This window comes from Cibotium barometz, chromosome 21, assembly GCF_041138505.1.
Source record: "Cibotium barometz isolate CiBa-2024 chromosome 21, ASM4113850v1, whole genome shotgun sequence".
NCBI lineage: Eukaryota > Viridiplantae > Streptophyta > Polypodiopsida > Cyatheales > Cibotiaceae > Cibotium > Cibotium barometz.
The window spans coordinates 38,363,650-38,505,796 of record NC_141066.1 but is presented as its reverse complement, the minus strand read 5'-3'; the positions used below and the strand labels follow the sequence as shown (position 1 = coordinate 38,505,796).

At 43.2% G+C, this 142,147-nt stretch overlaps 3 protein-coding genes across 3 annotated transcripts in view; all 3 read right to left on the bottom strand.

Moving 5' to 3' along the window:
• Positions 1-3,369, bottom strand: part of LOC147627163 (uncharacterized) — a 45,495-nt gene extending 42,126 nt beyond the window's left edge. The window contains exons 1-2 of the mRNA XM_086815789.1: positions 2,981-3,369; positions 2,763-2,837 (exon numbers count right to left, since the gene is read on the bottom strand). Of these exons, the coding sequence (XP_086671915.1) occupies positions 2,763-2,837; positions 2,981-3,339 (434 nt within the window). The 5' untranslated portion in view covers positions 3,340-3,369. The remainder of the gene's footprint in view (positions 1-2,762; positions 2,838-2,980) is intronic.
• Positions 3,370-44,392: 41,023 nt separating this feature from the next.
• On the bottom strand, positions 44,393-108,594 carry LOC147627162 (uncharacterized). The gene is made up of 9 exons (XM_086815788.1): positions 108,410-108,594; positions 107,865-107,955; positions 88,490-88,550; positions 56,816-56,893; positions 50,500-50,573; positions 49,888-50,001; positions 49,638-49,745; positions 44,865-44,903; positions 44,393-44,785 (listed from the first exon to the last, which is right to left on the bottom strand). Exons 1-9 carry the CDS (start codon positions 108,490-108,492, stop codon positions 44,699-44,701), a joined length of 735 nt encoding a protein of 244 aa, XP_086671914.1. The 5' UTR covers positions 108,493-108,594; the 3' UTR covers positions 44,393-44,698.
• A 20,235-nt stretch (positions 108,595-128,829) lies between these two features.
• LOC147627161 (uncharacterized) lies at positions 128,830-131,871 on the bottom strand. Its single transcript, XM_086815787.1, has 2 exons — positions 131,192-131,871; positions 128,830-130,947 (listed from the first exon to the last, which is right to left on the bottom strand). The coding sequence occupies exon 2, from the start codon at positions 130,778-130,780 to the stop codon at positions 129,221-129,223; it is 1,560 nt and encodes a 519-aa protein (XP_086671913.1). The 5' UTR covers positions 130,781-130,947; positions 131,192-131,871; the 3' UTR covers positions 128,830-129,220.
• Positions 131,872-142,147: the final 10,276 nt, after the last annotated feature.

Genomic DNA, 142,147 nt, shown 5'->3' with positions numbered 1-142,147 from the left:
GGCAGCCCACTCTCTGCTCGTCTTCACCATCACCACCCCTCAAGTACGCAGCACCCTTGTCACCAGAGCTTGCACCCTTCAGGCACACAGCATCCATGTCACCAGAGCTAGCACCACTCGGGACGACAGCCCTCTCTACTCCTTACCACATCAGGTACGCAGCACCCGTGTCACCAGAGCTTGCACCCTTCACGTACACAACACACTTGTCACCAGAGCTTGCACCCTTCAGGTCTTGCAGCACCCGTCATCAGAGCCTGCACAACCACCACCACTCGGGACGGCAACCCTCTCTGCTCTTCATCTACCACCTCAGTTACACAGCACCCTTGTCACCAGAGCCTGCATCACCTCATCTTCCGCTGCCACTACCACCTCGGAGTGCCTTTGCTTCCACCGACACGAGCCTTCGACACCGACTACCTCTCAGAGTGTTTTGCCTCACATCGGCGCGAGCCTTCGTCACCAACCGTGCTTCATCTCCGACATCATCTCTGCTTCTGCACTGGTCTTTCTACTCAAAGTCACCTCACATCATCAGAGGGCTCTTGTACATATGTTCATTCACCATTATATATAGACTCACTCACATATTTCATGCTATGTTCTTTTGCTCTGATCTCTCGTACATCTGGTCCTTTCGTCCTTTTGCCCTCACATGGTATCAGAGCTATCGTGAGCAAAGGGATTGAAGACCTCGAGAGCACAGAGCATGGATCATCTAACCGCACTCCCGTAGGACCAATTCTTCTCACCCAAAGTAGATTCTCCAAACTCTGATCTAGACCACACAGGGAATGGGACTTCTTACTCAGTGGAGAGCCCCATTCAAGATCTTGCTTTGGGAGACGATCAACCCATGTACATCCACTCATCTTCACCACCTTTGCCATCACGATCGCCCTCTCTGACTTTTAGATTTTGTTTCCAGAGGGGGATACATTCCTTCTGCCAGTGTGTCAGTGTGGGACCCTGGCATCCATCATGTTCTCTCATGGTCCCCTCTTTGGACTGAGAAGGAGTGTGAAAACAATATTTTTCCCCCAGCCCTAAAAAGGGGGATTTTTCTGGGTATTTTTGGTCTTGTTTGGGGATTTTTGTCTTGGCTGCTGGCCTACAGCCTTTAGGCTGACCGAACAGCACTCCCCCATGGTATATATAGCCTTGCCTCATCACTTCACCAAGTGTACCACTTCATTGCATATATCCGGTACCATATGTTGCTGCTACTCGGGACGGCAACCCTCTCTACTCCTTACCACATCAGGTACGCAGCACCCGTGTCACCACCAAAGCTTGCACCACTCGGGACCGCAGCCCTCTCTGCTCCACACCACCCTTCAGGTACGCAGCACCCTTGACACCAAAGCTTGCACCCTTCAGGTACGCAACACCCTTGTCACCAGAACCTGCACAACCACCACAAATCAGGACGGCAGCTCTCTCTGCTCTTCAACTACCTGCATACCTCATCTTCCACTGCCACTACCACTTCAAAGTGCCTCTACTTCCACCGATGTGAGCCTTCGACACTGACTACCTCTCAGAGTGTTTTGCCTTACATCGACGCGAGCCTTCATCACCGACCGTGCTTCAGCTTTGACATCATCTCTACTTCTGCACTGGTCTTTCTACTCAAAGTCACCTCACATCACAGGGCTCTTGTACATATGTTCACTCACAATTATATATTGAGTCACTCACATATTTCATGCTGTGTTGTTTTGCTCTGATCTCTCATACATCTGGTCCTTTTGCCCTCACAAGCAGAGCTACAGAGCCGACAGTTTCAAAGAGAGGTTGTCCGTCCTCCTTTGCAGCTCCTCAAACAGTGGATCTTAAAACATCAATCCAACTGCTCACAACAAGCATTCTGACGTTTCCAAAGTCTCTAACACACAAGAGATCTTTCCTGCAGATATGCTACCAGAAGCATGAACCTGTGCCTACTTGACCGCAATATGCATCTCCAAAGATTGCACCTTGTAGTGCTGTGCCTACAAGGAATAACTCCCCCAGTCTTCAAGGTCCAACCACATGCCGTCTTTCATTCAAAGCTCGTCAACTTGGAACTCACAAGATAGTCCCCCTGCTGCACTTATTCAAATCTGGAGTAGACACCATCACTGGCTCACCAACAACCTTGAACAAGGCTCAGCCATGTGACACCAGCAACACCCACACCCTTCTGCGAAAGTACCATTGAAGCTCAAACCAACCAACCACTTCTGAGAGAGAGATCTTCATGCTTCTCAATCTGTCTACAGCATGACCTGCATACAGTTCTGCCTTGTTCTTGATTCATTGTACATAAAGGATCTGCGTAGTACTCGGGCCTTGTTTCTTTAGACAAATAGGATTTTTCCTTTCCATGTTCTATGGTTCAGTTTATCCATGGATCATATGTACTACTTTTTGGTCTCATAAACCATTTGGGTTATCCATAGACGTTAATAAAATCTTTTTTTCTTTCTCTCTTTGCAGGGATATACAGGAGCTTTTATAAAAGTAATGGGTGAATGCATACGATGAGGAAGGTTTTGTAGAGTTGAGGGTGCCCTGAGCATCCGATTAACCACAAAATTAATACTTCTGCAGGTCTCCAGCACTTGCTATTGCAGAACGATACATGGTAGGTTGAGGTAGCAGCACACTAATGCATAGCTAATTCTCGTTAGATTTTTATATTTTTTAATTCCATTACACATGCAACTTCTCCATAGGGCATAAAGTACGATTGCTAAAAAGGAAGGAAACTTTACCATGCTGTGGAAGTAAACCCTCTTTTCCTCGAAACTACCTTTCCATCAACAATGTTTTCTATGAAGTACTTCTTGCTGTATAACAGAAGAGAAGCAGTAAGACCTCATTCCCAGGTTGCTATGAAAGAGACAGAAATGGAGAAAAGGGTACCTACCAAACTCTGTAAAACCTTCACACACACACACACACACACACAAAAGTAATGGTTGGTACCTACAAAACGCTGCCGTAGAGAGTGAAGGGCTCCACGGGATCCTTTTCTATTGTGGAGGAGTTTCCGAACCAGTTGAAAGCCTGGGCATCTGAGTGGGGGGCCGGATGCAGAACCACAGCCAGGCCCAGAACAAGCGCAACGGGCCAAGCTTTCATGGAGGACGCCCGCCCACGGCCACGGTGCGAAAGCTGCGGGGCGGCATTGAGCAGCCGCACCGAACTGTGGGCTTTTTCACCTCTGCTGTGTGATGCGAAGCAAGCTTTGTTGTTTGGCCATGTTGACCTCGGCGGACGCAAACTCATCACCACCACCTCCATCGTCCCTTTCACTGACAGATGTGATGCTGCTCGTTCCACTGGCATATTAGTAAAAAATGGGAAAAAAAAATAACTGCAAATTTTTCAATACCTCTCTAAAACACCAAAAACCTTGCATCATGTCATTGCTCATAAGCATGTACCATATGAAGTAGCTACTTGCTCCATGCAATGCTCTCTCAATTCAACAACTTGTAGCATACATTACCATACCTTTCTCAATACATGTGACTTTAATTCTTCCACCACTCCCCGTGGTACCTTATCCTTACGTTCCTTGGTTAATACGGCCCTGAGGTAATAGAATTCAAGAAAACACTCCTCCTTGGCCCCTTCTTCCACTTCTTGCCCACGGGTACCTCTCACACATGCAACAATGCAAATAGAGAATTGGAAATTGCTTGCAAGGAGATGTATGAGTGAGTCCTCTTACATGAATAAGCATGAACTCATGCGCCATCATTTCTTTTCACATTCATTGCTCCCATTTTCTTGTTCATCACCAATGCTTCATAGCTTCATGTAAAGCTCCTTTGATAGCTATGTCTTCAAGAATGCCATGCTTACAAATTTTAGCTGGTCGGGTTGCCCAATCTAAGAGGAAATGATGGTTCACTCTTGGACAATATGTTCACACTTGCATACACACCCCATGGCGAAGGTTTATGTAAGAAAGAAGGAGAAAGCAATAAATGGCTTGAATCTTTACAAAGCTTCTAAGATCTTATGGAAAACAATAAATCTTGTCCAATCTTGAAAAATCTGCATGCCTCTTGCTATGTTTGAACAAGAAGCCATGAGAACCATAGATTTTACCATCGCTTATGTGTGCAAGCAAGATCAAGACAAATACTCAAGAAGGCCTAAGTTTCTAGCAAGAAACCAAACCAAATAATAGCCATATATCCAACCTTTGAAGCTTCTTCACATCAAATGGAAGTCCTTTGTCTCTCTCACACCTTTATAAGGGGTGTTGCAATTTATGCGTGTTTAGGGCTACATAAAGGTCATCGAGTTTGAAAACCAATGCTAGGAGTAGATTTCATGGTTGTCTTATCTTCCAGGGTTTAGATCTTGCACAAACTGTCCCAAAGAAGCTCAAGATAGCCACATTAATGCTTGGGAAAGCTTGAAAGGAGTCTAAGGTTTGAAATTGTTCATGTAAATTGTAAAAGTCTTAGAATTTAGAGGAAATGAAAGAAATGAGAAATTGTCTAAGAGATGGATCAAAGACAAGAGCTTTGATACCACTGAAAGAAAGGAGGAAGGGAGAGAGAATGTATGAACTCATTTACGTGGATTTCCACATGGATGTGGAAATGTATGAACTCATTTACGTGGATTTCCACATGGATGTGGTTGTAATTGACGCTTGCTCTTGGCAAAAAGAATAACCTTTTCCATTCTCTTATATACTTGTTTGCCTTTTCACACTTATTTTTACAAGTACCCATGCCCAAGGCTATGAGCTAAGCCCATACTATGTCTATGTACATAAAATTGGTTCCATAATTATGACCCATGAATCCTATCAACATACACATAAGTATGCCTCATGGAAACCATGTTACATTCTAGTGGATCTTCTATCACTCAGGCACCCACACCCCCTACTATGGATTAGGATGGTGGGATTACAAAGATGCATATATACATGATGCACTCATTACCCTCTCAGTGAAGAGGAGAATCGTTCCTCATATTCACTGAGTAATCCAAGACAAACAGCTTTGGCATGAGGATTGGGAATCGCGCTTTTTTGCCTAAGGCACCAGATGAGTTACTAGAGGTTGAATGTGAAGGTTTTAACAAAATATGAAACTTGGAATGCACACAACCATCCATTTTATATGATAATACCCTTGCAACATAAGGCTCAAACTTGCCAAATGAGTTACTAGAGTTTGAACTAAAAAGATGCATGTAGTCCAGCCGTAGAATCTCTAGTGAAGATATGTCGATGCCAGCTTCCAAACACACCAGTGATGTAAATGTCGAATGATCATGCAGGTGTCTCGTGAGTGTCAGCTCATGTTGAGCTTGACATCTCAACACTCCCCCTCAAAATCAACTCCAAGCATATCTCGAAATCTGCGGAGCTTCTCAGCTCCCAAGGCCTTCATGAAGATGTCAGCGACTTGATCCTGTGTGTGCTGACGTAGGCCAAGTCGATGTTGCCTGCCAAGACTCTCTCCCTGATAAAGTGGTAATGTCCATCAATGTGTTTTGTCCGCACATGGAAAATTGGGTTCCTGGTGGCAAAATGTATATTGCCAAGATTGTCACAATATATTACAACCTTTCTCTCCACATGCAACCCCAAATCAGGTAGTTTACGTAACCAAGCTACCTCACACGCTGCCACTGTAACTCCTCTGTACTCGATAAGGCAACTATGGGCTACTTCTTGCTACTCCATGTCACACAGCACTCCCCAAATGAAAACATAAATCCACTGGTAGATCTCATGTCTGAGATGCTACTTGCCCAATCTGCATCTATGTACCCATATAGCTCCAATGGTACACGTGCTGCATAAAACAATACACAATCAATAGTGGCCCTCAAATACCGCGTGTGTCGCACACTGTTAAGATGTGGTTTGCACGAAACTTGCATAAACTGGCTCTCTAAGCCATCATTATAACTCAAATATGGCCTACTGATCGTGACATAGATCAAACTCCCCACAATCTTCCATAGTGGGATCCTCCAACACATAACCTACATCCGCAACTAAGCTTGCCATTTTGATCTAATGGCTCCAAGATTGACTTACAATCCGCCAGCCCATACTTGGACAACATGTCCAATACATACTGTCTCTGTGTGACAGCAAAATACTCTCAGGTGTGCAAATGACCTCAATTCCCAAAAAGTAACGCAGATCTCCCAAATCCTTCATCTCAAACTTCCTTTTGAGAAGACTTTTCACATGCTCAATCTCATCCAAGTTGTCACCCCCAACAATAAGATCATCTACATAGATGGTGATGATCACAATACCCTTATCAGTCTTGTTCACATACAAGGAGTGATCTGCATTTGCCATATGAAAACCAATAGTAACAAGATACTCAACAATCTTGTCGTGCCATGCTCATGGCGCTTGCTTTAGCCCATACAAAGCCTTACGAAGCTTACACACATACTCCGGGTGACCTGTATCCTCAAAACCAGGTGGCTCATCCATATACACTTCTTCTTACAAGTCACCATGCAAGAACACATTTTTTACATCCATTTGATGTAAAAATCAACCTTTAGCTGTAGCCACCGCAATCACAGCTCTCACAGTTGCCATCTTTGCAGCTGAGGCAAATGTCTCCTCATAATCAATCCTATGTGTCTGCACATATCCTTTGACTACCAATCTGGCCTTGTACTTGCTTATGCTACCATCACTGTTATGTTTCACCTTATACACCCACTTACAACCAATAGCTTTCTTGCCTTCAGGTAATGGCCAAGTCTCATTTCTATACAATGCATCCATCTCTTCATCCATAGCTTTCTCCCAACACACATTTCCAATAGTCTCATCAAAACATGTGGGTTCTACAATATAAGCATAGTGATGTGCCACATAACCATCATAAGTCAACCTCTGCACAGGGTTTTTGACTCTTCCAGATCTTCGTAGCTTTGTATTCATGGCTTCCATAGCCTTCTTCACACTAGGTGTCCTCATTTGCTGGAATCCCAAGCTCCTCATCAAGGCTCATCTCTGAGCCTTGCAGAAATATCAGGCATACCAAGGGGCTCAACCACTTTCTCTTTGCCTTTATGTGATGTACTAACTACGTTTTCGAGACTGGTATTATGATGCAGCCTGCCACTCCATGGTCTATCAACAGAACCACTGGATGAGGACTCTCCTTGTCCACTCAATGACTGTGATGCAGACTGGTATTATGATGCATCCTACCACTCCATAGTCTATCAACAGAGGACTCCCTTGTCCACTCAATGGCTGTGATTACTGAATTGCATTCTGTGTGCAACCACGTTTCCACTTACATCAGCCCCAACAGCATCTTTTTCAGCAGCATACCAGCTACTCAATCATCTCATCAAATACAACATGCGTGCTTGCCCTCAATTCACGTGTAGTAGGATTATAGTATCTATATCCCTTTTGCTCAAAGGAATACCCAATAAATACATATTTTTCTATCTTTGGATCCACCTTAGTACGCAACTCATTTGGCACATGCACATATGCAATGCATCCAAAAACTTTCAAGTGAGACAAATCAGCTTTCTTGCCAGTAAACTTCTCCTCTAGCGTTACATCATGTATGGCTACCGTAGGAGTCATGTTCATGATATAAACTGTTGTAGACACAGCCTCGGCCCAATAGTATGCGGCATATTCTTCTCTGCCATCAATGCTTATGCTATCTCTGCAATGTGCCTGTTTTTCTGCTCACAGCAACTCTATTTTTGTTGTGGAGTGTATCTACATGTAAATTGTCTCTGAATGCCATTCTTTTGCAAGAATTCAGAGAACTCACTGGAGAAGTATTCTCCCCCTCCCTCTGACCTTAGGCACTTCACATGATTTTCTGTCTATTTTTCAGCCCCATCACTCTGAAATTCTGAAAATGAGTGAACACTTCATTCTTCATCTTCATGAAATACACCCACACTTTCCTCGTGTGGTCATAAATGCTACGTAGTACCTGCAGCCACCCATAGACATAGTTTTCACAGGACCTCATACATTTGAATGCACAACATCTAGTACATTCCTCCTCACATTTCTGTTATGTGGAAATACATGTTTTGTTTGCTTTCCAAATTGACATGCTTCACATAATTTCTTCATACCTTTAACCTTAAATTTAGGCAGCCCTCTCACAATTTCTTTAGTCTGCTTGCAGCCACCCATAGACATAGTCTCCGCAGGACCTCATGCATCTGAATGCAGCACATCCAGTACATTCTTGCTCACATTTTTGTCATGTGGAAATACATGCTTTGTTTGCTTTCCAAATTGACATGCTTCACATAATTTCTGCATACCTTCAACCTTAAACTTAGACAGCCCTGTCACAATTTCTTAGTTTGCATAGACTTCATTCTTTGCACATTTACATGCCCAATTCTCTTGTGCACATTCTTTGCACATTTACATGCCCAATTCTCTTATGCCAAATGTCTGTATCTGCAACAACTCCTAAACCATTTGTAAAAAATGATGCACTCACTTCAGGTATATTTACATTCAATGTAAACATTCTGCTCACTCTGTTGCCTTTTGCAACCAACCTGTGCTTATCTTTAAAGTCTTCTACATAAAAGGCCATCAGCGTTACCGAACCTACAAACCCTGCTCAATCATCTGGCCAACTAAAACTAGATTCTTTGTAATGTTTAGAACATGAAGTACATCTACAAGGTACTTCACCTTACCATCCTGCATAGACAATGTCACATCTCCAACATGGGCAATCCGATGAGCAGTGTCATCTCCTGTTTCAACAAAACCTGGTCTTTCAAGACTCTTCATTTCCTTGAACCACTCACCATGACGTGTTATGTGGTTTGAAGCACCTGAATCAACATACCATACATCATCCTTACATGCTGCTACATCATTTCCAGACATAGCATTAACCACATGTTGCATAGTAACAAAACCTCTCATTATCCTCATTATTTCTGTTAGAGGATGCATAGTTGTTTTGCTGCACTTTTCCATTTTTGCATGTCACTCTGCTTCTTATAGCAATCTGCCTACACATGTCCAAGCTTACCACTGTAAAAACAACCTCATGCATCATTATGCTGCCTTTGCCAATTACCCCACGACCTCTTTGACTTCCCCTACCTCTAAACTAGCCTCTTCCACCCGTGCGTTATTGCGAATCCTGGGACTATTGCTACTGCTGACCATAATTCTGATTACTTGTTCGCCCACCACCTTGGCCACGTCCACGACCTCTACCTCGTCCTCTACCTGAACTTGTGTAGAAGGCTTGCTACTTTGAATTATTTTTGTTTTGTGAAGCTTGCTGATCTTTACCCAAATTCTTCTCTTCAATTATCAGCATTGACACCAAATCTGTGAAGTTGGGAATGTTCTCACGAGTTTAAATATACGTCTTGAACGCCTTGTATTGTGGCTTGAGACCACGTAAACACACTTCCACCTTATCATCATCATAACAAAAACACCAATTGATGCAAGGGATTCCACAATGCCCTTCATCTTCAAGGCATAATCATTTACAGACTATTTTTCTTCTCCACAGTATGAAGCTCATTCTTCAACTGAATCTTTCATGCCTTGGTGTTGGTTTCATATACAGCTTCACCAAGGTGTCCCATGCCTCAGGCGACTTAGCATCCTATATATGCCCAATCATGGTGTCTTGTATACTAATAGAAAGCCAGTACATGACTTTCCTTGCTCCTTGAATTCTTTTACATCTGCAGTAGTTGGATTAATCTCTAGTGCCTCCTCATGTTCACCTTCAATGTAGTCCCAGTAACCTATTCCCATTCAGGACATTTGTCAATCTAAACCTCCAAGCATGGAAGTTGTTCTTGTCAAGCTTCTCTACAACAATCTGGTTTATTTCATCATTTGACATCTTATCTACAATACAAATTTACCAAAAACAGCACTCTTTTTTGACTTGCATAAGCTGCTGTATTCTCTGCAAGGGGTACTATACTGCACCCAAACTGTCACAACCAGTGACCCTCAATTTGCATGCATATACCCAATGGCAACTTTAAGACCTCTTTTTGTAGTACACATAGTGTCTGCACAACCAATCGCCCTTCCTGCAGTTCTAAAAACAGAGTTCTGCAGAGAATCGAAACTTACCTAGAGTGTCCCTAAACACCTGCGATCTAAAAAACGGAGGTCCAGACGTGCCCGAAACATATTTTTGACCTGAAAAATTTCATCCAGCAAATAAAATAGTTGCCATGTAGCTCTACTCCCATGAAGAAAGCTCCTCAATCGGAGTTCATTTGTTGTCGGTGCCTCTCGAAGAGCTCATGAAGACAAGGATATAGTAACCGACATAAAGGGGGAAGAGTAGATGAATCTCTTACCCTCGTATTTCTTCCTGTGCTTCTCTTTCTTGCCACTCAGCCCTTAGCATGAACCAAGCTCTGATACCATGAAAAGATACAGGGGAGAAGAGAACTTGACCTCTTGCAAAGCACACACACACTCACACAAACCCTAGAAGAGAACACACAAGATGAGAGGCTGAAAATTCTCTTGTTCTTCACACAACAAAAGAGGTCTACAAAGAAGATAAAGTGACTAACACACATAACAGAGCATATACAAGCGGTCCATAATGTGAACATGCCAAGTGGAGTGGGTAGGTGTGGACGAGTCGGTGTAGTCTAGCTGTAGAATCTCTGGCAAAGATATGTCAGTGCCAGCTTCCAAACCTACCAGTGATGTAAATGTCGAACGATCATGAAGGTGCCTCGTAAATATCAGCTCATGTTGAGCTTGGCATCTCAACATAAACACGAAGGTTTTAACGAAATATGAAACTTGGAATGCACATGACCATCTAGTTTGTATCCTAGTATCCCCTCTTCCAAGTCATAAATATCGCTCATGTTGAGCTTTGCATCTCAACATAAACATGAAGGTTTCAACGAAATATGAAACTTGGACTGCACATGACCATCTAGTTTGTATCCTAGTATCCCCTCTTCCAAGTTTACTCCAAGTTCACAATAGGAATCTACTCTAACACATCATTCTCACATTCTTGTTGCACATCAAATTCTCCATCTCCTAGATCAAAAAATCTCCTTATATCTCTGTTATAGCCTCATAAAGTGGAGCATCATACCTCTTGGAAAGGGCTTTGGGAGATGGTTCAATGGTGATGGAAAATGAGAAAGGTATTACAACAAAGCAATAAACCAAACACGAGATCAACTTCTTGCAAGACAAATAGAAATGGCCAGCTAGAGAAGATAAATAATTCTTTTCAGTATGATTCAAAACATTAGTGATAATTGTACCACGTGCAATTTTAAGGCTCCACATAGTTAAACCTCGTAAAGAGGAAAAATTTTCCCATCCCATTATTAATCTACATACACACATTACTACCATATGGCTTTATAAATGTATTATAGTATATCTCCTTATTGAAAAATAGATGATGAATTGGTATTTTAAATATTAGTATACAAATAAATATAATAATACTTGCTTATAATAATTATAGAGAGATTCAAACATATAAATTATATACGATACCGACATTGTTTAGAGTGAGTTATGTGGCATTTGCAATCATAAGTAATGAATTTAGAGTATTTCTAGGCCATTATAGACTTTGTGATTATGAGTAAGAAATAAATAAAGATAATTTCACCCTTGAGCGCGTATACACACCCTTATAAGCGAGTGTGTAAGTGACCTTATCATGTCACTACACTTGTACTTTACTTATTCTCATCAATATACTTTGATTTTTGTGCTGTTCTCTATCTTTGCTTATTACTACATCTATGTCGGTGTTGCTATCTTCGTCTCCACTCCAAGGTAGGCAGTGAAGTACTTGGAATACTTTCTACTAAGGATAAGCTTGACGGGACTAACTACCCATTGTAGTCCTATATGATGCATCATGTATTAGTTGCTAAAGGGCTTTGAAATATTGTTATTGGCATTGAGGTACACCTTGTCTCACTAGTACAAGTACTTCACATGGCGATACCAACTCATATATGGCATTTGCCTCTACACCTCCCACAATAGAACAAGCCATTGGTGCCATTTTTATTGAGATGTTATTGTGTAGTGACTTTCATTCCCATTTGCATAAAGAGTTCAATTAGCATTCATGCAATAATCTTTCATGACATGCTCAAATTCAATCCACGTGTCCATAGTTTTTAAGATACCCAATTATTACTAGTCTAATAGTTTTTAATTTACCCAATTATTATTTACTTATAATAAAATCATTCACAATAACCATCCATAATGTCTTTTATGTGATTCAACACGTGTTAGAGCGATTACTCAAAACATGCCTTCCATGTTTATTTCCCAAGGTAATGATCAGCCCAGACATAATACTTTTGGAATAATTCCAACCCTGTTCATTAAAAAAACAAATAAATTATTGAGCGTCAATATACATATCACTTGCATATATGTATATATACATATATATATATATATTATCTACATATATACATATGTATGTATATATATATATATATATATCACTGGCATATAAATAATAATAGCTTCATTCTTAAAAGATAGCCATGTCGTACAAACATTTGAATTACCATGCATAGTCAATCTTACACCCTGGTATCCCTGCACATCACAAACCATATGGTGCTTTCCATGCTTTTACACTAACTCCCAGGAGTCAGAATATTCTCTGAACTTGCTATCACTAGCAACAGTAGGTATCTGCAGCATTCACCATCCCTAATTATTCTGCTTATCAACAACCCTCCCAAGGGCCATGACGACAGGAATGGTCATGGGAGGGAAGATCTGAGCCACTAAATCAGGACACTTTATTTCAGGCCAAATCTCCTACACTTCACATCAATATAAATTCTGCACCTTGCTCAGGTGGAATAGCAACATGATTTGTGTGGCTGTCAATATCTGTTCGGAATGATTTCCAACCTGCTGATGGGGGATAATTCCATTGGCCTGGCTGTCAACATCTTGGCAGATGTTCCACTACCCATGACCATGACGGCCGGGAAAGGCCATCGGTTGGCCTTTCCAAGGTGGAAGATGGGGAGCCAGTACTAGCAGGAGGAAGATGGGGAGCCGGTGCTAACCATCTTCCTCCTGGGAAAGGCTTTGTGATGGCCTTTTCCTGATCCATGATCATCATCTTGGCAGAATGTTCCACTCCCCATGACCATGACGGCCGGGAAAGGCCATCGGTTGGCCTTTCCAAGGTGGAGGATGGGGAGCCCATGATCATTCCCCCAGCTGCAGGGGCCATGACCATTTCTGCTCTCATGTAGAGCTCCAGGGCATCATCTGAGAGGCATCATAAAGACATTCCCAGACCTGTTGGGAAGCTTCTAGAAGTTTGGAGCCATTAACAGCCTTAACTCGCTACCTTCCAGAAATTTTGAAGTTGTAGTGGAGCTGCATAGTGCAACTTCGTCTATTACACATACTAATAAGCATGACCCTCTATCGTCATTGTATCACCCATCATGCTAGCACAACCCTGTTGACTTCAAGAAGTTTCCAGATCCTGGCAGAACTTCAAAACATCCGATATTCAAACCTGCACACATGAGAAAAATGGTAAGATGCCTCTTTGCATTCTACTCAACCCTATCCACAAAAGGGCATCATGTTCCAACTTCCCAATGCCATATACAACACGGTATTCTGCTCTCCAAGAGAGACCACAACTGCAAGAGAGACCACAACCCTCCTTAAACCCCGAAAACCCTCCACAACTTTCTCTAGATATACATGAAACAGTACTGATCACTACATATTTATACATTCCCTTCTTTTGTATACATGATCGACCCATTCATCACAGCTTCTTTAAAGCGAAGAAGCACAGAGAACTAGTAATAACAGCCACCACTTTGCCCTCTCGAAGGACGTTGACAACAGCGTGCCGGCGCATCTCCATGGCCATCTGACGACCCTCAATGATGAAGCTATGAGGTTTCCTCAAACCCTTTCCAAAAAGGAACTGGATGACAAGGGCGGTGGTCCATGTCACGATGAGGATGGGGATGAGCATGCAGATGCATGCAACCATGAAGCAGAACCCTAGCAAGGTCCCAAGAAGCAAGGAGAAATGCCATGTGGACCATTCACTGCCGATCTCCATGGCCATATGCGGACGCCAGAGCACAGAGGACCGTGCGGGCTTCACAAGGTTGAGCCAAAATGCACAGGCCAGGGCCGCCACGTACGGCATATCGCAGAAGGCGCGCATTTCTGCTGTCACAGAGATGAGGCTTTTGGTGGACCTGATGAAAAAACCATGGAAATGTTGAAGACTATCTTTTAGGGTGCTCCACAGAGGTGGATAGAGCAGCCCATCTCAGTAAGAGCTTCAAGCAGCGAGCAGGAACTTCAACTTGACCCGCAATCAAAACACAAGTTCACACCACATATGTCTTGGTCCAATTGTCTAATTCTCTCTCTCTCTCTCTCTTTCTCTCTCTCTCTCTCACACACACAGGATGCACGTGTTCTTGCCAACTCTATCTGTATGTTGTGCTCTTGCATGTGCCTTGTACACCACATAGAAGGGCCAATATTGGGCATCTCCGGACCTTAATGGAATCCAAATACAATGCTCAACATGCACCGGCGATGAAACTCACCCGGAGCACTATCTTTCCAACAAAATAGAGCCCAAGAGCATACATCAAACCAATCACTGGTGAATAATAATTTATTGAGTTCATCCCATGCATCTTTTGCCCATTGTATCCCTGTGATGTGGTGAATGATTTCATCATTTAAACTGAGTACGATGAGTCCTAATGCTTTCTCATTCCTGCTCTTCCACTCATTTTCCCCAATCACCTCTGAGAATTCATCTCTTCCCTCAACTAGCCCCTACAAATTTTTCCTCATGAGCAAATACATGGTTTTTGTTTGCCGTGTATAAAACTGCTCCCCATTAAATTTAGCTATCTCTTGTGCCGTGCTCATGATGATGTGAAGGGGGTCTTACCTCTTGATCCAATTCAAGATTCAAGGGCAGTGTCTACCCTTTTACAACTCAATCTAGTGTTTAGGTGATAATTACAACAGATTTATCAACATAAATTCGCCAAAAATTACATAAAGCCAAGGGTAACAAATCTGTACTAAATGGTTGGAGTATCAAACCATCTCTGAATTGTAATCTAAAGTGATAGGGATCCGTATCAAATACCCAATGGTAAATTTGAACCCTCAATTGCACCAAAATACAGTGATTAGTGTTGATTAATCACTGATTAGCAAAATAATCTCTTATTTTGTGTGCAAAAAATAGTGTGCGGGGAGCCAGATCTGGGGCCTTAGAGTTCAAATGAGCTCAACTCCTTTTAAAGACATCAATAGCAGTTAGTCTAGTAGAGGATCAAGCCAAGAAACAAAAGATCTGACCAAACATTGAATGCTTAATCTCTATTTTACCAAAGTCACTTGGCAGATTTGATGCAGAGCTTGATGCCACTTCTCCTTCAGGAAATTCACAAATCTGACATCACCAGCATGTAGAGCACCCTTGAAAACCACTGGGGCCAAGAGGAATCAGACCAATTGCTTGTGTGTAAGTGTAGATCTAAGTTTTTCTTCCAGAAATAGGCACCAATGAATTCGCGATTTTCTACAGCTCCCATCGGCGGTTTTGTGATTTGTCTTGATAGACTGATGTGTGGGGGTTATGGCTAGCTATGGCTAAGATATCTTTGGGCTAATGTTGAGGCTAGATGGAGATGGATCTCCTCCACCAGCTGGGGGTGCAGAGGATAGTTGAAAAGAGACTTAAAAATTGATTATCTCCTAATTCTAATTAATAGGGTGATTAGCAAGATAATAAGCTCATAAATTGGATGGATCCTAAGCTAGGCTCTGATACCAAGTTAAAATACAAGCAAAGTGATGAGCTATGGTGGATCAAATGCAAGAATCAACATCATTAACAAACAGATTAAACGATGATTAAGACGAGATTAGTGAGCAATTAACTGATAGCTTAATGTAGGCATGGATACTCAAAAACCAGCAAATTCTCATTAGGCCAATGCCTCAATTTATAGAGTTTACATCCACAAGATGCCAAGCATCTAATCCCACTGATCTCTTCTTGATTCACTCCACCTCTTTTGCTTGATTCTCTCCACCTCTTCACTTTTCCCAGAATATCTCCACACATCCTTAATCTTCTCATGCTACCCTTTATTCTCTCCCAGTAGATACCTCTCACCTTTTCACTGCTTCAAACTCATTTATAGATTCTCTTTTACAGCCTCTTGCTAAGGGCTTGTTCCCGCACACACCCATTCACTTGTATATTTCAACATCTTACTACTACTACTACCACCCATGCAGCATTAGTTCTAGGTGCCTTATTGTAGAAGAGGCAGCTGCTTCTCTATTTGTTATAGAGAGATGTGCATTCATAGATCCATGTCACTCTAGGACACCTTACTGCGGAAGAGGCAGCTGCTTCTCTATTGCTACATAGAGAAGTGCATTCACAGATCTATGTCCTTGCTATTAATAGAAGTTAATATATAGTTGACATGCAAGTTCTTGCTGTTGTGAAGCCTTAGAGGCTTTGCTTCATGTTTGGGTAGTGTGAGGTGCTTAATGTGGGAAATAGATGCTCTCTCTCTCTCTCTCTCTCTCTCTCTCTCTCTCTCTCTCCATTGTTGAATGTGGAATAGCTGAGTAGTTAGAGAAAGGATAAGAAAGCAACAAAAAAACCATTCATCTCTCAAGAGAAGGCATGTAATCACATATGACCAAGCCTAATTTCTAATCCTAATCCTAAACTCCTAACTAGGCATCACTAATCTTTCATAGTGTTGCCATATATATAGGCAGTGATGTGTGTGAACACACTTAGGACCACCGGGGCACTTTTTCCCTCTTTAGGAGGTTTTTTCCCCCGGCTTGTATATACGCCCATCATTCTAGGGCTAACTTATCTTTGTACATTGACACAATCTAATACACTATATGTTGTGTGCATTCTTGCTTCTTCTTCTCCAAGCTTTGTGTGCTTTCCTGCAACCCTAATTCCATCAATTGGTATCAGAGCCGGCATCGGCTCCCAGGGCTACGCGGCTAGCACCCTCCGACTCACATTCTGTGATTGAGGTGAGCTTCCACGAGCACTTGCAAGTCCCTATACTCTGCAGATAAGCTCGTAGGGCAATGCGTTCTCAGAAATTGCATCTGAGGTTGTTTCGGGCTCTCCGTTTTTGCATTACAAGTTCTGTACAGGTGTTTCGTCATTTTGTGCAGAAATTTTGACAGTGCAGTTTTCTGCAAAACAGGCATACGTATTCTATTGTGGACCGTGCTACATAGCACGAGTTGTTTTCTGTTCAATCTTTGCTTCATTCCAGGTAGCTTTTGCATCAGTTTCAGTCAGTGGCCATGGCTGATAACAGCAATGATGTATTTCGCATGTTGTCTACTGTCTGATGACAAACTGGATGGAGACAGTAACTACCCACTTTGGGCATACATGATGTAGCATGTTTTAGTTGCAAAAGGAGTGTGGAACATTGTGCAGGGTATAGATGTACGTCCAGGTTTTGTGGTGGATGTAGGATCTGTTGAGGTTGTTGCAGGTTCTAGCAGGTCTACTGTTGTTGCTGATGTTTTACCTACTGCTAAACAAGCTCGTTGGGATGTTAAAGATACGCAAGCTCATGCCTTGATTGCACTTTCTGTCAAACGTAACATCACTCCACATATTCGTTCAGCTAAAATAGCAAAATTTCATTGATGATTACTCTAGGCATGCATGGGTATATCCACTGAAGGCAAAGTCCGAAGTGTTTTTGTGCTTCAAACAATTTTTGCTTATGTTGAAAATGTATCCAATTGTACTGTGGGCACCCTCCGTTCTGATTGAGGGGGGAAGTACATGTCTAAAGAGTTTGATGCATTTCTGGCTAGTCGTGGGATAAAACACCAATGTACAGTGCCGTATACCCCTCAGCAAAATGGTGTTGCTGAGAGGAAAAACAGGTCACTTATGGAGATGGCACGATGTATGGTCAAGAGCCAAGCTTTGCCACATGAGTTTTGGCTTGAGGCTATCATGTGTGCTGCATATGTACTCAACAGGTGTCCCACTAAGGCCTTGCAGTCTGTTACTCCATACGAAGCTTGGCATGGCAAGAAGCCTTCTATTGGTCACTTGCGTGTCTTTGGTTGCTTGGCCTATGCTTTAGTGCTTGTGCAACAACGTAGAAAATTGGATGATAAGGCTGTCAAATGCATTTTTGTTGGTTACAGTGCTAAGAGCAAGGGTTACAGATTGTATCATCCGCAGTCAAAGCGTATCTTGATTAGTCGAGATGTTTTTGTGGAAGATGCTGTGCAGACTTTGTTATCATGTACCAAAGAGACAGGTGTGAGCTCACGGGATGTATTTGATACGTTGTTGCCTCTGTTTACAAGTAGGAATTCAAATGTAAGTCCTAAAATGAGGCAAATATTCAGCTTATGCAGATTTCAAACGACATCGTAGATCAGCCTATTTCTGATGCAGATTTACAGGATGTAATTTATGAGGATAGGGTTGAAAATGAGCAGGCTAGAGGTATGCCTAAATGGCTGGTGCAAACCTTGCGTGATAGTAAAATTGATGCACCTATGTCTAGTCGTACTCGTTTAGGTTTTCAGCATGCCTCTTATGCATCAAATTGTTATGCTTTGGCTGTGTCTAGTATGTGTGAAGAGGAAGAATCTCTTTCATTTGATGAGGCACAAAAATCAAAAAATTGGTTGGCTGCAATGCAAAGTGAATATGATGCTATAATGAAGAATGGTACATGGTCTTTGTGTGATTTGCCTATTGGTAAAAAGGTTATTGGATGTAAGTGGGTTTTAAAGTTGAAACGAAAGCCAAATGGCAGTTTTGATCGCTCAAGAAAAGGGCATTGATTTTGATGAGACCTTTGCTCCCACTTGTCGTATGACTACCATTCGTACCATTTGTGCATTGGTAGCTCATAATGGTTGGAATGTACATCAGTTGGACATAAAGATTGCGTTCTTGAATGGAGATTTGCATGAGGAGATGTATGTATCGCAACCTCGTGGTTTTGTTCAAAGAGGGCAGGAAAACAAAGTGTGCAGGTTGAAAAAGGCTTTATATGGTTTAAAGCAAGCTCCACGAGCTTGGTATGAAAAGATACATGCATATTTGACTGCACATGGTTTTCAAAATAGTCCAACAGAAAGCACTTTGTATGTTAAACGTGTGGATGATGTACATCTAATCATTGCTCTCTATGTCGATGACTGCTCACAGGACCAAATGAGAGTCATATTGCTGATTTTAAGGCTGATTTGAATTCCTCTTTTGAGATGTCAGATTTGGGGCATTTGCATCATTATTTGGGGATACAATTTAAGCAGTGTGATGGAGGTATTGCTTTGTGTCAGACAAAGTATATTGAGACATTGTTGCGGAGATTTGGCCTTGAAGACTGCAAGCCTATTGCTACTCCAATGGAGACAGGTTTGAAGTTGAGTCTTCATAATGTTGGAGATCACTTTGATGTCACACTCTATCAGACAGCTGTTGGTTGCCTCATTTATGTATGCATTACGAGGCCAGACATTCAGTATGCAGTCTCACAGGTGAGCAGGTTTATGCATAGCCCAAGGTCTCAGCATTGGAAGGTAGTTAAACGCATCTTTCGCTACTTGAACGGCACCATACATCTTGGGTTGTTTTATCCCAAGGGGGGATCGTTGCCACCAGATTTACATGCTTTTTCGGACTTAGATTGGGCTGGTTGCTATGACACAAGAGTGTCCACAAGTGGTTTTTGTTTCATGCTCGGTAGCTCATGTATATCTTGGTTGAACAAGAAGCAACCTACTGTGGCCACTTCTAGTTGTGAAGTTGCAGGGCAGCTTTCACAGCTACGGTTGAGTGTGTGTGGCTCAGACGGCTTATGGGTGGCTGACTTGGGTGTTGGACAGGAGTCTGCCACCTCTATATACACTGACAGTCAGAGCGCATTGGCAGTTATAAGAAACCCAGTTTTTCATGCTCGCACAAAGCACATTGAGGTGCATTATCACTATGTCAGGGAGAGACTCTCAACAGGAGAGATCAGCTTGGCCTATGTGCCAACACAGGACAACCTCGCCGATCTTTTTACAAAGGCGCTTCCTCGTGAGAAGTTTGAAGCTTTCCGCAAAGCTTTGGGCTTGCTCCCCTTTGTGGACTAATCTACTTCAGGCATGGCACTTCCCTATACATGAGTGCTAGCTCTCGTTCACACCATCACTCCCAGGGAGGATTTGTTGCCATATATATAGGCAGTGATGTGTGTGAACACACTTAGGACCGCCGGGGCACTTTTCCCCTCTTTAGGAGGTTTTTCCCCCTGGCTTGTATATACGCCCATCATTCTAGGACTAACTTATCTTTGTACATTGACACAATCTAATACACTGTGTGTTGTATGCATTCTTGCTTCTTCTTCTCCAAGCTTTGTGTGCTTTCCTGCAACCCTAATTCCAACACGTAGGAGCCTTCAATACCAGTTAGAAAACATAGGGGTTCAACAAGTGCAAGAATCCATAGCCTGGGGGATTCACAAGCAATATCTTATGATATCATGTGAGTATAAGGGAGGAGGGTTTTTGGAAGGGGGGCTTAAGCTTATAAGTTAGGGGGTGAGGGGGATTTATGGTGGCGGGGGGGAGGGGAGAAGATAGCGGGGGAGAATGAAAGTAGGGGTTTAGTTTCTTCTTGTAGTTTACAATATGTGATCTAATGGTGTAGTTTAAAAACTTGCTTAGTTTACTACTCTTTTAAGCTAACCACACATGGAATAATTTTTCAAGAGTACATGTAGGTCTTTGTGCTTCTAGCACTTACATCCATGCTACTTACATGGCTGCAACTCGTCACATGTATAACAACAATATCTTCTATTAGTTTTTTAAACCTTAAATGGAGGATACTTGAATTTCATAATGCTTAGGAAGGGGTATAGTTTATTTTTTAGAGAAACTTAAATAGGGGGGTTTTTATGAGTTTCATGCATGCATGTGACGTCCCCTTTCTATGGAAAGTGAAGTCCCCAGGATCCATAGTTAGCAATCAATCTAATTAGGGGTTATCTTAAACAAATTAAGCTAGATGATAATCGCAAAGCCACACAAAATCTATTCATTAAAAAAATCACTTCTCACAAAGCAAGAGACCAAATACACCCTTTATAGCCACCATAAGGGCTCAACTCGGCATCGTTGTTTACATCACATTTGACCTCATCCCTTAAAACACTCAATCTTATCTATCCTAATTAAACCCTTATCTCATCACGCCAATCACCATACCTCACACACTCTCAAATCATTGCGTATTTGTGAACACACACACTAGCACCCGCTCCTATTGGAGCTTTTCTTCTTAACACCATAGGTAAAAAATAATCTACCATATTATCAACCTCATATTAACAAGTAAAATAATTCAACATAGAAATATTATTTAAGTAATTAGATTGTGGATTAATACGACCTATACAACCCAAAGGCACCATAGCTTATAAAAAATAATCTACCATAGATAGTATTAACCTCATATTAACCATAGCTTATAAAACATAATCTACCATAGATAGTATTAACGTCATATTAACAAGATTGTGGATTGATACAACCCATATAACCCAAAGGTATACATCATTTGTTTCCTCTTTTCACTTGTTTTAGGCCAAGAATGACTCATGTTAGTAGTATAAAAACTTCTTTGTAATTAGCGAAGGTAGAGGTTATAGATCACAATAAGGGCTCAATTGGCCTATCAGGCTAATCCGAATTGTACATTTCATGGTGGATCTTTAAAAAATGAAGACCACTTTGAGTCAACATGTTACCAAGCAACATAATTTATAATATATAGGATGGTTCCATAATTGATCCTTCCTTACAATATCACACCGTGTTGATGATGATATGATGAAAAAATTGCAAAGGAAGTATCCAACAAATAAGAAAATGTTAGTAAGTCTTCAATAGAATGTGGCATTTCATATACAATGGAGACAAATACTATTGTAATATACATATAAGAATGTTACATGTTGTCTCTCTATGATTCATCGAGGACACTTGATGTTGCAATTGTGAGTGATTCCAATTATTAGCACATGTTAGAATTAATTGATATGTGAGTCCAATTGATTGATAACTGACATTGTGGATTTCATAAGTATAGGCTATTAAATGGAAGATGATGAAGATGGGTATTGAGTGCCGACACCAACTGTCGATGTTTGGTCAGGACTCGCCACTTACATGGTTCCAGACCACCACCTAGTTGGCTCTAGAGGAGTGGCGACTAATGCAGGTGTGCCCAATGTAGCACCAGGATGTTGAGCTACCATCTGCCTACGTGCGGGGTGATTGAGCATGAATGTAGGCAGGTTAGTTCCTATGGCTATCCAAATTCCAGACAGTCTTCCACATCCAGACAAGAATGACTAAATAGATAGAGATGAATAGATAAAGAGCAACAGTGAGACAAGGTCCAATCCATTCTTGAGTATTATAGCACAATGCCTTAGAAGAACTGTGATCATGAATTGCTCACTTAACCCTACTGTGTCCCTATTCGGTATTGTTCCTCTCCTCAGGGCTTGAGTTGATCCAACATGAATCTCTCTATCTAGATAGTAATGCGCTCCCCTCTACAGTCTCAGCCAGGTAGCTCTCTCTTCTATTCCCTTGTCCAACTAATCCCCTTTTTCCCATTACAACCACAGGTACTACCCGTTCATCAAGAAGATATTACAAGTTTGTTACAAAATAAGAAGGCCTAGTTTGTTGCACAATGGTCAATCGTCCAGCAATGATCTGGGCGGTGGCCAAACGGGCTGGTTGGCCAACACCTGGCGATCATGATGGACGTTGTGCCAACGAAGCCCACGATTGCTGTTTGAAAAAAATTGTGCCTAGATTGCCACTTAGTCCAGATGCTCCTATCCAGATTCCTTGCAGAGCCTATTCCAACTCCCCTTTTCTGCTACTTCCTCTATTGCAATGCCTCATGAGATGAACTTGATAGGGTGATTGGCAGCATACCGTGGCTCATAAGCCCTCTTCCTTTTTCTTACCCAAGCATGCCCTATGCCAATCCTTTTGTCGGCCCTCTGGAACTGCACATCGATGGGACATGCCTCCAGATGCCTCACCCTTTCCCTATGCATTACTTCCACAACCATGCCTACTGCGAAGGCGTGGGGATCTGTTTGTTCTAGGGTGATGAGGTCTTCTTCAAACACGGTCTGCTCCAATTCCTTTGGCCTTCTTTGCCCACCCTGACTCCATTTCCACCCATAGGGTGGTGTTCCTATAGGTTTAAGCTTAAGCACCTCCTTTTTCCTTTCTGCTTGTTGGCTCTGTTGTTTGGCGAGGGGCTTTAGCAGGGTCCCTCTTTGAATGAGTTGTTTCCTCCTCACCTGGATGTGCAAGTCATAAGAGACCGCTGCTTCCACGTGCCACTCTAGATCTGGGGGAGGGGCATTGAGGGCATTCCTCCAGAGTGGGAGGATACAGAGGGCCCGCGACGATCTCACAGGATTTGAGAGCAGAGTCAATTATAGTTTCATAGAGAAACTTTGCTACTACTGACGATGCCTTGTAGTCTTTCATGGCCTTGGCCTCTACCCATTTGGTGCAATAATCAGTGGCCACTAGAATGTATTTATTTCTTATTCTCTAAGCTGCTCGCTTGAATGGGCCGAGAAAGTCTAGAGCCCACATCTGGAAAGGCTCTAGGGGCAATACTGGGGTGTGTGGCATTCTATCTACATCATTTGGTTGCCCCAGCCTCTCGCACATATCCCACTCCTTTGTAAACTTGTGTGCATCTTTTAATATAGTCGACCACCATAATCATGCCTGGAACACCTTCCACCCTATGGCTTCTCCAAAAAAAAGCTCTCCGCTTATTCCTTGGTGCACTTCTACCAACACAGCCTGTTGCTCATGTTCAGAGATGTATCTTCTCTCAATATTTGATCAATGCCCATCTTGTAAAAAGCTGTCCAGCTACCACCATGAATTACTTGCTCTGGAGAGTCAGCTTCTTTTTCTCTAATCTCTGGGCATATACTCTGGAAAGGACAAGTCAGACAGGAATTGCAGTATTTCATCATACCAGCTGGGTTTTTCTTCGTCTATATGAGAAAGAGTTGCACATCCAGGAAATCATCTTCCACCCCCTCTGGTCCTTATCCTGACTCTAGTCTTGACAGGAAGTCTACTAAACTGTGTGCTTGTTCTCGGGGGTGTGCCTTATGTTGTAACAAAAGCATCCATCTGGCTAATTTTCTTGCTAGGTTTGGTTTGTTTATTAGGAACAAGAGTGCTTTGTGATCTACATGAAATTCAAACATTTTCTCCAATAGGTCATGCTTGAACTTCTTGATGGAGTAGATAATTCCTAGTGACTCCTTTTTTGTAGTGGAGTAGTTTTTCTCTGGTCTAGATAGCCTCCTACTTGCATAGGAAACTAGTATGTACCAACCTTCTTGTGCTTCCTGCATCAAATCACTACCAATGGCAAAATCAGAGGAATCAACAAATACATGAAATACCCGTTCATAGTTCGGCTGTGCTGGAGAATGGGTGCTTCCGACAATATTCACTTAAGATTCCGGAATGCCTCCTTATAGGATCCGAACTAGACATATTTTGCATCCTTCACCACCATCAAACTGTACAGGGGCACTGTCACATTGGCCAAAAACCTCATGAATCTGCTATGCCACTTGATTAGCCCGAGGAATCTTGCAAGTTCTTTGGCGTTCTCGGGCGGTTGCAACTTTACAATGATTGCGACCTTGGACCACAGATCCATAGCTAGCTAGCCCTTCTGCAGATACTATGTGCCCTAAGAGGGATCCACTTGTTATAGCAAAGGTGCACTTGGCTGGATTCATGCTGAGTTTGGCCTTTGTGCACTTCTCTAGGCACATTGTGAGGTGTGTTATGTGATCTTGTTTCTTTCCGAACATGCTAAAATCATCCACAAACACCCTCATGAAGGTGGTTAGATATTCATAGAATATTTCTGAACCACCTTTGGAATGTAGCAGGAGCATTTTTAGCCCAAATGTCATTACATTATTGGAGGCAAATTCCTCCCATTCTGTCATGAAGGCTGTTTTTTCTTTATCTTTTCTAGGGCCATCTGTACGTGGTTGTAATCATTAAACCCATCTAGGAAGAAGTATGTCTCGTGCCCGGCTCTACCGTATCCAGCAAGGAATCTATGAATGGTGGTGGGAATGAATTTGATATGGTGGAGGCATTCAACTTGCGACGATGGTTGATGTAGACCCTTGGCTTTCCACTCTTCTTCGAGATGATGACTATTGGTGAAATCCATTCTGCCCTGTCCACTGGATAGATAAACCCAACTCTTAACACCTTGTCAATCTCCTCCACTTGTTTTGCGTAGTTAGGGTTCATTATGTATCTGCTCCTGGATAGGAGTTGCATCCTCTTTTAAGTTAATCTTGTGTTGATAGAAGCTAGGGTCAATCCCCTTCATGTCTGAGTAATTCTAGGAAAACACATTCTTGTAGGACTTTAACAAATCCAATAGCCTTCCCCAGAATTCCTAATTTAGCTGGGCAGCACTGATTCTGACTATTTTTTGCTCTTAGTCGTTCCCCAGATTCACTTCTTCTAGTTCATCTTCCTAGACTTTGATGTTCCACTTCCTGAGTTGGGCTTCCTCTTGCTTGAGAGCTATCATGGCTTTTTCCTACTCAACCTACAGTTCTACTACACTAGTCCTGAGTGTCCTCCTCCTCTTCCTTTGCACTTTCTGCATTTAGTAGCACTTCAGGGTGAGCCCCCAAGACTTCTTGATCGTATCTTTGTATAATCCTTTCTATGTCCACCTCAAATAGTGACAGCAGATCTAGATTTTCCTTCATGATCTACTCTTCTTCATTGTCTTCTACCCTTTTAGGTAGTTTAGGCCTCCGTATGCATCGGTCGGCTGGTTAGATTTAGTTTGTCTTTTCTTGTGAGACAACCGAAATGTAGACTTTTTTTCCCCTCTCCATGATTGTGATCTTGTTCGTATCCCAGTTGTGCTTTATCCTTCCACTCTTAAGCCCCACGGTCTTCCCAAGAGCATGGGATATGCACCTGCTAGCTTAGTCATTTTGAGAACTATGAACACGGTAGTGAACATACATCCTGCCACTTATATTTGTTCTCCCCTGATTATCCCAACTGGTCATACCCTTCTCTGGAAACGGAGCTGGCTACATGTTAATAATTCTTAAATTTTAGCCAGATTATCTGATATTATGTTCACTCTTGACCCTCCATCCAAAATGACCCTTGTCACTGTATGTCCTCTGATCTTGATGGTCACTTCTGGAACAAACGTGTCACATTCCTACTGGACTGTTTCCACATTCTTGCATTCTCTTGTTGTCGGGTTCACTGGTTCCTACAAGGGCATCTGCACCAATTTCTCATTTGGCACTATGGCCTAAAGTGCCTTTTTCCTGTAATTGAGAACCAGATTCAACATTTGGTCCAGTGTGATGTTCAATTTCATCTTGCTGAGACCCTCCCATAAGTTGTATTCCTTTGGAGTTGCTACTTTTCTCCTTGTCAGTTGGCATACCTTGGTTTTCGTAAATCTTTCCTTCTTCCTCTTTTGCTTCCCTTTCCTTTTCCAAACTTCCCCTTGTAAGTTCTCCTATCTAGATTCCTTCCAGATTTCCTTCCGTTTCTTCTCTTAAGATGCTTCAGCTACTTTGGGCTGTAATTGGCTCTAGTTAGCACTTCGACATCGGCTTCTTTCTTGCATTGATTTCTTTTCTTTCTTGACCAGGTTTTTCTTGTCCAAATTTTCCTCAAGATGCTCTCCCAGGGGCAGTGTTTCTTGCATTGTCCTCACCATCCCTTGTGCGCTCTGCACCAACTTGGTGATTTGTTCACGAACTCTCTGCTGTCCTACCCACTGTTCTAGCTTTTGTTTTTGTTCCGGATTGGCATTCCTGCCTGTCAGCATCTTGACAAGTCCTTGCGATCTTGTGATAGCCATCACCTCTAGTGGATTTTCTTATTCTCTCTATGCCCCATGGTCCACTTTTACCATGTTCACAACTATATCAGCTCATGTCGGGTTCGCCTCCCTTTACAGCCTCACCTCTCACAGTTCATGCTGATGGCACTGAAATATGGGGCAGTCGTTTTGTCTATATCCTAGACCATTACAATAGAAACAAGCTCCCTTTGGTCCAAATCTACCACCTCCTCTTCCATATGGTTTGTTGACTTGAGGTCCTATGGGTGACCTGGACGATGGGGCTTGTTAATGCTACCTCCCCCCCCCGCAGAGAGTGCATAACTACTAAGTGATCCTTAACTTGCACTCCTCCTTCATGTGACCTTGATTGTTGCACCTTGTGCACCAGACGTCTGGTCTGAGTCTAGATCCTGCGTGTCCTCCTCCTCTGGCAATCTTGGCTAGGGCAGCCTTTAGTTCTTCCTGAACATTTACTGTGTGCTTCTTTCTTACCTTTCTTTTTCTAGGGCTTTTGCTCTGCAGCACCGACTCCCGAGAATGGTCGGTTGGGTTGATCCAGATGCATTAACATTGCTCAGAATTCAACTGCATAGTCTTCTGTTGGCCTCTTCTGAGTTAAGCTTTGCAGATTTTCTAGCACTTTTGTTATGGTCTTGTCTTTCCTGAACCTTTTCAAGAAGGCCTTCTTCAATTCTTCAAATTTTTGGAAGTGCTCTAGACCATACTGTGTAAACATGTGTGAGTGGCCTTGCCACCCAACATTGTTGCAAAATCCTCAGTCTTTTGTGGCAATGGAGCTCTGGTGGCCAAGAATGTGGTTTCAAAGGCGAAGATGTGGGCATCAGATCCTCCTCGCTCTTGCCCTTGAATTTAGGATACTTAAAAGACATCCTTCCCACACAGCTATTGGTTCTTCTTCTTCTTGAGCTTCTTGCCTCCTATTTTGTGGCTTCTGGTGATCTCCTTCCTAATTCCTCAGTGATTCCTGAATTTGTCTTTCTAGCTGGCGTGGAATCCCTTCTATGAGTCTTCTTAGATGATGCAATTGTCCTTCGTGCTCTACAGCTTCAGCCCCTTTGGATGCGACGGTGCCGCATTGCTCTGTTTGAGCTACCTTCATTCTCCATGCATACTCCATTGTACTCTTATGACTCTCTCTTGAACATTCCTAACACAACAGTGTAGTCGCTTTCTCGATTTTTTTCAGCTAGCTTCACTCTCATGACTAAATGTGCACGACTAACCTCTATTTTCCTACTCCCCAACTCGGTACCTACATGATTCCAGACCACCTAGTCAAATCCAGAGAAGTAGCAACTAATGCAGTTGTACCCAATGTAATAAGCCAACGCTAGGAGATTGAGCTACCGTCTACCTAAGTGCAAGGAGATTGAGCATGAAAGAAAGCATGTTAGTTCCTATGCCTATCGAGATTCCATACAGTCTTCCACATCTAGACATGAATGACTTAACACAAGAATGAACACTAAATAGACAAAGATGAATAGATAGAGAGCAACAATAAGACAAGGTCCAATCCATTCTTGAGTTTTATAGTACAATGCCTTAGAAGAACTTTGCTCACATGAACTGCTCACTCAAACCTACTATGTCCCTATTTGGTATTGTTCCTCTCCTCAGGGCTGGCCTGACCCGACATGAATGTCTCTATCTAGAAAGCAATGCACTCTCCTCTATATAGTCTCAACTGGGTAGACTAGATCCACTCTCTCTCTTCTATCCCCTTGTCCAACTAATCCCCCTTTTCCCGTTACAACCACGGGTACTACCCATTCATCAAGAAGTTGTTACAAGTTTGATACAAAAAAAGGCCCGGTTTGTTGAGGGCTTGTTGCACCCATGTGAGCTACATTTTAGTTTTACATGGCTAGGCCCATTTGTATATATGAGCTTGGGCAAAGCATTTATTTACACTTTTGAACATTGGACTATGGTTATTTTTTGTACAAGACCAATTTTAGATGCAACTACTAATTATGGCTCCAAGGGCTAATTTTGATAATAAAACTTTAAATACCCACATGAGAAAGCGAAGCCACTCATTTTGGGAGGGAGAAGAGAGAGAGAGAGAGAGAGAGAGAGAGAGAGAGAGAGAGAGAGAGAGAGAGAGAGAGAGAGAGAGAGAGAGAGAGAGAGAGAGAGATTGAACCCAATGCTTATGTGCTTTTGTGTTTATTATTTTACTTATGTTATGTACATGTCTATGCTTATCCTGAGTCATATGATTATCTTGTTCATAGTTTATTGATTCAGTCCTTATCTTGGAAGAGAGTGTGGTTATTGCAAGTCTCCATGTATGAAGATCCTTGATATAGTACAATTTTTGACTTACTTAGGGCCTATACATCTTCTCAACCGAAGCTCTCAGGTCAATATATTCATCTTTTATAATTTGCTTGCAAAAATACACCTCATCAGCGACACTAGCTGTGCTCTATTTGAGATCATATTTGGAAAAGCCTTACCCATTCCAACTGCTGCAACTCAAGTAAGAGGGAATGTTACATGTAGTCTCTCTATCTTGGGTAACACCACTTTAATACTAATTGTTGAGTATAAGCTTGCACGCGCGCTGACACTAACAAAGTATCATGGGTGAATCCATTTGAATGCTTTCCATCATGGGTGGCCTTATGTTCATGTGTTTGTACTTATATCGTGCTATATGTGAGAATTGATTGTTGAGTGAGTCCAATTAACTCTAGAATTGATTGTTGAGAGAGAGCCCAATTAGTTCTATGACACATGCAATTGTGAGTGATTATACTGTGCTATATCTGAGAATTGATTGTTAAGTGAGTCCAATTAATTCTAGAATTAATTATTGAGAAAGAGTCTAATTAATTATGTGACACATGCAATTGAGTGATTCCAATTATTAGCACATGTTAGAATTAATTGTTGAGTGAGTTTGTGGTGGATTTTATGCATATAGGCTATGAAATGGAAGATGACGAAGATGGGTATTGACCGAGGACACCAACTTAGGTCTTTACCATATTATTATTTCTAGCCATGCACATGCTAGCTACATTTTGGTTTTACATGGCTAGGCCCATTTGTATATATAAGCTTGGGCAAAGCATTTATTTACACTTTTGAACATTAGACTATGGTTAATTTTTGTACAAGCCCAATTTTGAAATTAACAACTAATTATGGCAGCTCAAGAGCTAATTTCGATGAATACAACGTTAATACCCAAATGAGAAAACAGAGCCGCTCATGTTAGGGGGGGGGAGATTGAACCCAATGCTTATGTGCTTTTTTCTCTGCTATTTTACTTATGTTATGTGTATTTCTATGCTTACCTTGAGTTATATAATTATCTTATTCATAGTTTATTGATTCAATCCTTATCTTGGAAGAGAGTGTGATTATTGGAAGTCTCCATGTGTGAAGATCCTTATTAACAAAGAAAATGTAAGTAAGACTTCAATAGAATGTGGCATTTTATATATAATAGAGGCCAATACTATTGTAATATACATATAAAAGTGAAGAAGGTGTAGTGTTATAGGAAAAATGCTTTACTACTTCTAATTGAACCTTACTTTTTAAATTGAGAAATATTGTAATTTGTCATTGCATCTATTTAGATGCTTATAATTGTTTTGATATAGAATATGTCTTTGCATGCATTCATTATGTCTAAATTAATTTGCATTATTACCATATTTTCCTCACATATGATGGTGTGATAAGAGTGTTGTTAGGAAAAAGGTGGCTAAATAACAACCTAAGAAGCTCATCAAAGCTTGTTTGTGACCATTTAAGAATAAAATTCAAGCAGTAAAGGAATAATATTGCAAAAAACCTACTTTGTTTGTATCCCTTGTGCAATAATTACAATGGAACTTTTACATCATCCATGACCTTAAAAGTTCGATATTCATCACCATTCCCTATGTCACAATGCCTAGATCCATCATACAAAGGCACTTTTTCATCATCCATAAGGTTAAAAATTTGAGATGCATCATCACTCCCTACTTTACATAATCGAATTTCATGAAGTTGTAGCCACAATATCAAACATAATCATTGACATCCTTGAATTTCAACTTTCATGAAGTTGTATCCACAATATCATATCAAGATTCGTTCTTTTAAAATTAACATCCTTATCTAAATAATGTGTCACTTTGAACAAATCCATTCACACTTCTTTTGAAATTTAACATCATCATCCTCCTCCACAAAAAAAAGAGAGAAAAGTGATCAATAAATCAATTTCAACAAGTAAAAGAAGTAACTTAAAAGAGGAAAAAAACATGCTACATTTGATAAAGTTCTCACTTTAAAATTACACTTTAGGTAGATTTTACAAACTATTTTGAACCCCCCCCTCTCTCTCTCTCTCACACACACACACACACACACACACACACACACACACACACACACACACACACACACACACACACACACACACACACATGTCATAAAAATAATTTTGTTGATCATGATTTCACTCCAACTTAAGTGTACATCACAAGTTGTTTCCATTAACTTAAGTGCACATCACAAGTTGTTTCACTCCAACTTAAGTGTACATCACACGTTGTTCAACCCAAGAATAAATGAAAACTCCATTACATTCATTTCCTATTGTGATCAATGTATCCTACATTATTCCCATGTTGGATATATCACCTAGACACTTCATGAGATTCATTTTTTTCCAACTCATATGCTTTCATTCTTGAATAGAAGGAACATGATACTTGTAGGTCCACCAAATGCATTAATTCTACATCCTCCATTGATTTTAAGCAAAACAAAACATTCTCAACAATGATGTCAAGTTTTGCACATCTTCTACCATAGTATTTAATGAACTTACTAGTGGGAATAGGGAAACCATGAGGTCACAATCCATTAGCACTTGAACCGAATTCATAAATTCTTTTCCCCTCTAACGATAAAAAAAGGGGGATTGCCATTAGCGCTTGAACTGAATTCGTAAATTCTTTTATCCTCTAACAACAGAAAATAAGGGAAGATGAAAGGGGAGATAAATGCGAGAATAAAGGTGAGTGAGAGAGAAAATAAAAGAGCAGAGATAGTGGCAAGAATAAAGGTGATATACATACATGAGAGAGAAAAAAGAGGGACATGGGAAAATTAAGGAGAGGTGTAACATGCCATTAGAAAATAAAGGTGAAGCACATGCATTAAACAAATAATGAACAAAGGGGAGGAGAGAAAAAATGTAAATTACATGTGCATGCATACACATACAGAGCCAACATTGGCACAATCCTTGCTCTATCAAACATAGATAATAGAGGCACACACATAATACACATACATGTGCATGCACACATGCACATACACATGTGCACACATGTACACACACACACACACACACACACATGCACGTGTGCATGTACACACATAATGCACACCCACACGTGTTCGAAAAAGTATATATATTATAAGTTTTTAAAAAGTAATATAAATATTATTTTAATTTTATGTATCAAATTATATTTATATTTATATATATATATATATATAGTGTAAGTTTTAAAAAGTAATATATATATTATTTTTTAAAATTTTTATATGAAATTTTAGAGTATCTTTTTAAATATAATCTTTTCAAGAAGCAAAAACATCCACTTAATTTTGATGGCTTATTTAAGGTATTTTTTGACCATTTTTTCAACATAGTTTTTATGTATAGAAGACTCTAATTTGATACAATCAAGATCGCATTTAAAAGTTCAAGATCACACCATCCCTCATGACATGGAATAAAGTCATGTAAGGCATATTCATGAAGCACCATGTGTGCATAAAACGGATGCATCACAATTGGTGCAAATATGTGTTCCTACAAGAACTGTTCTCTTGGGTTATCTTGGATGTCACAATATTACAGACATCATATCTCACAATATAACCACTAAATTGGAACGATGTAAATAGGTCAAATGTTTATCATTTTGTGTTCTATAACTTGTTGATAATTGGGATTGAATAGATCACTTTCTGATTTGTACATATCTTAGTTCCTATATTGCAACACATCATGTAGAGATTTAGGGATTGCGCCTATCTATCTACATTGCAAAGCAATTCAGTCAAAAAGAGTTAAATTAATGTGAGATCTTTAACGTCAACATGTAAAAAAATAGGAATTACATGTATCCATATCTACATTACTGTGAAGCAATTTAGTAAAAAGAAAGTTGGATTGCCTTGAGATCTTCAACATCATCAGCATCTAGAAATTTAGGGATTGCACCTACCAATCTACTTTTTAAAAAAAAAAACAAGCTAGGGTTTAATGGCACAAAATGTCCTATAAACTCGTAACTCATAAGGAGAACACTTTTTTCACACATTTCATCCATCTGCTCACACTAAGGAGACTTATTTGCTTCCTTAGAGTAAGACCCTATCTTTGATGAATGTTTCTTCTTTTTGTGAGGTAGTAGACCTAGTAAACAACCCCCGTGATATAGTCGGACTCATTGGTCTCATCGATCGATCTATAGAGTAAGAGGATTCTTGACTATCTCTATAGATCGAGACACTACATCTTTGATGAATGTTTCTTCTTTTTGTGAGGTAGTAGACCTAGTAAACAATTTATAAGAGAAGGATGTAGAAGTCATCCCACTGGAACTAAGAGATAAGGGATGCATCATCCAAAGTCTCAACGACTAAGGGTGCCCAACTAGAAATAACTAAAGTCCTAATTAAGGACATGACCATGGACAAGTTGGCAAAAAATCTACTTAATGGATTAGGCCAATTGTGGTAGGGTCAGTATCAAGGGCAACCTCACCCTAACCAATTTGTCAAGGTAGGACACACCCACACCTATTTCCATGGAGAGACATGTTTGGTGTGTAATTTATCACCAAAATCATACAAGTATGGAGCATGAAATGCTAAGGCCTAGACAGTAATAATTTTTGCTCATTTCCAATGCCATGAGAACCATGACACAACCCAAGGAAACCCAATAGGGTTGACTCCATAACCACAACCCATGCGCCACCCTATCATCTCTATCTCCCCATGTAAATCATTCATTGATGGTCCTAGCACTAATTCTACCATTAATAGTGGAGGCTGATTCTATCGCAACCACCTGTTGATTTTGAAGGGCCCAAGCCATTTCACACACCAGAAGAAGGCCTCACATAACAAACTTCTACATCTTATATCCCCTTCATTCCTCCCTCTCGACCTCCAGGGGTTGCTACCCAAAAATTATTCCAAAATTTGCATCCAAATGCGGATTCGTTTTGAATCTATAATTTAAATCCGCACACTAACTTCAGGGCATATCTTGGACTATCTGCACCTCTTCGCCTAGGTGGCAACTTCACCCCACTGACTTGGATGATATGCACACCATTAGGAAGGGGGGTATATTACCACTTCATAGGTTATTAACATGGTTTCACCCACCCATGTAAGGTGCTTTACTATTTGTTCAAGTTAAGAGCATACCTCAGCCTTGTCGAAGCATGTGTAAGTTGGGTCTTGCCTTCGAGCCACAAATGCAACTTCCCATTATGGGTGCACTAGCTCATCCATCGTGTCCTCACTTTGTTGTCACACAAGTTCTCCTTGCCGCCCAAAGGGGTGAAGGGAGAGGTCTTAATGCCTAGACGGAGGCAAGAAGAGATCCGTCTTCATCGCAATGGTTCTCTCTCACAATAGATGGGGAATAAAGGGGAAGCTAATGCAAGAAGAAAAACTAATATCAAACCTATCTAACATGCATTCATCAAAGCAAACTAATATCAAACCGAGTCTAACATACCTCCATCAAGCAAACTAATATCAAACCCATCTAACATGCATCCATCAAGCAAGCAAGCTTCATTATTAGCATATGCAAGCAAGCAAGAAGAGGGAAGAAGGAGAGCGCACAAGAAAGCTATATTGTAAGGGAATGATTATGTCTTGCTTATTGGTAACAAATGACTTATACATAAATGACTAGTTTTCACACTAGGTCAACCAAACTTAAAAATGGTCTAGCCTCTATTACTGGTCTTAAGAAACTATGTACACTAAGTCCGTATAATTTTCCTATTTGACATTAAACGTAAGGTAAGGTCGCTTTATATATTCCAGCACCGTCTTATAAAAGTTAAGTGTCCATTTAAATAGGCATGGTAAAGTGCCTTTAGGGGGCGGGCGAAACCATGTTAACCTATAGAGTGGTTTAACACACCCTCTTCTTAATGTGTCCTCATGTCCCTCGAGTTGATGGTGAAGCTACTACCATGGTGGGAGGTGTGGATGGTCCAAGATATGCCATGAAGTTGGTGACTTATGTTGGACATGTCATCTCCAGCTTTCTTTTACTCCATTTTATCCATATATTTATATGATATTTTTAGGTATTTTCCATATTTCTTATCCTACTTTAAGCATTTTTATCTATCATGAACATTTTTCCTCCAATGCTACTGGCCTTCTTCCTCTCCTCTCCTTGATCACACAAACAAATGTAGGCTTGTATTTTTGGACCAATACAGTACATTAACATTTGGTGGGATTTAGAATACATAACTCAAGCATGTTAGCCTTGCCAAAAAAAAAAAGTTTTCAAAGTGCACTATATGTAGTGCATAAAGGATCAGTTGTTGTTGGGAGCCACAAAGTACCAAGACACGAACATAATATATTGATATGTTAAAGAAAATCCCACATGTTGAAAAATGAACCCTACTATGCTTGGAGATTGACCTCATAATTAAATCCTAATAAGTACTTATGCATAATACATGATAAGATGGACCAGAAGAAAATATTTATCCCAAGATTGAAGGTGTGTTCCAAGGAGACTGACAAGTTAACAGAATTGCCAGTGTCACTAATGGAATGACAACCCGTGGACATGGACAAGGGCACTATGGACATTTTTCTATCAGCTTATGGCCTTTGATCCAAATTTCACAATAGGTTCTCTTACCTTGTGTCTAAGAAATCTTAAGAGGTGTGAGATACATGAGTAATGAGTATGGAGATCTTTCCAATGATGGTATGCCCAGATTTATTAGCACATTGTTGAATGCTTGAAACTCCATAAAGGCTCTTGATCACCATTACCTGCATGATGGATACATGGGTACTTCATTTAATGATGTTGGGATACCAACAGAAGTGTTAATAAACACAAATCCTAGTTCAAAATTCAATAAGTTGCCAGAGAATTTGATGTTGCAATTAGACAATTATGCCTCAAAGAACGAGAATCAGTATTTATTTGCCTATCTATTATTGTCGCTTTTGTTGAAGGAGTATTTAGGATGGTCCAGTTATGATTTTTAATGGTTGGTCATATATATGAGAATATTGATGCAATGTTTAGTAGGTTTTCTAAGAAACTCAAGACTAGCCAGACATTCACCTTCCCACATTTAATGAAAATATTTAAGGATACCAAAGTATCTACTTTAACCCCATTCTTGATGACAAATATCCCAGATTTCAAGGGATTCTTATTGATGGATATGCTAGTGGGGAACTCATCACAACCATTAAAATTTAGATTCGCAATAAAAGGTTCCAATCATGTAATATAAAGTGCATCCTAAATTAATTGCATGGTTGCCAAAGGATGGTGGTATTGAATTATGGAAGAAGAATAGTGATGGTAGCACAATACTACCGATAGGGGTTCCATATGTTGTTCCAACCTTTGAGTACATTAAAGATCACTTAGAGGTGATAAAAGGAATTAAATATTACATATGATATTGAAAAAGATGGGCTGATGTTCAAGGATCTGAATGTAGATTTCACCTTATACATCAGCCTATAGTGATTGAGTATCAGGAGACCATGGTTTAGGCACTAGAGTCAAGTGTCTAGGATGGAGGCTTCTATCAGAACTTTTGGCCAAGAACTCTAGGCATACATGTGGATGATATAATTGTTGATATTGATGATGAATTCTTGGGATTGGAGAAATTTGATGATTACTATTACATACCACAAAATAAAGCCCGAAACAAGCTTTGCAACCATGGTTGATGTTAGAAAGGGAGACTTTGTTCTTATTTAAGCACATCCAAACCAATATATCCTATATGGTTGGATGTAGCTCAGAGTCACACATATGTGAACAAATCATTTGAAAACTACAAGAGGATTTTACTACAATATTGGGTATGTGTATGCAAAAAGAGAAATGTTAGTGATGTTGAGGTTTATAGAGATTGTTGTTTGGAGGGATTGTTGTTTAGAGCAAATTCTAGATGATATAACAAGAATGAACATCTCAGACAACATCATATACAAGTTCTTGAATAATGGAATGAAATATAGGTAATTGTTCATCATTATGGCAAAGCAGAGACACTGAAAGTTCCTCCATTAGAACAATGCCCACTACTTCAACCACTTCATTAGTCAGTTCCAACATCGGAGAACTCATTCGAATCTCGTAGAAATTCAACCCAGACCCAGACACAACATCATAGTGTCCTTAAACTCTTTGGACACAAGGCAATCAAGCATTCTGGAGAAAAGAAGATACACATGCAAAACCGGTTGCTAGAGGCCAACAATCTTTTCAAGATTATCTTCATAGACAAGTTCCAATGTTATCTAGTACACATCTAGATGCACATGTGATTGATGTTAAAAATTTTGGCATCTGCAAATAAAGAACTATATTATGATAACTTATCCACAAGATTCTCATGTGGGTCTGAACTTTGTTCATGGGATGAACAATCCACCAGGTGTGCCATGTGTTAATCCATAGTATTATCCATATAGTATTAAGCCTTAGTCATTATTCTTGCAATTAGATATCAATCGGCATGCTCGAACAACCATTTGCGTCTCTTTGTATCTTTGTTGATTATCTTATAGCGTAAGGCACAAGCTCATAATGAAAATCATTGGTAGTCAGAGAGAGCTTTTATAATAATACAAAGATATGTTATGCCATCACTGTTTATCTTGTAAATGTTTGGTATATACTAATGTCTATTTATATTATCAACATGTTAAAACGTATGTGTTGGTTATCCACCACCATAAAAATATCAATATCTGACCAAATGCAATTATCGAAAAAATATCTAGATTTTCACACCTAAGAAAAAACCATAAGCCCACAAGTCAGCATATAGGAGTATATCAAATACTCATGAATAATCTAGTTTCTAAATTACCAATAGCCACCCATATCAATGGGTGAGCTAATTAGCTAGCCATTCTTTATTTCAATCAGCTAACTATTACAGAGTTGTTAATCCATGAGTAAACACAAGTATTTACTCACCCACTCTAGCAAACAAACAACAAAGTTCATAAGCACCATAGTCTCACCATCAACATCCCTTCAAGTGCATCTTGGATAAGGGGCTATGGTGGGCGAAATCTTGGTCCATGGTATGATCCATCACATGTATTTACCTTGAAAGGTGCATGCATAAAAAGTTACCTTTATTGTTGCCACTACTTTTCTCTATTTGACAATCCAAACCTAGAAAGATACAATTACAATAAGTTTTCTTTATTGTTTACCACTACTTTCTACTTTATTCGACAACCCAAACCTCATCCAACAATAAAACACCTCAACAATCTCTTCACCAATAACTTCATTTGACTAGCAATGGCCGATGGTGTTGGTTCTTAATGGTTTGGCGTGGTATGATTCCCAAATCTTATGGTGTCGAAGCTAGAGATAAAGGTGATTTTTAATCCACGTGTTGCACTTTTGTGGGTGAGGTTCTTATTGTTGATAGTAAAGATAGTCATAGAAAAAGTAATGGTCCAGCTCGGTTGTAGTCCACGAGGTAGCTACACAGTCCTCTCTTTCACACCTATGATAGCCACACAAGAAGAATAGAGAAGCAAGAGCAAGACTCACTTGCACAATGGGAGGGAGAGTGTATTGTGTTATAAGAGATAATTGACTTATATAGAAGGCCATACGTTTTCACACACTCAAACTATGGTCAATTGGGTGCCGCCTAAGACTCATAAGTCGTTTATTTCTTATACAATGCTTAATCTCATATACATGCATGAAGTACATTCATAGGGGATTTATCCTAGCTTGCTTATATTGTTGCTTATACAATACTTAATCTCATAATACATGCGTGAAGTACATTTCTAGGGGATTCATCCTAGCTTACTACCATGATCTTAGAGCGAGATTCGCGTGAGCTTGTTACCACACACTCTTAGAGTTAGAATCACCATAAGTATTCCATTGGAAAATTACATATTCATGTCCAAGTTGTAGATTTACATATCGTTACTTTATGACTGATCATATATCATTTTATTGTGTCCATCTTTGCTCTTTGATGTAGAATATTAGTGGCAGCGGTATGGATGTGAATCCAAGAATGGATTAACATTATCCACTTTGTCCTCTCATGATCAAGTAGAAGACTTTGTTGTGGGGAGAATTCAGAAGCTTGCTCGTGTTGTCTTGATACTGAGTGAATGCTCAATGGTCATTATTCTGGAAGGAACGAGGAAAGATGTTAGTAAATAAAGAAGTTAGTGGTTGAGGTGTTTTATTGTTGGATGAGGTTTGGGTTGTCGAATAAAACACTAACAACAATAAGTAAATGATGTGGGAGCCTTTATGATTGTTGTTGAGGTGTTTTATTCGCCAACCACTAACTTCTTTATTTACTAACATCTGTCCTCGTTCCTTCCAGAATAATGACCATTGAGCATTCACTCAGTATCAAGACAACATGAGCAAGCTTCTGAATTCTCCCCACAACAAAGTCTTCTACTTGATCATGAGAGGACAAAGTGGATAATGTTAATCCATTCTAGGATTCACATCCATACCGCCACTAATATTCTACATCAAAGAGCAAAGATGGACACAATAAAATGATATATGATCAAGTCATAAAGTAACGATATGTAAATCTACAACTTGGACATGAATCTGTAATTTTCCAATGGAATACTTATGGTGAAACACCATATTAGATAATTTGGGAAAAATCCCATTCCCATTTGAAAAATGGGATCAAGGTGAACCTATCCACCAAGATTTTGTTAAAACCCCCTCATGTGATATCGTTGGAAAGATATTTAAAAATAGAATCTAAATCTACAATCTCCGACAAATTTGGAATTAATATGATCAAGATATGGCCAAAACTATATTGAAAAGTTGATTCCCAAAGTGTAAGATTTTTTCCAAATTATCTAATATTGTCTTGTGATTCTAACTCTAAGAGTGCGTGGTAACAAGCTCAGGCGAATCTCGCTCTAGGATCATGGTAGTAAGCTAGGATGAATCCCCTAGAAATGTACTTCATGCATGTATTATGAGATTAAGTATTGTATAAGCAACAATATAAGCAAGCTAGGATGAATCCCCTACCATGAATGTACTTCATGCATGTATATGAGATTAAGCATCGTATAAGAAATAAACGACTTATGAGTCTTAGGCCGCACCCAATTGACCATAGTTTGAGTGTGTGTGAAAACTTATGGCCTTCCATATATGTCCAGGCTCACGGCTCATGTCTCTAGGCTCACATGTCCAAGTTTGCATCTTTTTGTGCGGGGCTGACATCTCCTACCCGAGCTGTGCTTTGGCCTAGTTTTGTATTGTTTTTGAGATTTTTTGGACTTGATGAAATGTGATTAATATTCTTAATCTTAATTATTAGTTATGATATAACTAATTAGGTGTTTTTAGAGGATTTTACATACTTCTACTCTAACAATTTAACAATGTATGAACAAATTGAACCAAAATTGACAATTTCACTCATTCAATTTAATGGAGCTTCATGCTTAAGTTTTTGGGATGGATTCCACTCATTATCATAATTTCTAAGCTAGTTCTTGGATCAACGCAACAAAACCTAAGCCTCTTAGGCTCCAATTTTATGCAAATCACCCTAAAAAACATGGGTTGTACCCTACCAATAGATGAAATAGAATACCCTCATACAACATAAATTCCAAATCAAAATCAAACACATCCAATGCTCCAAAACTGTATGTTTTTCAGAGTGTGACATCCTAATCAACACCAGACAATATTAGGTAATCCCAACAGCTTGGAATGGACGAAAAATGAAGCTAAGCCGCCCTACGTTAGTCCTTGGCAGGTGACGCCAAATATATTGAAGTCAAGAGCTTACCTTAGCCTTGCCGAAGCATGTGTCATCGGGTCTTGCCTTCGAGCCGCAAATGCAACGTCCCAATGTGGATACCCTAGCTTGTCCGTCGTGTCCTCACTATGTTGTCACATCGGAACCCTCTTTGCCAAAAGGATAAAGGGAGAGCTCTCAATGCCTAAATGCAAGCAAGAAGAGATGATCCTTCACAGTGGTTCTCTCACAACAAGCAGGGTAAGAAGAAGCTAATCGAAGAAGATGGAAACCTACAATCAAACCTATTTAAACATATATCCATCTAGCAAGCATGAATTTAAAATCATACAAGCTAGCAAGAAGAGGAAAGAAGGAGAGGTCACAAGAAAACTATTGCAAGGGAATGATTGTATGTTACTCATTGTCAAAATAACTTATATATAAGTGACTAGTTTTCATACTAGGCCAACCAAACTTAAAAATTGTAACTATTGAAAGATCAATCATGTGACATGTGGCAATAAGTGGGGATAATATCCCACATGAGAAGTTGGCTGTGTGAAGGAAAAAATATATAAGGTACAAGAGTGTATGCTCCCTCTCATCCCCGTGCATGCCCCTTTGCCCCGAGCAGCAGGGAGAGAGTGGAGCTCAAAAGGGTGGCTAGAAGGCGGGACCTCTCCATACTCGGCTCTTCAAAATCACAACATGGTATCAGAGTCAGTGGTTGTCTGCTGGTTTCGTGGTTCTGCTATGTGTGTTGTCTTCGTGGTGGTTGTCACTAGCAAACACTGTTTGCTTGATACCGGCTTGGCCTGGTGGTCTGCACTACAGTGGCTCTGCTAGTTAAGGTAGCACTGATGGTAGTCTCTCTGTGTGACACTGATTGTGATGTGGCTTGGTTAAGACTTGACCTCCTCCTCTCACGATTAAGAGGGGGTGTTGAAAGATTAATCGTGTGACGTGGCAATAAGTGGGGATAATATCCCACATGAGAAGTTGGTTGTGTGAAAGGAAAAATATATAAGGTACAAGAGTGTATGCTCCCTCTCGTCCCCGTGCATGCCCCTTTGCCCGGGGCAACAAGGAGAAAGTGGAGCACAGAAGGGTGGCTAGGAGTTGGGATCTCTCCGTACTCGACTCTTCAAAATCGCAACACTAACCTCTGTCACTAGTCTTAAGCAAATATGTACACTAAGTTTGCATACTTTTCCTATTTAACATTAAGCACATGGTAAGGCTACTTTATATGTTCCATCGCCGTCTTACAGAAGTTAAGTCCCTGCCCACGTGGGTAAAACGGCAAGCACCTTACAGTAGGTCGAGGAGACAAAACCATTTTAACCAATGAGCTCGTTGGATTTACTTCGATCAATTTGAATACAAATCTCTCTATGATTTGGTGAGTTCTGAACGTGATGTTCATTTTTTATTTTGATCATGGATATTACTTTTTCGTACAAAGAATTTGTACTCCTCATATGAAACATTTTTTGTATGAAATGTTTTTCTATTAGATTCATGACGAAATAATGTAAATACAAAATATACCAAAAAACACAACTTAGATTTCAATCATCAATTGAAATTCAAAGACCTTCAAACTATCACAACTTACTCCCAAAAGACCTTACCAATTAGTCTTCTTTTTTATCTTGCCTTTGTTTTAGAAAAAAGGAAGGCCTTAGTGGTATGTAATAGTTTTTTAGGGACTATTTTAAAATTAAAAATTTTGGAAAAAAAAACAAACAAACAAAACAAAACAAAATGACTTGATCGGCTATAGATTGTCAAGACATCTTTCTCAACCTCATCAATAGTGCTAGTGAAATAGTTAAGGTTCCATTGTGTATTAGCTTTTATTCCATTGTGCACTTTGATTTTAATAGTGATAGCTTGTTTTAAGTTGTAGTTATGGCCTTCATATTTTGAAAGTGATACTTATTTTAAGTAGTAGTTTGTCATTTAATAGCCTTGGCACCATGTCATTATGCATCATGAAATTGGGGAACCAAAATCTCCAAAGCCCACCTAAGTAACATGATTGGATCTTTGGATAACCCAAGCCAAGCTTAGCTTACAATTTATTGGAGAGAGAGAGAGAGAGAGAGAGGAGGGGGTGGATGCTCCATTATCCTCTACAGTGTGGAATCTGACACTTTACTCCTAGACGTTACAGGCCAAAAATGTGTTGGATACACAAAGATATATATATATATATATATCAAGGTCCACAAGCTAGGACACTTTGTAGTTGAGAGGGGACTTTGCCTTTGCACAAACATTTAACCCCTAACTTTGAATGTTCCGTTCATCTTTCATCATAAAACTTTTGGGTCTCCTGTAGCGGTTTAAACCCCCTCATTTTTAAATTCTAGTAAAACTCTTGATCACATTACCAAGCAATCTACAAGTATTCCTTCTACAATCTTTGTGAATTCTAGACCATAGAAACAGGGAACCCTTCCCGTCATTGCCCATCATCTGGTCAATAAGACATCCTGAATATGCAGAATTTACAAGTGTAAGCACACACCTTCCTAAACACTATTAATAATGTGGGAGCTGCCTAGCCTCCACTCTAAGGGGAGGCTGCAAAGTAGTTCTTTTCGTTCATGCCCGGTTAGTTTGGCGATTTTTCAAAGACCAACTGTAAAGACCCCTACATGGCTAGGTAATGACACTCTTTGGTGGGAAGTTGCCCATGACACGTACTTACAATGTACACATGCATGAGGGTAAGTAGTCAGCAAAGAACCACCACTATTTCTTTTCCATCCTGGAAAAGCTCAACTTCAAATCAATGTGGAACTTTTTTGAGCTTTAAGATGTGGGTATGGGCAATGGGCTCCCTGCAAGCTGCCAAATTGTGGCAAGTCCCTGATGTTGATGTTGATGTTGATGTTGAGATTCAGTTGTGCTTTAAAGGAGTAGTAGTGAACATAGCCTTGTGCAGATGTGCCTTGCTCATGTTGTTGATGTGTTCGGTGGTAACTGTACCAGTAATTTTAGTACATGAGATAACAATGGCCTAACAAAATACACAATAAGCTCATATTGCGCCCTGCTCATGGTGTTGCTGTGTGTTCGGTGGTAACTTGACCAGAAATGTTTATACATGAGATAACAATAGCCTAACAAAATATATTAAGCTCATTGTGCTATAAACACCATCCCAGATACCCTTCTGAAAGACATGCATTTTAATTTAATAGTGCCAACTTTGAGTTCACGCTGGCAAATGAAAGCCAGGCAAGACTGCATCATGCAGTACTCTTCTGAGTAAGAAATATTTTATATCTCAACCAAATTGCATGAAAACTTTTGGCTATCATTCTTCTATGTTTGGTTTAGCAAAGCCAAGAATCAACCACAAATGCATCTCTTTCAAAAAAAGAAGAAGCTACACTGCTAATATTTTACAATTTAGAAGAAACGCTTTACATCATTTATCCAAATTTCTGTTGAAAATTCTCCACCAGCACCTCAGCCCTTTTTTACAGGCCGTTGCACATATGACTTGTTCGGATCTTCTGTCTTCAGCTTAGGCGGTCGCAGCTCTCCCTTTTTGGCCTTCAAAAACAAATGATCCAGGCATCTTCGTAAAACGTGGAGCTCTAAAGCTTAAAAGAGATGAAAGGTGAATCCTTACCTTTTTACCACCTTTCATAAAATCCCGCCAACTTGTAACCTGCAAAAAAAAAAACCTTCCAAGAGTCAGGGATCCACCTCTTGCCACAACATCAAGAGAAAACTCTTCTTCTTTTGAAAGCGTAGTGGAAATTTTCCAGTGCATGTGCCACATATGTACTGATACAAGTACACATTGTTCTCTCTCTGTCTCTCTCTCTTCTCCAATGTCATGAAAGCCCTATTTATGTTGCATGCTGGTAGAGCTAAGGATCATGAAGACCTCTGCACCGAGCATTTGACATACAGCCCATCCTAGCTCACATCTTTAACAGGGCTTTTTGTGAAGGCTCCCCACCCTCTTGAACTACCAACACCATAGTCCCCATCCATAGAGCAAGAGACCACTTGGATCCAAATAATTACTTAACCATCATGATTGGTCATACTTGGCCAATATATATGGCAGTGTTGGAGGTTCAGATTAGCTCATGCACAGAAGAGGGGCGGAGATAGGGGCCACAGTTCAGGCAGGATTCAGAAAAAGAAAAATACTTTCTTTAGTTTCAGCTTATGGGCAGAGGGGTGGAGATAGAGGGCCACAGGTCAGGCAGGATTCAAAAGGTTTTGAGTAGATCCATTTGTAGCTGTGAGATTTGGTACCAGCCCGAAGGCAGCTTGATCTGATCTTCAACTTCCACCTTGCCCTTGGCTCTTCTTGGCTGTCTAGACCCTTGAACAGTGGCTCTTGCAGAATATATGAGATGATTGACGCAAAAGACTGAAGTTCCCTTATATAGGCACTCCCATATGCTGGTCAGTTTGTGCAACAGTTGTCGGCCTGCTTATGACTAGGCATTAAATGCCATCGCTTTCACACGTGTGTTGCTGGGAAGCCATTGCTGCTGACCGCCAACAAGCCTTCTGCTAACCGACTGGGCTAATGCTTGGCCTATGGCTAAGCCCCGTGACCGTACTCAAGATCTTGGTTAGCTCTTCTACTCTTATGTCACCTGACACTAATTTCTGGAAGCCTAATAAATGCTTGGTACACGTCTACATCATTCCAAAGGGTAACACAGGACATGCACACCTAACCATGAGCCCCTACAGTGGATCCCTAGCTGACTTGTCCCCGGACAAGAGCTCATAAAGGGCCAATTACCACTCTAAGTCTTGCACCTACTTTACAAAATGTCCACGTGGCATCCAAGTGTAGGGTGTACAAGACACTCATATCCTGGTGGCTGCGTCATGTAAACTTCCTCTCCGGACTCTCCCCTAAGCTGAAAGCCATAGCTAATAGCTACATCTTTGGAGAAGCCCCCGCACCACAGTAAGACCTGGCGTTCCATACCACCAAGCCACACACTACAGGTGTTGGTGAACATCCCTATGGGCCATGCTCAACGATGTCACACCAAACGATTGTGATAACTTATGAGCCCAGGTTTCACACTTATAGGCCAATGGGCTCTATAATTACCTCCAATGCTTTTATAAGCTTTTAACCCTATAATTACTCATAACTATGCCTCCACTTATAAGTCTCTTCCCACATTCGGGATATCTCCCCACTAGGCACCCCATGTCTTCCACATAGGACCACATATGTGGCCAATAGAAATATCTCTTGACTAAAGCAAGAGTTCTTTGAATACATAGGTGCCCTGCACCTGGAACATCATCAATTATCAAGGCATTAATCTCAGGAATCCGACTAAGAGCATCAATGAAAGATTAAACACTTCACTTTTCTCTTTAATGAAATACACCCACACTTTCTATGTCATTCTTCTTTTTATAGCAGTCCATACCCTTGTTTGACACAGTAATAGCACTCTATGCTCTTTCCACTCTGATTTTTTTATCATCCACCTCGGCCTCTCTGGCTCCTTCTGCCTCTAGAGTGGCCTCTTTCATATGTTTGTGAATTAGAATCCTGTTGTTGTTGTCCATGGTTTTTGTTTCCATATCGACCTGCACCTCGGCCTCTAGATGAAGGATTTACCTCTATCTTTACTTGTGTCTATGTAAAAGGTATGCTCCTTCATATTACTAGAGGATGATTTATTCCCAACATTCATCTCCTCACTAACCAAAAGAGCTATAAGATCCTGAAAGCTTGGAAAATTTCTTCAAGTTCGGATAGATGTTTGAAATTCATCATAGTCTTTCCAAGCCCATATGTCCATAAGCTCTTGCACTTGCTTCTCCACTTTTGACAATCTAGAGAATAGCATCTGCAAGCCCTTTAATCTTCAATGAGTAATCATAGATACATAGCTTATTCCTTTGCATATTATGTAGTTTTTCAAAGCCAGTCGCAATGACGTCAAGGCTTTCATCGTAGATGGACAAGCGACTCTCCATCTTTGCTTAGCGAGGCCACACAGTAAGCTGAAACCTTAACACTTCATTGTATACATATAACAATGTAACACTCCCTATTATATATGTACACACATATATACAATTTAAACAAGGTATCCTACCCATCTTTAGGTGTTGTAGCATCCTATGTATGACCAATCACAAAATCGGACACACTAATGAAGAGTCAATACATACCTTTGCTAGCCCTTTCATGCCATGCCTTAAAGGCTTGTACCTACTGTGAAGTGAGATTTTCTTCCAAGAGCTTAAGCGTCTCGTCGTCACCTTCCATAAACTCCCAATATCCTTTTTCCATGAGAAAGTTTGTCATCTTGAACTTCCATGCTTAGAAGTTGTTCTTGTGCAACTTCTTGCTCACAGTCTAGGATAGATTGTCACACATTGTTACCTACAATAACTTCCATCTACACTAAATATGGTACTCTGTAGGCCAAACAAAACTTACAGTAACTGCCATGCTTAGAAGTTCCTCTTGTCTATCTTCTCGCTCACAATCTAGGATAGACTATCAGACATTGTTACCTGGAGTAACTTCCACTTGCACCAAATATGGTATTGTGTAGGCCAAACAAAACTTGCAGTAACTTCTGCACTGACAACAATCTAACAATCTCCAGTAATCTATCTAGCAGATATACATACAATTACCAGCAAACACCCACTTTATGTGAACCAATCACATCAACATACATTTGCCATACATGCGCCCCAAAATCTCTGTAGGCACTTTAAATCAACTACAGTGTGAAAACACTCCAGAGCTAAAATCTCACTGTCGACACTTCTACAGAGTGTCTGCGAGTACCTTGCATGGCCAAAACGGGGTCTGAAATAACTTCAAATGAACAAAATAAAGATAGAAAGGTGCTTTGGACCTTGCACAGTATACACTACCTTTGTTTCACTAAAGAGGACTCTCCAAGATATGACAATTCCTCTTGCTATGCCTATTGTTGATGTGCTTGACTAGCAGCTACTTGCAAAGATTTGCTTTAAATCAAATGGAAAGAGATGGAGTTACCCTTACCAGCGAACTGGTACTCTGCTACACACACGTAAGAGTAGACAAGCACACGACAGAGATGAATGGCTGAATTTTTTTCTTTCTTTCTTGCAAGCAAACTTCTTCACACACATGAGTAGACAAGCACACAAGAGAGATGGATAGCTGATTTTTTTTCTACCTTCTTCACTTCTCTACAAAAAACATATCATAAAGGAAACAGTACATACTATAAGGGAAAGTACTCTACTATTAGAACATACAAGATCCATATTGTGAACCCCAACTATATAAGCTAGTGCTATAACTATACCATAACTCTAATAACCAAAGTGGCTATTATACAACTTGTAAACCACTAGCGGCATATCAACCATAATCTCACCAACCATTCCAGTGGCATAAGTGCGGAGGTGTCATCCTAGCGTGTTATCCACATCTGCATTGGTTGAGCTCGATATCTCAACTTGGAGAGAGCCGCCCCCCTCTTATATTTTGGTTTTTAACCCCATTTGCATGATGCACACATCGCTCCTCTGAGAGTAGCTTTGTAGTTCACCTTCACGGATGTTTTCTTTTATGACTAACGAAGGATCTTTCTTTCAGGGAAAAAAAGGAGCTGCCTTGAAAGGCACCAAGGTTTGCAGAGGGGATGACCTCACTCCTCTGCAGGTGGAGTAGAAGAAGATCGAAATCAAGGCACCGATGGGCTGTTTATCGAGACAGTCAGGTCATCATTACACAAAGGCACCCCGCATAATGGGGCAGGGTCTATTAGATCACAGATGTGCTTCATATGACCACATGGAACTGTAATGAGACTTTATGGTCCAACCCACGTGGTTTTGTCGAGACCTACACAAGAAGAGACATCGTCTTTTACACACAGACTCATCAAAGGCCCAAGAAAGAGCTACCCGAGGTTTCAAGCCTGTATGGGAGTCTCTTTATAAATGCCTCTTGGGGAGTACGTGCTCAAGAGGTGTGGCATACTTATTTAGGTCTCAAATGTGTAGAGCACTCACAGTGGTCATATGGGATGAGGAGGCCCAGTTTAAGTGGATGTGCTTAGCCAGGCCTGGCTTTTAGATTTTGCACATTGCAATGTGTTAGTGAGATGCCTACCTTCGCACAAGACTTGCAGCAGGATGGACAGTCTCCATATGCCCCTTTGTTTGCAGACATTACAGAGTTCTCCCAACAGGGAGTCTTTCTTCTTTCTGCTTCCCCTTATATCTGGGTAGGGTTTAATCTTGCAATAATTTCTTCAAAATTCAATAATTTTTTTGAAACGTGATACTTTCCTTGAAATGTAGGCATATATTGTGAATCTTTCACTTGTTTTCGAGATTGCGGCTGAATCAAATTTAGAAATCTCTTGAATAGACATCTTACCCGATTTTCCCTTGTTTCTTCCCATTTCTCATCGTTCTCACGCTTTCTCTTGGATAGTTCCCTGGCCTCCTCTTCATCTTTTTTCAATCTACCTTCTTCTTCTGATATCTGCAAGGTGCATCACATTAAGATTTGGCTTGGGCGATGGAAGTATGAAGCCACACCACTCAAAATTCTGCTGTTCACATCTGTACCCCAACTGTAGCTGACTTCTTGCTTAAGAAACATAAGACAGTAGAGCAACCCTTACCCGCATCTGCATTTTACGCCTACGCCACTCCTGCTCCGTAAGAATTTCACGAACCCGTTGCTTCCACTTTTGCTTGAACTCTTCACTGTCTTCATACTGTAATTCATATTTACCCTACATGACCAAAGGCCCAAATCAGAAAAGCAGGAAAAATGCCCCTTGGAATGATTTGAAATATGTGAGATACATGACAACAAACAGTTGTATCACCTTAAGACATTAGAAGGAAGCATTGATCAGAATTAATTAAAAAGCGGATCAATGAGATGCATTGAGCTGCATAAGATGAGGGACTACACTTGTGAGGCACAAGCAAGGGGAATTCACTCATGCATATATGCAAGTAAAATATGGGTATTTCAGAGCTTGGACAAAGCACGCAATGGGGTAAGAGGGATTTTATGTGCAAAACCCCTTGCGTAAGAGGGTATAGACACTCCATATCATAAATGTACAAAGTGAGCCCCTCAGCGCACAAGCAGAAAGAATACCTGATTCAACAATCAGGCCCCTCTTAGGTGACTCTATTATTCATGAAAGAGCCATGGACACAATCACACTTGTTGGGCAATGGTAAGAACCATCAAAACTAGAGTACATGAGGCACATTACCTCATCAACCAGTGACCTTATCTTAGAAGCATTGTCTTTCTTCAATTGCTTCTTTCTCTCCGCTCTTAGTTCATCTGCAACACATGCACGGAAAGAAAACCACCAATTCACAACCCAGAAAGAGTAGAGCTTAGTTGCTACAAAGCGGAACTACTAAGTTAAAAAACTACCTCAAGCAAAGAGAATTATGGTTAATCCACTTTGAGAGCACACATTTTTTGTATCATAAAGAGAAGCAATAATTTGGATATAACATCATCATACAATGTAACTTGGTGTATGGAACAAGGCTATAATAATCAGGTATGGCAAGTCAATATTTGGTAGGATATGTACACTTTCAATACACATTTTCTCAAAAAAGAATGTGCACGAACACATGACCTTCCCATTTGACAAACAAAAAAAGTTATGGCATGATGTGTGTTGTATCCTTGAACTGGTCTCATAAAATTTACTCAGGCTATGGTTTAATGCTGGCCTAAGGAGGCTTGGAAAGGGGTTATACCAGTGGAGACGTAAATGCAGACATACCTTACTTCAAGCACCCATCACCAATGCCCATCTCAAATCACACCCACCACTACAAGCAGGTCATAGATAGCTAAGGGTGAAGCACGAGTAGCACAACCAGAAAGTTCCTAGGCTCTAGAGTCCAAAAATTACAAGTGCAAATTGCTTTCGTTTTGGCACACAAGTTGCTAAACTCCAAACCCTTAAAGATGCAAAATGCTTTTGTAGGTGGCATACAAATGAGTGGTTGAGCCATTAGGGCCGACACAAAAAACTCAGTCAGGACAAATATTAATTGAGATATAAAATGCTTATTACAGAAGATGAGCAATCACCTGGAATGATGCCTCAATGTGCTAGTGGGCGAGCAGCAAACTCAGCTAAGATGATTTGATGTTTGATAGAGGGCCTACTATGGACGGATACTATCACCAGCCTCGACATTTCCCAGTATGAAAGGGGTCTTGTGGACTCCAGGATGTCTAAATATTTGGAAAGTACAAGCTTTGGGAATGGGGGATTATCCTAGAATACAAAGGACCACACTCCTAAAATTTAGGAGAGTTGCTATTTTTGGCCCGACTCCGATGGAAATTTTGTTCACGTCATTACATCTAGAATTGAGCAGATACCAAGAGTTGGCAAAGTGCCTATGAAGGAATGTCTACTAGTTGGGATATTTTTAGAGATAAAGTTTATGGAAGGACCCATCTCTTAGATTGGGACATGTGGCAAGAAAGTCGACCAAAGTGAGACAAGTGGCCTCACACTTGTCACTTCAGCTATTGTGTGGCTCTCCACTTGTCATTGTAGCCTTCTCTTGCCATTTTAGCTCATGGGAGGCCCAAATCTATAAATTGGAGCCCTCTCTCTTCATTAATGGAGGCTCTCTTGCTGCACACTAGCCTCTACCACCGTTATAGGCTGCCCTAATGATGGCTACTCTCTTTCTCTCTCTCTTGAAGGCTGCCCATGAAGAATACCCACTGTTGGGGACTGTTTTGGAGGCTTCCATCGCGAAGAAATACTGAAGGCAAGGGTATTTAATCATTTATTATGATTTCTAGCCATTGTACTTGTTGTACCAGCCCTTGTACCGGCTGTACCAGCTTTTGTACTTGTTGTACCACCCATTGTACCAACTGTACCAACTTCTGTACTTGCTGTACCAGCCACTGTACCTGCTATACTAGTCACTGTACATGTTGTACCAACATTTGTACTTGTTGTACTTGCTGTACCAACCATCGTACTGACTATACCAACCACTGTATCTGTTGTACCAACCACTGTACCGGCTGTACCGGCTGAATGGAGAGTTGTACTTACTGTACCAGCTCTATTGCATGAAGACCCGTGGTTTTTGGGGAAGAATCAGTACCCACACGGAGGTATATGGATTATGTTGTTGGCTCGGCATTTCTACAGCCTATGTTCCGGCTCAGTTGCCTTGTGTTGGGCTGTGTTATGGCATTTGTATATGGATAATTGCCGGCATCTCCTGTGGGGAGAGTAAGGCCCTCAAAGCTTGTACATGATATTATTCTCCTTGGGTAATAAAATACTCCAAGGGGGGGGTCGGCCCATTCCGGCCTCTATGTGGTGTCACATGTGCAAGCTCCATTTTCAACATTTGTGGATGTTTTGTCCAGCTTTTAAATGTTTTAATATGCATTGATGGTATCAACAAGTGTGCCAAAGGCCCTAGTCCCCCAGGCACCCGCCGCGAGTTACATCCACAATCTCCTAATACTATTATCTTCAATACAAAGCTTCCACTTGATTAGCATCTTTGGAACACACTAGTCTCTCACAAAAGTCTAGAATAAACTTTCGTTTGTGTGGAACATATTGAGCCAAATCCTCTAACCGAATAAGTTCATCATCCAAAACAAGATTATCTCCACTCCCCCCAACATCATTTTCAATCTATTGACATGAAAGATAGAATAATCCTCACCCTTGGTGGCAAATCCAGTCTTCAGGTTACCTCATTAATTACCTTGATGATTCTATGAGGCTTGCTTAACCAAGGAGAATAAATTTCAAACTCTCCCTTCATAACTTCTAAATCCTTCAAGATTCTGAGGTTACCAACCTTGGCCATACAAGGTGATTTAGCTCCAAAGCTATGTCAAAACTTCTTCTTCCACAACATTCAGTTGCTTATGAAAGTACGCATCTCACAGCTAATATCCAAACTTACTCCTGCAATTGGAAAGTATCCTCCCCAAACAAGCGAGCTCCAAGGATAAGGTATTGTAAGATTCCTCCCGAAGAATCACCTGATACACAAGCTAAACACACAAGGTTAGAACAACATAGAAGGGTGCCGGCAAACCCACCTCCCAACCGTATTTCCATCCGGAATCTCCCACGAGCCAAGGGCTAAGGATCTACTCCCCAAAGGCCAAGCCAATCAGCCTTGCCGTCCCATAACACCAGACCCTATCCTAAGGGACCCTCAGCAAGACGGCATGTTAACCACCATGTCCAAGGCAAGAGTAAGCACAGACCAACTGTCAAATATAACAATATATGACCTCAATAACCCAAAAGTCACTTATACAGTGACTACTACCACCATAAATAACCATCTGGTCATAAATAGCGAGTAACCATGGTTTAATGAACCCTAGCCACCTCTAACTTGCATGCAGCCTTCCCCTAATCTCAAGGCTCCCCAACCTTCCCCAAATTAGGACCATATCCGCAGGATTAGTGTTAGGTACATAACAGAATTCCCCACCTAAGACCTTTTCTCTCTAGGAAACAAAGTCAGGGAACCTTCGCTCTAAACTAGCAACTATCTCCCAAGTCGAGTCCTCCACCGCCCTATCTTTCTACTTGATCTTATACTCGGCGATAAACTCAGTCCTAAGCTTCCTCTCCCTGAAATCCTTATATAGCTCTGGCTCATGGGGAACAAAGGACAAGTCCTAAACCTCTAACAGCGCCTAGGGTGTAACAACGTTATCCTCAGGCCCTAGTTTCTCCTTGAGTCTACTCACATGAAAAACCAAATGAACTTTCATATAAGGAGGCAATTCTAACTCATGAACCACCTCATCAACCCTTTTCAAGAGGCATGTAAGGTCCACAATACCTAGGGGACAACTTCCCAACCGCCCCCGTTCGCAACATTTCAACACTCTTGGGTATCCTTAGATATACTAGCATTCCCTCAGATAACTCCCTCGGCAAATGCTTCCTATCAACATAAACCGTGCTCTATCCTAAGCGGCTCTGATAGATTCCCGTGCACTAACTAGCATCTCTTGCATATCCGCTAAGAAATCTCTAGCCGCATCAATTCTAATACCCTTAAGTCTTGATATACCGGAGATCTAGGTTGTTAACCGTACATCCGCATAAACAGACTATAACTAGTAGCCAAATGCTTAGCACTATTGTACACAAACTTAACCATTTGGATGTATCTTTCCCAATCAGATGGTCACCTAGAGATGTATGCACAATGCGTATCCTCCAAAATCTTATTCACCCTCTCTGTCTACTCATTGGACTGAGGATGATCAAAGAAACTCATACTCAGCATAGTCTCCAATCTCTGGAAAACTGGTTGCCAAAAGTGTCCATAAATTTTCGAATCCTATGTCACGAGGCAATCCATACAACCTGAAAAGTTGCTCAACAAACTACCCCGCCAAATAAGCTGCTTTCATGGTTGACCTTGTAGGTAAAAATCTCCCCATCTTTGTAAACTTGTCCACCACCACCCAGATGGCATCATGCCCTCTGCCGCTCCGTGGCAATCCCATAATAAAAACCATAGAAATACTTTTCCATTTCCCAAAAGGGATCTCCAGAGAATGTAACAACTCTCATAAGGTGCTCAACCTTAATCACCTCACATTGATGACATTTTGCCACATAGGCTTGGATGTCCACCTTCATCTTAGGCCAGTAAAGTCCATTTTACCAAATCATAGGTCCATTGTGCCCCCGGATGACCTATTGTATAAAGGATCCTTTTTCTAATCTCAGCACAATTCAATACACAGACTCTTATCATCCCAAAACAATAATCTGTCCCAAATCAAGTACTGACTACCAACCACCCTAACAGGTCATATGACCCCTAACTTCTAAGTCCTAGTCAAACTTTGGAGCTCCCTCCCTAAACCGACTGCCAATACCAACTCAAATGCCCATCAGTTCAACACAGCCTTCTCAAGGAATCATACAAGTCATCACTAATCTTGGTGAAACTCAAAAGACTCACCTCCTCAATCTGACTCAAAAGTCTACGACCCGATTCAAACTACACTTCCTATATTGAACCTCCATATCAAAGTCCTGCATACGCTCTGCCCACCGTGCCTTCCTCCCTCCCAACTCAAGTCTATCACAGATGTACTTGATCGACTCATGGTCAGTCAAGACTACAAATTTGGATCCATACAAATAATGTCTCCAAATTTTTAATGCATGTATACAACTCTTTCTCCTGAGTATGCCACCTGACCTAGCTCTCATCAAGCTTCTTGCTTTCAAATGCCGCAGGTCGGCCCCCTAGAACAAGGCAGCCCTAATCGCGTAATCACTCACATCAGCCTCAACCACAAACGGTTGATTAAGTTGCAATAACGCCAAAATAGGTGCATCCTTTACCCTAAACTTAAGAGTACGAACAGTCTTGTCAAGCCTCTCATTCCAAGGTAATAGGACTATCGGACTTTCATCCCCGTCCTCTGAGAAGGTTCGTGAAAAGAACAACAAAATTCAAATGACTTTTTAAGAAAGGAACAGTCAAATTCATGAAAAGAACCTAACTCCTATATACATGTCCACTATAACAAAGACTAGGTGCGATCCTCTCTTGATTTTCACCAACATGTACTGTGCATCTATCTCCTCCTTCCCCACATATGCAACATGCAAAAGATGAGGGCAAAACAACATGGCTTCTCTCCCTAAACCTCAAACTCCACCTGATGTAAGAGTTTCTTGGCTATAAGATGAGAGGCCCAACTATATCCTATCACAGTTGATCAACCATTCTCAGCATTGATGTCTCTGTGTAAAAGCTGACCTCTCTCCCTGTGTAATTCTCGCTAAACAAATTCCCATTACAGTTCCAAACAGCTATGTTAAGCTTATGTGTGGTCTCACAGACCCCCTACTGAGAGGTGGATTGGATCACTAATTTGAAGTGTCAGTGGTTCTTTCCATGCTAGGTTTTTCTTCATTTCCAAACTTGTCCATCCCTGAAAATAGTCCATTTTTATCTCTTGCTTCTGTCACCCTGAGCATTCCAATATTTCCTTTCCTCCAGTCAAAGCTGCATCAGATCTTCATTAATAATACTGATGTACTTTAAGGTTGCCCCTGTTTCTAAATACAGCACTTCTTGCCTCTAGGTTCTTGAAGCTGATGATTTAAGGCCTTTTCTCAATTTGGGTATCTCCCCACCTAACTTGGAACGCTCAGGTTACAAAAGGAGAAAGAAAGAAAGAAAGATATTAACATCTACAGAAGACCCAAAGGGTCTATGAGACCATGAATAGTACAATGTACGATGGGTATACAGTGCCATGGAAAAACTAACAAAGAACCTGAAAACTGAAAACTAAAACATGACTCTATAAGCCTCCTGATGGCAGATGTGACTCTGGTGAGAGCATCATAAAACAGAACAGCAATACAATGGCATGCATGTACCACCAAGCAGGGGATCCGAAACATGCAAAAAAAAACAGTCAAAACATGCAGAACAGCATTCCAGCCAGCGTGCAACTTCTTAAGTACAAAACAGCATTCCAGCTAAAGAAGAAAGTACCTCTCGCAAGGTTAATCTGTGCAACAATATAATCCCTTTCTTGCGGCTCCAATAGAAGTTGTTGAGCTTTTGCCAAAGCTACAAAACCACAAAGGGATCATCAATAGCAAAGGTCAGCCAGCTATAAATCTTTGCCTAATATACAAGAAACCTAAACAAATGACTAACACAACAAGCCATTCAACCTTCTCCTCTGACGCTGGGCTTTCCTTTGATTCAAATAACTCTATGAATAATGCCAAGCAAATGAAAGGAATGCTCAGAAGCTATAAACCAATGGAAAGCTCCGGGCATTTCCCAACCTTAACAAAAGCCCAAAGTAAGAGTCTACTCACAAGGCTTCAAATCATCAACTCCATCACTCAAACTCTTCCTGGGGAAGGACAGCAAGAGGGCATGGAAGATGTTTCAGGAGAAACAGCCTGGTACTCCGATTACTGCACCTGAGGCATGGCATCCTTACGCTAGAGAGCTATATGATGCACCAGGACAGCCCCCCACCCCCCCTCCACTGGGAGCTAGACCGGCTAGCAGCACCTTTTTTACTATGCGGATGGTGCTAGATGCGATAGACAGGTTACAGAAATGGAAAGGCACAGGATCATGATGGGTAACTTCTCATATGCACGTGACACTTTGGCTCCGCTCATCGTACATGTGTTTAATGTGCCATTTGTGAGGGTTTCCCGGCAAGCTGGACAGAGCATATCATTGTACCACTCTTTAAGAGAGGGGACCCCATGGTACCCATTACTTGGCCAAACTATATGGCTCTATATTGGAGTCGGAGCTGAGCCGCTAGGCAGAGAGGCATGGTCATCGAGCACATGGACAAGCCGGCTTCAGGAGTGGATTTACTACCTTAGATCACATACTGACACTTCGGGCAATTATTGAAGAGGGCAGGGCACAGAAGAGAAGGATATACTGCTGCTTTGTGGACTTCCGCAAAGCCTTCGATACCGTACCACGTGCTAGGCTTATGCACAGATTGCATGACATTGAGGTACCCGAGGATACGCAGTGGGGGGTATATGCTTTGTATGAGTCTGTGACAGGCAGAGTCCGAGCTCCAGGCGGACTATCCGATATGGTGACCAGCACGATAAAGGTGAAGCAGGGATGCCCACTATCGCCCACCCTCTTTGGACTGTACATTGACACGGTCTCTCATTATGTAGACAGATTGGGAGGCCCAGGGGCATGCCTGGCAGGGGTGTTGATACCCATCTTGTTATATGCTGATGATATTGTTCTAATCTTAGACTCTTCGGAGGGATTACGGAGACACCTCGATGCATTACAGGCTTTCTCTGCAGATAGAGATCTGATAGTGAACCTTGGGAAAACCAAGGTTATGGTGTTTAACACCACACAAGCATGGATGACGAGATCAGAGCCTCAGTTCACTTTCCGAGGGGAGCCGGTTGAGTACGTCAGGTCATATGTCTACTTGGGAGTTACTTTCACAGGACCGCGTTTCTCCCTGGAGGAGGAGGCAACAGCAGCTAGATTAGCTGGAGGGCATGCAGCCTTGGGGGCACTTGAGAGGCAGTGTGCACACATACAGTTTCAGGAGCCATGCACCAGATTGTGGCTATTTGATACGCTTGTCACACCGACCCTCCTCTACGGAGCTCCAATTTGGGGGGCCAGCATACATCACAAATCTCAGAGAGGGACGGATGAGGGATGGAGACAAATGGAGAGACCACTGATTATGATGATTGCCCGCATGATTCGGAGCAAATCATCAGTACCACATGAGATTGTTCGGGCTGAGCTGGGTGCCGCACCAGTAGTGACCGAGGCCCTATTCCAGGCAGTTACCTTTTTACAGCGGCTATGGGAGCTCCCTCAGCAGAGGTACTCCCGATTGGCATTGACCTCATCCATACAGTTGGCAGAGGATGGAGATACTCATTGCTGGTACGCTCAGATGAGATCATGGTTTGACCTACATGGTTTGCGGATAGAGGCACTACCGCCCTTTCAGTACAGTTTGGATTGTCCATTTTTGGATCTCACCCGCTCAGAGCAAAACCGCATGATCAGGATGGATATCATCAGAGTGGACACAGAGAGGACATGGACTAGCCCCCTTGAGCCCTTAGGCATGAAAATGTCTCATTACAAGAGCCATTTTCTACACCTCTCACCAGATGATTTTATCACCCGCCCGGCGTGATGTACACCTATCACATGGGATACGTTGTGCTATTGGACAGATCCGGACCTCATCACACCAGCTGCGGATTGAGACAGGGCGATATATGCATCAGATCTTGGATGACCGGATTTGTCAGCTATGCTACCAGGAGGCAAAGACAGAGGAGCATTACATTTGCCGATGTACAGTCTATTATGAGATCCGAGGGAGATATCACTGCCTCTTTCGAGAGGGTTTCGAGCCATTACGCAGGGTCATGGAGTTTTAAGCATCAGAGATGCCTGGGATTGTTCCTACTTGAGCTCAGGAGACACAGAGAGACCCTCTTGGCAGACAGGAGACCGAGCCATGATGTACCTAGACAGAGGACCCTGACAGATTTCTTCGGCACCAGCACTAGCAACCTAGCCCACACACCTCCTGATACCTTCTCCATTGGGCCATCAAGGCACCGATCATGCTCCCAGGGAGTCACCACTGATAGCGCAGTCATCTTATGTCGTGCTCGTCGGCCACGCCCACCAGGATCCCGCCCACGGCATCCTCACCGTGAGATAGTTGATCTAAGGAGAGGGCAACACTTCAGCTGATCAGCATACATGGATCTACCTGATATACATTTTCCAGTATTTTCTACTCAGTGTCATCTCGGAGTCTTACAATTCTGTTTTTATAACTGTAAGACAATCAGTTTATTGTACTTTTTAGTCTCATTTAGTTGTTCTCTTTGATGAGACACCAACTTCAGATGTACTCTCAGTTTTGGTCTCATAGGCCATTATGGCCTCTTAGAGGCTGGACATCCAGAAGACATTGACAGTTGTACATTGATTTGTCTCATAGGTCAAGTTCGGCCTCTAGTAGACGTTAATACAACTCTCTCTCTCATGAGGTGGCTGACTTCATTACACGGGGAGGCGGAGATGGAGTTGATCTAGCGGGTACCTCAGTACATATTATGCTTTATGCTGATGATATTGTATTAGTGTCTGAGTCTCCAGGAGGTCTACAGCAGCATCTACATGCACTCGATGATTTCTGCACACAGAGGGGTCTTACTGTGAACCTTGGGAAAACCAAGGTTATGGTCTTCCATACATTCACTCTCGCAGGGCGCCAGGTGGAGGTGGTGACACCATACGTGTACCTAGGGGTTACCTTCTCTGCAGCAGCCACGCGCTTCACCATGGGTTCAGCAGCCAGAGCTAGATTGACACGGGATATGCAGCATTGGCTATGCTAGAGAGACAGTGCCACCAGGCGCATTTTCAGGAGCCCCGGACGAAGGGGTGGCTATTTGACACATTAGTCACACCGGCACTGATGTATGGAGCAGCGATATGGGCGCCAGGCCTTGCTACCCATTGGTGGACACAGATAGAAAGACCACAGGCCCTCATGATGGCACGCATGATACGCAGCAAACCGTCAGTACCTCATGACATTATCCGAGCAGAGTTTGCTACGCCTCCTATGATGGTAGAGGCCATATTCCAGACTTTATGCCTGCTAGACAGATTCAGAGAGACACAGGACAGATTGTCATACAAAGCTTTTGAGGCATCTAGACAGCTGGCTGAGGCAGGAGAGAGAGGATCATGGTATGCACAGGTCACACATTGGTTCTCACAGCATGGCCTAGACATGGATCATCTACCACCATTCCAGTATGACAGAGATGCACCACATATCCGTCTCTCTCATAGTGAGCGGAACAGAGTATTGAGACAGGACCTATGGCAGCTCTATACACGAGAGACCTGGATATCGCCTACACAGCCTCTTCCACCGAAGATGCTATACTACAGAGATCACTTCATGAGTATCACTGATGATGGATTTATAGAGAGGCCTAGATACATGGAGGGCTTTTTACCACACGGCTCCCGAGTGGCTATTGGTCAGCTTAGAGTTTCATCACATCGATTGGAGATCGAGACTGGCAGAGCAGCACGGATCCCCTGAGAGGAGAGGGTATGCAGATTGTGCAGAGAGGAGGTGGAGAGTGAGGAGCATTATGTATGCAGATGCAGAGCATATACAGCCATCAGAGAGAGATATCCCATTTTATTCAGAGAGCCACATTCCCTACGCCAGCTCTTTGAGGCAGCAGACCAGCGCATACTGGGGAGATTCATTCTAGACATACAGCGTCACAGAGAGACATCATTACAGGCTCAGACAGCTCCAGAGAGGGGACGACAAACACAGATTACTGCATTTTTTCAGAGATCCACCCCACTCCCAGCCCCTACACAGCAGGGAATTACTCTCCAGAGAGCAAAGACACTCAGAGCCTGGCCTTGCTACCCATTGGTGGACACAGATAGAGAGACCACAGGCCCTCATGATGGCACGCATGATACGCAGCAAACCGTCAGTACCTCATGACATTATCCGAGCAGAGTTTGCTACGCCTCCTATGATGGTAGAGGCCATATTCCAGACTATATGATTGCTAGACAGATTCAGAGAGATGCCACAGGACAAATTGTCATACAGAGCTTTTGAGGCACCTAGACAGCTGGCTAAGGCAGGAGACAAAGGATCATGGTATGCACAGGTCACACATTGGTTCTCACAGCATGGCCTAGACATGGATCATCTACCACCATTCCAGTATGACAGAGATGCACCACATATCCGTCTCTCTCATAGTGAGAGGAACAGAGTATTGAGACAGGACCTATGGCAGCTCTATACACGAGAGACATGGATATCGGCTACACAGCCTCTTCCACCGAAGATGCTGTACTACAGAGATCACTTCATGAGTATCACTGATGATGGATTTATAGAGAGGCCTAGATACATGGAGGGCTTTTTACCACACGGCTCCCGAGTAGCTATTGGACAGCTTAGAGTCTCATCACATCGATTGGAGATCGAGACTGGCAGAGCAGCACAGATCCCCCAAGAGGAGAGGGTATGCAGATTGTGCAGAGAGGAGGTGGAGAGTGAGGAGCATTATGTATGCAGATGCAGAGCATATACAGCCATCAGAGAGAGATATCCCATTTTATTCAGAGAGCCACATTCCCTACGCCAGCTCTTTGAGGCAGCAGACCAGCGCATACTGGGGAGATTCATTCTAGACATACAGCGTCATAGAGAGACATCATTACAGGCTCAGACAGCTCCAGAGAGGGGACGACAAACACAGATTACTGCATTTTTTCAGAGATCCACCCCACTCCCAGCCCCTACACAGCAGGGAATTACTCTCCAGAGAGCAAAGACACTCAGAGCCTGCAGGAGACAAAGGACACCTGGCTTTCGGACACCGCGCCTATACCAGAGAGAGATGACAGAGATCAGAGCTCAGTTTCACAAAGAGGGTGTGGAGCGACTGGCTCGCTTCAGAGCAGACCCAGGCATGTTCTTCAGGGAGCTGTGGACACCCCCTTCATTGATGTATACCATTTTATACCCCTAGTATGGTACAGGATGGAGCTAGCTCGTTTGCATATCATGATTGTAGACCCCATGCATATAGCTTTGCATTCTCCTAGTAGTAGAGCTCCATCCCCTCCCCCACTCATTGTACTTATTGCACACCCAGATTCAGCTTTTTAGTTCATTACTTTTTCATTTTGTTGGGATGATAGAGGATACCCCACACACGTACACTGATTGAGAGGATTTGGAGGTATAACGGTCCTCTTCAAGCGAGAGCTACAGGAGCGCCTACAGGTGGTAGCACGTGACCAGGAGACTAGATACATGTGGATTAGACTGCAGCTCTCAGCAGACAGGGTGTTATACATTGCTCTATGCTAGTTCTCTCCTAGAGGATCGAGATATGCCATGACAGCAGAGGAGGAAAGTAGAGGGGAGGAGGACACAGGGCCATTGGGAGAGTCACCATATGCAGCCCTTTCAGATGAGATCATACACTACCCAACCTGGGGGAAGTCCTCCTTATGGGGGACGACTTCAATGCACAGACACTAAGCCGACAGTGCGACATTTATGATTTCGAGCACCCCGAGGTGATGCACACACTAGAGGAGGTGGACACGGGAGCTTGCAAGGTGTCAGAGGACATGGGGCCGGATAACACCAGATATGGTCATCACTTACTTGAGCTGGGAGCGCGACACCATCTCGTTATTTATAACGGGATGAGACAGTGGCAGGATTCAGGAGCACTGACATGCTTTCCACGATCGAGGGGGGGGGGGGGGGGGTAGAACAGTGGACTACATCATGGGGTCCATGCAGACCACACAGGCAGTGACATCTTTCAGGGTAATACTTACCACCTGTTCACATGCCACACAACCATGTCAGCAGACACTTTCACACGCACAGTTCACGGGCGGGCGTCCCCTAGCCCGGAACTACACATAGGTCATGCAGACATGAAAACAACATGCAATTTCATTTGCAGGCAAGCACATAAAGATGCTATGCAATGCAGCATTGGCATAAGCAATTTCCGTTCATGAAACCATATAAGATCAGGCGTTTCCAGGCAAGTATATGCGATACCAGACCTAGTGGAAAGCCAATCCTCCAGGTGTTTTTGGGCATGTACACAAAGGCACAAGTCCCAGCGGAAAGCCAAGTCCTCCAGATATTCCGGGCATAATAACGTCAAGTCCCAGCGGAATATCATATCCAACTTTTCAGCATGACACGTGTCAATCACATGCATAGGCACATTCCATAAGCCATGGACACCAATCCAATATGGATGCCCCTGAAGCTATGTATTGAATTTCTCCAATAGTAATACAATTTACTCAAGGGAGGGGTCGGCCGTTCCGGCTCATTGTGTGTCTCTTGTCAATTCAGCAATTTACTTCTTGTATATGAGCAAGTGTCCTTCAAATCTTAGTGCATTTAAGTGTATTGATTAGCATTGTGTTCAACCAAGTTACAGCGGGGCTCCATATGAGCGGCTGTCTGGCCCACTCCTCATCACAAGTGGGAGGTCTCTGAGAAAGCCCCGGTCTCAGCAGCTCCCAAGCTCGCAAGATGCTCAAGGCAAATCTGTCCTCCCATCCTCTACTGAGGCCTGTCCTCCTCATCTCTATGAAGATCCATCGTATCTCTGGTGCCCAAGTGCCCTGCTGGAGGAGCCCTAGCCTGCAGTCGCTGAAAAAGAAGCTCCTTCCAAGGCTCAGCGCCTGGAAGCAGCCCCCGAACAATAAGCTTCCCCAATAAGGCTCTACTCTGATCAACTAGATCTATAATGCCCAAGCCCCCCTGGGCCAGCGGAAGAGTAATAACTGCCCAAGCAACCTTAGCCCGGGCTGGCTGACCGTCCCGCCCAGACCAAAGAAAGTTCCTGATCAGCCTCTGTACCTGGCTGATGCAAGAGCTCGAGAAGATCCAGCAAGACGTGATGTACCACATGGTCGCTAAAAGCACCTGATTTGTCACCACACCACCCTCCCAGCCAAGGATAGCCGAGCTGTACTCCAATACAAAAGCTTCTTCCGAATACTCAGAAGAAGCGGGGTGATCTGCTGCTCACGTGACAAATCAAGTCCAATCTGGCATCCCAAATACCGCACTGCTGTGCCAGGAGGAATCCATCTAAAACCCGGGTCTGGGCTCCATGCCGGAGTGGGAGCACTACTGATCCAAAGGCCACTGTCTTGCGCCAATTGATCAATGCTCCCGAAGCTGCACCAAAAACCTGTAGCGACTGCTCTGCCCTCTGAAGATTGGCCTCCTGGCCATGCAAAAATAATCCCGTGTCATCAGCAAACTCAGAATCGAGCAAGTCCTCTCCCCGGACTGGGAGCTGGAGTCCTCTCAAACCAACCTCCTCTGCTGTCAGATACATGCTCATAGCCTCAGCAAAGAAGAGAAAAAGAAACGGGGCGAGAGGGCACCCCTGACGAACTGATCTGGTCAACTCTAAACTCGGCCCCCGTCCTCCTGCCATCAGCACCTGGCTACGAGCTGTGGAATATAGAGCCGCCACCCCTCAAATCCAGACTGGCTCAAAACCCAAGCGAAGCATAGTGCCCTCTAGGAAACCCCAATCGACTATATCGTATGCCTTCTCAAAGTCGAGAAGCATAACGACCAGGTCCTCGCCGAGAAATCTAGCTCGGGCCGTCGCCTCCCTGAAGGTGAAAATGTTGTCAAGGATACTGCGCTCCTTGACGAATCCTGTCTGGGTAGCATGAATCAACTCCCCAAGGAAGGGCTGGATCCTCAAACTCAAGGCCTTGGCCAGGACCTTGTAGACAGTATTGAGGATCGTAATAGGTCTCCACTGTCGAATATCATCAGACACTCCCTCCCCCTTGGGGATAAGAAAGATCAAGCCCTCTGAAAAGCTCTGAGGCATCACCCCAGTGTCCAAAACATACTGAAAGCCCCTGCGGAGGCCTGGCCCCAAAATGTCCCAATAGCGCAAAAAAAAAAGCAGGCGTCAATCCGTCCTCCCCAGGGCAACTATGGCGCAGAAGGACCCTCAAAGCCTCAACCAGCTCATCCTCTGAAAGAGGCTCACCCAGAACTATGCGCATACGATCTGTGACCCTCCTCTGTACATGGACCCACACAGTCTGTCTGCAAGCATCACGTGCCTCTGTGGCTGGCTCCGCTGAGAGCAGGTCTCTATAGAACTCAGTGGCAATGGCTCTAATCTCCCCGGGCTTAGTGGCTAACGAGCCGTCCTGTCTCCTGAGCTGGCGTACACCTGCTCGAGCATGGCAGGGTTCGGTAATCTCAAAGAACTCCCCAATCACTCTATCACCAAGCTGCGTCCACTGTGAGGCCTGGCGATGATAGTAGAACTCATGTCTCTGCTCCTCTGCCTCTCTAACCTCCCGGCGTGCCTGGCTCAGCGGGGACGCCACCCACTCACATGTAGGTTGCTGCTCCTTAAGGCGCTGGAGCGAAGCAAGGCTACACCTCAAGCGGCGCTCCCGCTCTCGTGTCTCTCCCAGCCGTGTCAAGGCTACAGCGTGCAAAAAAGAGCTGAGCTCAATGAGTCCCTGGGCACACTGGCCTGCTGCATCCAAGTCAGAGCTTTGGCTATCATGCCATATCCTCTCAATGTCCTCAGAAAGACTGGAATCTGTAAGTATCCTCTCTGGGATCCTCAACTGCAAGCTGGTCTCCCGAGTCCCCTCCTCAAGTGTCAAAATAACTGGCGCATGGTCGGAAAAAGAAGTGCCAGCGAGAATGCCAACGGAGCCCCCACGCTCCCCGAACCTATCGCCCACATAGAAGCGATCAATCCGTGATAGATCAGTCCCTCCCTGCCGCTGATCAGATCGAGAAAAACTAAGACTGTCCTGAGAGCGGGAGAAAGCCTCATTGTCACAAACCCCTATATTCTAGGGACATGCGGATGCGTGTCAGGCCTAGAAACATGCGGATGCATGCATGTATTATACCTGGGCATGTGTATGGATCATATGAGTGGATGCATATGAGTCCAAGGACATGGCAGGACATTTGTGGACTTTCGGGCGGTGCCCGTGTGGATTCCGGCCATGCACACATGGTGTGTTATGATGGCAAGCGGAATATTTTCAAGTACAAGAATGATGATAGGTGGTTCTCCAAGTTTACATGTGCACAATGCATAAATGATGCATGCCATAACTTTATTTTACTTTGTGTGACATTGTCTTGCTGCCTGGACAATGCTTGTTATTTTGGCTTGTGAAGTTCGAGGGACCGGGGACGCCCGGGCACCTTGTGGACACGTGTGTGCACTCCTGTTTGGGCCTAAAACTGTGGGCTTATGGGTTTTGCAGGTGGTAAGTGCGTCCACACTCAATTTACAGCTTACTTCATTTACTACTAAGGTTTATTGGTTTGCAGGTCCACACTCATTAATAAGTGGCCGGACAACTTATAATGCGTTCGCATTTGGTTGGACCAAAATTAATGAAGTCCGGACAGCTTATGGCCATTTCCCATTTGGTTGGACCTAAACTTATACAAACAGGACAAATGGAGCACTATGGGCTGGACACCTACCTGGACACCTTATGGGGACACATGTCAGCCAGCATGTGTACCCACCACGCCCCTGAGGTGGCACCTGAAAAAGGCGCCTCCCTCAAGAGGCCCTTTTGGGCTGTTTTACTCATTATTCAACACATTGGAGAGCTGGTTGGAGCTTTGGGAGTTGCTACAGGGCTGGTTGCTTGCTTCCCGAACTCACACAAGCTTGGACAACGATCCCCACACTCTTCTAAAGGGCTGGTTGGTAAATTTCAGACCTGCAATTTCTGGTTATTGCGAGTTTTGGGCTGGTTACAGGTGTCCAAAGTCAACTTGGACAGTACAGGACAGCTCTAGGGACCTCCACAGGGCTGTAGGACCCTTTACAGGTGGATTTCTCGCGATAGAAAGTTGCTGTTTTGGACTGGTTATTGCACAAAACAGGCCGGACAGAAATGGAATATGTGAGCATGGATGTGTCTCAAGGATTCCTGGTATAGCAGGTGCTTAGGGCAAGCATTGGGGACACTTGCTCGCGGAGAACACAAGTTTCTGGATCAGTTTCTCGCGTGGAAACAGAGATCCATTTACATCTTGTGCAAGGCGGAGTACCTGTGAGGATTGTGATACTCTTGTGCAGGGCGGATGTACCTGTGAAGAGGCTTGTGCAGGGCGGATGTACCTGTGTGTAGGGCGGATGTACCTACAGATTCTCTTGTTTGAAATGTATTCATTCATAATGTATTTGGAAGAATCAGGTGCAGGCTGGTGGTGAATCCCTAGGCACCCGTAATCTTGTACTTTGCAGACTCTTTTGGTAATATAACCTAAAGGGGGGGGGGGGTCAGCCTATCATCGGCCCCTTTATGTGGTGTACTGTCATTTTCAGCTTTGTGGTTGTAATGCTCAAGTGTTAAGTGCTCAGAATCTTGTTCACATTTATACGATTCCAATACACGCGTCCGCCTCCCGTTACATTGGTATCAGAGCTCAGTTTTTCCCCTCATTGGAAAACGGTCTGAGGCTTGGAATCATAACTGGTGACCTGATTTGAGTGTCATGGACAGCCACATTTCTGACAGTGTGGAGAACACACAGGACCGTGAATTTCATGGTACAAGGGATGCAAGAGATGCTGCAGGCAATGATGTCTATGGAGATGCAGGTACTCATGACACTATGCATTCTGATTTGGAATCTTTGAGGCGTCAAGTGCGACGTTATAGGGCTGAAACCGAAGAGCTCAGGTCATTGAAAAATGACCCGGATGTACAAAGGGTGTTGGCTGCGAAGGCAAAGGCTTCGGTCCATGAAGTCACTTTTGAAGCAATTGCAAAGGAAATGGATGTTGAGAAACCCCGAGAGCTTGCACTTGCATACCTAATGGTTAAGGGTGATGTATACACCGAAGCAGATGGTAGATTGGCTTTCAAGAAGCCACCGCTCATGGCTGCCCGTGGTGGTGCACATGATGCACAACAAGCAGGAAGAGCACAGCAAGTGCCAAATGCTGAAAGGACAAGAGTCCCTGGTGCTAGGCTTGATGCAGGTCAAGAGAACAGTAAGGATGAGGGATCCTCTACTCATTCCCGCTTTGCTCCAAGAAGACATATCCGTTCTCGTGTTGAGCTTTCCACTCATTCGGAGAGTGTGGCTCAAGAGAACGAAGAGGGATCGTGAATCTTCATCGCGGCATCATCACCATGGAGATGAACAGGATGTACATAGGGATGCACATAGAAGGAAGAAGCCTCGAGAGTTCAAGTCCGGTGACAAGGATGTAAAGTTTGAAAACTTTCAGGGACGGATGGACTCTACCAAAGCACTTGCTTTCATTAGACAGTTTGAGATAGCTTTTTGCAATGAAGACTTTTCGGAAAAGTCTATGCTCAGGCATGTGGGAATGCATCTCAAGGATACGGCAAGTGATTGGTGGCTTGCAAAAATACTTGATGGAAGTGCTGCCCCAACTTGGTCTTCTTTCAAAATTCAGTTTTATGATCAATTTTACCACCAAACTTTGCAAAGGATGTACGCAAGGAGTGGGATTGGCTGTCCCAAGATGAGGGAGAGTCCGTTGCTTCATACATAGCAAAGTTTTGGAAAGTCCTTCTCAAGGTTACTCCCTTCATGAAGATTGGAGAGGACGAGAAGAAGAGAAAGTTTGAATCGGGGCTCCATCACATCATCCAACAAAGCTTGGGAGTGTACCCAAATAAGACCATACAAGAGCTTATACACTCAGCCATGATTGCGGAGAACTTGCACATGAAAGCACCCACAAATAAGCCATTTGCAGGTCAAAACAAGAGCAAATTCAGGGCTGGTTATGACCAGAAAAAGGGTGGACAGCCACCTAAGAATGCTCCCAAAGATGGCCGAGATGCAAAGGATGACTCCGAAAAGAAGCCGGGGGGTAAACGCCACAATTTTGGGCTCTCAAAACAGCAATTGGAAGAGTACAGGAAGGCTGGAAAATGCTTTAAGTGTGGCAGTAAAGATCATATATATCCTAAATGCCCACAGAATCCTAAGAATGCTGAGCCTAATGTGGAAAAGCCTCTTGTGAATGTTGTACCCGATGTGCAGGGTAATACAGGGCATGAGCCCAAGAGTAGAGTCATATGCAAGGCTTGGGGCAAATTGAAGGATCAGCCCGCTTTGTTTCTTTTTGATGATGCTTCCACAGATAACTTTATGTCCGTACAGATGGCTGCCGCCATAGGTCTCAATGTGGAAGACATGGGAATGCAAATGAATGCAGATGCCGCCTTTGAGGGCAAACAGGTTGATGTAACTCCGGTCGTTGGTAAGCTCCGTGTACATATACAGGACTACCTCGACCATGAGAGCTTTTTAGTGGCTCCTCTTACAGGTTGTGATGTTTTGTTGGGGATGCCCTGGCATCACCGTTTAGAGCCTATTAAGGCTTACAAAGAGAAGAAAATCAGCTTTGTACATAGAGGCCGTGAGCACTCTATAGATGCTGGTACTACTGGAAGTACCATACCTCTTGTAAGCCATGTACAAATTTATAAGGCAATAAAGAAATCAGCTTGTTCTTACTTGGTTTTTGTACGTGATACCATTGAACATTCTAGTGTTGATGTTAGTACATTAGATCAAGACAAGCTTAACTTTTTGAATGAGTTCAAAGATTGTTTTGCGAATGCTTTGCCAGCAAGGTTGCCACCCGAGAGGCCGGAAGATCATTGCATAGATCTAATTCCCGGTAGCTCTCCACCTAATAGGCCACCATACAGGGTGAGTGCTAGTCAACAAGAAGAGATTATGGCACAGGTGAATGAACTTTTGGAAAAGGGTTTGATTCGGCCTAGTTCCTCGCCATATTGCTCGCCGGTACTTCTTGTTCAAAAGAAGGATGGTACTTACAGGATGTGTGTTGATTACCGTGCCCTCAATAAGATAACCATCAAGAACCGGTTTCCGACTCCGCGCATTGATAACATCTTGGACAAGCTTGAAGGTTCGGCATGTTTCAGTCGAATAGACCTCAAGAGTGGGTATCATCAAGTGAGAGTGGCACCTCAAGATGTACACAAGACTGCATTTAGGACAGCCTTTGGTCTTTATGAGTTTTTGGTGGTGCCTTTTGGTCTTACAAATGCACCCACTACCTTCAACAAGATGATGGACAGGGTGTTCAAAAAGCATAGAAAGTTCACGGGTATATTCTTTGATGACATTATTGTATTCTCAAAGAATGAAGCCCAACATCGTGAGCACCTGGCTATTGTGTTTAAAGAGCTTAAGGAAAATCAGCTCTACATAACTGCAAAAAAGAGTGAATTCTTCCTCCCAGAGATTCACTATCTTGGTCACATTGTATCAAAGGATGGTGTGCGCATAGATCCCGCAAAGATACAAGCCATGCAAGAATGGCCAGAGCTGAAATCAGTCCATGAAGTGAGGAGCTTCCTTGGTTTATGTGCTTACTACAGGAGGTTCGTCAAGCATTTTGCTTTCATTGCCGCTCCGTTACAAGAGTTAACGAAGAAGAAAGCAATCTTTAAATGGACACAAGAAGAGAGAGATGCCTTTCAAAAGTTGAAGAGTGCAATCATCTCGGGACCGGTACTCATTATTCCGGATTTGCACAAACCTTTTGTGGTGGAATGTGGCTGTAATTCATGCCCTTACTATTTGGAAACACTATCTTTTAGGGGCTGATTTTATGGTCAAAACTGATCATCAAAGTTTGAGATACTTTTTGACTCAAAGTAAGCTCTCAGAGAAGCATATGAGATGGGCAAATTTCCTCTCAATGTTTCATTTTCAGATTTTACACACTCCACGGAAAAAGAATGTGGTGGCAGATGCCTTATCTAGACGACCACAGGTTCATGCTATTACAGTTGCATACCATGAGGACTTATCGGATATGCGTAATACTTATCATCTGGATGAGGATTTTGCACATGTATGGGCTAATTTGCAAGAGGGTATTGCTGTCCCATCTTATGTCATAAGAGATGGATATCTCATGATGCAAAATCGTATGTGTGTGGTAAAGAACCTTCGCCATAAGGTTATGGATGAGTGCCATGCTCCTCCATATGCAGGTCATAGAGGCATTTTGGCCACAGCACAAGCTTTGGAGAGGTATTTCTTTTGGCCAGATATTCGCAAGGATATTGAAGCATATGTACGTGAATGTATGGTATGTCAAAAGGTCAAGTTTGATCAACATAAAACACCTGGATTGCTTCAGCCTTTGCCTATACCAAATGAACCATGGGAAAGCATTGCTATGGATTTCATTATGGATTTGCCAAGGACGCCACAGGGAAATGATGCTATTTGGACCATCATTGACAGGTTTAGCAAGCAGGCACATTTCATTCCCGTGCGCAAGACAATAAAGCCAGATCATATGGCTAGGATGTTTTTGGCACAGATATTCAAACACCATGGCATGCCTAAATCTATTGTGGGGGATAGAGATCCTAGAACCACAAGCTTATTTTGGCACGCATTGTTTGACAATATGGGTACAAAGCTGAACTTCTCATCAGCTTACCATCCACAGACAGATGGGCAAAGTGAAATAGCAAATTCAGCCGTCCTCGACTTGCTGAAATCTTATGTATCCGACCGCAAATCGGATTGGGAGAAGTATTTACCACTTGTGGAGTTTGCCTGCAACAATACGGTACATACTTCTACGGGCAAGGCGCCCTTTGAGATTATCTATGGCAAGGTGGTACTACCACCCATCCTTCGTACAAAGGATGAGATTTTTGCAGCAGATGAGTATGTCAGAGACTTGGATACTGCATTTGCACAGGTACGGACAGCCATAGAGAGGTCTCAAACCAAGAATAAAAAGGCAGCTGATAAGCATAGAAGGGATGTACAATTCAAACAAGGTGATTGGACATTTATACGATTCCAATACACGCGTCCGCCTCCCGTTACACTCATGCTGCCATGCATCAGTAATCCGCAGTGTCATGCAAAATCGCTCCCAAGCTGCAAGCTCCGTGCCGTGCACGGTAACATGACTACCTCCCACCCTATCGGCCGAGTCCTCAAGCATGTTGAAGTCTCCTCCGACACACCAATGTGCGGCCTCGGGCAATGCATCTGTAACAAGGGTCCAGAACTCTGCTCTGGCACTAGCATGGTTAGGCGCATAGACATTGAGCACGCCAAAGAGCTCATCATGCATCCTCAGAATAACATACTGTGCTCTACCTGGCACAATGACCCCGCGATCCACAATGGCCTGCCGCCATGCATCTGCAATGACCATACATACTCCTCCCTGCCCACCCAAGGGGCCAAACCCTGCAGACCAAAATGTGTCCCATCTGCCAGGCATCACGGAACCATATCTCCGAATCCTGCTCTCACTCAAATGGTGCTCCTGCATCATCAGAATATCAATACTGCCCCCAACCAGGCATCTCTGAAGCTCTTGCCTCAAGCATCCACGATAGCGTACATAGTGTGCGCCGCCAAGGCCCTGTACATTCCATGAGATGATCCTCATGGATGACCTACTGAGGTGGAGGCTGTCTCAGCCATACGGCGGGCCTTCGCAAGCGGCTTGGATGGAGAATAGTCCCCATCCGAGCGGCTACGAATCTGCCCACCCGGTGTGCTGCAAGAATCTCGGATCAGGCGCCAGTGACTGTGTCCCATGGCGACTGCCTCCCGCTCAGAGAGAGTAACCTCGTGTATACATACATATCCAGGGTCGCGTGCTAGGTCTGCCACTATGCGAACCACTAAGTGGCGAACCCCGGAGGCATCCACACTCCCGGAATCAAAGAAGTGAGCTAGCTCCCAGAGTCGGCCTATCACGTTTGTCACCTCCAGATCGCTCACATGGTGAGAAAACTCAACTACCTGAGTCTTCAGTATGCTAAGAGCGAGATCCAGAGTCCACTCCCGGTCACTAGTGCCACAAAGAGGCAAGGAGAAGACCACCGCTGAATCAAGTGCCTCCTCCCCTCGGGCCGGAGGTATCACCACATGCACTCTGATGGGTGCTGGCTCATGGGGGCCCTCCGCTCCAAAAAGCCGTGTGAAGGAGTAGTCAAAAGCCTCCGAGCGCTGTCTAGCGTCGAGCCTACTCGGCCGACTGCGGATAGAGGATATCCGTGAAGCCCGAATCGGCATGGTAGGTCTCCTCTGCGGAACTCGAGCAATGTTGGTGCTCAGTGCCCGCCGGACAGCAGGTGAGCCCCAGCGTACTGCCAGGGCCTCCCGAGGAGCTGAGGCGAGCGGAGGGGGAGGGGAGGGGGAGAAGGGGATGGGGAAGGAGCCGCTCACAAAACGGGAGCGGGAACGGGAGGAGGCGAAGGCGGAAGCGAGGCGGGAGGGGGGGATGGGGGAGGGGGAGGGGGGGGTGGGGGTGGGGGTGGGGTTGAAGGAGGGGGTGAAGGAGGGGGTGCTGGCATCTCCAGATCCTCAGTCTGCGCTGGGGTCTCCTCTTGGAGGGGAGCAAAGCTGTTCCTCACTGGAACCCAGTGATGCTGAGACTGTGACTGCTGCTGCATCGGCCTCTGGGCCTGCTGCTGTGGCTGTCTCCCTCTACGGCGCCCCTGTCCAGGCTGCCAATCCGAGGTCTCCGTGGGCTGAGCAGGTGTCCCGGAGGTTGCCTGCCGAGCCGCATCTGTCGTCGGCGGGCCATCGCGGGCCTGTTGCTATGGTGAAGGTCGGGGTCTCCTGCGAGGGTAGGCCTTGGCCAGGTGGCCGACCTGCCTGCATATAAAGCACTGGTTCAGGAGCCCCGAGAACTCCACTCTCTGATCAATCCATGCCCCCCCTATCCTAGGTAGTTGAATGACCTTCGGAAGGGAGGAGATGTCAGGAACCAAAACCCTGACCGAAGGCAGGCCAGCTGCTCTAGCCACCACTGAAGCTGCTGTGGGGCCAATCTCAAGCACCGAGCCCACCAATGCTCCTATCCTAGAAAGGAGCGGAAGGTACTCGCGGCGGAGTCCAGGGAAGCAAACTGTGACATAAAAAAGGCGCTCTCCCTGCTCGGCCGCTGCTGGGTCGAAGCCATGCTGCCAAGGTCTGAAGAAGGCCCGAGCGCCCCTGATGTCCAGGGGACTCATGGCTAGGGCCTGGGCCACGCTCTGGGCTGTCTCGAACTCGATCTGCTAGTGTCCGCGGCCCAGTAGTAGCTGAACGTCCAGGATCTTGCCCACATTTGCGAGAAGGCGGGCCTGGAGAAGATCCCCGATCTCCCCTCTGCTGGGGCAAGTGCTGACTATACGGCAGATGGTGGAATGTGCCTGGAGGCGTTCCACCTCTGCGGCGAGGCTCGCTTCCTCTTCTAGCGAAAGAAAAAGCCTGATGGGGGTATCCTCAGGGGCGGGCGAGGGGGCGGCGGAAGAGTCCCTCTGAGGTGGGGCGAGAGGAGCCTCCATCAGTGTCTGAAGCTTTGTCGAAGGCGAAGCGTAAACGGAAAGCCCTGCAGGAACCGAGCTGCACAAACGGCGGAGCAGGGAGGGGCGGAGGGGGAAAGGGGCCGAAGACAGCGGAGGAGGGGGAGAACAAAGGGGGGCGGAAAGAAAATGAGGGGAGGGGATTACAAACAAAGGCGGCGAAGGGCAGGGAGGGGGGGCGGAAGAGAGACGGAGCAAGGGGGGGGGGGGGGGGGGGCCGCGAAAAAGAGAGCAGTGGAGGGGGGGGTTGGCGCAAATGAGAAGAGTCGGGGGGGGGGGGGGGGGGGGGGGGGGGGGGGCGGGGCGGGGGGGACACAAATGAGCATAGGCGGCAATGAACAGAGGCCGGGGGGGTGCTAAAGAGCAGAGGCGGGGGAGATGCGAGGGCAAATAGGAGGCGGGGAAGACGGGGAAGGGGGTGAGCGTGCAAGCTGTAGCGCGAGCAAGGGGGGGGAGCGGAAGCTTCAGCGAGCCAATTTGTCCATTGTCCCTGCCTCTTGTGTTAGCATCTCCAACATTCATCGTATGGCTGTCCATAATGTTCTAAGTGTAGAGATAGCTAGTGTTCACGATGATCGTCTCTCACGATAGAAGTGAAAGAGAACCGTATGCTCTGATACCAATGTAACTTGGTTGAACACAATGCTAATCTATACACTTAATACACTAAGATTTGATGGACACTTGCTCAAAATACAAGAAGTAAATTGCTGAATTGACAAGAGACACACGGAACGGCCGACCCCTCCCTCAAATAAAGTATATTGATCTTGGGAGAATCAAGTACATAGTGTCATGGGCATTTCTGACCAAATTTCCATACCAATGCATATGAATACAGTATTGCAAACAAGTGGTTGTCGATGTAGACTTGCAACCCACACTACCCTCTCAAGTGCCCATGTTCCCTACCATCTGCTCTCTATTGTTCCACCAACACATGGTAGCAATAATCTGCAAGAGAGCACGTAGGACAAGAGAACACTACACAGGGTATGTGATCTTGTAATCCGGTTCCTCCCTCCTGCTACTTGCTCCCATATTTAAGCATAAAAGCTTACCAATAGCAAGTAGAGTCGATGACAGCGGAAGTCTTTGCGATGGAAGTCCTTGGAGTGTTGAGATCTTTGATTTGTCGCCTTTCTTCGCGACAAAAGTCTTCAAGAGGATGAAGGGAACCTTGGGAAAGCTTCCCCTATGGTTCAACTTGAGAAAGGAAGGCTGAAATTAGGGTTTTCAACAAAAAGACCAGAAATTACAGCAAAAATGAGAGCTGTTTTGCTGAATTTCACTCATTGGGAGTGAGTAGGAGAGTGATTAGCACTTGGAAACACTCTTGGAAGCTTGGAAAACACCCTAGCAAGTTAGGTATGGCTATGGAGAGCTTGGAAATGGAAAGAAATGGTGGAAAAACAGAGTTTTCAGCCTCCAAAAATCTTCATGAAGAGAGCACGAATTTTCTCTTAATAAGTAAGTGAATTGGGGTCCAATCAGGTGAAGGGACATGGGGAGATGCCCATTTATGAGTAAAAGGCGAGGATCAGATCCTGGACATTGAGTCTTGTCCGCCTTGGGACTTCAGTGAGTGTGAACTTGGAAGCGGTCATAATTTATAAGTGACTTTTGGACGCCCAGACTTTAATGAAGTGGGAACGCACTCACTTATAAATATTGGCCAAGTCCTAAGGGCAATTTGAGCCTAGATTGGGTAATACTTACCACCTATTCACATGCCACACAACCATGTCAGCAGACACCTACAGTACCTGCCTACCTGCTGCCCTTGTGTACCTGTTGTACCTGCGATTGCTGCAGCCCACGTGTACCTACTGTACCTGCATATTGCTGCTGCCCTTGTGTACCTGCTGTACCTGCAGATTGCTGGCTGCCCATATGTACCTGCTGTACCTTCCCTCTGTACCGGCTGGTTGCTCTGTTTACAGCAGCTGAAGCTTCCATTTGGAGTATAATACAAAGGAAATGGTCTTCATTACTGAGATATGAATATTTTTATCAATATTCATATCTCAGTAATTCAGATATTTATTTCAATATTTTATCTCAAATTCAGATAATAATTCAAGTTAAATGTTGTTATTTCAAGCTTTGTGTATGCAAGTTTATTCTCCAGTTGCATACACTTTAGAAGATCATTGGGTAGAGGTTTCTCCCATGATTGCCCTGACCGCGCCCTCATTTATAGAGGAGCCAGTGAAGGTCAAGAGGGTATGAGGAAAACCCAAGTACAAAGCTTAATTGGGAGAACCGGGATACGTTCCCTCCGTGGTGTAACACTGTTGCCTGCGTTAGTACGGGTGTGCCCGTTGTGCACGGTCTCGGAAGACCAGTGAAAGGCAAGTGTACACCCAGTGAAGGTGGGAATGAGCCTGTGAATTTGAGGCTACTCCAACCAACATTTTCTTCATCGACTCGAACCAGATCTGTTTGGTTGTTTTCACTCCCTAGTGGAGAAATTTGTCCTTCTCAGGCCCGTGACACTTGTACAAATATTAATACCCCAAGAAATACAATAAGTATTGAGGGGGGGGGCGGCCCTTTCCGGCCCCAGTGCTGGTGTCATTTGTATTTTTTCAATATTTCCAGTGTTTGTGCTGCTGATGTTGTTTCCATTGATTAATATTAATTAGATTAAGTGTTCTAAATATGTGTTTATTGTCTTCCAATCTATAGGCCTCCTGTAGGGAGCGGTCACACCTTTATTATCTCTAAAGGTTTGCCTGAGCCTGTCATGATTCAGAAAGATGGGAGCGTTCTTGGCATTCCTATGATTTCTCATCTCCAGGCCCAACAAGCTATCCGCAAGGGAGCAGAATGAGCATTGATTTATGCTCAGACAGCTTCTATCTCATCGATAAGCATTGTCTCATCTTCTTCAATCCCTCAGTTGGAAAATCTCCTTTCTCATTCAGACATTTTTAAGGATGATCTCCCACCCAGTATCCCACCCTCTCGTCCTGTGGATCATCATATCGATTTGATCCCTAGGACAGAACCTCCTAGCACGTTTCCCTCTTGTCTTTCCAAGACTTTCAAGGGCAAGTTAGAACAGCAGTCAATACTCAAACATTTGAAACCTGTTCCTTATGGACGCATTTTCACAGTCATCACAGACCACCAAACACTTAAGTGGCTCCCGACAATGCCAAGTGCCCAGTGGAGTGATCAGCACACTAGACAGGGTCAGCTCTTCCACCAATTTGGAGGAATGATCAAGTACATCCCTGGTCAGCATAACCCAGTAGCAGATGTTCTTAGTAGAAAGACTAGCATCCAGACCAGTCAGGAGTCTACCATTCTCAACATCTCTGGAAAATACTTAAATAGCATAGAAGATTAGTATGTCGATTCCGCAGAGTTCAGTACTCAACCCAGTTTGGCCCTCAATTTTGAGCCTAGCCATTATTCAGTTCATAGACAGGCAAGTAAGTTTAGACGAGATATCCACTTCAAGGCGGGGGATAGGGTCTATTTGCGTATCATGAAACAAAGATTGAAACAAGTGGGCAAATGTTGTCCCAAGCTTTCATTCCGTAGTTTTGGACCTTTCCCAATAGTCAAAAAGTTAAGTGATGTCTCCATGAAGTTGAAATTGCCTAACAGTTGGACAATGCATGATGTTTTCCATGTTTCTTGGCTAAAACCATATGTTGGACCAAAAGTGTTTGATGTTTCAGATGAACAACAGCGAGACGTGGTAGACGAAGCAAAAGTCATCGAGCCCGAGCAGATCCTTCTTCATCGTTGGAAGCATGGTTCCGGTCGACGGATACGTCAATTCTATACGAAATTCCGAGATCAAGATACTCACGAAGCCGTATGGCTAGACGAGGAGTTCTTTCAAGAGTACCTCCAGTTGATGGAGGACTACTTGGAAGCCATGAACCTGCCGCCAAGCTACGCAGGAGGGAATTTCACATGCACTCTGCACTGTAGTGCATGGTGACAAACTGGCTCATCATCATCAATGCAACATTGATATTTGTCGTACGCCGTGACCCCATTGTAATCCTCAATCCAGGATAAGTCAGGCACGAGCTACGTAGGTCATTCTCAGCCATAGCAAGTCAGTCAGTCAGTCTAAGTCCCTTAACCCACTTAAAGAGACGCATTCATGCATATACAGTCAATAGAAACCTTAGGGTTTGCATCAGAAAGCACATTGCACATCATTCATGCATAGCATCTAGACCATTGCATGAACCCCAGATATCATCCAGTATTTATCATGATATTTACTAGGATTTTTCTAGTATTTTTCCGAGCATTTTATACACATTTATGCATTATTCATTGGACATGAGCAGTCGACTAGCTTAGTAGCCAGCCGACTGGCTCATTCAGCCCATATAAATAGAGCCCTTGCATAATCATTCTCTCAATCATTCATATTCAACCAAGGAGCATTCAGGCACTTAGCATCTTCAGCACAAGGAGCAAAGCAATTGCAGTTTTCAGCCTCCTCATCTCAGCGTTTTCCTCCTACAGCAGTAGGCGCCTCAACGCATGAGCATTCAGCCATCTTGCATCAGTAAAACGCAGCAGTTCAGCATTCAGCCTTCAGTCCGCCTTGCATTTTCTGCATCCATACAGTTTTCAGCATTCAACTCATCATCGTTTTGCTCCAGCCACTTGGTGAAGGTAAAACGCAGCATTCATATTCATTTACAGCATTCATACTCAGTCTAGAACAGTCCCAAACAGCCCCTCTCTCAGCCCTAGCTTTGCATCCCTCCCTCATTCCATTGGGAAGAGTGCATAGGCTCGAGATTGGACATCTTTGGTGTTTCTATAGCAGTGTACAGTTCAGCCCAACACTTGGTCTTCAGAGGTCTTACGTTTGGCTTATCGTCAGTCACACCGTCAGTCTCTTTAAAGATAATAAAGCAAATACTATCTCGATAACGGGATAGGGGGCCCTTCAGTGGGTAATTCGGGACCCCATACGGTGTACAGTTCTCATCACCATTGCGAGACAAACCGTCTCGACCGAAATACGCAGACCTAGTCAAATCTTAAAGCTTAGCTTAGGAAGAGGTTCTGTCCTCCGGGCTTCCTGGAAACCAAAATGAATGAGTTCTTGGAATTGAAGCAGGATAGCTGGACGATTGAAGAATACCATCAGGCATTTGCCCTTCTCCTCAAATATTCTCCACTTTTGGAGTCAGGATGCTTTTGAAGCCGAAGTTTGAGATGAAGGATTTAGGTGAGTTGCGGTATTTCTTGGTGGGCATAGAGGTGGTGAGATCACCTCATGGCATTTTGCTATTATTGCAGAGGTAGTATGGCTTGAACATGTTGTCCAAGTATAGTATGACAGGCTGTAAGCCTATTTCAGTGCCATTGGAGCAGAACACAAAGCTTTTTGCAGATACAGGTGAGCTTTTGGAGGACCCCACTACATACATGCGCATAGTGGGTAGTTTGATCTACATGACCATTACAAGGCCAGACTTGAGCTATGCTGTTGGACTTGTGAGTTAGTTTATGCAGGCCCCTAGGAAGCCACACTTGGGTGCGGCTAGACGGATCCTCGGGTACATAAAGTCCACAGTTGATTATGGACTTTTCTATGAGGCTGGTATAGAGATACAGTTGCATGGGTACACAGATGCGGATTGGGCTGGCAGTATTATAGACATGAGATCTACCAATCATTTTATGTTCTCATTTGGGAGTGTTGCTGTGAGTTGGAGCAGTAAGAAGCAGCCAACAGTTGCCTTGTCGAGTACAGAGGCAGAGTACAGGGGTGCTGCTATGGCATCTTGTGAGGTAGCTTAGTTTCAAAAGCTACTTGGTGACATGGGAAAGCCCGTGGATAGGGCAGTTGTCATATATTGTGAGAGGGTGGCGGGACGAGCCAGATGCCCAAGTGGTCTGTCAAAGGAGATACATAGTACTATGGGGGTGAAGCAGGGCTGCCCACTCTCCCCGACATTCTTTCGCCTGTACATAGATAAGGTCACGGACTTCATAGACAAAGGAGGGGGGAATGGTGCATCACGCTCAGGGGTTTTGGTCACTTTACTACTCTATGCAGATGACATCATTCTGATATCTGACTCGTAGGAGGGACTGCAACACCACATGGACGCCTTAGATGATTTTTGTACACAGAGAGGCCTTTCAATGAACCTTGGGAAAACCAAGGTCATGATCTCTCACACTTCCAAACGGGTTATGAAAGGTACAATGATCACATATAGAGGCAGTCACGTGGAGGTGACAGAATCATATGTATACTTGGGTATTACCTTCACTAGTAACGGGAGCCATTTCTACATGAGACGGGCATCACAGGACAGGTTCACCTGAGGTTATGCTGCCCTTGCATTGATGGAGTGACAGTGTCATCAAACTCACTTCCAAGAGCCTCGCACCAAAGGATGGCTATTTGACACCTTAGTCACCCCAACTATGATGTATGCAGCACCGGTATGGGCCCCTAACCTCTCCACATATAATTGGTGTCGGATGGAGAGATCGCACATCCTCATGATCTCCAAGATGATTCGCAACAAACCATCAGTACCACATGAGATCATCAGAGCAGAACTTGCAGTGTCCCCCATGATGGTAGAGGCTCTATTTCATACCATAGCCTACATCAAACGCATCAAGGCCATGGGTCCAAAGACACTACCCCGCTTAGCCATGGAGTCCTCACAAAGTATTGCCACAGAGGGCCATCACCCATCATCGTATGCTGCAGTAGATGACTGGTTCTCGGCACATGGGCTCGACATGGATAGATTACCGCCCTTCTAGTTTGATGATGACTCCCCATACTTTACACTCTCTCGAGAGGAGAGGAATAGAGTTCTGAGACAAGATTTGATCCAGATGCACACCAAGGAGACTTGGTCGGGTCCTCTTCCCACCAAGATGTAGTACTACAGAGATCATTTCATCAGATTCACAGAGGATGGATTTGTCAAACGCCCAGGCTACATGGATGTACACGTCTCATGCTATGAGGGTGACTATTGGTTAGATCAGAGTTTTCCCTCACTCTAGAGATTGAGGCAGGGAGAGCAGCACAGACCCCTAGAGAGCAAAGAGTATGTAGATTAAGCCACAAAGAGGTAGAGTCAAAGGAGCATTACATATGCAGATGCCTTGTATATTATAAGATTAGAGGGAGATACCACTACTTGTTCAGAGAGGGTTTTGGTCCACTTAGCCCGGTGATGGAGTATCTTGATCAGAGATGCCTAGGCCTTTTCCTCCTTGAGCTTCACCGACATAGAAAGAGGCTTCTACGGGTGCAAACCTAGAGATCCCAGCCACATATCACCAGCTTCTTCACGCCTATCAGCGAGCCACATCCCCCTCCCCCGTATCATCTACCTCCCAACGAGGGCTCACACTACAGAGAGCCTCGAAGATCAGAGCTACCAAGAGACCGCGACTACCCGGATGCAGACCACCACTACTCCATCAGGCCCGATACCACAAAGCTATGGAGGAGAGAGTCCAGAGGCTACACCAAGGCACAACAGATGTGAGAGTCTTCCTCGCCCCATGCCTCATGTATGATGTACTACACCCCACCATCTCCACTGGGTGGAATTAGTAGTATACCACTTATCATGATTGTACATCCATAGCATGCTAGACAGTGACTGCATAGTGAGCTGCAGATGACTAGGATTAGCTTTTCATCTCAGGTTTTCTTTCCATGATACTCAGGACATGGACTTGTTGTATACAGATTTGTCTCATAGGCCAATCTGGCCTTCGGTAGACGTTAATATATCTTCTCTCTCTCTCCCATCGCGCTGCTCTCTCCCATCGTGTTGTTGCTGCTTGCGTTGTTGCCTAAGCTGCCCACTGCCTGTGCTTCAGCCCACGCTCTGACAGAGGCCTCACAGTGAACCTTGGGAAAACCAAGGTTATGATCTTCCATACATCGCCAGCAACAAGGAGGAGATCTGTGTTTATGTTTGAGGGCAGCCAAGTAGAGGTCTCTACATCTTATGTATATTTGGGGATTACATTCACCAGCAGAGCCGGGCGATTCTCTATGACGCAGGCAGCCCATGATCGCCTCACCCGAGCCTATGCAGCCTTGGCTATGCTAGAGAGACAGAGCCATCAGGCACATTTCCAGGAGCCCCGTACAAAAGGGTGGCTTTTTGACACTTTAGTCTACCCAGCCCTGATGTATGCATCCCCAGTTTGGACACCAGGCTTGGCAGCCTCCACATGGAGCCAGATAGAGCGCCCACAGGTCATACTGCTATCCCGGATAGTTCGTAGCAAGCCATCCGTTCCCCATGACATTGTGAGAGCAGAGTTTGCTGCACCACCGATGCTAGTGGAGGCACTCTTTCAGACAGTATGTTTCTTGCACAGACTCAGTGATATGCCGGTCGACCGACTCTCGCGCATTGCTTTTGAGGCATCCAGGTAGCTTGCAGAGTCAGGGGACAGTCACTCATGGTATACACAGGGAGTCCAGTGGCTCCAGAGTTTTGGGTATGATATGGACTGATTACCACCTACCCAGTATGATCTACATGCCCCACACCTCTCCCTCTCACACACTGAGAGGAATAGAGTCATCAGGCAGGAGCTGATTCAGAGACATATCATGCGCACATGGGTGACACCATCACAGCCTCTCCGTACGAAGATGGCATACTACAGAGATCATTTCTTGAAGCTGACTTATGATGGTTTCATTCAGAGACCGCAGTACATGGATCTATATCTTCCACATGCTCTGAGAGTAGTGATTGGACAGCTCTGAGTTTCATCACACCCCCTCGAGATTGAGGCTGGACGAGCAGCCTGCATCCCGCGAGAGGAGAGATTATGCAGATTATACAGAGAGGATGTGGAGACACTTTGTATGCAGATGTCCATATTATGATGGGATCAGAGCCACCTACCCTACTCTCTTCAGAGGAGCAGACACATCTTTTCAGTCCATCCTGCAGATATCAGACCAACAAGTACTTGGGCGCTTCTTACTAGAGATGGTATATACCGACACAAAGAGCAGTTACTCCAATCAAGAGAGAGGAGAGCCCAGATCCGACAGACTCAGCTGACCGATTTCTTCCAGAGGACAGCCATGCCAGATCCCACAGTGCTGTCCCACAAAATAGCTGGTACGACGAGGAATGTCGTGATACCCGAGCCCGTCTACATCGGGAGATGGCGCTAGGATCCACCACTCACCAGCAGGCGTGAGTGATCTTTCGACGTCTCACACGGAGAAAGAAGAGAGCCTACCTAGCCAAGCTTGAGCAGGAGCTATACCAGCTATTTCTTGGAAGGGACTGTAAGGAGGCCTGGAGGATCTTCCAGGATCATCGCCTTCTGACTCCGATTACTTCACCCAACACCTGGCACACCTATGCCACCTCTCTCTACCATGCCCCCAGGCAGCCACCACTCCCCCATCCACCCGAACCTCGTCCCCCACACTCTTCCTTCTTCCACCTCAGCAGCATGGTGAGAGATGCTATTGACAGGATGCAGACTGGGAGAGCACAGGATCATGATGGGCTCCTCACCGAGCATTTCTCCCATGCTAGGGACACGCTAGCCCCTTTACTGGTTTACATGTTTTACAGGGCTTTATGTGTGTCCTGTGCAAGAAATGCCATGGCCATTCTTAGAGGCTAATCCAGAAGGGGCAGCCAAGAAAAACATCAGTAGAGCCAGGACATGGAGCACAGAGTACAGTGAGGACTTGGAGAAGGACCCAGAAGATGCTGTCGGCTGAGTACAAAACCTGTCGGCTGTGTTGGAGGCCAGAGGATTAGCTGTCGGCTGCATGAGGACCAAACGGCGGTGATTATGGACATAAAGAGATCCAGTCGAGCAGCGCTGAAGAGCATTTAATGCATATTTGACTGGCCGACCGGCAGTCGGCCAGTATACCAAGTGTCCAAGAACCCTATAAATAGCAAAGTGTGCTCATAGTTTGATTCATTCATTCCTTTATGGGGATGGGTCCTTAGGGTCCAAGTAGGGACCAGATTTTGGTGATGTTTCACCTTTTATATGAGACAGCCTAGGGCTGTAGAAGAGTACCCTTTTTGTACTAAATTAATATACTGAATTTCCAGCATATATCTCTCTCTCTACTCTCCCTTCTGTCTGCGTTTTTGCATCAGCATGTTCTAAGTGGTGTTTAGGGCTGAAAGAAGACTCCCAGAGCTTCCGCGTGTTACATTGGTATCAGAGCATCAGGCTCAGCAAAGCTAAACACTGAATCAGTTCCATATGATGGTGTACAGGTCCAAGGTACAGGAAAGTACACGGATACGAAGCCCAAGGCAAGGAACACAGAATCGGGAAGAGCTCCCAGGAGGTTTGTTCGTGGTGTTCCACAGAGCCAAAGGGGATGGCAATCCTGTGAGCCAGATAGGTTCTCGGGCAACGGTCCCAAGGGAGGATTATCCTCCAAGGGGTGATGTGAGAGTGCCAGACTCATTTCTCAGGAATGAAGACCAAGACAGTGTTCAAAGTCAGGGTAAGAATGGATTGGGGACTGGAAGGAACAGATGCATAGATCTTATTCAGAGGCAGAGTGGTTTTGGAGACCGGGCCGGGTTTTCAGCAGTGAAAAGGGTTGCCAGAGTTTGATGGATGACAAAGGGACTCTAGGAATAGAGTGGGATGATGACAGTCATCCAAGGAAAAAGTTGGAATCCCGTCATCAAGTTTAGCAAAGGGGGATGTCGTGCAAGAAATGCCATGACCATTCTTAGAGGCTAATCCAGAAGGGGCAGCCAAGAAAAACATCAATAGAGCCAGGACATGGAGCACAGAGTACAGTAAGGACTTGGAGAAGGACCCAGAAGATGCTGTCGGATGAGTACAAAACCTGTCGGCTGCGTTGGAGGCTGTCGGGAGCAGAGGATTTGCTATCGGCTGCATGAGGACCAGACGGCAGTGATTATGGACATAAAGAGATCCAGTCGGGCAGCGCTGAAGAGCATTTAATGCATATTTGACTGGCCGACCAGCAGTCGGCCAGTATACCAAGTGTCCAAGAACCCTATAAATAGCAAAGTGTGCTCATAGTTTGATTCATTCATTCCTTTATGGGGATGGGTCCTTAGGGTCCAAGTAGGGACCAGATTTTGGTTATGTTTCACCTTTTATATGAGACAGCCTAGGGCTATAGAAGAGTACCCTTTTTGTACTATATTAATATACTGAATTTCCAGCATATCTCTCTCTCTCTACTCTCCCTTCTGTCTGCGTTTTTGCATCAGCATGTTCTAAGTGGTGTTTAGGGCTGAAAGAAGACTCCCACAGCTTCCACGTGTTACAATGTGAGGGCTTCCCCGTCAACTGGTCATCGAATACTATTGTACCTTTCTTGAAAGCAGGTGACCCCATGGACCCCAACAACTACAGGACTATCATGATTGGTCACACCTTGGCCAAGATTTATGGTTCGATTTGGGAGCATGAGCTTAGTAGATGGTCCGAGGAGCAGAGATTCAGAACGTCGAGGCAGGCAAGCTTCAAGAGAGGGCACTCCACACTAGATCATATCTTTACACTACCGGGGATCATTGAGGAGGGAAGAGCTCACGGGCATCGGATATACTACTACTTTGTGGATTTCCGCAAAGCTTTTGATACCGTCCCTTGCGCCAAACTGATGAGGAGACTGCAAGATATGGAAGTGCTAGCAGAGATTCTTTGAGGGATCATTACACTCTATGAGTCAGTCATAGGCAGAGTACGGGGCCCGGGCTCCAGGAGGTGACTCAGAGATCATACACAGCACTATCGGGGTGAAGCACGGCTGCCCCCTGTCTCCTACTCTATTTGGTCTATACATTGACGAGATCTCGGCCAGATCCGCACCTCATCCCACCAGCTGAGAGTGGAGACTGCCAGATATGGGCCTAGGGCGGCCGCACCAGAGGACAGGACATGCCACCTCTGTCACACAGAGCCCGAGACAGAGGATCATTACATATGCCAATGCCGTGTATACTATGAGATTCGGGAAAGGTTCCACTGCCTCTTTCAAGTTGGGTTCGGACCACTTTCCAAGATCATGGACTTCCCGGATCAGAGATGCCTGAGACTTTTTCTTCTAGAACTCTGTAGACACAGGGAGTCCTTAGTGAGATCCAGATCAGCTGTACTTGCTCGAGGACCAGCACAAAGAGCTCTCACCGACTTCTTCCATACCAGCACTCCAAGGGCCGATCCACCCATCATACCCAAACCACAGGCTAGTGGTGCAGGAGCTCGGCCAAGAGGTGTGACACTTGACAGAGCCACTGAGTTATGCAGAGCTCAATGCCCCAGACCCCATGGACCTCGTCCACAGCCACGCCACCACAAGAGGATCCGGGCCATCATCTCCCATCATCACAGGACCTTCTTGCTCCAGCTCAGTTATACCACCTTGAGCACCATGTCACAGCGGCCCATGATTGATGTATTAGGGTGATATGAGAGCTCTCTACTCATGTACCTAGATCAGATTTATAGTTCTAGATTTTTGTTATATTTCTTTATTACTATTTTGTACCTAGGATGATGTACCTCATGGATATGATGTAACCTTTTGGTCTCATAGGTCATTTTGGCCTTTTGAAGACGTTAATACAACTTTCTTTCTTTCTTTCTTTCTTTCTCTCACACAATTTCAGATTTGTGAATGATCTCTACAAAAAGGTCTGAATGTAACACCAGACAAGTCAAGCACATGCGTCCACAAGGTGCTTAGGGATCCCCAGTCCCATGGACATTCACATGTAGTAAATATCAAGCAATGTCCACACCAAAAACATAGTTTCATGCTAACAAAAACAACGCACATGCTGTCTTTAAAAATCTCTCATCATCCATCTTGTACACCAAGTTCCACTACCGGTCATTGTAGTCAGACTAATATCCTCATGAAACTACGTCATTGCACTCTTCATGGACACCGTCCATGCAATCCATACACATGAACAAGCCAAAGTCTCAAGGACACCATCCAAGTAACCCTAATCCATATTAAACATGTAAACACACATCATAATCGAGGAGGTTAAGATGCAGGTTGATTCCAAGGTCAATTTGGATGTAATTGGTATGCAACTAGGGCAATGCAACACTAAAAATTGGACTTTGTTTTCGTAAAACCACATTTAACACAAGAACTGCCAAATCACATTGTTTACCAAAACAGGAAACCTGAAACATGTTTCAACAGTGCAGCCACATTTTCAGTACTTATGACTTAGAAAGAATTTATCGCACGTGAGCTGAGAACAGGGAGTCAGAGACAAAGGTCAAGCAAGATTTAGATGTATCCATTCCACCTTGGATCACATTTTCACATTAAGATCCAATGTCAAAAAACTCTTTGTTTGAATTTCCTCAACCTGTGTTGCATTTTAGACTCATCTAATTGTTGCCCTTATAATGGACTTTAGAGCCTTTCACTCTATTACACATTCTTCTCTCCTTTTTTAGTGTATTGCAAGTTATCAATGGTCAAGGAAGATTGATAGTATGTGCTTGTCTGTTCACCTCTCAAAATATGTCCTTGCGTATTCGCATGCACTAGGAATAAGCAGCCTGAATCTTGTAGAGTGGCATATAATGATAGAACATATTCAAAAGTACAAAATCATGATTATAATATACCTCCAAAAGCTTCCTTTGCTTTAGGATGCTTGCACTTGTCAGGATGGATCAACAAGGAGAGCTGGAAAAGCATTAACCATGAAAACAGAAAGTCAGCCATAGAAGTGTATTCATCAATTACAACTAGAACATAAGTTCAAAGTAGACATACCCTGCTCTCATTATTTACAGACATAATGAATCAGGTCCCAAAAGGAGCCATTAAGTACGCAAAAAAAGCCTTGCATAGCCCGCAGAACGTAAAAGGAGAATGATTACATTTTGGAGCATCCTCAATCTCTAGCACAAGTAAGAGGAGAAAGCACAACACAGTGAAGTAGCCCCCATATGTGACCTAGCTGAACTGACGGCACACGTGCGGTCTGTCACTACCAAAATTGCTAAAGCGGCCCATGTATGGGTAGGATATGTACAGATGTGTCAGGACTTGAGAAGTAACAACATAGAAAGCCAATCATCTTATCGATAGTGGTTTGTGTATTCCTGACAGTTGAGTCTGATATTGAGTCAACTGTCCTTAACTACTCCACATGAGAGCATTATAAAGAAATGGATAAAATTCCAAGAATACAAGATACTCTTGAGGAGGGAACCAGCCCATCTTCCCTTTCTATCGCAGTGTACATGGCACTCACATCACTGCATATATGTGTGATGAACTTTGCATAGCATTCTAACATGCATTGTATTATTAATTTTTAAAAAGAATGTGTAATGAATGGTGTGTTTTAATTTAGAAAAATTATCCTGTGCATACTCTTTGACTCTTTTGGAGGAAAGAATGCATTGACAGAGAAATGGCCACCCTGCACCTTGCTGAACATCCTTGATGTATCAAGTTCTATGGGCCACATACAAACCATTGGCTATATAGGAAGTTGATTGATAATTGGTATACAGATAGCAGCTGTTACGACCCTGTGTTTGTCCCTCTAGACAACAAGCACGTGGGCACGGGCATGGGCATGGGATGGACAGTGTGAACAGGCATCAGTTTGGATATGAAAAGGAAATTCATAAGTGTGGCCAGCCCAAGTGTGAAAGGGGACAAAAAGGATTTTTAAAGTTTATAAGGTTTAAAAACCTTTGAGGCTTAAAATATTATTTATTGAAGTATGCGTTTTGCTATGTTGCTTTTGGCATTTTTTTGATGAAAAGCAAATCGCCTCTTTATAAAGGGCGAAGGGTGGCAGATTCGAGAGCAGGTCGCTGGGTGGTTTACGCGGGCGCATCCCCTTGAGCGCTGCTGCGCGTACATTTGGAAGGCCAGGCAGCTGCTGCGCATGGGCTACAGGCGCCAGGCAGCTGCTGCGCATGGGCTACATTTAGCGGGCGCTGCTGCGAGCAGTCTTCAGGCGGTGGGTGCTGTTGCGCATGGACCACAGGAGGCAAGCGCTGCTGTGCGCATGGGCTACAGCCAGGCGGGCTGCAGCCAGCAGAGGGGCACCAGGCAGCTGGGCTACAGCCAGCAACCGGTAACCAGGCGGGCAGCAACGGGCAGCCAGAAGGAGGTGCCAGGTGGGAGGCTTTTTGCGGCATGGAGCAGTGCCATGTGCGGGTGCTGGCGGCTGCGTGTGTGGAAGCAGCCAGTAGAGACTTATCCAGGTGACTTGGGTTCGACTCTCTCTCTTGGAAGGAGGCGAGCTGAAGGAGGCACCGAGGGGCTAACAGCCAAGGGATTTCTCTCTCTCTCTCTTCGCAAGCAGGTTTTGTTTACGAGATTAGGATGCAGAGGATCAAGCTACATATGCACAGGATGATGTTCTTGGAAGAGATGTGTTGTTGCTCTTCATCTTGGACTTATGTGTATTCAAGGATTGCTCAACACGTCCTCTATCTTTCTCTCTCTAGGTTTTGGCAACCGAGATTTGATGGTATATCTGTCATGGAAACAGGACATTGGTTTTCGAGAAGAAACAGGACTTTGGTATCGAGGAAACAAGCCTATGGTTTATGGGATACAGGTCTTTGGTTTATCGGATACAGGTCTTTGGTTTTATGTGGAAAACATGTCTTTGGAATTCATGTGAACAGGTTCTAGTTTTCTCGAGGTTACATGCAAGCTGTGACTATAGGAAGGACATGTGGTTTGGTACAGCCCTACTGCTGTTTGGGAAAGGGTTTGTGGGATCCATGGTAGAGATGGAGAAGACCTTTTCAAGCAGGGAGGTGTCGTACAGGTGTGCCTTCTCTATGGAATGCGTTGCTGTAATAACGAGAGTTCTTATTTGGAAGTCCTGGGTGAAAGCTATAAGGGACCTATTGGTAAAGGATTCTACAAGTTGTACTTTGTACTCAAATTTTTTTGATCAAGTAAAGAAATACTGCAAGGGGCGCCACTGCGTTTTGGGGCCAATCGGTGTCCTTGTACTATTTGCAGGAGCACTCTAGCTCCCCCTGTTTGTTTCCCTTTTCCAGGTTCCCATAGGTGATGAAGTGTTTTGTGTGTGTGTTTTTGTTTCACCGCCCATCAGATTTTCTGAAGGCCGGTTTCACGGTTCCATCGTCGGGATATCGTCGACTTTCTCAAGGAGGCGAGCCCGTGGTTGTCACATCAAAAGCTTCAACATGGGACAGTGAAAAGGAAGTACAGGAGAGTGTGCAGGATTGTGAGTCTTTGCCTATATGAGGTGAAGAGCAAAAGCTAAAGATGAAGCTCAGGAGAAAAGACACCAAGGACAGAAGTAGTCAGCCAGGAACAAGAAGCAGTTGAAGTGTTATGGTGCAAGAGATGGGTTGAAGGCTATGGCTTTTGACACTTTGTCACCAGTGGTATCTTCACGGAGGCTTCATGGGGTTCGGAAGGCAGCTTCTTTCTATGTTTAGCAATGGTGATCTACTATGCTTCATTGGGACTTGTGCTTACCACTTGGGTGGAGTGCAAGCAGGTTTTGGGTACCTATGGATATATCAGGTAAGGCTCAGTTGGAAGCAAAGGAACTTGATGAGGTTCTTATTCCCGAGTAGATATTGGCACATAAGGAAAGAAAGGTACGAGGTAAAGTTTCCCATCGCTATCTTGTGACGTTTATAGAACTATTCACCGATGGATGCGAAGTGGATGGAGGAGGGTGACTTAGCAGATTCACCTCAGTATTGCAGCTTTATCTTTATGCCTTTCAGTTGGAGCCGACTCTTACGACGGCTCATTCAAGTTCAGCAGAGCATGGGTCTGGAGCATTGCCTGATGCTCAAGAGGGGGGTAGCACCTTCGCTCCCTTGTTACAGACAGGCTCAGTTTTTCATCTAGGAGTCGCTTGGTGACAACTTTGTATTCACCCAAGGTACTGAGGCTGACAGTACATCTGCTTATGGGACTTCTATGATATTGTGTACTAGTCACATGAGATGATGCTATTTGTGGAGTTGGTCTGCTTTGGAATGGCATGGTTTGGTTGAGCTCAAAGTCTACAGCAACTTGAGCTAACACTTCGAGACTCTATGAAGGGCATAAGTCTTGCGAGCAATCCTAGAGTTGGTTTGGTTCATAGATATATGGATCGAACTCTATTTGTGCATACACTTTTTGAGGTATTATTGTATTCTGGTGCCATTGGATCCTCGTACCCATTGAGAATACATTGAGTAATACTCTGGATTGTGTGGTGTGACGCATGTGTTGGGTGTTGGACTCACACACTCACACACACAAACCTGCACATTAGGGTTAGGTGCAGGGTAGAGAAGCTCACACACAGAAATGAGAGAGAGAGAGAGAGAGAGCCAAAAGTGTGGTATCCACAAAATGCAAGTCAACCCTTGCATGTGTGCCACATCCATATAATATAGAACTACAAAATATTATATGTGTCCTTTCACACTTGATATCCAAGGGGAAAAACCACATGGGAAAAAGTGCCCTTGGTTAAGCCCTGTTCACACATAGCACTACCATAAGTGAGCATATGCCTACAAATCCCCCCTGTAGTGGAAGTGTGAACCTGTACAAGGAAGCAGATCACTCTTTGTATGAGAGTAAGCCCAAAGCTTTGCGGAAAGCTTCAAACTTTTCTCGAGGTAAAGCCTTTGTGAATAGATCTGCAACATTATCCTGTGTAGGGCAATAAGATAAACTGATCTCCCCTGCATGTAGCCTCTCTCTGACATAGTGATAATGAATCTCTATGTGCTTGGTACGTGCATGAAATACTGGATTTCGTGCCACGGCCATAGCACTCTGGCTATCAGTGAGAATGGTGGTGGGTGTCTGCTGACACTCACGAAGATCAGCCAATAGTCTCCTCAACCATACACAATCTACTGTAGCTGTAAAGACTGCCCTGTACTCAGCCTCACAAGTAGATGTAGCAACAGTGGGTTGCTTTTTACTCAACCAAGATATGCATGAACTGCCAAGAAAAAAACAATTCCCACTGGTGGATTGCCTGGTATCATAATCACCAGCCCAATCTGAATCACTGTATGCATAAAGCTGCAAGCTGCCCCCCCTGGGATAGAACAAACCAAGATCCAGGGTACCCTTAAGATAACGAAAAATGCGTTTGACTGCTTGCCAATGCTTTGTGCCTGGGCTGTGCATGAATTTGCTCAACAAAGACACCCCAAAAGATATGTCTGGCCTCGTGTTACACAAGTAAATGAGGCATCCCACTGCCTGGCTATAAAGGCCAGCCTCAAAAGGCTCTCCAATATCATGCATAGTAAGCCGTACACCTGATTCTACTGGAGTACAAATGGGCTTACATTCATCCATGTGAAACCTTTTTAGCAAACTTTTTATGTACTTAGTTTGCTGCATAACAATGCCATCATCTGTATGCATAAACTGTATGCCGAGATAGTAGTGTAAAGGCCCCAAATCTGACATATCAAATTCAGCTTTCATTCCACTTCTTCCACAGAAGGGGGCTGAATGGCTGGCTGTTCCACATGTTCTACATGTGGATTTTCTTGTGTAGGGGCTGGTTGATCTGAATCCCCCCTTATTGCAATGGGTAAAAGTCCATCAAACATGTCCTGTATGCCTGTATCATTGCTTTTATACAAGCTGACCATGGGCTGTTCTGAATTTTCAGCAAATACCACATCTCTACTCACAAAAATCCTTCGTGTAGTTGGATTATAAAGACGGTATCCTTTGCTTTCATTGCTGTAGCCCACAAAAATACATTTAATTGCTTTGTCATCAAGCTTTGTTCAGAGTTGTTCTGGCACATGTGCATATGCCAAACACCCAAATGTACGCATATAATCCACTGTTGGCTTTCGGCTATACCAAGCCTCAAATGGTGTTATGGTTTTCAAAGCTTTTGTTGGACACCTGTTCAACACATGAGTTGCACACATGATAGCTTCCATCCAAAATTTGTGAGGCAACTTTTGTGATTTCACCATGCATCTTGCCATCTCCATGAGAGATCTATTTTTCCTTTCAGCTACACCATTCTGCTGCGGTGTATAAGGCACAGTACATTGGTGTTTGATGCCCTTTTGAAGCATATAATCTTTGAATGCATTTGACATGTATTCTCCACCTCTATCTGAGCGAAGTGTTTGGACTTTACATGCACACATATTTTCAGCCATTGCTACAAAGTGTCGAAAGCATGTAAACACATCTTCTTTTGCTTTCAAAGGGTAAGCCCAAGCAAACCTGGAGTAGTCATCAATGAATGTGACGAAGTAAAGATGCCCCCCTATGGATGGTGTCCGCATTGGACCACATACATCACTATGTATGAGCTGTAATTTATTTTCAGCTCTAACAGCTCCATCTTTGGGGAATGGTTTCCGATGCATCTTTCCCAAAATACACCCCTCACATACATGTCTTGGCGGAGACTCAAGAGGCGGCATGTTATCAACCATATGATGCTTCTGCAAAAGCATCAAACTCTGAAAATTTACATGCCCAAAACGAGCATGCCATAGCTCTGCATCATGCATAGCAGGAGTGTGGGCAGCCACTGTATTTACATCATAAGTGCGCTTGTCATAGCTGTCCAGCTTATACAAGCCTTTGTATCGTGTTCCAGAAGTGACTATTTCATAACCCTTTGATGGGTCTTTTACCAAACACTTCCCATCTTCAAATTCAACCTTTAAACCTTGGTCGTTTATGGTTGAGACGGAGAGCAGATTTTTCTTTATCCCTGGAACATACAATACATTTTTCATACATATATTGGCACCATTGGCTACAATAAGTATGACATTACCAATTCCCTTTACTGGATATGTGGTATGATCTGCACATGATACAGTGCGGCCATTTGAAGCATAAACCAAGTGCTGAAATACATCTTTGCATGAAGTGATGTGGCTCGAAGCACCACTATCAAAATACCATGATGCATTCTGTCTGTCAGATGCAATGCAAGACATATCAGTGTCTGAAGCACCTGGTGTGTCACTAGTGCATGTGACCAAAAAAGTGTACTCTTCCTGGATTACATTAGCTGATTGCTGTGCTTTGTCATCCGAAGAGTCTGCTACTGCATTGCCTGCTTCTTTCTTTTTCTCTTTTGCAATCCTTTTCCTACATTCACTGATGTAGTGTCCAGGCTTATGGCAGTAGTGACATTTGCCCTTCTTTTTGGGCTTGTTTGCATCCCCTTTGTCAGACTTTTCACCACTAGAAGAGGGCTGTCCATGACCAGCCTTGCTAGACTGTTGTCCCCCATGCTTAAAGCTCTTTGCTTTACCCTTATCCTTGGCTGTAAATGCCTTTTCTCCACCACGGTTGCTCGCTATGTTTGCTCTTGTTTGCTCTTCCTGAAGAGTAAACCCACGAGCTCTTCAAAAGTGACGGGATCACCACCTCCTCTCATCGAGAGGTTGAGAGAGGTGTGAAAGCCCAAGTAGGAAGGCGGTAAAGAATGAAGAGTGTTGGTGACCATCTGTCTGTCTGGGATAACCTCATCAATGTTGAGCAATTGTTCCTGCAAATCTTTCACTTTGGTGAGATGATCTGCCATGGAGTCACCCTCATCCATAGAAAGAAGATCCAATTGCCTCTTCAAGTAGGCAACTCTTGCCTCGTTGCGTACCTGATACATTGCTTCCAATGTGTCCCATGCAAGCTTCGATGTCTTGCATGAACGAATGTGCGGAATAATAGTCCTTTTCACTGAAAGGGCTATCAATGACATGGCCTGTGCATCTCTAGAGTCCCATCTCTTCTGCTCTTGTGTGGGAGCAGGATCTACATCAAGACTCTTTGAGCACCTCTCCTTTGAGGCGTGGCTGGCTGAATGGTATGTGGGCGTGTGTCATCACCACACACGATGCCCCAAAGCCCTTTGGCTACCAGCAAATTACGGATCATAAAACTCCAGAGGGAGTAGTTGGATCCATCCAGCTTGTCCTCCTGGGTGAGCACACCAAATACATCCGTAGCATTCTGTGCCATGTCAACAAAGTATAACTACAAGCAAACCAAGCATTAATGTGCACTGCCAGGCAACCAAATGTCCTGCGCAAATGTATGCTTGCAAACCAAAGCAAGTGTAAACCTGCACCAAATTGTCCAATTACACTCAATGTGTATACATACGCGACAAATCGTAGCTGTAACGCCCAATTACATGCTCCAATCAGAAAATCCCCAATTTTTATGCACTCCAATCGCTTCAATGTGCATCTAATTGGCCAATTTTCACAAAAGCCCCAAATTTCTGCAAATGTAAGAGCTTCAATTTGCCAATTTTGACCTCAATTTTGAAAAAACCCCCCAAATTTTTGCAAATAAGAGAGGTTCAATTTGCTGATTTTGACCTCAATTTCAAAAACCCCCAAATTGCAGGCAAAGCAAAATGCCCAATTTTTTCAATTTGTCCTGAAATTGATAAATTCCCCAAATTTCTTGAATCCTGCACCACCTGCAAATTCAAATCTTCCTGGCAAACCCTATTTTGTTTACTGAAACACAGGTACCTGGGCAGCAATGTTGCACAGCCGGGGAGACGTTGCAGGTGGAGATTCAAGGCTGCTGCGTGTACCTGGCAGCAAGGTGGAGGCGGAACCGTGCAGGTGTCGAGGAGAGCTGCAGTCGACGAAGAGGTTTGCAGAGGGCTGGTGATGGGCAGGACCCGCCGGCGGCCTTGCACTAGCATGGAGGGCTCAGGACGGCTGCGGCTGTTGTAGACGTCCGGAGCGTACCAGCCACAGGCGCGTTGGGCAACGGGCACGCACGGGAGGCAACGGCGGGCATGGTTGGTCGGAACGGAAGGGAAAGTGCGGCCTGAGCTGAACGGCGAGCGGGGTCAGGGTCGATGCTGGGCGACGGCGACGAAGACGAAGGCCGTGACGTAGGAGGATTACGCGGGCGCCGTGGGAACGGAACAGCAACGGCCGACTGGAACGAAACCGGTGGGCGACGGCGAGCGGAACTGAATGGCGAGTGGTCGGCCGGAACTGAACGGCGATGGCGGGCAGTCGGGACGGAGCGGCCGCCGGATGCAGAGGAGTATAACCGCCGGACAGGAGCGGCCGCCGGCTGCTGGAGTATAACCGCCGGATGCAGAGGCCGGACAGGAGCGCCGCCGGCTGCTGGAGTGTAACCGCCGGATGCAGAGGCGGTGCCGCCCGTGAGACTGGGCGGAGGTGGTGGGCTCCCCACTAGTGCCGCCCGTTTGTGGCGGCCGGATGGTGGAGCAGCTGGACGGAACTGGCGGACGGACGTCGACGGAAAAACACAGTGTCGACGAAAATTCGCAGCCGACGGAAAAAACACAGCGCCGACGGAATTTTGTAGTTTTTTTTAGCAGATTCTGCACAGCCACCACTCCAGGGCCAGCTCCCAGCTCTGATACCAAATGTTGGGTGTTGGACTCACACACTCACACACACAAACCTTCACATTAGGGTTAGGTGCAGGGTAGAGAAGCTCACACACAGAAATGAGAGAGAGAGAGAGAGAGAGCCAAAAGTGTGGTATCCACAAAATGCAAGTCAACCCTTGCATGTGTGCCACATCCATATAATATAGAACTACAAAATATTATATGTGTCCTTTCACACTTGATGTCCAAGGGGAAAAACCACATGGGAAAAAGTGCCCTTGGTTAAGCCCTGTTCACACATAGCACTACCATAAGTGAGCATATGCCTACAGCATGTATGTTGGTATGATACATCAAGTACTTTATTATGTTCATGGATGCATCACTGAGTGTGGCTCCTGCGGGATGGCCATGTGCAGAGTGGGTAAAGCATCAAGAGGGACATATGTGGGAAGTACTTAGTGGATGTACTGTTTGGATGCATTGAGTGCTTTCATATGCTCATGTTGTACCTCCAGTCGTGGATATCCATGGGTGTAAGGCTTGCGAGCAACCCTGAGACTGTTATTTTGGAACGGTAGAGCATCTTGAGGAGCATATTGTTTGCGGATGCATATATGTGTCATGCATATGTTTGTCATATGTAGAATGATGCATGGTTTTGTTTTTGGCTAACACAGGTTACGTGTTTCCACTTGGTTTTAGACTTTTGCTGCAGATTCTGAAGGAACAAGCAAGAGTTGTTTGTCACTTCGATGTGACAGTGTGGCCTTATTGTTCAGAATGATTGTTTCATCACCCAGATGCACTGGAGGGGGATTGCTTTGGTCATATGGGGACTCTTTCTTCATTGGATGCTTATTGTGTTATTGAGTGCAATCGAGAACGCTTGCTATTTTTCAAGAGGGGGGTATGTTACGACCCTGTGTTTTTCCCTCTGGACAACAAGCAAGTGGGCACGAGCACGGGCACGGGATGGACAGTGTGAACAAGCATTAGTTTGGATATGAAAAGGAAATTCATAAGTGTGGCCAGCCCAAGTGTGAAAGGGGACAAAAAGGATTTTTAAAGTTTATAAGGTTTAATAACCTTTGAAGGCTTAAAATATTATTTATTGAAGCATGAGTTTTGCTATGTTGCTTTTGGCGTTTTTTTAATGAAAAGCGAGTCGCCTCTTTATAAAGGGCGAAGGGTGGCGGATTCGAGAGCACGTCCCCAGGTGGTTTACGCGGGCGCATCCCCTTGAGCGCTACTACGCGTATGTTTGGAAGGCCAGGCAGCTGCTGCGCATGGGCTACAGGCGCCAGGCAACTGTTGCGCATGGGCTACAGGTGGCGGGCACTGCTGCGAGCATAGGCTTCAGGCGACGGGTGCTGTTGCGCATGGACCACATGAGGCAAGCGCTGCTGTGCGCATGGGCTACAGCCAGCAAAGGGGCACCAAGCAGCTGGGCTACAGCCAGCAACCGGTAACCAAGCGGGCAGCAACAGGTAGCCAGAAGGAGGCGCCAGGTGGGAGGCTTTTTGTAGCGTGGAGCAGTGCCATGTGCGGGTGCTGGCGGCTGCGTGTGTGGAAGCAGCCAATAGAGACTTATCCAGGTGACTATTGGGTTGGACAGCACGACTCTCTCTCTCTCTCTTGGAAGGAGGCGAGCTGAAGGAGGCACCGAGGGGCTAACAGCCAAGGGGTTTCTCTCTCTCTCTTCACAAGCAGGTTTTGTTTACGAGATTAGGATGCAGAGGATCAAGCTACATATGCACAAGATGATGTTCTTGGAAGAGATGTGTTGTTGCTCTTCATCTTGGACTTATGTGTATTCAGGGATTGCTCGACACGTCCTCTATCTTTCTCTCTCTAGGTTTTGGCAACCAAGATTTGATGGTATATCTGTCATGGAAACAAGACATTGGTTTTCGAGAAGAAACAGGACTTTGGTATCGAGGAAATAGGCCTATGGTTTATGGGATACAGGTCTTTGGTTTATCGGATACAGGTCTTTGGTTTCATGTGGAAAACATGTCTTTGGAATTCATGTGAACAGGTTCTAGTTTTCTCGAGGTTACATGCAAGCTGTGACTATAGGAAGGACATGTGGTTTGGTACAGCCCTACTGCTGTTTGGGAAAGGGTTTGTGGGATCCATGGTAGAGATGGAGAAGACCTTTTCAAGCAGGGAGGTGTCGTACAGGTGTGCCTTCTCTATGGAATGCTTTGCTGTAATAACAAGAGTTCTTATTTGGAAGTCCTCGGTGAAAGCTATAAGGGATCCTATTGGTAGAGGATTCTACGAGTTGTACTTTGTACTCAAATTTTTTTGATCAAGTAAAGAAATACCGCAAGGGGCGCCACTGTGTTTTGGGGCCAATCGGTGTCCTTGTACTATTTGCAGGAGCACTCTAGCTCCCCCTGTTTGTTTCTTTTTCCAGGTTCCCATGGGTGATGAAGTGTTTTATGTGCGAGTGTTTGTTTCACCGCCCATCAGATTTCTGAAGGCCGGTTTCATCAGCTAGGGCTTAGTCATTGGCTATATAGGAAGTTGATTGATAATTGGTATATAGATCGCAACTAGGGCTACACAAGTAAGTGGGTGTGCATATAACAGGTGTTAAGCCATCAATGTATAGGTTTGAAATCTGGATTAGCTGTTGTTAGGATTCGGGGCTCAATGTGTGTGAATACCTTCTTGAGGTGTGAACACCCTCTTATAAGAGGATAGGATAAGCATGCCATGCATCATTAGTATAGTGTGTGTGTGAGATTTCTATGGGTCAAAAGATAAGGCTACCAGCCTACAAAAGTATGAACTTGTGAAGGGTTTTATCAATCAATCAAACCATTATTGAGTCGTGCAATACTCTCTCTCCAGTTTTGTCATGTCTTCTCTACAGTCACCGTTCTCTCTCTCCCCCCCTCTTTCTCGTGTATCTGCAAAGCACGAGGCACCATGTGAACTAAACATGGTATCAGAGTCACTACCACCCTAAAATTCATGTGCAACATTGTCGCCATCTCTGTTTTTCTCAGCACTGCTCTCGCAACACCACCATTCCGCCGCCCGCCCTGGCAAATCTTGTGATAGAGCCACTGGCTAGGCTGGGCTGGGCTGAGCAGGCTGCTCCACTGGCCGGGGGGGGGGCAGGGGGGGGGGGTGGGGGCGGCAAGAGACCTGGCTGAGCCGCCTCTTCCCTAGGCGGAGCTACACCCATGCTGGGGTTCCCAGGCGGACCCCATTTATTAGCACCACCGTCAGCATTTCATCCTCTCGGCTCCACTCGTCGTGTGCTGAAGCCTCCTCGCATGGCAAATAAAGATACGTCTCCTGATGATGAGAGATGGCATTTGGAATGTGGTCAACGGCACGGACCTCAAACCAAGTGACGTAGTGGAGACGATTCCCATGTGGAATGATCGTAATGCCACTCATCGGGCTCGAGATGTCCGACAGCCTGATTCATCAAGTATAGAAGAGATTTCAGAATTCTCTGAAACCTTAATTGTACTGAGGGTGGCTTGGGACATGACTTATGATGAAATGATTGCAGTTCTCATAGACAAAGACCGCTGCAAAGAGCAATCTGAGATTTCCTTTGTGTCAGACAAGGCCATGTTCACAAAGGGGAAAGGGAAAAGAACTATCAGATGCAACTTCTACAAATAATTCGGACACATAAAGGACCGATGCTTCAAGAAGATGGCCAAAGAGTAAGAGAAGGTGCATAAAAATTGTTGGCAGAAGATGAAGATGAAGAAGAAGTCCATGAAACAGAAGCATCCTCAGCAATAGAACATGCAACTACTGTCGTGGATAATCTTCCTCTAAAAGAAGAAGATTATGGTTGGGCTTTTTAAAAGCCAATATGTGTGGGTCATGGGTTCTTTGCTTGGCTGGTCCCTAAAATTGATTGTAATAAATGTTGTGTGTTGGTCTTTCCTTTTATGTCTGTGTTCCATCTCTGTAATAAGCCTTGAATCTTATAAAAGGCTCGTTTTTTTCCTATATACCCCTGTTTAGATCTTGGGGTTTTTTTTTTTTTGGAGGGGGGGGGGGGGGGGGGGGGGGGGGGTTGTTGTGTTCATGCACTCATGTAGGCTATCATTTGTGTGTTAGCACTTTCATCCCCAGTTTCTGCTCTTTTATGGTGCCCATTTGGTCCCCTTTTGTATGGCCCTTGCTTGTGGGCTGGCCACCCCTTTTTACTATTTTTCTGGGATTTTTCCCAGCCATTCTAGCATTTTTCCAGTCGGCCATGTCCAACAGCTCCAGTCGGCCTGTTTATGAGCTCCAGTCGGCCAGCACTTCCCCACTATAAATAGTGGGTGCTGGCCTCTCATTTTTCATTCAGTCTTGTACATATTTGCTCCCTCACTTATGAGACTAACACTGTCTCTTGCTTGGGACTGTTTTGGTTCAGTATATTCAGCATAGTTTGCTTAATATCTCTCTCTCTCTTGCACTCTCTGTTCAGCACATTCTAGTGCCACTCTGCTTCCGCTCTGTGCACTCTTTCATGGTATCATCGCTCCCGGTTTAGCAACCTTTCTGCTGCCCCAGATTCAGCCCTGTTTTCAGCACCTTCTCCTCTGCATTTTCTTCCAGATCCATGCTGCTGCGTTTTCTGGACAGCACTCTGCTGGTCGTTTTTTCTTCAGATTGGCTTCACCGATTCAGCCGTCTGGCTCTTGTTGATCAGCGTTTCATTGCCCACTTGGAGTTTGGACTGCAGGCGGCCTGTTTTCTACAGGACAGCACTTGTTCACTGCTGCGTTTTCCTCTCCAGTGGCCCTTTCCCTTTGCAGAGGGGGCTTGTGGTGTTGCAGGCTTTAGTAGCACTCTTGGTACCCGTGGAGGACACCTTTTCTTCAGAGTTTGTGCATTTCTTGAGATTGAGCCCAAGTTTTTGTGATCGCTGCTCCCACTTCTCTTCATATGTTTGCTAAGTCTGCCAAGTTGGATGGTTCCAACTACACCCTATGGAAGGTGAAGGTGAAATCGGCCTTGCGTGGCGTGGATCTCTGGGATTGGTTTGTTACACCAGCCAATGCCACCCCTCCCACCCTTGCTTCCGGTGGTGTGACTCAGGCACAGATTGATATTTGGCAGTCGAATGATCGACGTGTTTTCTCCTTCCTGATGTTGAACTGTCAGGATGCTGTTCTCTCTCATGTGCGTACAACAGATGCTGCACATGAAGTTTGGAAGGCTTTTGCACATCTCTATGAGATTAAGCCTCCGGGTCGGATTTTGGCATTGGAAAAGCAACTTATGAACTTATCAGTTTCTGCGTTTCCATCTTTATCTGCTTTCATCTCGAAGATGAAAGATCTCCGGGACAAGCTTGTTGTTTGTGGCAAGGACATCTCCACAGAGGATATGGCTATTCGGCTACTCTCCAAACTTCCAGAGAGGTTTGATGCATACTTTCAATCTCTGGTTTCTTCTCCTCGTCCTGTTCCAGTTACTTGGGAGGAAGTTCTCCCCTCCATTATGCAAATAGAGTCTCGCTTTGAGGAGCGGACTGGCACCTCCGGTGGCCCTGATGGAGCTTTGGCAGCACAAGATAAAGGGAAGACTCAACAAAAGAAAGGAAAAGGGAGTTCTGACAAGAACTCCAAGGATTCCGATAAGGATAAAGACAACAAATCTTCAAAGAATAAGGACATTGAATGTCATTATTGTGGCAAGAAGGGTCACAAGTCACCTCAATGTCACAAGAAGAAGCGTGATGAAGAAGCAAAGAACTCTTCCTCAACGGCGGTGTCTCAACCCAAGAAGGATGATGGAATTCTTCTCTTAGCAGGTACTCGGCGTATACTTGCTCTTGTGACTTCTCAGTCACGGTCTTGGATTGTTGATAGCGGTGCTACTGCTCATATGACACCCCATCGAGATTGGTTCGAGGACTTCACTGCCAGATCAAAGCGAGATCACTCTGGGTGATTCTTCTTGTGTGCCACTGCATGGTCATGGCACTATCCCCATCTTCCGTTCTGACGAGGACAAGAGGTACTTCTCTAACGTTCTGTATATTCCAGATTTGGCTTTTAACCTTTTGTCAGTAAGTGCTCTTAGAGATCAAGGTGCGGAGGTGATCTTTTCTCGTTATGAGATTACCATTCGTGATAAGGCGACTGGTAGCATCTTGGCTCAGGGAGTCCAAGATAGTGGCCTCTACAAATTGATTGCTCTGCTTTCTTCTGGTGCTTCTTCTGCTCTTTGGCATGCTCGGTTTGGCCATTTGACCTATCAACTTCTGCAGCAAGCCTCGAAGGATGGGTTGGTTGATGGATTACCGACCATCAAGGCTCCGTCTTCTGCTTGTTCCTCTTGTTTACAGGGGAAGCAGCACCGAGCCGCCTTTCCGAAGAAGGCGACACACAGATCTTCGACATCACTTACTCTCATTCATGCAGACTTATGTGGTCCTATGAGTACCGCGTCTTTGAGTAAGGCGTTGTACATGCTCGTAATGGTGGATCATTTTACCAGATACACTTGGGTTTTCTTTATGAAGACCAAGGATGAGACTTTTCATCACTTCTGTGATTGGAAAGCCGAGGTGGAAAAAGAGACCGGTCACTCGATCAAGGCTCTCAGGACCGATGGAGGGGGTGAGTTCACATCCCAGGAGTTTCAGCAATATTGCAAGACACATGGCATTCGGAGACAGCTTACTACAGCATATACTAGTTGCCGAGAGGAAGAACAGGACCATTATGGAGATGGCCCGTGCTATGCTTGAGCATTCTTCATTACCTCGAACGTTTCTGGGCTGAGGCGGCTTCCACTACTGTCTACATTCAGAATAGGTCTCCTACTGCTGCTCTTCCCGACAAAACTCCATATGAGGCTTTCCATGGTGAGAAGCCCTCTGTTGTTCATTTCCAGATATTTGGATGTACGGGGTATGTTCATGTGCCTAAGGAGCACCGCTCCAAGTAGGACTCGAAGTCTCAGCGCATGACTTTTCTCGGATACAGCACTGTGTCCAAGGCATATCGTCTTTATGATCCTCAAGCCGGTAAAGTTGTTGTGAGCCGTGATGTGGTGTTCGACGAGACTCCTACATCTTCACAGGGGTGGTGAGGCTTCTTCTTCCTGCACCTCCTTCTCCTCCTCCTCCTCCTCCTCCTCCTTCTCCCGCTGTTACTGTTACACCTCCAGCTGAGGATTCTCAGTCAGATGATGATGACCTTGCTCCTCCTCCGGCGAGTTCGAGCAGATCTGTACCTGGTTGGTATTATCAAACGGTTCGTGACTCTGGGTTACGTGAGCTTCCTTCTGCTCCTCCGCCTGGTTCTCTTCGGCGTTCTTCCAGAGTTACAGGGAAACAAAATTCATGAGGGCAACATGTTTGTTAATTATGCTCTTATGTCTACAATCATTAATGGTCCTTTGGATCCCACTTCTATAGACGAGGCTCTTTCACATGCGTCTTGGCGTCATGCTATGCAGACAGAGCTGGATGCTATCGAACGGAATGGCACTTGGATTTTGGTGCCTCGGCCTCTGCAGCGTAAGGTGATTGGTGTGCGTTGGATTTTCAAATCAAAGTTCCGAGCTGATGGCAGCTTGGACAAGCACAAGGCGAGGTTGGTTGCCAAGGGTTATGCTCAGCGCCCTGGTGTCGACTTCGATGAGACCTTCGCTTCGACGGCCTGGATGACTACCATTCGCACCGTTCTTGCACTTGCAGGACATCATAGATGGCCTGTTTTCCAAATGGACGTCAAGTCGGCTTTCTTGAATGGAGAGCTTACACAGGAGGTTTATATTGATCAGCCGCCAGGATTTGTTGTTCCGGGCAAACAGGATCATGTGTACCGGCTGAAGAAGGCTTTATATGGTCTAAAGCAGGCTCCGCGGGCTTGGTACCAGCGGATTGATGAGTTCTTTCAGAAGCTCGGCATGCGCCATTCTCATGCAGATTCGAACCTTTATATCCTCCTTGAGAGGGGGTTGATTGTTATCATTGTGGTCTATGTTGATGGCCTCATCTTTACAGGTTCTTATTCTGTGCCGATCCGTTCTGTTATGGATGCTTTGGAGATAGAGTTTGAGATGACGGATCTGGGCCTCTTGCATTATTTTCTTGGCTTTGAGATTTGGCAGACCTCGAAGGGCATTTTCTTCTCTCAACAGAAGTACACTCGGGAGATTCTCGACAGATTTCAGATGACTGGGTGCAAACCAGTATCTTCTCCTATGGATATTGTTGAGAAGCTTTCTTCACTTGATGCTTCTCCAGGGACTGATCAGGGACAGTATCGGATTCTCGTCGGTTGTTTGGTATGGTTGACCTACTCTCGATTGGACATATGCTTCGCAGTCAGTTTATTGAGTTCCTTCTCATCCAAACCCCGTTAGTAGCATTGGCGGTGTGCTCTCAAAGTTCTTCGGTACCTGCGTGGCACTCTGGATTTTGGCATCTTTTATGGCCAAGGACGCACTCTTGTTGGATGGTCTGACTCAGACTAGGCTAGAGATCCAGATACACGGCGTTCGACCACTGGTTGTGTTTTTTCACTTGGGTCTGGAGCCATTTCTTGGAGCAGTAAAAAGCAACCTACTGTGGCGCTTTCCTCTACCGAGGCGGAGTACCGTGCAGTTTGTTATGCTGCATGTGAGGCGATATGGTTGCGGAGATTATTGGAGGAGCTCGGCTGTCCTCCTGCTGGATCTACTCTTCTTTGGTGTGACAATCAAAGTTGCATCGCCATCGCCAAGAACCCTGTGTTTCATGCTCGTACGAAACACATTGAGATTCGGTATCACTATGTTCGCGAATGGGTTCTTGCTGAGATTTGCATTTGGAGTATTGTCCTTCCGCGGAGAATGCTGCAGATTTGTTCACCAAGCCGGTTTCTCAGGCTTCCTTGGCTCCTCATCTTCGGATTCTCGGAGTTTGTTCAGCATCTGGTGCTGAGAGGGGGTGTTAGCACTTTCATCCCCAGTTTCTGCTCTTTTATGGTGCCCATTTGGTCCCCTTTTGTATGGCCCTTGCTTGTGGGCTGGCCACCCCTTTTTACTATTTTTTTGGGATTTTTCCCAGCCATTCTGGCATTTTTCCAGTCGGCCATGTCCAACAGCTCCAGTCGGCCTGTTTATGAGCTCCAGTCGGCCAACACTTCCCCACTATAAATAGTGGGTGCTCGCCTCTCATTTTTCATTCAGTCTTGTACATATTTGCTCCCTCACTTATGAGACTAACACTGTCTCTTGCTTGGGACTGTTTTGGTATATTCAGCATAGTTTGCTTCATATCTCTCTCTCTGCACTCTCTGTTCAGCACATTCTAGTGCCACTCTGCTTCCACTCTGTGCACTCTTTCATTGTGGCCAAACTTTTATATCAAGCCTAACATGAGAGTTCAAGTGTTGGTGCCATTGTGTCTCCGTTGAGCATAACGTTCAGTCTAGAGTCCAAACCACAATGACTATTGAAGGTTTTTCAAGCATCTCCACCTTCGCTCCAAAGGGGGTTTGTTAGGATTTAGGGCTCAGTGTGTGTTAGTACCCTCTTAAGGTGTGAACAGCCTCTTCTAAGAGGATAGGATAAGTATGCCATGTGTCATTAGTATAGTGTGTGTGTGTGATTTCTATGGGTCAAAAGATAAGGCTACCAGCCTACAAACGCATGTACTTGTGAAGGGTTTTATGATTTATCAATCAATCAAACCATCATTGAGTCGTGCACTACTTTCTCTCTTCAGTTTTGTCATGTCTTCTCTACAGTCACCGTAGCTCTCTCTCTCTCTCTCTCTCTCTCTCTCTCTCTCTCTCTCTCTCGTGTATATGCTTAGTTGTCCTTCTGCACAGCACGAGGCACCATGTGAACTGAGCACCAAAAGGCCGTGGCTATAGGGCACAGTATGGGACTCATCTGGTGATCACTCACAGGCAACGTGGTCCAGTGTCTACAGGCCTCATGCTCAGGTGTTTATCCTATCTAACTCTCATGTGCTCCAAAGTGATCTGGAGGTGTCAGTCATATGGTTGAATTGATGAGTTCATCAATTGCATTCCATGTATTCTTCATATGTATGTGACCATAGGTTTGGTGCTCTGGTTGCAGGTTGACCATAGATGGTTGTAGCAGAAGTGAGGAAGGCCCAAAAAAGGGCTGCTGACAAAGGCTCCCAAGCACCGCATTCGAGGCAGGAAAACTGTTGAAAGTCATCAAGGGTGGGAGTATCCCCAAGGCTAGGCAACGACCAGAAGCATGGTCTGCCTGCTTGCTACCCAGCCAAACCTGGCTACTCTCAGGGCCCTTTCTTCCTGCCTGGGCCTCTGTCCATAATGATTTGCTCCAATCGCGCTGCTGTCAAGTGCTCGAATTTGCTCCTGCCCATGCTACATGTGGGACACCCTTATTTAGCATCATCACTAATGTATTATAATTGTACTGTAGGGAGTAGTATAGAAGCCCTGCATGTGCACAGAAGGTAGGGCTGATAGGAGCCATATAAGAATCCAAAAACTGCCTAAATGCAATGTGTAAAGGACATGACTAATCCTAAACCTTACCTGTTCCTCGGTGCAAACTACTCCAAATTTCTTGCATTGCAGATCCATAAACACTTCCATTGTTTTCTATCTGATTAAGTGCCATGCCAAGTTTGATGGAAAAAGTACCTTCCGATACTGCCGTTTGACATCCTCTGGCGTGGAATTGAATGACAAATTCAAATGTTCGAATGGGTTTAGCTTGAAACAAGAGAGAACTCTGCCCAAAGAAAGCACACAAAAGAAGATGTGCATGTGATGAAACGTGCACAAATTTAACATGCATAATTCTTTCTAGCCAGAAAAACCCTAGTTTTTCAATGCATTAAAAAAGTTAAGAACAAAAAACCTGGAAATTCCTTCTTTTATGTAATTTCAAAAAAGGCATCATTAGAGGAAAATAATTCACACAACTCTGAGAGGTCTTCCAGTTTTTTCAATTTTTTGACCGTTTTTTTTTTTAATTTGAAAATTGTGTGTCTACATATAAGCAGGATTAACCAGGAAAAAAAAAACTTATATAATTTGGTTTAATAAGGCAATATTTGAGGTTTGAGAAGATGTATTTTCTTGATTAAATTCGTGTTGATTTCTGCGAGATGAATACATTTTTTGAGGTTATCGGAGCGAAAATAAAACATTATTTTTTCAGTTTTTGGTGAAAGAGGGCCAACCTGAGGACTTCGTTGTCGCGTTCTACCTCACTCACATCGGCGAAGAACTCTTTCAGAAGCGCATCCTCAGCGCTCTCCCCCATCGCTTCCTCAAAACACAGGGGATTTTTCTGTGCGCTCAGTAATGGCACCTCTCTTCCAACAGTGATGAATTGTTATGTTGGGTTATTGTGTTAAGTTTTTTTTTCCCCTGTTATGTATAATTAATATACATTGTTGATTTATTGAGCTATTATTATTATATAATCGAGGTACACACATTGATAATTATTATTTGGGCTATATTGTTTATTTAGGTAACAAATTGATAATTAATTTAGCTAATAACCAATGGCTTCCAAAAAACATATCATTCATGCCACCCAAAGCACCAATGGTGATCACCTTAATGCACATCATCATGCACATGGTGATGATAATTATTATTGGGCTATATTGTTTATTGAGGTAACAAATTGATAATTAATTGAGCTAATAACCAATGGCTGCCAAAAATCATATTTTTCATGCCACTCCAAGCATGCGAACAACAATCACCGTAACCCACATCATCATGCAAATGGTGATGTGGGGCTAGTGTTGTGGCGAAATTCATGTACCCTCCCAATTGCTATGGTGGAAAGCCTGTGTTTGTGCCACACTCATTAGATCCCTCACTTGCAAAGGATGATGCCTACGTCCTCGTCTCATGCATAATGAAGAAATTGACAGGTTTGAGCTACTCATCTTGGATGCAAGCTCACCATCCCTTGAAATGGTAGCCTCTATGAAGAGATTTGTGTATGGCTTTCATGGGACCTTTATCACTAAAATGTTATTTTATAATGGGGGAAAATCCTTTAAAAAAGAACATGCTCCATGAAAGCATGCATTTCTTTGTATATTAAGTTGCTTCATCAAACTAACTTGCATTTTTCAATGCCCATCAAGTGCATTATATGTGCAGGTAAGTGGTATAGACCTGCAACCATATTTGGTAGTGATGTGTGTGAACACACTAGGAGCCAGGGCACTTTTTCCCTCTTTAGGAGGTTTTTTTTCCCATGCAAGTACACCCATCTTGAAGTATACTTATCTTTGTTGTACAACACACATTCATTACCTATCAATTCTCTCATTGTGTGCTCTCTTGAGCTTCTCCACTGCGCTGTGTGCATGCATGCGCGCGCGCGCGCGTGTGTGTGTGTGTGTGTGTGTGTGTGTGTGCATTCTTGCAACCCTATTTCCAACATTTGGTATCAGAGCATATACTCCTCGTCCATGTGCTTCAGCTTATCCTTCACCCTGAGTCGCATGTCTTCTTGAATCGGATCAAGGAGCCCTTCTGGGAGAAGATAGAAGACCCTGAAGTGTGAAGTTCTTTGCACTAATGTTTTTCGATCACATTTTCATTTCGGGTGCATTTTTGGGGGCCGTTTACATGGTTTTCAATTTTCTATAGCCATCTTCGGGGACCTAATTTGCACTATTCTTCATCGAATTCTAGAGCAGTTTTGTCAAATCTACTACAAATGGGTGTGTAGATACACAAGAAAGCATCTACGGGCTTCACTTCAACGACATTGATCTCTGCATCTTACGAGCAAAATTTCTACTCACTATTCTCTACATTTCTTTCATACACCTTGCAGGTCTCCATTTTCAACGACCTTATTAGCAACCACCTTGGTTGCATCAAAGAGCACTCCGTACTTTGTAGGTCATATGATTTCTTGGGTATTAACAGAAATGGCAGAGACAGTGATGTATTTCGGATGTTATCCACTAAGGATAAGCTTGACGGGATCCAACTACCCGTTATGGTCCTATATGATGCGGCATGTATTGATAGCCAAAGGGCTGTGGAATGTTGTGAGAAATGTCATGATTCCTCTGATGAACATAATGCGGAAGGCACGTCTACAGACACGGACTCAGTTTCACATGGTGCATTACCATAGTATAGCATACCTCCTACACATGAACAAACAAAGTGGGATGGAAGAGATGCGCAAGCACATGCGTTGCTTACTTTGTCAGTTAAGAGAAGTATCATTCCTCACATTCGGTCATGCAAGGCTGCCAAACATACTTGGGATGTACTTGTCATTGTACCAGCAGGTATGTAATGAAGCATGTGTTGCCTATACACACACAAGCAATTAGAGCCAAAGCATATGGATGAGGGAGACTCCATGGACAGTTTCCTTACAAAAATCAAGGATTTTAAAGGAGTAACTGGCCAGCGTTGATGAAATATATCCTGACAGTTCATTGGTTCCTACTATCTTGAATGTGTTGCGGGACTCGTATCAAGGTTTTTCTTATACCATCAGACTCATGATGAAAGGCAATCCAAATGCCTTGAAGTTTGAGGAGTTGGTTTCTGTGCTCCAAGCGAAACAGATTTGTCATGCGTACATGAGATCACGCTTTTGCACTACGAGTCAACAAAGAGGCAAAGGTAAATCATTTCCTCATGGTAATTACAAGCCAAAATTAGAGTCATCAGGCAAGCCTGCAAACAAGGAAGGTGACAAGCCAAAGAAAAAGGGCAAATGCAACTATTGTAGGAAACCTGGTCAATACATTAATGAGCGTAGGAAGCGGCTGGAGAAGGAGAAAAAGAAAGACTCAGGTATAGCTGTAGAGCTGATGCATTAGCATCCAATGTAGAAAACAAAGAATCTACAAACTATGCACATGATGATTGGACGTTCATTGTGTAATGCAGTTATGACCCTTCGCGTATGCATGGCTGTTACAAATGTGCATGTATGGTATTTTGAGAGTGGTACTAGTAAACACATTATTTCTCATCGCAATTTGTTCTCATCACTTCGATTTTCTCCACAGGAAGACATTGTAACATGTGCAAACAACTCCTCGTATCTTGTAAAAGTAGTTGCTAAAATTGTTCTCACTGCTGCAAATGGTGAAATAATCACCCTTTCGGATGTATGTCTCTGCCATTACTAAGGCTAGCTTAGTCATTCAATTTGAAGATGACATATGTATAGTTCATGATTGCAGTGACGGCAAGATAATTGTTGCTTATCGTACTTTCTCTCATGGCCTTTACAGGCTAGATGCATATGAAAGACAAAGGCATGTTGCATGTACAGTTTCTACCACAAAGGTAATAGGTGATGCTAAGTTGTGGCATGCACGCTTTGGTCACTTGAACTTTGGCAGTTTGCTACATTTGCATAAATATGACATGGTGTGTGAGCTACCACACCTTGAAGCCCCTATCAAACATGTTTATGAGGGTTGTATTCTTAGAAAAATGCAATGGGCATCATTTCCCAAAGATGGTTCAGTTTGAGTTGTCCAAAAATTGCAGCTTATACACAGTGATGTATGTGGCCCTATGAGGACACCATCTATTGGCGGCTACCTCTATTTTGTGACATTTACTAATGATTATTCTAGACATACCTAGGTATATCCATTGAAATAGAAATTAGAGGTTTTTATGTGCTTTAGGCACTTTGTTGCTATGGTTCAAAATGCTTTTGCATGTAAGATTGGTAACTTGTGTATTGATTGAGGGGGGGAGTTTATGTCTAAGGAGTTTCATGTATACATGGCTAATCATGGGATAAAACACCAATTTATTGTGCCCTACACACCTTAGCAAAACAATGTAGCTGTGAACATAAAAACAGGTCTCTCTTGGAGATGGCACGTTGTATGGTCAAAAGTCAAGAGTACCTCATGGTTTCTTACTAGAAGCAGTCATGTGTGCAACATATGTTTTGAACATGTGTCCTACAAAGGCTTTGCATACAATTATGCCTTTTGAAGCTTGGAATGGTAGAAAGCCCTATTTGGCTCACTTACGCATTTTTGGTTATCTTGCTTATGCACTTGTGTCTGAGCAACTTCACAGAGCAAGCTTGATGATAAGGCTGTTAAATGTATTTTTGTGGGATACAGCTCGAAAAGTAAGGGTTACTGTCTCTATCATCCTACTATGGGTACTATTGTTTGGGATAGTTGTGATCCTATACCCCCCAATCTGTAGATTAAATTGAAGATATCATCAATGTATAGCCCAATGAGTAGTGGGGGGACCACATCATCTTTGGCAAAAAGTTGAGCTCTTATAGGCGAGGGTGCAGCCAAGATCTCAACACTATGTCAAAGGCTTTCATGAAATCCACAAAGCAACAAAACACACAATGATTCCATGCTCTCGCCACCTCATGGTAGCCTATAATGTAAAGATGTAGTCAAAGGTCAAATAGTTAATCGTGAATCTTGCTTGTCTGTGGCTCTTTGTCACATCACTGTCCCTTTGCCCATGAATTGATATGAACCTCCAAGATTGCTTCATAAATTTTGGTCAATGTATAGCCAATCATGATGGTCAGGTAGTTATTAGGGTCCAAGGGGCATCCTACCTTATGGATATGATAAATGGTGTGGCTATCCCAGGATGGGGGGAGCCCTCACAAAGAGAAGATGTGAGCTAGGATAGGAGCCAAGGTCTTCCAATCATAGGCCAAATGTTTAATGCAAAGGTATTTATGTTCCTAGGCTCTATCGTTGTGTAGCTTTAATGGGGTTTTCGTGACATTAAAGGTGGTAGATGTGGGGCATAGGATATGAGATATATCAAATGAGGATTTGGGATGCCATAGAGGTTGCGAGCATAGGTTTCCCATTAAAAAATTTAGAGAGAGAGAGAGAGAGAGAGAGAGAGAGAGAGAGAGGGGACACGGGGGACACCTGTACAAATTGTGTTATTGAGTTAATAACTATTGTAAAATTAATGATTAATCCCTCAACACATATTAAAATTTTAAAATACATATTGGTAGGTAGTCAGAAAATTTGAAATTGTACCCAGAGAGAGAGATATTTGGTGTGTGAGATGAATCATCAAGAGCTTCTTTCACACTAGAGAAATTTGGTGTGTGTTAAATCGTTAAGAGCTTCTTTCACACATCGATCACCTTCAAAATACAAAGTGATAACCTACAAAGTGATTTTCTTGCTTTCACAAAATGATAGGAGGCATGTGATTTTAATCCTCGATATTTGGTGTGTGCTGAATATGGGTCCTAAACATTTTTTGCATTAATTATTTTGGCAAGAGGGAGAATATGATATAATTTTTTGGAACCTTAGTATCGGTGGCTTAGAATATTTTTTTTGTTTGGTTGTGATGTGTTGCAGTGGAGGGTTTAAAATATCTTGAAGAGAGGAAGACGTATGGGCACATGTGACCCTGAGAGAGAGGGAGAGAACGCGAAGAGAATGGCATCTCAGAGAGAGGGAGAGAGCGAGAAGATAGCATGCTCTTTTGCGCTCTCTCTCTCTCTCTCTCTCTCTCTCTCTCTCTCTCTCTCTCTCTCTCTCTCTCTCTCTCTCTCTCTCTCTCTCTCTCTCTCTCTCTCTCTCGTGTGTAGAAGCTGGGCTTGCAATTTCCTCCCTCTCTCTCTCTTTTCGAGTCTGCCCTACTAACAAGGGAGAACGTCGTTGGTCCTCAAACTCTGCTTTCTCTCTCTGTCTATCCCAAACTATGCTTTGTTTTCTGTCTCGAATAGCCGTTTATTGTGTTTGACTTTGTCGCATGAGCGAGCTCCTTGGTCACTAAGGCACGGCCGGTACCTTGGTGTATGCTAAGGTCGTAATTTATTAATGCCGACCAAATGCACTATGTCATATATCTAAATACTCTTTATCGCATTTATGCGTCTAACCCTCCAAATCTACCAAGTTGTGATATTGGCAATGATCTCCCAAAATAGTAGCAATCCTTTGTAGAGGTGCTCTATACTGCGTATGAAGAATATCTAGTAGCATGCAATGTCGGGCTACATGTGTGCATCACTACATATTATTATGGTGGTGTCCAAATCCCTATCCTCAAAAATTATATATGGACCTGACTGAGTAAGCTAAATAATAGCACCCCAAGTACCGTAGACGGTATCTCTCCTGCTCATAAGTTGAGCTATAGAGCCCCAAAACCTCTGAGTAGCAATACACCCCCAATCCCTCACTTGCTCTAAAGATTGTTTTTAACTTTGCTTCTTTTAGAAAGCAAGCATGAATTATTTTTTACGGAAGGTAAGTACAACTTTGCTTTTCTGTAAGGTATGTACACCTAACAATTATAACTAAGAAAGGCAAGTATAGCTTTTCTCTAAGGTATATATACCTTACAATTGTAACTTTGACAATATTGGGGAGGTATTACAATGGTTACATATTTCAGACGGTGAGTCTATTAATTTATTAATGCCCACTTGTGTAACTGTAGCACATGAGTTCATCAAGAGGGGTATATTAATTCAAAAAAGTTACAGAATTACATTTACAGGAGGGGTTTTTTAAACCAATTAAAAAAAACATAAGTTTATGAACAAAAAGGGGTCATTTTATTCATAAAAGTATGTAAGGGGTTTTTTAAATACCCCTTGAATGCACGTGATACATAAAATTTCTTAGAGGTGAACCCCCCGAGGATTTTATATGGTACTTAATAGAGTTCTCTTTTCTCAAAAAAAAAAAAGAAGAAGCAAGGAGAAGATAATGCATGAGGAAGATAGTGAGTTAAATGTGTCTTAAATACTTGAAGCAAAGTGAAGCTAATGTAGGTTCTAAGGCCTCATGAGATGGTGTATGGATCGTAGAGGGGCTCAGGCCAAAGGTGCTAGTAACCATGATTCATTGACAAGCTTGCCTAAAATCAAAGATGTTGTTGTGGAGGTGGACATGGATCACCAAGAGGATATTGGTCTTGACAATAATATTTTGGATCAGGTATTGGGTGAGTTTTTAACCATATGTGCTAATTAGAAGGCTTGGCAAAGCTCTCATGAATTTCACATCATGTAGAGGTAAATGTTAATTGATGAAGACCCCATGAGTAAAGATGTTGAGCCATTACAAGGGACTCCATCACTTAAAGACAAGGGTTCTAATCTTGGGGGCTTATGTGATAAACAACAAGAGCAAGAGATGATTGATGATGTCATAGAGGTTGTTCACAATAATGTGTAGGACTTGTGTGTGATAGAAAAAACAATGGCAAGCTGCGAATGCCATATCCCCAGTGTCATATGGTATTTAGGTATATTTCTAACAATGAATAGTGCTATAAGGGCTTAAGAAAAAGGGAGATAGTCATGGATGTGTGTGTGTTTTTTTTTGGTTGGGGTTTCAAGGAGATAGCACGATGAAAAGCCCTTGTTCCACAAGCTATTCTAATCTACACATTAAAATGTAGGGCACATTTTTGTTTACCGATATGGCCTTCACAATAGGAGGAGCATGCAATGCAGCGTAGCATTTAGTGCGTCCACTAACAAACTTCAATAGGAGAGGAGATTGCACTACAATAGCAAACTTCAAACAATGCTGGGGTGCACACTTGGATAGAGGCTACCCCAACCATTCTTGAGGCCATTGAGACTCAACGAATAGAGGGAGCCACCAATTCCATGCTTTAGGATAGGATAATTCTCGCCTTGATGGGCATGCATCACTGCAGAGATGGATTCCATCACCCTAGATTTAGGGTGATGGACACAGTTCTCCATATATTTTCCCCAAAAACTATATAAGATTAAATATCTTCTTCCATTTGATCTATATCATTGTACTCATTTCACAAAGAATGCAAGAAGATTGTTAGCATCTCTCTCTCTCTCTCTCTCTCTCTCTCTCTCTCTCTCTCTCTCTCTCTCATATGAATGGTAGCAATGCCTTTCCACCATAATCTAACACATCATCCTCAGCATCCTCATCATCATTAACCTTTTCCCACTTTGGCCATGACCTCTTTTTTGGGATTGTTGCCACAGTCGTGGAGGTGCATGTTCACTGGTCACTCCTCCTCGGTGGATGATTTCTTACCCTTCTTCTCCTCGGTGGTGGCTGATTGGTGCCTGGTGAGAGGCTTCTTTCCCTTCTTTGCTCCTGCATCCAATCCACATAGTAACTCTAAACTCCCCAAAAATGAACATAGTTTATACAAACATGCTACCCTACTACACAATGAAACTTACTTTGAAACTTCTCAGCCTCACTAAGAGGAAACTCTCCCTCGGAGTAGTCTATCCACCATGGGCACAATGTCCAAGTGTCCTTTCCCTCTAGCTCGTTGATTCACTCCTTGGTGTACAATCCCATCTCCTCACTCTCAGATTGCACCCACGCATCTGAAGGGTGCTCGGGAATACATATCCAATGACACACACAACTTCTCCACCACCTAATGTAAAAACATTTGAGTTCCCTTTCAATACAATAGAATAACATGAATATGAGACACATAGTATCGTGGCATGCTACTACATACTTGTACAGGGCACTATGCCGTGCACGGTAAGTGTGGTTGCTGGTCAAGATCCAGGGTGGCATGCATTTGCCTTTTCCACCTACGAATGCTTTTTCAAAGCGCGTCTTCCTAAAAGCTTAAAGGGCGTCCATGATACCCACCCCAGAGTCCAGTGTGGCTCTCTCGTGCATGCCAAATACAGTGGGTGAGCTCTCCTCCAACTTTACATAGAGCTGTAGCGTGTACTTAGTCTGGTGTATCCACACGAAGAACGCTTTGTTAGAAGGAGGAATTTGGGCGTCTCTCATTACAAACACACCACCCCTACCAATATGTCAACGAGCCTACATTTCCTGCATTGTGAACCAACTTTATGTGTCTAGCTACATATCTTGAGAGAAATGTGTGATCTTACTTTGCATTTGGAATATGCACCTGAGCGATCTCTGCTAGCTTGGGAGTAGTGAATCTGCTTGCCTTTTCACCTCAACCTTGGTAAGAGATCACCTTCTTGAAAAACTCTTTGCCATAGTTGAGATTAACAATTTGTGCTACGTCATGTCTCCTCTTTGTAAATAGTACCTCCATCTCCTTCAGGGCATCTTTATAATTCTTATCGAACATTTCTACACTTTGAATCTATTCTCTACTCCCTCGCTTGGGCAAGCCACTGACCTTTGCTTGGTACGTGGCATCAATCTCAGACTACTGCAATGCATTTATGTTTTAGAAACATGTTTGGAAATCAAAATATGGCTTTATTGTAGCCTGAGTATGATGCACGCACATACCTTGAACACCGATTAAGAGAGGAGTGCCATGGGAAGCTTAATACAACACACTCTTCCATTGTGCATTTGAGTCTTGCTCTTGCTAATCTCTCTCCCTAATGCATGCTAGTGAGTGTGTGTGAGTGAAGTGAGGTGAGAGGAGGGACGAGTACCCATAGTGCAATGCGGCGGTGTGACATTGCTCGCGAGAGGCATGGTGGAATTGCTTCTCAAGGAGTTGTAGAGCTTGGAGATCTCAAGGGTTACGAGCTCGGCCATTGGAAAGATCTTCACGACAGTTACGGTTGACCAGGAAATCTCTTGTTAGATGTGTTTCAAGGAGGGTTAGGGTGAGCCATAACATTTTTGGCATCGGTGCTAGGGACCCATCCCTTGGCTTTTTCCATTGTTTTTCCTCTAATCTACGCATTACTCATTACCCATTATTGTTTTTCCTCTAATCCATTGTTTTTTCTCTAATCTACGCATTACTCATTGCCCATTATCTTGATTAATGGTTTCCCATGAAAAAGGTGTGGATTTGATGGTGATTTGGTGTAGAATAGCTCGCTTTTTTATTTTTGTAAAGAATGTTTTTTGCTTAATTTTTAGCTTAATTTGTTGTTTTTTTGTTGTTATTGTGGTTTTTCATGTTCTTAGGGCTTGCACATAGTTTGTATTAGGCTTAGTTTGCATCTATTGCATCAAACAATGCAATAGAATTCAATTTTTAGTGAATGTTAGCTCTCTTTAGTGTTCAACATAGAACTAAAATCATTAATTTTAGCTTAATTGTGTGTTTGTTATTAAAATTGTTTGCATTAGAGTAATAGCAAGCATTAGGAGTAGCTTAATCCTTCAAAAAAATTCTTAAAACTATAAAAAATCCTTGAATTGAACTAATTTCTCTTAATGGATTGGTTTTTATCATTAAGGGTGATTAATCTTATTCAAGAGGTAAAAAATTTAGACAATATATTAATTGGGATCTAAATTAATCATGTGAGTAGTCAAAATTAGTGTTTTGAGAGCATTTAGATGCATCAAAATACCTAATTACATCAATTGGAGGAATTTGACTCTCTTTGCTTAATTTTACCTTAAAAAAGGAGACCAAAATTAAGAGTTTAATTAATATCCTATTTTAGATTAATTTCCACATTTGTTGATGCACATAGATTAGCATCTCCTTGCTTTATCCAATGATGTGCTCAATTGTGTGAATTAATTAGAGATTAGTGGTTAATTAGATTCCTTGATTAGTGTAAAAGAGGAAAAGATAAAAGATTAATCTTTGATTAATTCTTAATCACTTTTTTACATAGCTCATTAAGGCTAATGAGCATTCAATGAGTAGATGCTCATGAGTTATCAAATTGTCCATTTTGGGGGTCATTTATGAAGGATGTAAGGGGTGTCATAAAAAGGTTGACTTTTTTGATTCCCACTTACCTTTTAGGAAAAATGCCAATATCTCCTTAATTTTAAATTAAAACAATATCCCCCCCAAACAAGGAAATTCGTATTTCCCACTAGACTAAAAGAAAAAAATAAAATAAATGGTTCACGCATGAACTATTTTCTACACTTTCATGCCTTAAGGTTTCACGGCGTGAAACAAGGTTCACGCACAAAAAAAAAAATCGAGAAAATGGTTCACGCGTGAACCATTTTCTGCATTTTCATGCCTTAAGGTTTCAAGATTTAATTTTTCATGAAGTCTGCGGAGTTCACGGCGTGAAAAAAGGTTCACGCCCAAAAAAAATTCAAATTTAATTTTTCCATAAAGTCTGTTTCACGGCATAAAACCCTACGCATTTCATGGTGTGAAACACTAGGCCTCTCACGACGTGAAAAAAAAAACAAAATTGATAAAATTCATGAAGTCCGCTAAGTTGTGAACTGCACCCTACTAGTTCACGACGTGAAAGGGGGTCCATCAGCCAAAAAAACGACTCTGGAAAACACCCCTGTTTGGAGGCTCATCTTTTAAACCGTGAATCTGATGAAGGTGCTCTACGGCTCATCGGAAAGGTAACATCGAGCTCTTCAACTTTGGTAATGGCTGTCCGACATCAAAATCGATTGTTTTGGCCTTCGACCAGCAGACATCAAAATTGATTGTTTTGGCCTTCGACCAAAGCAGCCTAAAAAATCGATCCAAAAATCAAGGCAAAAAACAGCCCCCGAAAAGCACGAAAAATCATAAAAAATAGCACGAAAATGACTTTGAACGATATTCGGGCTACTTTTTGAGGGTCTAGACGACAAAATCACGAATAACTCAGGGAGTCAAAGTTGCAGGACTCCAAAAATACTACAACTCTCTCCCATAGAGTTTTTTAAAATTCCTTTTGGAACACCCTAAAAACGTACTGCGAAATAGGAAAAAAATTCTCGATTTTTTTTCACATATTCACATCCATTCATCTCATACTCATTCACATCCATTCGTCTCATACACATTCACATCCATTATCATCACATACATTCACTCATATCCCATATCATTCATTTACATTCTGATTCACATGACATCACATCTCATCCATTCATTCACATTTATCTGATTCACATCGCATCTCATCACATCTATCCACATCACATTCTCATCACTTCTATTCATATCACATCCATCCATTCATTCATTCACATCTATCTGATTCTCATCACATCTATTCTCATCACATTCGCTTAAACATAGAATTTAAGAGAATTTCTAATTTTTGATATAAAGATTCTTTATGTATCTATTTATTCATAAAATCAACTTCAGTGGGAATAACACTTTTAACAAAATCCTTTTATGCATACATTTAATTTTAAGAAAAATAACACTTTTAAAATAAAAATAAATCCTTTATGCATCTTTCTATGCATAAAATCAATTTGAATGAAATTAACACTTTTGAAATAAAAATAAATTCCCTTATGCATCTTTCTATGCATAAAATCAAAATTAATGAGAATAACTCTTTTGAAATGAAAATAAATTCCCTTATGCATCTTTCTATGCATAAAATCAAAATTAATGAGAATAACTCTTTTGAAATAAAAATAAATTCCCTTATGCATCTTTCTATGCATAAAATCAAAATTAATGAGAATAACTCTTTTGAAATAAAAAAATAAGTCTTTTATGCATCTTTCTATGCATAAATTCAATTTTAATGGGAATGACACTTTTGAAATAAAAACAAATCTTTTAGAATGCACAAACGGAAGGAATTACTCTTTTAGAATAACCTAATGAAAAACTTTAGTTCCACAATTTTATTTTTTTTTGCTATAACCTCCTTTGTATGGCTGACCATTTCTCAATTTTAACATTCAATTTATGACTTGATTTAATCCAATTTGAATTCTAATATCTAGATAATCTACTCCATTTTTCAAAAATCAAGAGAGTAAACAATGAAGAGTTTAATCAATCTTTTAATTAAACTTTCTAGGATTAAGAAGGGCTGAATTGTAAAGAAGAGGAGGGGGTGGCCTTTCCATCAAGGCATAGCATCAGATTTTAATTCAAACATTTACAAAGCATAAAATTTAAGAAAACCATAGATTTAAAATTCACAATAAGTAAGAATTAAGCTTACATGGAACTTGCAAGCTTTTCTTTGGGGCTTGAGGGATTGAGGGTTCTACTCTTGTTTGCAACAAGAGTGGCCACTAGTTCTTTTGGAGAGGATTTAGTCAAAAATAATTGAATTATCAATTGAATTCAATGTATTTGACTCTGGGGAGGGAGGAGTAGAGTAACAGTGTATAAACACTATTAACCTTTTACAAAGGGAGAGGCTTCTATTTATAGGAAAAAATGAGCCTCTAACCAAGCAAACTGATTTTAGAATTTTCCAGATCAGTTTGGTCAATTTTTGACCATTTTTGGGTTAGTTTAGCTCACTTTTTGGATCTAGTTGAAACAGGAGTAAGGAGAGATGAAAATATCTCATTATTTGTTGTGAGTTTAAAACTCATTCACACATGTGAAATAGGCGCCTCCTTCATGAGGGTAATTTTCCACACTGAGGTGTCAAAAATGCATCATTTCCTCTAAATATCTCTTCTTTTTTAATTAAAATAAACCTTGTCCTTAGTCAACTCTTCATCTTATGTGAGTATTTACTCATTTTGGGGAGATTTTTCGTTTATTCTTAAATTTATTTCCTCCCTACATTTGGATTAATCTTATTGGTCCATAGGAACCTTAATCCAAAAAAACTGGACCCTCAGGCTAAGGTCCTTTTTACCTATTTTCAATTTATTCCAATTACACACTGGAAAGTTCTTTTTGAATTTCTGTTTCAAGGAAAATCATTTTAATAAGAAGGGATATTTTTCCATCCAAAGATATCTAGAAACTGAATTATCTCTCTCTAGAATATTTTCTCTCTCTAGGCCAAAACAGATAGAAACAAGATCTGTTATTATTCTGAAAAGGGGATTGATTACAGGGGGAGAAATTGGACATCTTGAGGGACTGGGGGAGGAATCTTAACCACATCACGGCTCACAACAATTTTTCCGGCCTGCTGATCATACACACAATATGCCTTGGGCACAGAACTATATCCGAGAAAAGTCATACGCTGAGACTTCGAGTCCAACTTGGAGCGATGCTCCTTAGGCACATGTACATACACTGAACAACCAAATACCACAAATGAACAACAGAGGGATTCTCACCATGGAAAGCCTCATATGGAGTTTTATCTAGGAGACCTGTTCTGAATATAGATAGCAATAGAAGCTGCCTCAGCCCAGAAACGTCAAGGTAAAGAGGAGTGCTCAAGCATAGCACGGGCCATCTCCATGATAGTTCTATTCTTCCTCTCCGTAACTCCATTCTATGGAGTATTTGTTGTCAGTAAGCTGTCTCTGAATGCCATGATCCTTCAAATATTGCTTAAACTCATGGGATGTAAACTCACCCCCTATGTCAGACCTGAGAACCTTGACCGAAGAATCGGTCTCTTTTTCCACCTCAACCATCCAATCACAAAAGTGTTGAAAAGCCTCATCCTTGGACTTCAAAAAGAAAATCCAAGAAAATCTAGAGAAGTCATCCACCATCACAAGCATGTACAACGCCTTACTCAAACACGGGGTACTCATAGGACCACATAAGTCTGCATCATGAACAAGAGCGAGTGATGTCGAAGATCTGTGTGTTGCCTCCTTCGAAAAGGCGGCTTGGTGTTGCTTCCCTTGTAAACAAGAGGAACAAACAGAAGATGGATCCTTAATGATCCATAAACTCTCAACCAACCCATCCTTCGAAGCTCGTTGTAGAAGCTAATAACTCAAATGGCCAAATTGAGCATGCCAAAGAGCTGAAGAAGGACCAGTAGAGTGTAAAGTGGGCAACTTGTACAAGCCACTATCTTGGACTCCCTAAGCCAAGATGCTACCAGTCTCCTTATCACGAATATTAATCTTGTAATGAGAGAAGATCACCTCTGCACCCTGAGCTATAAGAGCACTCACTAACAAAAGGTTAAATGCCAAGTCTGGAATGTACAAAATATTAGAGAAGTACCTCTTGTCCTCGAAGGAGAGGAAGATAGGGATGGTGCCACATCCATGAACTGGCACGGAAGAAGAATCACCTAAAGTGATATTGCCTGTCCTGGCAATAAAGTCCTCGAACCAATCCCAATGAGGTGTCATGTGTGCAGTAGCACCGCTATCCACAATCCAAGACTGAGACACTGAGAAGTCACAAGAGCGAGTACACGATGAGCACCGGCTTATAAAAGAATACCATCATCCTTCTTGGTCTGGGACAGTGCTGTAGAGGTACAGAGTCCTTTGCTTCTTCATCCCTCTTCTTTTTGTAACATTGGGGTTGTTTATGACCCTTCTTGCCATAGTAGTAACACCCCATGTCCTTGTTTTAGAAGATTTATTTTTTCTTTATCTTTATCTTTGTCGTCGTCCTTAGAGTTCTTGTCAGAACCCCCTTTTCGTTTCTTCTGTCTATTCTTCCCTTTATCTCGAGCAGCCAAAGTTCCATCAGAACGACCAGAGGTGCTAGTCTGCTCCTCAAAGTGAGACTCAATCTGCATAATACAGGGGAGAACTTCCTCCCAAAAGTCACTGGAATAAGACGAGGAGAAGAAACAAGAGACTGAAAGAAGGCATCAAACCTCTTTGGAAGCTTGGAGAGAAGATGACTAGCCATATCCTATGTAGAGATATCCTTGCCACACATACGGCAAGCTCATCTTGGAGATCTTTCATCTTCGTGATGATGAAAGCAGATAAAGATGGAAAGGCAAAAACTGACACATTTATAAGTTGCTTTTCGAAAGCCAAAATCCCACCTAGAGACTTAATCTCGTAAAGATCTACAAATGCCTTCCAAACTTCATGTGCAGCGTCTACTATATGCACATGAGAGAATAGAATCTTGATAATTCAACATCAGAAAGGAGAAAACACAACAATCATTTGCCTGCCAAACATCAATATGTGCCTAAGTCGCACCAACGGTAGAAAGGGTGGGAGGGGTGGCATTGGCAGCTGTAACAAGCCAGTCCCAGTGATCCACTCCATGCAGGGCAAATTTCACCTTCACCTTCCATAAAGTATAGTTGGAGCCGTCCAACTTTGTAGACTCAGAGAACATATGAAGAGCAGTGCGGGCAACCATCACTAAAACTCGGGCTCAATCTCAGAAAAAAAAATGCACACCTCAAAAGAAGAAGGAAGTGTCCTCCACCAGGACCAGATGCCACCAAGCCTCAAATCAACAAACCAACTTCTGTAAAAAACTTATAGAAGATGAAACGCAGCACATACAATACCGATGCCCTCAAACAGAGCAGGCCGACAGCTGTACAGGAGTCCCAAGGGTTAAAATCTAATGAAGATTGACCACAAATCTGCAATGGTTAAGCACTTGGAAGAGGGCAGACTGACCAGCAGCAGAATCGAGAAAAAAACGCAAGAGAGAAGGTACTGAAAACATGGCAGAAACTGGGCCAGTAGAGTAAACTCTGAACCTAGAGCGATGATACCATGAAAGAGTGCACAGAGCGGAAGCAAGATAAGCACTAGAGTGTGTTGATCTGAGAAGTGCAAGAGAGAGAGAGAGAGAGAGAGAGAGAGAGAGAGAGAGAGAGAGAGAGAGAGAGAGAGAGAGAGAGAGAGAGAGAGAGAGAGAGAGAGAGAGAGAGAGAGATGAAGCAACTAAGCTGAATATACTGCACTAAAAGCAATCCCGAGCAAGAGACATAAAGGTCTCATAAGTGAGGGATACAAAAGATGATCAAGCTATGAAAAGTGAAGAGGCTAGCTCACCTATATGTAGGTCATGAGGGGTGGCCGACTGGAACACAAGACCTGGTTGACTGGAGAAAAAGGAGCTAGCCGACGACTAGAGGAGCATCACTCGACCTGGGAAAAATACCAAGAAAATGGTGGCCATCCCACAACCAAGGGCCATAAAAGGGATCAAATGTGGACACAATACATGGGCAGAATATGGGGATGAATATGCTAACAGTTTTGCCTAATAGGAATTGTATCCTCTTTGAGATTGATCTTATGCTACTAAAAGGTTGAGTCAATTCTTTTCATGTCTTTGTAGGTCCATGCAAACACATCCTTATGTGAAGTCAGCCATTTTCTGTAGTACTTCCTTCAGATTCTAACTCTTTAGTTTTGCAGTGACTTTGATCATGCATGGCTCCCAATCATCCCCCAAATCAATCTTTGTCACCATATCATCATGCAATTTGACATTTTGCCTTTTTCCCTTTTCGTCTTGTTTTGAATTCAAGAATGGTCTTGTCATGCTTTGACGGCTCCTCCTGCTAAACCTCCAATGTCATCTTTTGTTTCTTCTTTATTTTCTTAAGCATGCAACTTTTTTTTTGTACTACATCAAGACCTTTGGATGATACCTCGAGACCACATCCACTTCAAATAATGGTAGTTCGATCACTTTCCCAGTTGTGCTTGATCTTTCCAAGCCGAGACCTTCCCAAAAACATGGGGTAGGCTCCCTATATCTCCTCCATCTAGGATTACTTGGGACACCAACTTCCTTGCTAGGCTATCTATTAGAATGTTGACACCAGAGACCCTCATCCATCTAAGATTACTTCGGACACCAACTTCCTTGCTAGGCAATCTGTTAGAATGTTGACATTAGACCCTCCTCCATCTAGCAGGATGCTATCCTCTTATGTTGATTGTCACTTTAAAATTGCAATCTCATAGTTTTGCACTTTTTTCATACTCTTGCAATCTATATCTGGGGCTTTAGCACCAAACCTTGGAAGTTCCACCAGTTTCTTTGTATGTACTCTTTTCTATAGCAACTCTTGCTTGTAGCTCCGACGATCTTGGCTAGGGCAGCCTTCAGTTCTTCTTGAATGTCCAATGTTGTGTGCTTCCTGTCTTTCTTCTTTTGGGGCTTTCTCTCTTCATCGACATATAAATCTTAACTGGAGTCTGATTCTCCAAACTCCTACACACTGAAGACTCCTCTTGATTCTCCTTTTTTTTCTCAAACTTCTTCTTCTTCGACTCTTACTTTTCCTTAGGATTCTTGTACTCTCATTGTTCCTACCACCTCTTACTTAAATGTGAGTTTCGAGGTCAAACGAGGCCACATATGTCTGGAGCGATCCTCTAGCAAACCATTGGCTCGAGTAGCTCTACTACTAGTTTGTCTTCTTAATCCAACCTCATCACAGGAGTGCTCAGTTGCAAAGTCTTTCATGGGCCTCTTCTTTTGGGTCAAGCTTTGGAGCTTCTCCATCACTTTGGTGGTTGTCTTGTCCTTTCAGAATCTCTTCAGGAGGAAAGCACTCTTGAGCTCATCAAATGTCTAGAAATGGTCTAGACCATACTACATACCAATTGTGGTTGCTTTACCACCCATGTTGTTTGCGAAGAATTCTGCTATTGGAGCTCTGGTGGCCAAGAATGTGGTTTCAAATGAGAAAACACGGGCACCCAGATCTTCATCACTCTTTCCTTTGAACTTTGGGTACTTGAGTGCCATTGCTACTGTGGTTGAGGTTGTCTCGCTTCTCTTTGGTCTTCTTGCCTTTTGTCTTGCAGATCTAGCTATTCTCCACCAATTCCTTGTCCTTCTTGAAATTATTGATCTTCTTGAATTTCTTGAATTCCTTGATCTTAATCTTCTTGGTCTTGGAGTTTAGCTTCCCTCACAGCTTCTTGTTGTGTTGATGCCTTTTCTTGTTTGCAAGTCTTCTCTCCAGAGCAGATTTGTGTGCTGCGTCTCACCACGATTTTCATTTGGTCTTGGCTGCCTGCGTCATTGATCTAGATGAGTGTCCATGAATTTCCATGCAACTTCCATGTGCACAATTTCACTAGAAATCATTCATCACTGTGACTCCTGTCATGATGCAATAATCACACTTTTTCAAGACATGGTTAGACTCCACTCAACTCTGCCCTGTCTATGTAGGTTTCTTCCAAACTCTTGGTGCTTCTAAATCTCAAGCATTTTTTCTAAATTCCCAACAATCAGTCCCTAGAGAAGTTAGTGCCCAACAGGAGTTAGTCTCCCCAACAGGATCGTTAAAAAGTGCCATTGTCTTGTCAAGAGCCGACACTTCAATGGTTCCAGACCACCTAGCCAGCTCTTCAAGCTAAGTTGTATGACTGTGCCTAACACCATAAGCAGGCAAAACATGTTGAGTACCAATTTGCATGAGCTAGGGGTGCTCTGGAGATTAGTCCAGACAAGTCGGAGTACTATTTGAAATGAGCTCGGACAGAAGTCAGCAAGAGTGCCTGTTGTTTTATTGCATAAGAGAGACCTACTATAGTACTCATCTACATGCTTATGAATGTGCATGTACTCATCTACATGCTTACAACACTACATTACTGAAATCTCAACAATAGTAAAGTAAATCACACATGATGTGCTTAGTTGTAGCCCGGACATCAGACAAAAAGCATAATGCACAAATAGATAGAATCCACTCAATAAAGACAACCGTCCATTCCAAGATACATAGTCCCCTCTACTTCCTACTTACGTAACATCAAACATTCATAGCCATAAGTTATAACCTTCTCCTTACAAGACCCTTCTCATTAGCAAAATGGCAACATGCCCACTGTTTTGTATCGTACTCTCTCCGATTCTCTCAACAATTAGTCTCTCTTCTATGCCGTGAACTCGAGTAAAAACAATAAAGCAAAGTATTTCAAGAGAGAAGTGCATTTGTAGATTATGTACATTTGGAGAGATAAACACAAAGGAGCACTACCTACTCAACTGCCCAATCCACTATGAGATATGCAAGAAGTTACTGATTGCCTCTTTAGAGGGTTTCAATCCCCCATCCCAAGTGATGATACTCCACAATTGTGCCGACATCTTCACCAAGGCTCTTGGGAGAGATCTTCTCGAGTAGCATCTTCATTGAATCAACATAGAGACCAAAAACACCTAGGACCATTTCTTGCTAGACACGTGCCATCACTAAGAGACTTTGCTAAGGTTGCAAAGAGGGACACGGCTCCTATGTGATACCACCCAAACAACTATTACTAACTTCTACAGCTCCCAATCGATGGCAATTAGCACTCCCAAGGTACAACAAACTCATGGGAGAACCCCAACAACATAGTTCTCTCGACACCCAACACGCATTGGCCATGAAAAAAGTGAAGTCCAAAAGCACCAAGATCCAAAGTCTCCTCCTACCAAGGACATACTCCAATGCCAAAGCCGCACTACCAAGAGAGGACAATGATGCTAAATACAGTCCATGATGCGAATGCCACAATGGGATATGTTACTCAAGTTGCACATGGGCCGTGTTTATGGAATTTTCAGCTTTTAAACTTTTAAGTTTTGTTAAATATGGCATGTGCGGTACTTTAGGTTTCATAGGTCCTCCAGAGTCTTTAGTGAGCAATCTCAATCTCTCTCCGAAACAAACGCACACCTGAAAGAGATTCGTTCTGTTAAGAGAAACGAGTAAAATAATCAAGAAACTGATGCATTTCTCAATTCTCAATGATGACTAAGAAGCAATCAAAATTTAGGAAGCGTCAACATTGATGTCTCAAGCCTCTCGTAATCTGAGAGGAATACAAATAATTGACTAGCGACACACAATAGATATACAGGATGGTTTGATGCATTTAGAAGTTGAGCAAGCATATCCTAAATGAAGAGAGAAAATGTCAAATTTAGGAGGATAAAGCCGAGACAATAAAAGCTTACTTAAGAAGCCTTTGAAGTGGGGGGCAAAATAAGGAAAGCCTCACTGTAAAATATAGAACCGTTGCCTTAACCTTAAATTGCCTCCTAGCTTGAAGGATTCACATATGAGGGTAGAACAGGTCACGGGACAAGCTTATTAACATGGGCAGTCTGTATGAAAATCTTATTCAGCTAATCACCATACGATTCACTATTGCCATGTGACAATGCGCCTGGTCGGCAAAAACATGAGCATGTGCCCATAAGAGGGTAAATCTCAACACCCCTGACAAAACTGTGATTGTTAAACAAAGCTCAATAACACTATGGTTCCACGTTCAAAACCAAGTTCAAGGATGTGTCACCTTAGTGACCCTCATGCAACGTCTACTACAAGTTAGTTTCTAAATATCAGAATGCCAAGATTGAAGTAAGTGGTCAAGGACAATTACTTTTCACCTGCTTGTAATCAGCATTGTTGATTTGGTTTTGCTAACCCAACAATTTTGCAAGGGTGTCCGGTTTACAATATTCCCCTTCGACAGTTTTCATCAGTCACACAAGGGACACATGATCAAACCATTCTCATTGCACTTTGAACAGCGTACTATAGCATCATCCAGAGAGATTGTCTTGCGGCTTCCACTGCATATGGTACAAGGTATAAACCTTACATCTGCACAGACATTGCAAACTTGCCTACACTCCTCCGGCAGTCCTTCCACCAGTTTTGCAAGAATGCCTTCCTCGTGCAGCAACTCCACCTCATCAGCTCCCCCAATGTACCTCCCCATTATGAACAGTCTTGGCACAGACAATGCCGTACCCATGACATCAGTAAGCTCCTGCCTGAACTTGGAATGCATCCATACGTCTCTCTCGTCAACATGTATTCTGAACCCTTTGAGTATCAGCCTGAGCATGAAGCAGTCCTCAAATGTCTTTCTGACTCCACGTAAACTAGTGAAGTAAAGAACTATCTTCCCTTCGCAACCAGGTGGACAAATCCTTTCAAATCTATCAAGATAGTCTTGCCTACTCCATTCCTGCTTGTCATTCTTGAGAGAAAACACCTTAGAAAATGAAGGTTTCCTGCTGTAGAAAGCAAGCGCCCTGAGCCGGGCAGCATGCTCAACAGGCCTCTCTTCTTTTATCACTCTAGAGCTTAAAGACTCTGATCTTCGTACACTGGGACCGTTTTTTTCAGGCAGCTTTGGACTGTCAGCATCTGAGCATGTTTTAGAAGATGACAAGATATTCTCAGAGGTGCTTACCTCTACATTTCGCCAGCAATCATCAGACAAATCCTCCACGGCTTTCTCAAAGGTGGCCAAAATGGATGGATCAAAAAGGGGAACGTCTGGCTCGGCCAGAGTGCCTGCACTCGACATCCATTCAGACTCTGAAGCTGCAACATCATCACGACAAACTCCTTTAGAAACACTTCCTTTTCTTGGTAAAGCTCTGGGCATAGAATTGTTGCTGCACCTAAAGTTGAAGCTTCCCTTTGAAGACAGTGTTTTCTTAAAGCTGGCACCTCTGGTTGGAGACGCGAAGCTTTGGGATGGTGGTACTACTGGGTTCAACAGCAACCTCAAGCCAATGCTCCCATCCGCTGAATCCTTATAGGATGGGTTTCTGAGATGAGATAATGTGAGACTTGGATCCATGGCACAATTTCCTCTGCCACTCCTATCCTCTTTGAAGCTTTTGCATGGAACAGTTAGCCTATGGTGAGACTCTGCTTCCAGCACAGGCTGGAAAGTCATTGACCGGTTCAACAACCTGCCGCTCTTGGTGTAGGAAGCTCCCACTGTGCTAACCTGATTTTTCCTGTCCAAATCAGCTATTGAATCATGCATGCTGAAAGCTTCTGGATATTCTTCAAGATCTAGCTCAACCTCCTCTTCTTTCACTGGCTTTAGTTTTGACAGCATCTGAAAATCTTCTCCTCTATTGTCTGATTGAGGCATGCTAAAACGTATCGACTTCCATGAGAATTTAGGGGGGACCTCACCCTTTATCCTATTACTGCTGGTTGGCATGGACACACTGCGTGAAGTATTCCAACCATTTTGTGTTTCCCGATGCTTAGATGCCGTGCCTCCCATGGTCTTGTGAAGTGTGAAATGTATTTGAATTTGAATCCAAGGGAGGAAAGCTTGTTGACAAGTACTTCGGGGAATGACCTTGGTTCAGTAATATGTGGAAAATTTGCCATGGTTCAGCATGATGTCAGGGAATGACCTTGGTGCAGCCATGATATTGTATGATGTTCCTACACATGAACATACTAGAGTGAGCAAAAGCACATAAGCTTTCCTAGACATAACAAACTCTAGTACTTAAACTCTCCTTTTCTGCATAAATCTAACCTTGCCTCACATGAGGCTCATCTATCTGGTCGCCTTTAGGTTCCCACTTTAGATCTCTACCCTCAAAACTCTTCCATCAAGGTATTAGTGCCACAATCTACATGCCATTTTCTGCCAAGATTACAGCAAAGGTTCATAAACCCATACCTAGTTGAGATCTGCGTTGGTGCCGTCCAAGCTCCCAGCACTCTCTCTGACTCTTGAGACTCCTCCTTTTACAATAACAAGGCGTCTTTAAACACACAGACCGCTTCCTGTTGCCTGTACTCTTTCTGCCTCCTTGACAAAACTAGAAGTTCTGAAGCCAGAAGATCACGTCTGCTCTGTAGCCGTTTCAGTTTCAAAGATCTCCATACCTTGACTGCAGTGCTTCTGTAGATGAAAATTGTTATTGTTACAGATGAAGCCAAACCTGCTTAGCCTATACCTTCTGGCCCTACCCTACCCCACACTTGAGGTTCTGAGAGCTTTCACCTGATCTAGGAAATGCACCTAAACCCTAATTTCAAACTGTAACCTAAACCCCTTCTACCTTCCTTCCTCAATTTCTGACTCTGTTTTTTTCTGCAAAATTTTCGACTTCTATATCCACAGATGTTTTTCTGCGAGGATCCCAAACCCTAACAGACCTATGTCCGCATCGTAGATGGAGTCGGCGAAAGCTTCTTCAGATCTTTAGGCTGATGGCCATGACAATGATTAAGATGAAAATAAGCACTTATTAATTTTCATGCTTTCATTTGTCTCTCTTTTTCATGGTTTGAAATTTGAATTAAATGAAAGAGTTTTCTTGAAATGAGAAAAAAAATTCAATGAGAGCGTTTTCCTGCGCGAGGACGTTTGGCCTGGTCTCTGTCTGCTGCTCAGTGCAGTCCAGCTGGCATTAAAAGCTGTGCTTCACACACGGGCCTCATGTGGGCGGCGGGCGCCCTTTTTGGCCGGCAACGGCCTTGACGGCGACAATGGCCGTCAACTCTGCCGTCTTTTCTGACGGCCTGTCCATATTCCTATTGCCTCGCATCAATATCTTTATTTCTTAGGTTCTGCGTTCTTGGCCTATGGGGTAAAAAATACACTCAAAATCTTAGACATTCACCTTTCTATTCTTTGTGACGTGTCTCTTTGTCACCTCTAATTGGTCAGCACCTAATATTTATGCGTCATGTAATAAAGATGGCATTAATTGTCTCAGGGTTTAGCCAAATCACGAGTGGAAGTGTAGACGCCCTGTTCGTACTTCCTTGACGGGTTTTACCCCTTTCTTTTGTTTTTGTTTTTTTGGCAAGGATGTTGTTTTGTTTAAACCTCTAGGGGGATGTGAGAGGGAGGGGGTGGCTCGATTTTAACCCACACTTGCATTTGGCACAAACCGCTTGGTTATCTCTCCCACCCTCCTTCTCTGATTCTTTAGTGTTGGGTGTGTGTAACATGCATAAACAAAAAGTCAAAGAATTCAAATATTAGGCCTTATAAATTATCTCATTATTTATATATGATGTTAACATAAATTTTCATCTACCCTCAAGTCCTATACATTTATTATTTCTTTCTAATCCTAGTCTTTACGTCGATTAAATAACCCTTCGTGTTGCTTATCTTTTTATTTTAAGGGTGTAAAAACCAATGTCCAAATCATATTTCCTTCCTACAAACATGTGCCTAATTAAGTACTAAATAGCTTAAATAAAGGTCCATATAAAGATACTTAAATGTCAAAGGGAGAAGATTATGTTACAAGCAATTCATGCATGTGTAAGGGGTGACATGATCTCTAAGAGTGGTGCTTCATAATCTTTGCAACATGTGAAATGTGTTGCAATTGTTAGTTTTTTCCAACTCTTTCCTTAGTTTTAACTTAAATATATGTGATTATGAGGGAGGTACACTCATCTACAGCTCCAAGTCATGCTAGAAACAATGGCATATCTTATGCGATTACAATGACATTTTTTTAAAGAATGAAGTAAGGAATATGCTAGGAGTATAAGCTTAATTTGGACTTCTTGAAAAATAAAGGTCATGTAGACATTTCTAACTAATTGTTTAATATCAAGGATTGCCTGATTATTTCATTGAAATAAGCATTAGTATTGAGGAAAATCTACTCTCCAAAGAAATAAGCCTATTTCTTTGACATGCAAAATTTGAGTATTGAGGTAAATCTACTCTCTAAAGAAATAAGCCTATTTCTTTGACATTAAAAATTTGAGTACCACATAAGCTAATTTGAGTACCACAGAAGTCATTAAATTTTACTCAATGAAGGCCATAGTCTCTATTTGGTGAAAAAATAATACACACGTATTTACCCAAATTCACCAATTGGCTCTATAAACATTGCCTTAAATTTTATAAAGAAGCTATTCAACTGCCATATGTTTGAGTGAAGGAGTGGGAGCAGGACCTAGAACCTCAAGGTTTTCTCCCATAGGAAGTGGTCAAACCATGTCAGAGGCCATAATGTTTCAAACATTTAGTGTCGATTTATGAGCTAGGTTTATCCCAAGCAACAACAAACAGCCCAACAACTGTAGTTTGCGACAAACGAGATATGTCTCTTTTGTTGTACCACCAGGGACAAATGTTCCACAGTATATGCAATATCAAGCATATATATCATAAGCAGGAGTCCCGCTCTCTCTGTAAGCCCATTATTGAAGCACCTTTATGATGGAACCCAATTCTAGTTCTTCTCTGTTTTAGATGAGGAACGGGGGACATGGGGAGGGGAAACATGGCAATGTTAGGGGCTACCTCATCATAAAGGGATCCAATTGCAGAATGTGTCCTTAGCCACAATGAGCATGTAGCCTTAATTCCAAGCTTAAAATGGCATTAGAAACAACACAGTCCAACCCCAAAGGGGCAAGAGATCCCAAACCTTGAAATAGAGGGTTTCGTGTAACCCCTCCCTTATATTTCACCATGAAATAGAGGGTTTTATGCAGGCACTCCATGTGAATATGCAAAAGACATACTTAGGATGGCATTTGAAATGGGAAGGGGGGTTGCAACAACCAACATAGCACCTAGAAGCTTAGAGTCGGGCAAAACCAGGCCAATCCACATCTCAAGGATGATGACTAGATTTGATGGAGCCGAAGTTCCCATTTAGTACCAGAAAAGTTTGATCAAATTTGCAAGGCCATGGGATGGATTGATGATCCCATCAAGATTTTCTTTTCCTTAAAGGCAAAGTAGGCAAATGGTTTAGGGGTCTAAACCCCCTTGAAAAGAAGAGGTCTTGAGACACACTTTCATAGTGGGATTCTCATTGAGTGGATCCTATCGCATAGATATATAACCTCAAGCAGGAGGAGGGAGAAACAATGCAAAACTATATCACTAGAATCAAGTATCTCCACATGAGATACAACACCTACAAAAGACTAGATGACTTATCGCTCATTGATTGATTTATAAGCGGTCTTAAGAGCAAGAGGCTTCATGACCATCTCTACAGGTCTAGGCACTACAACTTTGATGAGTGTTGCTGCCCCCACCAAGGTAATAGACCTAGTAGACAACTTGGTAAATTTTCTTGCCAACTTAATCCACCACCAACACATATTTATGAAGGATGCATCCTTGGTAAACTTTCTTGCCAACTTAATCCACCACCAGCACATATTTGTGAAGGATGCATCCTTGGTAAACTTTCTTGCCAACCTTTCCCAAAGAATGCAGTAGATAGAGCTGATCATAAATTGTAGCTCATACACAATGATGTGTGTGGTCCCATGAGATGAGACAAGGCAGTGAAATGCATTTTTATTAGTTATAGTGCTAAAAGCAAAGTTTATCATATCTACAATCCTCTCACAAAGAAGATTCTTATCAATAGGAATGTTCTTTTTGTAGAATATTCTATCTATCCAATGATGGAATTTAATAAGCATGTATATGCTAATTCTCAGAACATGTTTGGCATGCCTATTCCAAGTCTTTCTATCCAATGATGGAATTGGCATGTCTATGCCAATTCTCTGAACATGTTTGATGGGTTATTACATGTGTCAGTATATCTATTGATTCTCAGTAGATTTTACATGCTGATCCTTGTTTGTTGCAAAGGGAGGAATGCTCAAGGATTCAATGCACCAACTTCAGATTAGCTAGATGATACAATAAATGTTGAAAGATAAGTAATCAATAAATCTAGTCTTATGCTAGATGGGCTAAAAGCACCTTGGAGGATAGCAAATTGTCTACTCCTTTGTTGCAGAGTAGGACCAGACTCGGTGTTAGAACCACTTCGTCAATAGATATTGTTGAGTTTGCATTTCTTAGTTCTCTACATGATTTAGATAAACTTGAGTCATTTGAAGAGGCTCAAGAAGATCCAAATTGAGTGAAAGCCATGCAGGATGAAATTCATTCCATTCAGAAAAATGGTACTTGGGATTTAGTGGATCTACCACTTTTGGCAAGAAAGCTATTAGTACTAAGTGGGTTTTTAAAGTCAAAAGAAAGGCATATGGATCCATTGTAAGGTTCCTCCCTTCTAAAATGGGAGAAACACTTAAGATAGTCCGCTAAGTCTTATCTTGGGAAAAATTTCCTATTCATCGTCGACACCTTGACCCTGTAGAGATTCAAGGATACGATTCATAGGTATGACCTAGCTCTATCCCGCAGGGGGAGCGTGATTTTTAAAACATCAAATCACCCATAGGGCAATTGATCATAAATTGGGCAACTACTAGACTTGATTTCTAGAGACAACGCTTTTTCCCTCATCTTATGCAAGGCATAGCCGTTGGCCTAGTCTTCTAGAATAGAGTTGCCCAAGAACCTAACTATCTAACGTAAGGCTTTCACTTAATCTGTTGGAAAGCTACCCGACTAATCGGGTCCACCCGTCCGTAGGATGGTGCCGTCAGGGCATTCCATCCTCCCACTTTCCACCCTACTCACGCATCAATTTGTTTTCTAATTAATCCTACCACACTGTTTGACATAAATAAACATATTCCTTAATTAAGGCCCTTTTTCACAAGGTTCGTTAAAACAGCCTTCTTACACAATACAATCATACCAAAGACAAGATGTAATTATATAAAAAGTTTATACATGAACCAATTCCATACAAGCCAAACCGGCTCTCTTGTTCTTATTCTGCCGATGATCTAGAATTCGGTCTTCCAGCCTCTATATGCTGGGCAAACCCCTACGGGACCATACACATCATCGTCGGCCGCTGGCGAGGACTCAAGCCGGGGCCTGTCGCCCTCTCAGGCTCCATCGCTCGATCCTCCCGCCCCTCAGAGGGATGTCTGCACACTAGGGTGGGCTTATTTACTGCACTAGCCTGGGCCCTCTGAACTAGGCAGCCTCATAATCTCTCGCCTCAATCGGCGATCCTTATTCTCCCAAAGGTATGAGGGATACCTTGGGCCATTCCCGGGCTTTGCTAACGACGCCGCCCGGCTACACAAGCACGAAACGGAGTTAGTATTGATTTCTTTAAGGGTAAAAACGTGGAGAGGGCTGGGAGGGGCTGTTGGAAGTCTCTTCACACAGGGGGGGGAGAAGAGTTAAGGACACTGCCTCTAAGGAAGAGGGGTATGGAGGAATTTTAGCTTATCTGAAAAGAGCCAAATGAGGGGGTGTGAGAGGGGTGGCTGCAAGGGGCGGCTGTACTGCAGCAAGTACGCTACACAAGGACGGACGGCGGTACAACAGGGCATACGCTACACAGAAATGCGTGCCGTCTGTGGAGCACCCCGGGGATTTATATAGCTGAGGGGTGAGGGTACGGGCGCTGCGCAAAGCAAGGACGAAAGGACGGTGTACCTTCAAAGGCTGTGGATCAGTGGCCTGCATGGGTCTAGGGAAAAGGTACGGTGTCGGTTGTCCGGAAAAGGAGTGGTACGCATGTACCTTATCTGGTCTGGGGCAGCATGGGTGTCCACGTAGGGGTATGCGTGGACTATACAGTGGGCGGCCGTCCTTTGGTTCTTGGGCGGCCATTGTACGGGCACCCTAGTAAGTGTGTTAGGACCAAATTTTGGGGCGGGGTACCCAAATTTGGGGCGCTGCCTCGATTTGCGTGTCGGACCGCCCCGAGGGGCGAATTTTTTTTTTGGTCCGGGAGGTTCTCCTGGTCGTAGGGGTTCAGACCGAGAGTCAATCGGACGCCCGGTCGTGGATTTAACTTGATTTTTTAATTCATCCCATCCAACATAGACTCCATGCTTCTCTTTCACATCCTCACACAAACTTGCATGCAAACACATGGCACAAAACCGTGTAATCCGTTTCTCAACCATGCACACCTTGGCAAAATAACATTTATCAATTTATAATGTTCCTCTTCAATTAATTAATTGATTTCCTTTTTTTAAAGCTCATTGTAGGTCCCTATTTTAGTCTTTCTTCAGTAATTACTCTCAACAATGTGATTACTGATTAGTGGTAGAGATAGTTAGAAGCGAGTATTTTATAAATGTCACAATCTTGGCACAGAATTTGTGAATAAAATATACAATGTGGTTTTTTGCCTCAAGAAAGGGTTCGTGCACCATATTCTTTTGCTCATACGGTGAGCAAACGAGCTCGGAATTCAGATCCGACTGAAGCGTTTTGATCGCAACAGCGAGCTCTACAAGCCGACGCCTAAGATGGCCTCATCTCGAAGACGATAAAATATTGCCTCAAGAGGAGCACGTAACAACGAGATGGGGGAAGATGCGCCCAATGCGGCTCCAGTCCTCCCTTTTCAAGCCCCTCAAGGAAACGGTGGCTAGGTTAGCTTGGTTAATTTTCAAAAGAAGAGATTTTTCTTAAATTAGTGTTAATGAATGGTGTCTTTTCCTTTTAAAATGACGACATAAAAATTATATGAAGTTACGAATTATGTGATGTTGTATTCGATAAATTGCGTTGAAATTGTTATCTTCATGAATTGTGAATGCTATATTTAGTAAATTGCATTGAAGTTGTTATCTTTAGAATTCAAGATTTTTTTTGGGCTCAGAATTTGAAGATTCTAAGTAGAAATGACTCAAATAATAAAATCATTGATTTTTATACCATAAAAACTCATAATTACATGGACATTTCTTTATTAGTGAAGATGGGTATGTTACATCCTTCCCCCCTTAAAGAAATCGAGATGTCCTCATCTCGTCATGAATTGGGGATAATCCTTTAAGAGTGTAGCTTCATCTTCCCAAGTTGTATCCTCTTCAGGGTAATCTTTTCACTGAACTAGATGTTCTACAAGAGTTCTATTTCGGAGTTGCCTTTCCCTAGAATCTATGATGCTACTGGGCTGTAATTCAAGGACTCCTTGAGTAGGGATTACAACTTGTTCATCATCAAGAATATGATCGAGACTGGGGACATATGGTTTTAACAAACTTACATGAAATACATTATGGACTTTGATATGGGATGGGAGTTGGAGTTTATAGGCACTTTTACCTAAACACTTGATAACTGTATAGGGACCACAATACCTAGGGCTGAGCTTCTTATATTTCCCAAGTGATAGAGAACTTCGTTTGGGTCGCACTCGTAGAAGAACTCTGTCTCCTTCGTTGAAGATCCTTTCAGACCTCTTGTTGTCAGCATAATGCTTTTGTTGATCTTGGGCAGCTTTAATATCCTTTTGGATCGCCTTGGTTTGTTCATCCATCTCTTCGAGCATTTTCCTGGATGCCTCAACTCTTATGGTTGGATCAGAGAAATTTAGAGGAGACAGGCATTCTTGCCCATAGAGTGCCTTGAATGGTGACATTCCTATGCTTTGATGATAAGACGCATTGTAGGCAAATTCTACCAGAGGAAGGTATTGAATCCACCTTCTGGGTTCCTGTCCACAGTATGCTCCGAGAATGTCTTCAATTACTTGATTGACTCTCTCAGTTTGGCCATCGGTCTCTGGATGATAAGCTGTGCTAAAGCAAAGTTGAGTTCCCAGAGCTTGAAATAAAGACTGCCAGAATTTTGAAGTGAAGTCAGAATCCCGATCACTTACTATCCTTTTTGGGAGACCATGAAGTTTGAGGACTTCCTTGATGAATATTCGAGCAACATCAGAAGCTTTGAAGGTCTTCTTTGCTGGTATAAGGTGAGCTACTTTGGTAAGTAAGTCCACTACTACTAGAATGGAGTCATATCCTCCTTGAACAGTGGGGAGACTTGTGACAAAATCCATACTAATGCACTCCCACTTCATTTGGGGAATATCTAAGGGTTGAAGTTTTCCAGGCATCTTGACCCTTTCAGCTTTGATCCTTTGGCATGAGAGACATTGCTTCAGGTACCGAAGCACATCATTTTTCAAGCCTGCCCAATGAAAGCTCCTTCTTACAGCATTTAATGTTTCTGCATAACCTGGGTGTCCTGCAGCAGCAGGGCTATCATGAGCTTCATGGAGGATTAGTTTCTTTAAAGCAGGATCCTTAGGGATACATAGCCTGTGATTGAAGTAGAGGCTTCCTTCATGAGTGGAGTATCCCTTGATTAGATTCTTCTCTTTCTCTGAATGTCCCCCTTCTTCTACTAACTTTTGTTTGGGACATCATAGCATAGCGGAGGCTACACTCCAACCCACACACTTTGTCAATCCGTGAATGCAACCCGATTAGCGCATAGAGGCTATCCCGAATGGGAGAAGATTAGTTAACCACACACTAATGACTTCTAGTCCTACTCAATCCTTCTTCAACACTCAAGCAATCAATCTAACATAATCAAAGCATCAAGATTAGGCTACACTTAAGCATAAAAATGCAACTTATGCAAAGAATCTAACATGCAAAGAGCTATCACACAAGCCTAACTACACATCATTTCATGCACAAGCTTCATCACATGCACTCTACAAATCAGATTTTAGCATCAAAACATCATTAAGAAATCTAGATTAGCAAGTGTGTAGACCATAACCTCATATCATTGAAAATGTAGAGAATAGAGAGTACAAGATTGAAGCATGAATGGAGATGGAGAGCCTTGGGAGAGCACATGAGAAGGAGCTATGGAGCAAGCTCTCTCTATGAGCCTCTCAACCAAATGACCAAAGAGTCCCCTCTAGCTCTCAAATGGGCCACCTTTTATACAAAAACTCTAGAACTCCCAAAAGTTCCCATGTGGGATTATTGTCAAGCCCTCTCCCACATTCATCTACAACTTGGAATTCTTTACAAGAGCCCTAAGTGTCTTTTTTGTTGCATCCTTGCATTGATCTTCATTTGTCATGCAACACTCCCCCTTCCTATTTTGCGCACGTCTTCGAGCGCGGTAGTAGCAAGAGCTGCAACAAAAAAACAATGGATACAAGTAAAGTCTTTTATTGAAAAAAAGAAAAGAAAAGAAAAGAAAAGAAAAACCAGCAATGATAATTTCACACGTGAGCATACAAGTGCAAGGCTGATTAAAGTTTTAAAGAGTACTAAAATAGGTGAGTAAAGACTAGTCAAAGTGATAGATAGTGCTATGCAAAGGCAAGTGTGCTTGTACACCGCCGGTTATGACCGCAGTCTCAATGTCCTACAAGTATTTAAGTTATTCCTAAGTGGCAAACCTACTCCTAAATATGAGCAAAGGTGATTGGAACTTCTTTTTTATTATTTTTTTTAAATTTCTATTTCTATTTCTTTTGTTTTCTTCTCCTTTTGTTGTTTTTTTTGTTTGTTTGTTTGTTTGTTTGTTTTAAACTAATAAATTTCGTTCCAATTATAAAAAATATGAATCTACTAATTATGCACGCAATTATAAAAATTCTAAAAAAAATAAAAAATGCAAGCTACTTTAATTATGCAAAATTTTACAAAAAATTAAGAAATAAAAAATGGACTCAAAATACAAAAAATTATTATTTTTTCTCTTTTTTTTTAAATTTATTGTTTTATGGTTTTTTTTCTTTTTTTCTTTCTTTCTTTTCTTTTTTTTTCTCTTTTTTTTTAATTTACTGTTTTATGGTTTTTTTTGTTTTTTCTCTTTCTTTCTTTTCTTTTTTTTCTTTTTTTTCCTTTTTTTTAAATTTACTGTTTTATGGTTTTTATTATTATTATTATTATTTTACAATTAAAAAAGAAATTAACAAAAGATAAATAAAATAAATAAATAAATAAAACAAAAAACAAAAATTCACTAACCTTATCTTCGGCGCTTTCTCTGTGCAGATTCGCCGCCGCTGCTCCTTCGCGTGCTGCAGCAGCCGTCGCCTCAATGCCTTCTGCTTTCAACAGCCTGGTGCCTTCAAATCTTCTCGCGGCCACTTCCTTCTTCTACACCTCGCTAGCCGCCGCCTTCCTTTCTCCAAGTTTGCAGCCACCGCCTACAGCCCTTCTTCGCAACCGCCTCTCTCCACGCCTTCCGCCTTCGTCGCCCCACTATCTTCTCACCGCCCACTCTCCACGCCTTCGGCCTTCGCTTTGCTTGCGGCCAGCCTTCCACTGCTGCAGCCTTAGTCGCCTCCAGCTGCCAGCCGCCTCCAGCTGCCACACTTCAACGCCACGTCGGCTGCAGCTCGCCTACGGTCCCCCACTCCACGCAGCGCCTTCACCACCTCCACTGAGATCGCCTGGGCTGGCCACAGCATCCACAGCCTGCCTACGTTGGTCACCTTCACCTGCCCCTCCAACAGCCACGCAGCCCCTTGGCTTTCTTCTTCGCCGGCCTTCTGCAATGCCTACAGCCAGCCGACTTTTGTGTGTTTTTCTTTAAAAAAAAAAAAAAAGGCCTCCACGCAGGTCCTTCCACGCTGGCTACTCCGCCTCTTCCACCTCCAAAGCCTTGGCTTTCAGCGTATATATATATATATATATATATATATATATATATATATATATATATATACATATTAAAAAGTCACCTCCAAAGATCTTGTTAGATGATGGAAGGAAAGATGAGGGCCGCATCACAAAGCCCTCCCAATCGCAACACAAAAACACAAATGTTAGTGTTTTAGTTGATTAGTGACACAAGGTATGCCAAAAAATACAAAAACAGAAAGCACTTAAACCTAATTAATGGCGGGATTTCTCTACCGCAATGGGGTTTTAATTTTTTTTTTTGCTTCTAATCAAAAAACAGAAAACACACAAGGCGCCCTTGAGATCACACACTCAATGCCCTTGCAAACTCTAC

Coding starts and splice junctions, on each gene's coding strand:
- LOC147627162 (XM_086815788.1), bottom strand. CDS start 108,492: ATGGGGGAGAGCGCTGAGGATGCGCTTCTGAAAGAGTTCTTCGCCGAT. Junction 50,002..50,499: donor TAAGGTCACTGGTTGATGAG/GTAATGTGCCTC, acceptor TTGGTCATGTAG/GGTAAATATGAATTACAGTA. Junction 44,904..49,637: donor AAGAAACAAGGGAAAATCGG/GTAAGATGTCTA, acceptor TTTTTTTTGCAG/GTTACAAGTTGGCGGGATTT.
- LOC147627161 (XM_086815787.1), bottom strand. CDS start 130,780: ATGGGAGGCACGGCATCTAAGCATCGGGAAACACAAAATGGTTGGAAT.